Below are 144,179 nucleotides of genomic sequence, written 5' to 3'. Positions count from 1 at the left end.
GGGTCAGGCAGTAACACAGAGGGATCTCTAGGGGTCAGGCAGTAACACAGAGGGATCTCTAGGGGTCAGGCAGTAACACAGAGGGATCTCTAGGGGTCAGGCAGTAACACAGAGGGATCTCTAGGGGTCAGGCAGTAACACAGAGGGATCTCTAGGGGTCAGGCTGCAACACAGAGGGATCTCTAGGGGTCAGGCTGTAACACAGAGGGATCTCTAGGGGTCAGGCAGCAACACAGAGGGATCTCTAGGGGTCAGGCAGTAACACAGAGGGATCTCTAGGGGTCAGGCAGGAATACAGAGGGATCTCTAGGGGTCAGGCAGTAACACAGAGGGATCTCTAGGGGTCAGGCAGTAACACAGAGGGATCTCTAGGGGTCAGGCAGTAACACAGAGGGATCTCTAGGGATCAGGCTGTAATACAGAGGGATCTCTAGGGGTCAGGCAGTAACACAGAGGGATCTCTAGGGGTCAGGCTGCAACACAGAGGGATCTCTAGGGGTCAGGCTGTAATACAGAGGGATCTCTAGGGGTCAGGCTGTAATACAGAGGGATCTCTAGGGGTCAGGCAGTAATACAGAGGGATCTCTAGGGGTCAGGCAGTAATACAGAGGGATCTCTAGGGGTCAGGCAGCAATACAGAGGGATCTCTAGGGGTCAGGCAGCAATACAGAGGGATCTCTAGGGGTCAGGCAGCAATACAGAGGGATCTCTAGGGGTCAGGCAGCAATACAGAGGGATCTCTAGGGGTCAGGCAGCAATACAGAGGGATCTCTAGGGGTCAGGCAGCAATACAGAGGGATCTCTAGGGGTCAGGCAGCAATACAGAGGGATCTCTAGGGGTCAGGCAGCAATACAGAGGGATCTCTAGGGGTCAGGCAGCAATACAGAGGGATCTCTAGGGGTCAGGCAGCAATACAGAGGGATCTCTAGGGGTCAGGCAGCAATACAGAGGGATCTCGAGGGGTCAGGCAGCAATACAGAGGGATCTCGAGGGGTCAGGCAGCAATACAGAGGGATCTCGAGGGGTCAGGCAGCAATACAGAGGGATCTCTAGGGGTCAGGCAGCAATACAGAGGGATCTCTAGGGGTCAGGCAGTAATACAGAGGGATCTCTAGGGGTCAGGCAGTAATACAGAGGGATCTCTAGGGGTCAGGCAGTAATACAGAGGGATCTCTAGGGGTCAGGCAGTAATACAGAGGGATCTCTAGGGGTCAGGCAGCAATACAGAGGGATCTCTAGGGGTCAGGCAGCAATACAGAGGGATCTCTAGGGGTCAGGCAGCAATACAGAGGGATCTCTAGGGGTCAGGCAGCAATACAGAGGGATCTCTAGGGGTCAGGCAGCAATACAGAGGGATCTCTAGGGGTCAGGCAGCAATACAGAGGGATCTCTAGGGGTCAGGCAGCAATACAGAGGGATCTCTAGGGGTCAGGCAGCAATACAGAGGGATCTCTAGGGGTCAGGCAGCAATACAGAGGGATCTCGAGGGGTCAGGCAGCAATACAGAGGGATCTCGAGGGGTCAGGCAGCAATACAGAGGGATCTCTAGGGGTCAGGCAGTAATACAGAGGGATCTCTAGGGGTCAGGCAGTAATACAGAGGGATCTCTAGGGGTCAGGCAGTAATACAGAGGGATCTCTAGGGATCAGGCAGTAATACAGAGGGATCTCTAGGGGTCAGGCAGCAATACAGAGGGATCTCGAGGGGTCAGGCAGCAATACAGAGGGATCTCGAGGGGTCAGGCAGCAATACAGAGGGATCTCTAGGGGTCAGGCAGTAACACAGAGGGATCAGGCAGTAATACAGAGGGATCTCTAGGGATCAGGCAGTATATAGGAGGGATCAGGCAGTATATAGGAGGGATCTGGCAGGATTTGGGGGGTGGGGTGATGAAACGCGGGACTCACATCTCTCCTCCCTTCAGGGAAATCACCATCTTGTCGTAGGAGATGAAGGTGGCCTGGGCACAGTCCAGTGATATCCGGATTGCATCGTGGGACTCTGCGGACAGGAAATGACACGTCAGACATGTATGGATATGACACAATGTGACGGGAGAGGGGATCATATAACATGGCAGGATCACAAGTCAGGACATGCCGTGCAGCACACATACACAGGACAGGGGGGGGGGGGGGGGGGACATATAAATAGGCCAGAACACAGGAACAGAGCTGCACGGCAGCACACACACGTATACAGGACAGGCAGATATTGGGGGGGGGGTACATACTTAGAGGAAAGGAGGTGGTCCCATTGGTCAGACTGTTGAGTGACACTCCATAGGGGGGAACACTTTGATTCAGATACAGCAGAGAGTTCACAGCGAAGATCACAACCCCACCTGAGAGAAGAGAGGAGGAGAGAAGAGCCATTAACCACTTGATCTCCGGGACTTTTCTAGCACTTTTTGTTCCCGTGTCACGCCCAGTATCTGTTGCTAGAAAATTACTTACAACCCCCAAACACACACACACATTTAATTTGTATTTTTTTTAAAGCAGAGGCCATAGAGAATTGGTGGCTGTTGCAATTTTTCTGTCACATGGTATTTGGGAAAAAAAAAAAAGATTTAATGCAAGGAAAAAATAAATTAAAACACCACACACACACACACACACACACACACACACACACACACACACACACAATACATAACCCAATTTGTTTGTAAAATGTAAAAGATGAGGTTACGCCGAATAGATAGATACCCAACACGTCACGCTTTAAAATTGCACATGCCTGTGCAACGGTGACAAATTACATCAATTCTACTATCCATAGGCGACGCTTTAATAGCCTTTACAGGTCACCGCATTACATGTACAGAGGAGGTCTGGGGGGGGGGGGGGGGGTAGAATTACTGCCCGTGATCTGACATTCACATACATCGATACCTCACGTGTGGGATAATCATTTTGGGCCCTTTCACACGTGCGGACCGTATGTCCGCATTTTCATCCGTCCGTTGCGGATGAAAACGGGACATACATGGGCCCCTATGCGATAACGCGTGTCAGCGGATGAACATCGGCTGACACCCGTAATTTGTCCGCCTCTGCAAAGATCCGCAAAATCGGACAAACACAGACATACGGTCCGTGTGCGTCCGATCCCCCATAGGGGAGAGCGGAGGAAAGACAGGGCGGTCCCTGCACAGTGTGCGGGGACCGCCCTGTCAGCTCTGCGGGGATTTTACAGAGGATCCCCGCAGTGCTGTACAGACACACGGAGGCGGATCATTACTGATCCGCCCCGTGTGAAAGGGCCCTTTGTGTGCGGGCGAGACCGGTGCACAGTCTCCTTTGAGCACGAGGGCACTTAAAAAAAAAAAAAAAAAAATTGTATTACTATTAAAATTTTACACTGTTGCTTTAAAAAAAAAAAAAAATATTGGATTACTTTTATTGCTGTGAATAGGAATGTAAAGATCCTTTGTGACAGTAAAAGGGAGTGACAGGTCCTCTTTATGGAGAGATCTACAAGACCCCAAATCCCTCCTCTGCACTTAAAAGCATTCAAGCACAGTGAGATCATTGGCCCGGATTCACAGAGAGCGGGCGCACATTACGCCGCCGTAGCGCAAATAATATACGCTACGCCGACGCAGCGCAGAGAGGCAAGCATTGAATTCACAAAGCCAGTGCTCCCAAAACTGCGCTGGGTTTCGAAGGCGCAAGTCGGCAAAGATGGAAGTGGGCGTGAGCCATGCAAATGAGACGTGACCCCATGCAAATGAAGGGGCGAACACCAGACGGATACGTATCACCAACTGCGCATGAGCCGGGACGTGGACGCATCCCTCTGTGCATGCTCATAACCACGTCGGAACTGCCTAAACTACGCCGGAAACCCTACCTACGGCATGAACGTAACCTACACCCATCCAAACACACGTCCAATGTAAACTACGTAAAATACGCCGGCTTGTGTTCCCTGGTCCATACCTTTGCATGTCTGCTGCTGGGTTACACCTCCTTTATGGGGCTTAACTTTACGCCGGACGTACAACTTAGGCGCACATCGCGTAGCCTGCGTCGGGCACACGTACGATCGTGAATCGCCGTATCTCCCTCATTTGCATATTTGAATAGAAAATCAATGGGAGCGCAACATGCGTCCAGTGTAAATATGCGCCCACCCTACGCCGGCGTAGGCAAGTTACGTCGGCGGGTTGAAGCCTGTTTTTAGGCGTATCTTAGATACGACGGCGCACATTTGCACTTACGCGGCATATCTTGAGATACGTCGGCGTAAGTGCTTTGTGAATCCGGGCCTATGTGTTCAAATGCTTTTGATTTTTTTCTTTAACCACTTAAGGACCGCCTCCTGCACATTTACATCGGCAGAATGGCACGCCTGGGCACAGGCACATACCGGTATGTCTGTCCCTTTGAGTGCCCAGCCGTGGGCACGTGCCCGCGACCCGGTCCGAAGCTCCGTGACCCGATCGCTGCCGGTGTCCCGCGATCGAGCTGAAGAACGGGGGAGGTGAGTGTAAACACACCTTCCCCGTTCTTCACAGTGGCGCGATGTCACTGATCGTCTGTTCCCTGATATAGGGAAAGGCGATCAGTGACGTCACACGTCCAGCCCCGCCCCCCTACAGTAAGAAACACATATGAGGTCACACATAACCCCTTCATCGCCCCCTAGTGGTTAACTCCCATACTGCAATTGTCATTTTCACAGTATCAGTGCATCTTTATAGCACTTTTTGCTGTGAAAATGACAATGGTCCCAAAAATGTGTAAACATTTTCGATGTGTCCGCCATAATGTCGCAGTCAAAAAAAAAAAAAAGCTGATCGCCGCCATTAGTAGTAGTAAAAAAAAAAAAAAAAATTATTAATAAAAAAATGCAATAAAACTATCCCCCATTTTGTAAACACTATGGGCCAGATCCACATACATTGCGCTCGGCGCAGCGTATCAGAGATAAACTACGCCGCCGTACCTTACCTGGCGTATATTCGAATCCTCAGCGAGTTCGCGCCGTAAGTTACGGCGGCGTAGTGTATTTCTGGCGGCGGAATTCAAATCGGCGATCAGGGGGCAGGTTTCATTTAAATGAAGCGCGTCCCCGCGCCGATTGAACTGCGCATGCGTCGTCCAGAAATTTCCCGCCGTGCTATGCACGAAATGACGTCATTTTTTGAACTTAGACGTGAGTTATGTCCATCCCTATTCACGGACGACTTACGCAAAAAAAAAAAAAAAAAATTTAAATTTCGACGCGGGAACGACGGCCATACTTAACATGGCAAGTCTATGTATACGCCGCAAAATACCAGCTTTAACTATCCGCCGGAAAAAGCCGACTACAGACGACGTTAGAAAATGCGAGGGCCGCACGTACGTTCGTGGATCGTCGTAAATCGCTAATTTGCATACCCGACGCGGAAAACGACGCAAACTCCACCCAGCGGGCGCCGAAGTATTGCATCTTAGATCCGAAGGCGTACGCCTGTCGGATCGAAGCCAGAAGCAGTCGTATCTTGGTTTGAGGATTCAAACTAAAGATACGACGCGGGAAATTTGAAAGTACGCCGGCGTATCAGTAGATACGCCGGCGTACTCGCTCTGTGGATCTGGCCCTATAAATTTTGCGCAAACCAATCAATAAACGCTTTTTGTGATTTTTTTTTTCCAAAAATATGTAGAAGAATACGTATCGGCCTAAACTGAGGAAAACATATATATATATACATATATATATATATATATATATATATATATATATATATATATATATATATATATATATATATATATATATATATATATATATATATATATATATATATATATATATATATATATATATATATATATATATATATATATATATATAATTAATTTTTTTTTTTTTTGGGAGATATTTATTATAGCAAAAGATTAAAAATATTGTTGTTTTTTTTTCAAAATTGTCGCTCTATATTTGTTTATTGCGCAAAAAATAAAAAAAACGCAGAGGTGATCAAATACTACCAAAAGAAATCTCTTTTTGTGGGGGAAAAAGGACGCCAATTTTGTTTGGGAACCACGTCACACGACCGCGCAATTGTCAGTTAAAGCGATGCAGTGCCGAATCGCAAAAACTGGCCAGGTCCTTTAGCTGCATAATGGTCCAGGTCTTAAGTGGATAAAGTGGCACGGATGACATCCAGGTAACCTGGAAGTCATGTGAGGTCATCGCTTCCAGGTTACCATAGCCGAGAGCCGATCCGGTCTTTGTTTGGCTCTTCGATCAGCCGGTGGAAGCGCCAGCTCAGGTCTTCCAGTGGGACGTGAGGGGGTGGAGTCAGAACAGCCCTGCCCTGAATTGAAATATCAGGAGGGGCAGTTGTCAAACACCCTCACCCACCCCCTCCTGGTGGGTGGCAAGCAAGAGTGTTTGACCGACAGCGGCTCCTCCTATCAGTGCAATTCATGGCAGGGCAGACCAATCCAGAGCAAGCCATAGATGTGCACAGCCAGTAGCAGCGAAGAAGTCGAGGTCACGGTCACTTACCGATGGGTTTGGGCACAGCCAGCGACTGGGTGCAATCAAAGGGTAAGCTGGAGAGGGACCAGATGACGGGATGGACCTTCTGAAGGATGTTCAGCGAGATGGCGACAATACTGCACGTGTCCTGACGTACGGCGACACGCCTGAGGAGAGACACGGGACAGATAAACCTTCAATGGACTCCGCACACAGATCGTGGCAGGAAGAACACATACAAGGAACAGGTCACCTACCCTGGCCACGTCTGGTTCGGCTCGAAGAGGATGAGGAGGGTGGGTTCATAGTACCCGTGGAGGAACTGGAGGTCTATAATGTTCAGCAGCTTCTCATCCAATTCCCGAACATCGATGATGTAGCTGGGCAGGAAGCTGGACTTCTGTCTGTAGGGAGGAGAAATGGCCGGGATCACCCACCTGTATACCGCTATGTCACCTCTGACACAGAGCTGCCCCCTTCAGGCCACAGCAACTCATAGCATCACACATCTTACAATTCCAACCTACACACACCACTGTCCACTGCTTCTATTCACCACTGTGTTATGTACTGGGGAACATCCTGCGCCAACCCTCAGCCCTCACACAACCAACCATTAATGCAGCCGGACCCTCAGCCCCCCCACGCAGTTGGACCCACCCAGACCATCAGCCCCCCACCCAGCCAACACTCATGTAGCCGGACCATCAGCCACCCACGCAGCTAGACCCCACCCCCCCCCCCCCCCCCCACAGTCGGACCTTCAGTCCCCAAACAGCCAACACTCTGCCGGACCCTCAGCCACCACGTAGCCAATCACTCATATAGTCAGACCCTCACCCACAGTCGGACCTTCAGTCCCCACACAGCCGGACCCTTAGCCACCATGTAGCCAATCACTCATATAGTCGGACCCCTCAGGCCCCCACCCACAGTCGGACCCCTCAGACCCTCACCCACAGTCGGACCCCTCAGACCCTCACCCACAGGCGGACCCCTCAGACCCTCACCCACAGGCGGAACCCCTCAGGCCCTCACCCACAGGCGGAACCCCTCAGGCCCTCACCCACAGGCGGAACCCCTCAGGCCCTCACCCACAGGCGGAACCCCTCAGGCCCTCACCCACAGGCGGAACCCCTCAGGCCCTCACCCACAGGCGGAACCCCTCAGGCCCTCACCCACAGGCGGAACCCCTCAGGCCCTCACCCACAGTCGGACCCCTCAGACCCTCACCCACAGGCGGACCCCTCAGACCCTCACCCACAGTCGGACCCCTCAGACCCTCACCCACAGGCGGACCCCTCAGACCCTCACCCACAGGCGGAACCCCTCAGGCCCTCACCCACAGGCGGAACCCCTCAGGCCCTCACCCACAGGCGGAACCCCTCAGGCCCTCACCCACAGGCGGAACCCCTCAGGCCCTCACCCACAGGCGGAACCCCTCAGGCCCTCACCCACAGGCGGAACCCCTCAGGCCCTCACCCACAGGCGGAACCCCTCAGGCCCTCACCCACAGGCGGAACCCCTCAGGCCCTCACCCACAGGCGGAACCCCTCAGGCCCTCACCCACAGGCGGAACCCCTCAGGCCCTCACCCACAGGCGGAACCCCTCAGGCCCTCACCCACAGGCGGAACCCCTCAGGCCCTCACCCACAGGCGGAACCCCTCAGGCCCTCACCCACAGGCGGAACCCCTCAGGCCCTCACCCACAGGCGGAACCCCTCAGGCCCTCACCCACAGGCGGAACCCCTCAGGCCCTCACCCACAGGCGGAACCCCTCAGGCCCTCACCCACAGGCGGAACCCCTCAGGCCCTCACCCACAGGCGGACCCCTCAGACCCTCACCCACAGGCGGACCCCTCAGACCCCACCCACAGGCGGAACCCCTCAGAACCTCACCCACAGGCGGATCCCTCAGACCCCACCCACAGGCGGATCTTCAGCCGCCATGCAGCCCGACCCTCAGCCCCCCACACAGTCCGACCCTCAAGCAGCCGGACCCCTACAGAGCTGTCCCCTCAGCCCCCACACACAGCTGGACCCCCTACCTCCCTCACACACAGTCGGACCCTCAGCCCCCACACAGCCAGATGCTCACCCTTCAGACATTGGTCCCTCATGCTCCTCCGTCAGGGTCTCCCTCCGGAAAGGCAGTACCACCAGTCTGGTGCCATATATCAGCATAACAGCACATCGCCCGTTGGGGTCCACCCGCACTTTGGGTATGTGAACATTCTGCACAAAGCCGTCCTGTGAAGAGAGAGAGCGGGGGAGGGGGGAGAAAGAAGGGGTCAGATTGGATAAGAACACTATATGTACAGAGTTTTATCATAGAGGGGTGGCCGTTCATCACAGTGATGGGCCAATAGTGAGTGTTAGAACTGTTCATAGATGTAAAGGAGATTGTACAATCAGATTGTAATGTGTGTCGTCTGTCACTAGCTGGGTGGGCAGAGAGGAGACCCCTGTGCAGGGTGATGAATAAGAACTCCTCCCACCCAGCTGATTGGACAAAGAAGGCACAGTAGAATACGGAAGGGGCCACCTCTCTCCTCCTGTAGGTGCATTCCCTGCGCTAGACAGACAGGCCCGGATTTACAGACATCGGCGCATATTTATGCCGCCGTAGCGTATCGCATATACGCTACACGGACGTAGCGCAGAGAGGCAAGCACCGAATTCACAAAGCACTTGCCACCAAATCTGCGCTGGGTTTCTTAGGCGCAAGTCGTCGTAAGTGGAAGTGGGCGTGAGCCATGCTAATGATGGGCCGAGCGCCATAAAGATACGAATAGCGCATGCGCCGTCCCGTGGACGCATCCAGTGCGCATGCTCAGAATCACGTCGGAACTACTCCCTAAGATACGCCGGATCACTGCCTACGACGTGAACGTAACTTACGCCCAGCCCTATTCACGTCCAACGTAAACGACATAAGATACGACGGCTGTGTTCCCTGGTCCATACCTTTGTATGACTTGCGCCTCCTATATGGGGAATAAGTTTACGCCGGACGTACGACTTACGCAAACCCGCGTATATTATGCGCCGGGCGCAAGTTTGTGAATCGATGTATTTCCCTCATTTGCGTATTTGAATAGTAAATCAATGGGAGCGCCACCTACGTCCAGCGTAACTATGCGCCCACGATACGCCGGCGTAGGCAAGTTACGTCGGTCGGAGGAAGCCTATTTTTAGGCGTATCTTGGTTTCTGGTTCGACGCATAGATACGATGGCGCACATTTGTACTTACGACGGCGTATCTGGAGATACGTCGGTGTGAATCCGGGCCACAGTGTGTAATACAACGACTGAGCGGCTCAGAGGTCCATCCAGGTCTAAAGTGAGGACAGAAATCACGCATTTCATGCGACGGGTCATGTGCCCCCCCCCCCCCCCCCTAATTTCTTGCCACGAATAAGTCGGGGTGTTTGGGTTTATCCTCATTGTGCATGAGGTGGGGAATACAGTTCATTCATTTATTCCAATATTTTTTTTTTTTTTTACCAGAATGTATTATTTTATTAATCATTTTTTACACAGTTTATGAAGAGAAATGAATGGGGGAGGGGGAGGGGTTTAGTATTCTTGTTCTCGCACACCTGAGGTTTTTGTACGTTCATTTTGACACTTCCAATGCTATTGGCCATTTGCTTTTAACCCCGTCAATACCGGACAAATCCCCCCCCCCCTGCCCAGGCCAATTTTCAACGCTGTCACACTTTGAATGACAATTACACGGTCATGTAATGCTGTATACGTGATATTTTTATCATTCCCCCCCCCCCCCCCGCACAAATAGAGATTTATTTTAGTGCCATTGAACCACTTCAATACCGGGGGGGGCAATTACTGCCCCCTTCCTGCCCCCCGGCCAATTTTCAGCTCTGTCGCCGTTTGAAATGACAATTGCGCGGTCGTGCTACACTGAACCCAAAAAGAATTTTGTTTTATTTTGTTCCCACAAATAGAGATTTCTTTTGGTGGTATTTGATCACCTCTGCAGATTTTTTTTTTTGGTAAAACAAATGCAAAAAAAGAAGGAAGAAGAAGAAGGAAGAAGAAGAAGAAGAAGGAAGAAGAAGAAGGAAGGAAGGAAGGAAGGAAGGAAGGAAGGAAGGAGAAGAAGAAGAAGGAAGGAAGGAAGGAAGGAAGAAGAAGAAGAAGAGGAAGGAAGGAAGAAGAAGAAGAAGAAGAAGAAGAAGAAGAAGAAGAAGGAAGGAAGGAAGGAAGGAAGAAGAAGAAGAAGAAGGAAGGAAGGAAGGAAGGAAGGAAGGAAGAAGAAGAAGAAGGAAGGAAGGAAGGAAGAAGAAGAAGAAGAAGAAGAAGAAGAAGAAAGAAGGAAGAAGAAGAAGAAGGAAGAAGAAGAAGGAAGAAGGAAGGAAGGAAGGAAGAAGAAGAAGAAGGAAGGAAGGAAGGAAGAAGAAGGAAGAAGAAGAAGGAAGAAGAAGAAGGAAGGAAGGAAGGAAGAAGAAGAAGGAAGAAGAAGAAGGAAGAAGAAGAAGAAGGAAGAAGAAGAAGAAGGAAGAAGAAGAAGAAGGAAGAAGAAGGAAGAAGGAAGAAGAAGAAGAAGGAAGAAGGAAGAAGAAGAAGAAGGAAGAAGAAGAAGAAGAAGAAGGAAGAAGAAGAAGAAGAAGAAGAAGAAGAAGGAAGGAAGGAAGGAAGGAAGGAAGGAAGAAGAAGAAGAAGAAGAAGGAAGAAGGAAGAAGGAAGAAGAAGAAGAAGGAAGAAGGAAGAAGAAGAAGGAAGAAGAAGAAGGAAGAAGGAAGAAGGAAGAAGAAGAAGAAGGAAGAAGAAGGAAGAAGGAAGAAGAAGAAGAAGAAGAAGAAGAAGAAGAAGAAGAAGAAGAAGGAAGAAGGAAGAAGAAGAAGAAGGAAGAAGAAGAAGAAGGAAGAAGGAAGAAGAAGAAGAAGAAGAAGAAGAAGGAAGGAAGGAAGGAAGGAAGGAAGGAAGAAGAAGAAGAAGAAGAAGGAAGAAGGAAGAAGGAAGAAGAAGAAGAAGGAAGAAGGAAGAAGAAGAAGGAAGAAGAAGAAGGAAGAAGAAGAAGGAAGAAGGAAGAAGGAAGAAGAAGGAAGAAGGAAGAAGAAGAAGAAGAAGAAGAAGAAGAAGAAGAAGAAGAAGAAAGAAGGAAGAAGAAGAAGAAGGAAGAAGAAGAAGGAAGAAGAAGGAAGAAGGAAGAAGAAGAAGGAAGGAAGGAAGGAAGAAGAAGAAGGAAGAAGAAGAAGGAAGAAGAAGAAGGAAGGAAGGAAGAAGAAGAAGGAAGAAGAAGAAGGAAGAAGAAGAAGAAGGAAGAAGGAAGAAGGAAGAAGAAGGAAGAAGGAAGAAGAAGAAGAAGAAGAAGGAAGGAAGAAAAGAAAAAAAGAAAAAGAAGAAGAAGGAAGGAAGGAAGGAAGAAGAAGAAGAAGAAAAAGAAGAAGAAGAAAGAAGGAAGAAGAAGAAGAAGAAGAAGGAAGAAGGAAGAAGAAGAAGAAGGAAGAAGGAAGAAGGAAGAAGAAGAAGAAGGAAGAAGAAGAAGAAGGAAGAAGGAAGAAGAAGAAGGAAGAAGAAGAAGGAAGAAGAAGAAGGAAGAAGAAGGAAGAAGGAAGAAGAAGAAGGAAGGAAGAAGAAGAAGGAAGAAGAAGAAGGAAGAAGAAGAAGGAAGGAAGGAAGAAGAAGAAGGAAGAAGAAGAAGGAAGAAGAAGAAGAAGGAAGAAGAAGAAGGAAGAAGAAGGAAGAAGGAAGAAGAAGAAGAAGGAAGAAGGAAGAAGAAGAAGAAGGAAGAAGGAAAAGAAGGAAGAAGAAGAAGAAGGAAGAAGAAGAAGGAAGAAGGAAGAAGAAGAAGAAGAAGAAGAAGAAGAAGAAGAAGAAGAAGAAGAAGAAGGAAGAAGGAAGAAGAAGAAGAAGAAGAAGGAAGAAGAAGAAGGAAGAAGAAGAAGGAAGAAGAAGAAGGAAGAAGGAAGAAGGAAGAAGAAGGAAGAAGGAAGAAGAAGAAGGAAGAAGGAAGAAGAAGAAGGAAGAAGAAGAAGGAAGAAGAAGAAGGAAGAAGAAGAAGGAAGAAGAAGAAGGAAGAAGAAGAAGGAAGAAGAAGAAGGAAGAAGAAGAAGGAAGAAGAAGAAGGAAGAAGAAGAAGGAAGAAGAAGAAGGAAGAAGAAGAAGGAAGAAGAAGAAGGAAGAAGAAGAAGGAAGAAGAAGAAGGAAGAAGAAGAAGGAAGAAGAAGAAGAAGGAAGAAGAAGAAGGAAGAAGAAGAAGGAAGAAGAAGAAGGAAGAAGAAGAAGAAGAAGAAGAAGGAAGAAGAAGAAGGAAGAAGAAGAAGAAGAAGAAGAAGAAGAAGAAGAAGAAGAAGAAGAAGGAAGAAGAAGAAGAAGGAAGAAGAAGAAGAAGGAAGAAGAAGAAGAAGGAAGAAGAAGAAGAAGGAAGAAGAAGAAGAAAGAAGGAAGAAGAAGGAAGAAGAAGAAAGAAGAAGAAAGAAGAAAGAAGAAAAAAGAAAGAAAGAAGAAAAAAGAAAGAAAGAAGAAAAAAGAAAGAAGAAAAGTTATTTTGTTTCAGTTATAAAATGTTGAAAAAAAGTAAGTTTTCTCCTTCAGTGATTGGTACCAATAGGTGGCACTGATGCGCACTCATGGGTGGCACTGATAGGCATCCCTGGTAGCACCGGCAGTGGTAGGCATTGCGGATAGGCACTGATTGGCAGCTGCCTGGGCACTGATTGGCATTTCCCTGGTGGTCTGTCAGACACAAGTGAGGAAAAGCCGATCAACGACTCTTCCTGTTTACATTGTGATCAGCCGTGATTGGACACGGCTGATCACGTGGTAAAAAACCCTCTGTCGGAGGCTCTTTACCGAGATCTGTGTAGCGGTGTGTCAGACTGACACGCTGCACCACCCATTGCCGCAATGCGAGCCCCCCCACGGGCGAGCGGCTGCCATTATCCTGCTGGAAGTCATGACCAAGGATGAGCTCTGGTGAGTTCGCATAGAACACGTGCAGAGCCCGCCGGGAAGTGTGCACGGCGCTGTGCTAATCACAGCCAGGGAGACATTGTCCCGATGCTCGGCTGCCAGAGCTCATCCTTAGTCATGACTCCCCCAGGCAGGATAACTGAACCACTGGCCGGCCGTCATTCTGCGATAGGCCGGGCGGGAAGTGGTTAAGGCGGAGTTCCACTCAAAAATGTAACTTCTGCTTTTCGGAACCCTCCCCCCCTCCAGTGACACATTTGGCACCTTCCAGAGAGGAGGGGGGGGGGGGGGGGGTGCAGGTATTTTTACTCACTTCCGGGCAAAAAAAAAACGTGGGAGTCACACCACTTCCCCTCCCCGTCTCCTGGGAAACAAACTGATCCCAGGAGAGAGCAGGGACCAGTGACGGCGCGCCGCGCAGTAGGGAACCGGGCAGTGAAGCCGCAAGGCCGATACCTTCACAGAGCATGGCGGCGACGGCAGCATCCGAGCGATTGCTCAGCCTCGTCTGCCGACATTGTATAGGTACGTCCTGTGCTAGTACCCAGACGTGGGTCATGGGCACGCGCCCTGGTCCGAAGCTCCGGGACCCGATCAGCGCTGGAGTCCCGCGATCGGTCCCCGGAGCTGAAGAACGAGGAGAGCTGTGTGTAAACACACCTTCCCCGTTCTTCACTGTGGCGCCGCCATCGATCGTGCGTTCCCTTTTATAGGAAAACACAATCGATGACATCACACCTACAGCCACACCCCCCTACAGTTAGAAACACATATGAGGTCATACATAACCCCTTCAGCGCCCCCTTGTGGTTAACTCCCAAACTGCAATTGTCATTTTCACAGTAATCAGTGCATTTTAAAGGCATTTTTTGCTGTGAAAATGACAATGGTGCCAAAAATGTGTCAAAAGTGTCCGCCATAATGTCGCAGTTAAGGGAGAAAGAAAAAAAAAAAAAAAAAAAAAAAAACGCTGATCGCCGCCATTAGTAAAAAAAATATAAAAAATTAAATAAAAATGCCATAAAACTATCCCCTATTTTGTAAACACTATAAATTTTGCGCAAACCAACCGATAAACGCTTATTGCGATTTTTTTAACCAAAAATATGTAGAAGAATACGTATCGGCCTAAACTGAGGAAAAAATGTTTTTTTTTTTTTTATATATTTTTGGGGGATATTTATTATAGCAAAAAAATATTGATTTTTTTTCAAAATTGTCGCTCTATTTTTGTTTATAGCGCAAAAAATAAAAAACCGCAGAGGTGATCAAATACCACCAAAAGAAAGCTCCATTTGGGAAAAAAAAAAAAAGACGCCAATTTTGTTTGGAAGCCACGTCGCACGACCGCGCAATTGTCTGTTAAAGCGGCGCAGTGCCGAATCGCAAAACCTGGCCGGGTCCTTTAGCTGACTAAAGGTCCGGGTCTTAAGTGGTTAAAAGTCAGCAGCTGCAGAGGTGGACCTCCTCTTTAACCACCTCTGGTGTTTTTATTTTTTCCCCCCTTCATAAATTTTCGGCCAAAATATATTCTGCTCCATTTCTTTGGTGAAAATCCCCCAAATCTGTGTATATTATTTATCTATAGAGACCACAGACTACGGGATAGAGATATCCGACAAGCCACCAATCCTGATGTACTGACGGCCAATCTCATTTCTTGATGCCCAAAAACCCCAGGACAGTACAAATACCCCCCCAAATCACCCCTTTGTGGAAAGCAGACAGCGCGGGTCATTTAGCAAGAGGCATGGCGAGTTTTTTTTTTGAAGTTGTAATTTTTTTGTCACAATTTTTGGGAAAATAAAAAAAGGAGATTACATGAAGTTTTTTTTTTTTTTTTTATACATTTTTTACATCCCGTCACCAGTGTAATACAGCGTCATTATATGACTGGTGCGGTGGTGATCACCAATACTGACTCGTGACAGTATGTAAAAAAAAAAACTATTATATAAAGAATTTTTTTTTTTTTTTTATAACTTTTTGTAAAAAAAAAAAAAAAAAGTTATCAAAAATAAAACACTTTTTTTTAACCACTTAACCCCCGGACCATATTGCTGCCCAAAGACCAGAGCACTTTTTGCGATTCGGGACTGCGCTGCTTTAGCTGACAATTGCGCAGTCGTGCGACGTGGCTCCCAAACAAAATTGGCGTCCTTTTTTTCCCACAAATAGAGCTTTCTTTTGGTGGTATTTGATCACCTCTGCGGTTTTTATTTTTTGCGCTATAAACAAAAATAGAGCGACAATTTTGAAAAAAAATGAATATTTTTTACTTTTTGCTATAATAAATATCCCCCAAAAATATATATAAAAAAAAAAAAATTCCTCAGTTTAGGCCGATACGTATTCTTCTACCTATTTTTCGTAAAAAAAATATCGCAATAAGCGTTTATTGATTGGTTTGCGCAAAAAGTTATAGCGTTTACAAAATAGGGGGTATTTTTATGGCATTTTTATTAATATATTTTTTTTACTAGTAAGGCCGGCGATCAGCGATTTTTTTTTCGGTACGGAGACATTATGGCGGACACTTCGGACACTTTTGACACATTTTTGGGACCATTGGCATTTTTATAGCGATCAGTGCTATAAAAATGCATTGGATTACTATAAAAAATGCCACTGGCAGTGAAGGGGTTAACACTATGGGGGCGGGGAAGGGGTTAAGTATGTTCCCTGGGTGTGTTCTAACTGTAGGGGGGGGGGGTGGCCTCACTAGGGGAAACACTGATCCTCGGTTCATACATTGTATGAACAGATCAGCATTTCCCCCGCTGACAGGACCGGGAGCTGTGTGTTTACCCACACAGCTCCCGGTCCCCGCTCTGTAACGAGCAATCGCGGGTGCCCGGCGGCAATCGCGCCCGCCAGGCACACGCACGGGAGTCGGGGGCACGCGCGCCTCCGCCGGCGCGCACGCGCCCCTAGTGGCCGCTCGAAGAGCCGACGTAGTATGACTAGTAGTTAATTCTGGCACTTCTCTCCTTCATGTAAACATCACAATTTTTTTGCTAGAAAATTATTCAGAACCCCCAAACATTATATATTTTTTTTTTTAGCAGACACCCTAGGGAATAAAATGGCGGTCATTGCAACTTTTTTTCCCCTCGCACGGTATTTGCGCAATCATTTTTCAAACGCATTTTTTTAAGGAAAAAAAAAACGGTTTCATGAATTAAAAAAACAACAAAACAGTAAAGTTAGCCCAATTTTTTTGTATAATGTGAAAGATTATGTTACGCCGAGTAAATAGATACCTAACATGTCACGCTTTAAAATTGCGCACATTCATGGAATGGCGCCAAACTTCACCACTTAAAAATCTCCATAGGTGACGCTGTAACATTTTTTACAGGTTACTATTTTCGAGTTTCAGAGGAGGTCTAGTGCTAGAATTGTTGCACGCGCTCTAACGCACGCAACGATACCTCACATGTGGGGTTTGAACGGTGTTTACATATGTGGGCGGGACCTGCATGCGTGTTCGCTTCTGCGCGCAAGATAACGGGGACAGGGGCGTTTTGAAAAAAAAGAATTTTACATTTTATTTTTATATTTTACTTATTTTTACACTTTTTAAAAAAAAATAAAAAATTTGGATCACTTTTATTCCTATTACGTGGAATGTAAACATCCCTTGTAATAGGAATCAGTGTGACAGGTCCTCTTTATGGAGAGAGGCGGGGTCTATAAGACCTCCCCCTCCCCCCACATCTCTCCTCCAGGCTTACAAGCATGAAATCGGTGAAAAAAGAATCACCGATCACATGCCGACAGCCGCGATTGCGGCTTTGTTTACTTCCGGGTACCGGGCGTGACGTCATAACGTCGCGCCCGGTCCTCCGACGGTAATAGAGATGACTGTGACCGTCTGGTCACCAGTCATCTCTATGGTTCTGCAGCGGACGCCGACCGATTCGCTCTCCGGGGCACGGGAGAGCCCGGAGAAGCACCGGATGGCGGCTGGAGGGGGGGGGGGGGCGTCCCCTCCCGCTGCCTATAAGAACGATCAAGCGGCAGAACCGCCGCTTTGATCGTTCTTATGATGCAGAGAATCGGCGGCTGAAGGCGGCGATATCTGAATGATGCCTCTAGCTGCACTCATCATTGAGATATCACCGCACAAAGCCGAGGACGTCCCAGGGACGTCCTCAGAGGTAAAGAGGTTAAAATATAAATGTTTGTATGTAAATAAAAAAAACAAAATTATATAATTGTTTTGTTTTTTATGACTTTGCAAAAAAATAAAAAAGTTATACAAAAACAAACAATTATATTAAAAATATATCTTTTTTTATAACTTTTTTTTTTTTTACAAAGTTATAAAAAACAAAACAATTATAGAAAGAATTTTTTATTTACATACAGTGTCAGGATTAATACTGTGTTACCATAGTAACAACACAATACTACTCTGGGGAGGTGATCGGGTTTATTTATTTTCCCCGCACAGTTGATTGTTATCACTGCGCATTTTACCGTTCTAATTAGGGTTGTCCCGATACCACTTTTTTAAGACCGAGTACAAGTACCGATACTTTTTTTCAAGTACTCGCCGATACCGAATACCGATACTTTTTTTTAATGTCATGTGACGCACTGATAGATGGCACTGGCTGATGGGCACTAAAAGGTGGCACAGACTGATGACTGGCAGTGGCACGGATAGGTGGCACTGATTATGCAGCACTGATAGGTGGCACACACTGAAAGATGGCACAGATAGCTGGCAATGAAAGATGGCACTGACAGGTGGCACGCACTGATGGCTGGCACTGACAGGTGGCACAGATATGTGGCAATGATGGGCACAGATAAAGTAGCACTGCTAGGGCTGCACTGATATGTGTGGCACAGATAGGCGGCAATGATGGACACAGATAGGCAGCACTGATGAGGGGGGGCATTGATATAAGGTGGGCTGTGAGCTAATGGGGGTGCTGCTGATCTAATGGTTGGTTACCACACATTATATCAGCAGTCAGTACACCCTCTTAGAGACCCCCATTAGCTCAAAGCCCCCTCCCTTCCTTAGAGACTTCCAGAGATCAGAGAGCTGCCTCTTTAAGACATCATTCATGTCTTATCAGCGTGACCCAGGAGGGAAGTGTGAGAGTCAAGCTGGGGGAGGGGGGCAGAGCTGCTCTTGGGCTATGCAGACAGTCAGTGTGTGTGTGTGAACAGATCGGCATGGTATGTTACTCACATGCACACCGTTCCCCGCAGCGTCAGCAGCACTTTCTTCCTCTCCTCCCAAACTGCTGAACGATGCAACGACGGGGCAGCACTAGAAGGCATCTGTCGGGCGGGGAAGAGAATATGCTGGGTGCAGGAAGAGTGCACACCGCTGCCATCCCTGTACACTACAGTGAGTGATTTCCCCTGCGCGCCCGCTGACTTCCTGTTGTTCCCGCCTCTCTCTCTCCTATCCCAGGTATCGGATCAGGCATCGGCAGCATTTGCGCGAGTACAAGTACTCGCGCAAATGCTTGGTATCGGTACCGATACTAGTATCGGGACAACCTTAGTTATAAGCAACCAAATTTTCTTCCAAATGAAAAAATACTTATTCAGCGTTTACCAATATTATTAGCGGTGATTGGCCCTGTCTGTACCAGGCGATCACCGTGACCAATCACAGAGCTCGTCACAATAGTACACAATGAAGGCACGCAAATTTTTTTATTGTGTACAACCGTCATGTGATCTGCTGTGATTGGCCACAGCGATCACATGGCACCGGCAGCAGCAAGCCGGTACAGCGATCCATCACCGGCCGTGTCTGTGGGGCATGGCGGGTGACAGATCATTCTGGAGCGTGATCCTGGGAATGAGGTCATGTGACCTCCTCCCCCCAAAAAAATAAAAAAGTGCTCCCGCCTGGTCACTTCGGACAAGTTTTCCTAACACCAAGAGAAAACTGATGACGGGGAGGGCACAGCCTAAGCTCTGCTCCGGAGTGAAAAGGGGGGGGGGGGGCGTCTCTTCCCTCCAATCAGCCTCTCATTGAGTGCTGCAAGGTGTTATTTCAGCCCCCCACCCCCATTTTCTGGCAGCTCAGGCAAGCTTTATAAAATTCTAGACTTTGGGCCAGATCCAAAGAAATTACGCCGGCGTATCTATTGATACGCCGCGTCATTTCTAAGATCCCCCGTCGTATCTTTGTTTTGTATCTACAAAACAAGATACGACTGAATGTGGGCTCGATCCGACAGGCGTGCGTCTTAGTACGCCGTCGGATCTAAGGTGCATATTTACGCTGGCCGCTAGGTGGCGTTTCCGTCAATTTCCGCGTCGAGTATGCAAATTAGCTAGATACGGCGATCCACGAACGTATGTCCGTCTGGCGCATTTTTTTATGTTGTTTCCGTACGGCTTTTTTCAGCGTATAGTTACCCCTGCTATATGAGACGTATCCAATGTTAAGTATGGACGTCGTTCCCGCGTCGAATTTTGAAAATTTTACGTCTTTGCGTAAGTCGTTCGCGAATAGGGCTTTGCGTAGAATGAAGTTCACGTCGTAAACATTGGCTTGTTGCGGGTTAATTTTGAGCATGCGCACTGGGATACCCCCACGGCCGTTCAAAAAAATAAAAAACGTCAATCACGTCGGGTCACATAACATTTACATAAAACACGCCCCCCTGTTCCACATTTGAATTCGGCGCGCTTACGCCGGCCTATTTACGCTACGCCGCCGCAACTTACGAAGCAAGTGCTTTGAGAATACTGCACTTGCCCATCTAAGTTGCGGAGGCGTAACGTTAATAGGATACGTTACGCCCGCTCAAAGATGCGCCGATCTACGTGGATCTGGCCCTTTGAATGGATGTAGAGAAGAAGATCCTGCAGGTAAACAGGTACAACTTTCACAGAGAGGAAACGAATCCTCCTACATATCACCTGAGGCAGTTCACTGCACTGGGGGATAAGGAGGGTTTACAGACAACCCTATGGATGCACTTTCCCGATTTCTGACCCAATAACACCCCATAATAGAGAGGAGTGGAGAGACGTCTCATATGAAGGAAGGAAGTCATGTGATGAGATGACAGGAAGTATACAGATTATACAATATAAAACATGGAGCCGGGAATCCGGCCTCCTAGGACATCCCACCCACCCGCAGCTCTGGCTCCTCGAAGTAATGCAGAGACAGCGTCTTCAGATCGTGGATTTCCGGGTCATATTCCACCACCGACAGCTGCAACACACAAGAAGACAACCAGATCAGACATAACACAGACCCCCCGAGGGGGCAGACAGGGGGGGCAGACAGCCAACCCATCATAAAAAGACAAATTCTGAACCACAATGAGTGCTGGAAGAAGACATCAGACATAGAATGGACCCCAATGTGGGGAGAAGGTGAAAGACAGACATAGAATGGACCCCAATGTGGGGAGAAGGTGAAAGACGTCAGACATAGAATGGACCCCAATGTGGGGAGAAGGTGAAAGTCAGACATAGAATGGACCCCAATGTGGGGAGAAGGTGAAAGCCAGACATAGAATGGACCCCAATGTGGGGAGAAGGTGAAAGTCATCAGACATAGAATGGACCCCAATGTGGGGAGAAGGTGAAAGCCAGACATAGAATGGACCCCAATGTGGGGAGAAGGTGAAAGTCAGACATAGAATGGACCCCAATGTGGGGAGAAGGTGAAAGTCAGACATAGAATGGACCCCAATGTGGGGAGAAGGTGAAAGCCAGACATAGAATGGACCCCAATGTGGGGAGAAGGTGAAAGTCAGACATAGAATGGACCCCAATGTGGGGAGAAGGTGAAAGTCATCAGACATAGAATGGACCCCAATGTGGGGAGAAGGTGAAAGCCAGACATAGAATGGACCCCAATGTGGGGAGAAGGTGAAAGTCGGACATAGAATGGACCCCAATGTGGGGAGAAGGTGAAAGTCAGACATAGAATGGACCCCAATGTGGGGAGAAGGTGAAAGTCATCAGACATAGAATGGACCCCAATGTGGGGAGAAGGTGAAAGCCAGACATAGAATGGACCCCAATGTGGGGAGAAGGTGAAAGTCAGACATAGAATGGACCCCAATGTGGGGAGAAGGTGAAAGCCAGCCATAGAATGGACCCCAATGTGGGGAGAAGGTGAAAGTCAGACATAGAATGGACCCCAATGTGGGGAGAAGGTGAAAGCCAGACATAGAATGGACCCCAATGTGGGGAGAAGGTGAAAGCCAGACATAGAATGGACCCCAATGTGGGGAGAAGGTGAAAGACGTCAGACATAGAATGGACCCCAATGTGGGGAGAAGGTGAAAGTCAGCCATAGAATGGACCCCAATGTGGGGAGAAGGTGAAAGTCAGCCATAGAATGGACCCCAATGTGGGGAGAAGGTGAAAGTCAGCCATAGAATGGACCCCAATGTGGGGAGAAGGTGAAAGCCAGACATAGAATGGACCCCAATGTGGGGAGAAGGTGAAAGACGTCAGCCATAGAATGGACCCCAATGTGGGGAGAAGGTGAAAGACGTCAGCCATAGAATGGACCCCAATGTGGGGAGAAGGTGAAAGCCAGACATAGAATGGATCCCAATGTGGGGAGAAGGTGAAAGTCAGCCATAGAATGGACCCCAATGTGGGGAGAAGGTGAAAGCCAGACATAGAATGGACCCCAATGTGGGGAGAAGGTGAAAGTCAGCCATAGAATGGACCCCAATGTGGGGAGAAGGTGAAAGTCAGACATAGAATGGACCCCAATGTGGGGAGAAGGTGAAAGTCATCAGACATAGAATGGACCCCAATGTGGGGAGAAGGTGAAAGTCAGCCATAGAATGGACCCCAATGTGGGGAGAAGGTGAAAGCCAGCCATAGAATGGATCCCAATGTGGGGAGAAGGTGAAAGTCAGACATAGAATGGACCCCAATGTGGGGAGAAGGTGAAAGTCAGCCATAGAATGGACCCCAATGTGGGGAGAAGGTGAAAGCCAGACATAGAATGGACCCCAATGTGGGGAGAAGGTGAAAGACGTCAGACATAGAATGGACCCCAATGTGGGGAGAAGGTGAAAGACGTCAGACATAGAATGGACCCCAATGTGGGGAGAAGGTGAAAGACGTCAGACATAGAATGGACCCCAATGTGGGGAGAAGGTGAAAGACGTCAGACATAGAATGGACCCCAATGTGGGGAGAAGGTGAAAGTCAGACATCGAATGGACCCCAATGTGGGGAGAAGGTGAAAGTCAGACATAGAATGGACCCCAATGTGGGGAGAAGGTGAAAGTCATCAGACATAGAATGGACCCCAATGTGGGGAGAAGGTGAAAGTCAGACATAGAATGGACCCCAATGTGGGGAGAAGGTGAAAGTCAGACATAGAATGGACCCCAATGTGGGGAGAAGGTGAAAGTCAGACATAGAATGGGCCCCAATGTGAGGAGAAGGTGAAAGACGTCAGACATAGAATGGACCCCAATGTGGGGAGAAGGTGAAAGTCAGACATAGAATGGACCCCAATGTGGGGAGAAGGTGAAAGTCAGCCATAGAATGGACCCCAATGTGGGGAGAAGGTGAAAGCCAGCCATAGAATGGACCCCAATGTGGGGAGAAGGTGAAAGCCAGCCATAGAATGGATCCCAATGTGGGGAGAAGGTGAAAGTCATCAGACATAGAATGGACCCCAATGTGGGGAGAAGGTGAAAGTCAGACATAGAATGGACCCCAATGTGGGGAGAAGGTGAAAGTCAGACATAGAATGGACCCCAATGTGGGGAGAAGGTGAAAGTCAGCCATAGAATGGACCCCAATGTGGGGAGAAGGTGAAAGCCAGCCATAGAATGGATCCCAATGTGGGGAGAAGGTGAAAGTCATCAGACATAGAATGGACCCCAATGTGGGGAGAAGGTGAAAGTCGGACATAGAATGGACCCCAATGTGGGGAGAAGGTGAAAGCCAGACATAGAATGGACCCCAATGTGGGGAGAAGGTGAAAGTCATCAGACATAGAATGGACCCCAATGTGGGGAGAAGGTGAAAGTCGGACATAGAATGGACCCCAATGTGGGGAGAAGGTGAAAGTCATCAGACATAGAATGGACCCCAATGTGGGGAGAAGGTGAAAGTCATCAGACAGAGAACAGACGCATCGTTGACAAATGGGGCACATCAGACAGACTATGGACACCACCTGGGAGCAGGACCGGGACAAGGTGGGGGGGGGGGGGGGGGCGCGCGCAAGAGGGACGGCTGCCTCTGGCTCAGTAAACTCATGTGGAGGGAGGGGGAGCCGCAGGGAGTGTTCCCATTGCTACAGCAGGGGGATTTGTGCCAGGAAGGGGAACGTGGGGATTTTTGCCAAGAGGGGAGTTTTGATAGAAAGGATTGCTAGGAGGGGAGATTTTTAGGGGGGGGGATCAATGGCAGGATATAAAAATGGGGGGTGGAGACTTGTGCTAGGAGTGGTGTTTTTTTTTTGGTCGGGTTATGCTAGAAGTGGGGCGGCTGGGGAATTGGAGCCAGAATTTTTTTTTGCATAGGGAGAATTTTGCCTTGCAGAAGGAACTTGTACTTGGGCGGGCGTACAGATTATTGCTGGATTTTCCCATGAGACACCATGCTCAAACATTGGGGTGGGGTGGGGTTCATTTTTTAATCTTTGCTCTGGGGGCTAGATGATCTTGTCCTTCGCCCTGGGAGACATTAGATTACAGTAGATTGGACCCTGGGGGGGGGGTAAGACATACGTATCATGAGCCACAATGGGGTATGGTGGAAGACAGCAAATGAACAGTGGAAATATCATGTGCCCCTGATGCAGGGATGGGGGGGGGGGGGGACGTCAGACAGATAGAGGACGTATCATGGGTGTGGGTGGCCCTCTAGACAGGTAATATGGAAGGATGGGGGAGGGACAGGGGTAGGAATTTGCATGTGAACCCACCTTGGCCTCTTTGAAGCTCAGTAGAAGGGCGTCTCTCTTGGCTCCGGCCAACTGCACACTGGCCATAGACATGACATTCCCGAAAAAGGAGAAGGACGCCATCAACTCCAACTTCTCCTTGTGACCTTTCACATCTGTGTATGAGATACAGTATAAGAGGAGGAGAGACGGGGGAGCAAAGGCAGTTTAGAGAATTGGAAGGAAGACAGAATAGCCAAAAGGGGAGGAAAGAAGGAGAACAGCAACATCCACTGATCTCCTGAACTTTAAATAATCAGAAGTAGGGTAAGGGAGGGTACCAAAAAAAAAAAAAAAAAAAAAAAGGGGGGGGGGGATAGATGGAAGCGGGGGAGACGGAAGGAGAAAAAAAAGAAAGGAAGAATGGAGGAAAGACAAGAAGGAAGAATGGAGGAAAGACAAGAAGGAAGAATGGAGAAAAGACAAGAAGGAAGAATGGAGAAAAGACAAGAAGGAAGAACGGAGGAAAGACAAGAAGGAAGAACGGAGGAAAGACAAGGAAAGACAAGAAGGAAGAACGGAGGAAAGACAAGGAAAGACAAGAAGGAAGAACAGAGGAAAGACAAGGAAAGACAAGAAGGAAGAACAGAGGAAAGACAAGAAGGAAGAACAGAGGAAAGACAAGAAGGAAGAACAGAGGAAAGACAAGAAGGAAGAACGGAGGGAAGGAAAGACAAGAAGGAAGAACGGAGGGAAGGAAAGACAAGAAGGAAGAACGGAGGGAAGGAAAGACAAGAAGGAAGAACGGAGGGAAAGACAAGAAGGAAGAACGGAGGGAAAGACAAGAAGAAAGAACGGAGGAAAGGAAAGACAAGAAGGAAGAACGGAGGAAAGACAAGAAGGAAGAATGGAGGAAAGACAAGAAGGAAGAACAGAGGAAAGACAAGAAGGAAGAACAGAGGAAAGACAAGAAGGAAGAACAGAGGAAAGACAAGGAAAGACAAGAAGGAAGAACAGAGGAAAGACAAGGAAAGACAAGAAGGAAGAACGGAGGGAAGGAAAGACAAGAAGGAAGAACGGAGGGAAGGAAAGACAAGAAGGAAGAACGGAGGGAAAGACAAGAAGAAAGAACGGAGGGAAGGAAAGACAAGAAGGAAGAACGGAGGGAAAGACAAGAAGGAAGAACGGAGGGAAAGACAAGAAGAAAGAACGGAAGGAAAGACAAGAAGGAAGAATGGAGGGAAGGAAAGACAAGAAGGAAGAACATAGGAAAGACAAGGAAAGACAAGAAGGAAGAACATAGGAAAGACAAGGAAAGACAAGAAGGAAGAACGGAGGAAAGACAAGGAAAGACAAGAAGGAAGAATGGAGGAAAGACAAGAAGGAAGAACAGAGGAAAGACAAGAAGGAAGAACAGAGGAAAGACAAGGAAAGACAAGAAGGAAGAACGGAGGGAAGGAAAGACAAGAAGGAAGAACGGAGGGAAGGAAAGACAAGAAGGAAGAACGGAGGGAAAGACAAGAAGAAAGAACGGAGGGAAAGACAAGAAGAAAGAACGGAGGGAAAGACAAGAAGAAAGAACGGAGGGAAGGAAAGACAAGAAGGAAGAACGGAGGGAAAGACAAGAAGGAAGAACGGAGGAAAGACAAGAAGAAAGAACGGAAGGAAAGACAAGAAGGAAGAATGGAGGGAAGGAAAGACAAGAAGGAAGAACATAGGAAAGACAAGGAAAGACAAGAAGGAAGAACATAGGAAAGACAAGGAAAGACAAGAAGGAAGAACGGAGGAAAGACAAGAAGGAAGAACAGAGGAAAGACAAGGAAAGACAAGAAGGAAGAACGGAGGGAAGGAAAGACAAGAAGGAAGAACGGAGGGAAGGAAAGACAAGAAGGAAGAACGGAGGGAAAGACAAGAAGAAAGAACGGAGGGAAGGAAAGACAAGAAGGAAGAACGGAGGGAAAGACAAGAAGGAAGAACGGAGGGAAAGACAAGAAGAAAGAACGGAAGGAAAGACAAGGAAACACAAGAAGGAAGAACGGAGGAAAGGAAAGACAAGAAGGAAGAACGGAGGAAAGGAAAGACAAGAAGGAAGAACGGAGGAAAGGAAAGACAAGAAGGAAGAACAGAGGGAAGGAAAGACAAGAAGGAAGAACGGAGGAAAGGAAAGACAAGAAGGAAGAACAGAGGGAAGGAAAGACAAGAAGGAAGAACGGAGGGAAGGAAAGACAAGAAGGAAGAATGGAGGGAAAGACAAGAAGAAAGAATGGAGGGAAAGACAAGAAGGAAGAATGGAGGGAAAGACAAGAAGGAAGAATGGAGGGAAAGACAAGAAGGAAGAATGGAGGGAAGGAAAGACAAGAAGGAAGAATGGAGGGAAGGAAAGACAAGAAGGAAGAATGGAGGGAAGGAAAGACAAGAAGGAAGAATGGAGGGAAGGAAAGACAAGAAGGAAGAATGGAGGGAAGGAAAGACAAGAAGGAAGAATGGAGGGAAAGACAAGAAGGAAGAACGGAGGGAAAGACAAGAAGGAAGAATGGAGGGAAGGAAAGACAAGAAGGAAGAATGGAGGGAAGGAAAGACAAGAAGGAAGAATGGAGGGAAAGACAAGAAGGAAGAATGGAGGGAAAGACAAGAAGGAAGAATGGAGGGAAGGAAAGACAAGAAGGAAGAATGGAGGGAAGGAAAGACAAGAAGGAAGAATGGAGGGAAGGGAAGGAAAGACAAGAAGGAAGAATGGAGGGAAGGAAAGACAAGAAGGAAGAACAGAGGAAAGACAAGGAAAGACAAGAAGGAAGAACGGAGGGAAGGAAAGACAAGAAGGAAGAACGGAGGGAAGGAAAGACAAGAAGGAAGAACGGAGGGAAAGACAAGAAGAAAGAACGGAGGGAAGGAAAGACAAGAAGGAAGAACGGAGGGAAAGACAAGAAGGAAGAACGGAGGGAAAGACAAGAAGGAAGAACGGAAGGAAAGACAAGGAAACACAAGAAGGAAGAACGGAGGAAAGGAAAGACAAGAAGGAAGAACGGAGGAAAGGAAAGACAAGAAGGAAGAACGGAGGAAAGGAAAGACAAGAAGGAAGAACAGAGGGAAGGAAAGACAAGAAGGAAGAACGGAGGAAAGGAAAGACAAGAAGGAAGAACAGAGGGAAGGAAAGACAAGAAGGAAGAACGGAGGGAAGGAAAGACAAGAAGGAAGAATGGAGGGAAAGACAAGAAGAAAGAATGGAGGGAAAGACAAGAAGGAAGAATGGAGGGAAAGACAAGAAGGAAGAATGGAGGGAAAGACAAGAAGGAAGAATGGAGGGAAGGAAAGACAAGAAGGAAGAATGGAGGGAAGGAAAGACAAGAAGGAAGAATGGAGGGAAGGAAAGACAAGAAGGAAGAATGGAGGGAAGGAAAGACAAGAAGGAAGAATGGAGGGAAAGACAAGAAGGAAGAACGGAGGGAAAGACAAGAAGGAAGAATGGAGGGAAGGAAAGACAAGAAGGAAGAATGGAGGGAAGGAAAGACAAGAAGGAAGAATGGAGGGAAAGACAAGAAGGAAGAACGGAGGGAAAGACAAGAAGGAAGAATGGAGGGAAGGAAAGACAAGAAGGAAGAATGGAGGGAAGGAAAGACAAGAAGGAAGAATGGAGGGAAGGGAAGGAAAGACAAGAAGGAAGAATGGAGGGAAGGGAAGGAAAGACAAGAAGGAAGAATGGAGGGAAGGAAAGACAAGAAGGAAGAATGGAGGGAAGGAAAGACAAGAAGGAAGAATGGAGGGAAGGGAAGGAAAGACAAGAAGGAAGAATGGAGGGAAGGGAAGGAAAGACAAGAAGGAAGAATGGAGGGAAGGGAAGGAAAGACAAGAAGGAAGAATGGAGGGAAGGAAAGACAAGAAGGAAGAATGGAGGGAAGGGAAGGAAAGACAAGAAGGAAGAATGGAGGGAAGACAAGAAGGAAGAATGGAGTATGGCCGTGTCACCTGATCCTCTCTCAGCCTTGGATGAGCTCTGTAATGACAAAGAAGACAAGGTCAGATTTGAATGGGGGTATAATTCTCAGGATTGGTACGGTGGGGTCCCCTGCACATAGTCGCGATGGGGGGTGTATGGCGGGGCTCCTGGCACACAGTCGGGATGGGTATGGTGTGTAAACGTCTGATGGGTGCGCGGGTCTTTAACCACCTCCAGCTTGGGCCAAGTCTGACATTTAGAACCCCCAAAAACGTGTGATATTTTTTTTGTAAGCAGAGGCCCTGGAGAATAAAAACGGTGGGTGGTGCAATGGTTTATTTCACGTGGTATTTTCGAAGCCATTTATCAAATGCAAATTTTGAGGAATATTAAACTTTAATGAATTTTAGTGCACACAAAAAACATCATAAGCAATTTGTTGGTCAAATACAAAAGATGACGTCACGCCGAGTAAACAGACACCCAACACGTCACGCTCTAAAACTGCGCGCCTTTGCGGAATGGCGACCAACTAGGATATCTAAAAAAAACTCCATAGGCGACGCTTTATAAGTCTTTACAGTTTACCAGTTTAGAGTTACAGAGGAGGTCGGGGGTAGAATTATTGATCTCGCTCCAGCGTTCGCGGTGATACCTCACGTGTGTGCCGGACCTATAGTGTGGGTTTGTATTTGTATGTGAGCAAAGCTGGATGAGATGCTTTACTTTTTTATTATTATTTAAAAATTACACTGTACATTATATAATATATATATGTTTTAACTTTATTGCCATCACAAGGCGTGAAAGGCATCCCATGTGATAGGATGAGCTGTGACAGGTCCTCTTTATGAAGAGATCCGATGTCTACCCGGGAAAGCGGGTGATCTGGTACACGCCGGTAACTAAGGATGAGCTCTGGCGTGTTCGCATGGAACACGTGCAGAGCCCGCCAAGAAGTGTGCACGGCGCTGCGCTAATCACAGCCAGGGAGACATTTCACGATCCCTGCAGCCGAGCATCGGGAAATGTCTCCCTGGCTGCGATTAGCACAGCGCCGTGCACACTTCCTGGCGGGCTCTGCACGTGTTCCATGCGAACACGCCAGAGCTCATCCTTACCGGTAATGGTGCCGAGAACACCAAACCGAAACCGGGGAGTGACAAAATCCTCTTCCTCTCCGATGTCACAAAGGGGAGGAGCAACAGAATCTCCTCCCACTCTTCCTAATGGAAGCATCAGTAGCGGGGTCTTTTCTAGTCGCTTTTACATGAAAGCTCATCGTCGGCTCTAAAAACTTAAGCAGAGCATGGTAGATCCCGCCTGAGGCTGTTTATAAACGCGCTGCGGAGGGGGAAGCGGTTAGCGGCACCCACTGATAATAAAAAGGAAAAAGATCAGATCTTCTCCTGACATCGCTATCATCAAATATCTACATATCTCCGGACCGTTACACGCTTATAGACATACAGCAAACTCAACGGACAACATGAAGCCTCCTTATTTACTATACATCAGGGTGTGACAAATTTGCTTGGAATCTAGGAGCCAGCTAAAAAAGTTAGGAGCCAGAAAACGCGCCCCATCCCGACGAGCTCACGCGCAGAAGCGAACACATACGTGGGCAGCGCCCGCATATGTAAACGGTGTTCAAACCACACATGTGAGGTATCGCCGCGATTGGTAGAGTGAGAGCAATAATTCTAGCCCTAGACCTCCTCTCTAACTCAAAACATGCAACCTGTAGAATTTTTTAAACGTCACCTATGGAGATTTTAAAGGGTAAAAGTTTGACGCCATTCCACGAGCGGACGCAATTTTGAAGCGTGACATGTTGGGTATCAATTTACTCGGCGTAACTTCATCTTTCATAATATAAAAAAAAAAAAAAAAATGGGATAACTTTACTGTTGTCTTATTTTTTTAATTAAAAAAAGTGTAATTTTTTCCCAAAAAAAGTGCGCTTGTAAGACCGCTGCGCAAATACGGCGTGACAGAAAGTATTGCAACGATCGCCATTTTATTCTCTATGGTCTTAGGATAAAAAAATATATATATATATATATATATATAATGTTTGGGCGTTCTAATTAGAGGGAAGAAGATGGCAGTGAAAATAGTGAAAAATTACATTAGAATTGCTATTTAACTTGTAATGCTTAACTTGTAATACCAACGGCCACCACCAGATGGAAGAGCTGGGGACTTCACAAGGCCGCGGCCTCAATTACCGGACATCACGGGCCCCCCCTGCAATCGAGCGGCTGGGGAGGTGGGGGCCTAGTCCGCCGCAATCCTGAAAAGGCGCTCCGCGGACTAGGCCGAAGCCGCGGCCTCACCTAAAACATCCTGCCCGCAGCGATCCTGGGAAAAGGCCGCGAGCGGATGTTTTAGGCGCGGCTTCGGCCTAGTCCACAGAGCGCCGGTCATATGGAACAAAATGTTTTTATTTATTTTTTTGCCCACCTTCCAAGCCAAGTCGCCAGGACGCTATTTCTAGTCGCCATGGCGACCAGGATTTGTTGAGCCCTGCTATACATTACCGACGCGTTTCGAGTTGCTCTTCCTCAGTATGTATGTCTATGAAAGTGTAATGGTGCGGATGTGATCAGTTGATCTCTCTTTTTTTTTATTTTACTATTCACATCGTCATAATAAAGTCTTTGTTTTACTGCCTCTAAAGACCCATTGCACACTTCCTATTTAGGAATGGTATGGTGGGGGGGGGGGGCTCTGTCCACTGGTCAGGGGCCGGTTGGGTGTGGGGCCCCCTCTGTCCACTGGTCAGGGGCCGGTTGGGTGTGGGGCCCCCTCTGTCCACTGGTCAGGGGCCGGTTGGGTGTGGGGCCCCTCTGTCCACTGGTCAGGGTGGTGGGGGGGGGGGGCACACTTACCTCGGAATGGTGGTTGAGGCGGTACACATAGAGTTGGGAGGTTCCGGCCACCACCAGGTTCTTCTCTGTGTTGTTGAAGAAGTTGCAGTACATGGAGAATTCCAAGCCCGTGGGGGGATGGGCCTGCCGGTACACCGCATACATCCTGTACAGAGAGAGCACATGTACATCACTGGGAACTAATGTACACATAGACTAGGGGGGTGGTATTTCCTGGGACACAGAGCAGGAGGACAGAATATAGGGGGGGGGGATTCCCTGGGACACACACAGGAGAGGACAGAGTACTGGGGGGGGGGGGGGTATTTCCTGGGACACACAGAGTTGGAGGGGGGGAAGGGTTTCCTAGGGACACACTGAGGAGAGCACAGAATACTGGGGGGGGGGGGGGGATAAATAGGGACACATGGGAGTAGAGCACAGAATACTGGGGGAGGCATATCTTGGGACACAGAGAGTTGGGGGGGGATTAATAGGGACACACAGGAGTAGAGTACAGAATCCTGGGGGGAGGCATATCTTGGGACACAGAGAGTTGGGGGGGGGGTTAATAGGGACACACTGAGTAGAGCACAAAATACTGGGGGGGGGGGGGGGGTGTTTCCTGGGACACATAGTGTGTCCCTATTGATCCCCCCCCCCCCCAACTCTATGTGTCCCAGGAAATCCCCCCCCAGGATTCTGTACTCTACTCAGTGTGTACCTATTAATCCCCCCCAAATATCTGTGTCCCAAGAAATGCCTCCCCCCGGTATTCTGTGCTCTACTCCCATGTGTCACTATTAATCTCCACCCCCCCCCCCCCCGTTTTGTTGTGCTCTACTCCCATGTGTCCCTATTAATCCCCCCCCCAACTCCGAGTAGAGCACAAAATACTGGGGGGGGGGGGTATTTCCTGGGACAAAGTTGGGGGGGATTAATAGGGACACACTGAGTAGAGCACAAAATACTGGGGGGGGATTAATAGGGACACACAGGAGTAGAGCACAGAATACTGGGGGAGGCATTTCTTGGGACACAGAGAGTTGGGGGGGGGATTAATAGGGACACACTGAGGAGAGCACAGAATACTGGGGGGAGGCATTTCCTGGGACACAGAGAGTTGGGGGGGGATTAATAGGGACACACTGAGGAGAGCACAGAATACTGGGGGGAGGCATTTCCTGGGACACAGAGTTGGGGGGGATTACTAGGGACACACTGAGTAGAGCACAAAACACTGGGGGGGGGGGGGTATTTCCTGGGACACAGAGAGTTGGGGTGGGGGGGGTGATTAATAGGGACACACGGGAGTAGAGCACAGAATACTGGGGGAGGCATTTCTTGGGACACAGAGAGTTGGGGGGGATTAATAGGGACACGCTGAGTAGAGTACAGAATACTGGGGGGGGGGGGGGATTTCCTGGGACACACTGAGGAGAGCACAGAATACTGGGGGGAGGTATTTCCTGGGACACAGAGAGTTGGGGGGGATTAATAGGGACACGCTGAGTAGAGTACAGAATACTGGGGGGGGGGATTTCCTGGGACACAGAGAGTTGGGGTGTGGGGGGGGGTGATTAATAGTCACACACGGGGGTAGAGCACCGAATACTGGGGGGAGGTATTTCCTGGGACACCCGGAGTTGGGGGAAGGGATTCCTAGGGACACACTGAGTAGAGCACAAAATACGGGGGGGGGTATTTCCTGGGACACACGGGAGTAGAGCACAGAATACTGGGGGGTATTTCCTGGGACACAGAGAGTTGGGGTGGGGGGGGGTGATTAATAGGGACACACTGAGGAGAGCACAGAATACTGGGGGAGGCATTTCTTGGGACACAGAGAGTTGGGGGGGATTAATAGGGACACACTGAGTAGAGTACAGAATACTGGGGGGGAGGGATTTCCTGGGACACAGAGAGTTGGGGGGGGGGGGGAGATTAATAGGGACACACTGAGGAGAGCACAGAATACTGGGGGGAGGCATTTCCTGGGACACAGAGAGTTGGGGGGGATTACTAGGGACACACTGAGTAGAGCACAAAACACTGGGGGGGGGGGGGGAGGATTAATAGGCACACACGGGGGTAGAGCACCGAATACTGGGGGGAGGTATTTCCTGGGACACCCGGAGTTGGGGGAAGGGATTCCTAGGGACACACTGAGTAGAGCACAAAATACTGGGGGGGGTATTTCCTGGGACACACGGGAGTAGAGCACAGAATACTGGGGGGTATTTCCTGGGACACAGAGAGTTGGGGTGTGGGGGGGATTAATAGGCACACACTGAGTAGAGTACATAATACTGGGGGGGATTTCTAGGGACACACTGAGGAGAGCACAGAATACTGGGGGGGGGGGGTATTTCCTGGGACACAGAGAGTTGGGGGGGGGGAGGATTAATAGGCACACACGGGGGTAGAGCACCGAATACTGGGGGGGGGGGGTATTTCCTGGGACACCCGGAGTTGGGGGAAGGGATTCCCAGGGACACACAGAGTAGAGGACAGACTACTGGGGGGAACGTATTTCCTGGGACACACAGCCCCCCTAGATCTCACCTGTATCTTTTTTGCCCCCCACGCCGGTGGAGCTTCTCACACAGACACAAAACCTAACCGGATATCCGGTCAGAAGAGACCATAGAGTTTTCCTGACAGACAAGCCTGGCGTGTACCGCCGCCGTTTCCATGGCGACACAGGAAGGATGTTCAGCCATCTTTGTGTACCCGGAAGAGTAATTGTACATATCTTTATACACCCACGTGACTGTGTTCCGTCAGATTAGCAAACCCATTAGCAAACCCATTGTTCGTCAGATTGGGTTGAGTGCCTCGGCGCCATCTTGGGACACCCAGGTATCGGTCCGCGCACCAAACTCTCGGCGCCATGTTGATACACCCAGATATCGGTCTGTGATGCAGGGTCTCGGCGTCATTTTATTACACTTATAGGTAGAGTCAGGTACATTGGATTAAAGTTACGGCGGCGTAGCTTAGCGTGTTTAGGCTACGCCGCCATAAATTAGCTAGGCTAGTAATGATTCTCAATATACTTGCCTGCTAATATACGCGGCGTAGCCTAAAGCGGGCGGGCGTAAGGGCGGCAGATTCAAATGTGTGTAAGGGGGCGTGTTTAATGCTAATAAGGCTTGACCTTACGTTTTTGACGTTTTTTCGTTACTGCGCATGCGCCGGGCGCCTACATTTCCCAGTGTGCATTGCGGCTAAGTACGCCGTACGGGCCTATTGATTTTGACGTGGACGTAAACGACGTAAATCCCGATTCGCGGACGACTTACGCAAACGACGTAAAAAAATTTGAATCTCGTGGCGGGAACGGTGGCCATACTTTAACATTGTTATTCCACCTAATAGATGGAATAACTTTAGGCCTGTAAAGGCCTTACGGAAACGGCGTAAATCGACTGCGGCGGCTGGGCGTACATTTGTGAATCGGCGTAACAACTCATTTACATATTCTACGCCGACCACAATGGAAGCACCACCTAGCGGCCATCCAAAATATTGCAATCTAAGATAGGACGGCGCAAGCCGTCGTATCTTAGATATGTTTAAGCGTATCTCTGTTTGAGCATACGCTTAAACATACGGCGGCGTAGATTCTGAGTTAGGTCGACTTATCTACTGATATCTACTGATAAGCTGGCCTAACTCTACCTGAATCTACCTATTAGTTATCAGCACTCCTCCGGGGTCTTGGCGCACTCTTCTTATTACACCAAGAGATTTGTTCGCCAGCCTGGGACACTACACCCAGATATTGCTTCTATAGCTAGGGATACGACGCCATCTTGGTGCACCCAGGTATTGGTCCTTGATACAGTGCCATCTTTGTACACCCGACCCAAGTATCATACAGAATGCATTCATCCTTCCTTGACCATCTAGGTACACAAAGCTATCGGTCCACAATCCAGGGATTTAGCGCCAACTTGATACACACGGGTATTGGTATACTTAGCTATCAGCCAGCAATCCAAGCTTTGTGCCACCCAGATACTGGTCCATGTGCCATCTTGGTACACGCAGGTACTGGTCCATGTGTCAGAGACTCTATGCCATCTTGGTACACGCAGGTACTGCTGGGCAATGTGTCAGAGACTCTTTGCCATCTTGGTACACATAGGTACTGGTCCATGTGCCACAGACACTGTGCCATCTTGTTACACCCAGGTACTGGTCCACGCTCCAGAGACTTATTGCCATTTTGGTACACCCAGGTACTGGTCCACGCTCCAGAGACTTGGTGCACCCAGGTACTGGTCCATGTGCCAGAGACTTGGTGCCATCTTGGTACACCCAGGTACTGGTCCATGCTCCAGAGACTTGGTGCACCCAGGTACTGGTCCATGTGCCAGAGACTCTGTGCCATCTTGATACACCCAAGTACTGGTCCATGCTCCAGAGACTTGGTGCCATCTTGGTACACCCAGGTACTGGTTCACACTCCAGAGAATTGGTGCACCCAGGTACTGGTCCATGTGCCAGAGACTTGGTGCCATCTTGGTACACCCAGGTACTGGGCCATGTGCCAGAGAATCTGTGCCATCTTGGTACAACCAGGTACTGGTTCATGTGCCAGAGACTCAATGCCATATTGATACATCCAGGTACTGGTCCATGTGCCAGAGACTTGGTGCCATCTTGGTATAACCAGGTAACGGTCCATGTGCCAGAGAATCTGTGCCATCTTGGTACAACCAGGTACTGGTCCATGGGCCAGAGACTTGGTGCCATCTTGGTATAACCAGGTAACGGTCCATGTGCCAGAGAATCTGTGCCATCTTGGTACACCCAGGTACTGGGCCATGTGCCAGAGAATCTGTGCCATCTTGGTACACCCAGGTGCTGGTCCATGTGCCAGAGAATCTGTGCCATCTTGGTACACCCAGGTACTGGTCCATGTGCCAAAGACTAAGTGCCATCTTGGTACACCCAGGTACAGGTCCACGCTCCATAGACTTGTGCCATCTTGGTACACCCAAGTATTGGGCCATGCTCTAGGGACTCTCTGCTCCATCTTGGTACACCAATGTATTGGTTTGCCCTCCCTTAAATAAAACTCAAGCCTATGTTGCTATGAGTGAAGAGTGTGTAATGTATACAGTGCAGGAATCATAGATCCATGTGCAGTATATTTAATATCATATTGTACCCCACCCTTTGTCTCCCCCATTTGAAATACCCGGCATCCTTCCATTACCTCCCTTCTCCATTGCCACCATCTTTCCCAGAGTCTGGCAGCCCCGCCTAAATCCTGCAGTACACGAGCTTCACCGCTTGTGCACGGCAACCCAGGAGTCGTGAGGTGTGACTTAGGTTGGCGCCTGCACACTGCAAGACATTGGCTGAGCTGTCATGTTCTGGGAACGCCCCTTAGCCTAGGGTTCCCGCATGGCTGATATAGGGGTCCGGACCCCACATTGCTGGATGTGTGTAACATCTCTGATGCTACTTCTCTGAAACGAGCCCTGCTGTGTCCTATTCAGACAGCTGCGCTTCGTTTTGCAAGACACCCGCGTCACTTCCTGTGCGCGGGCATGTGCGTTCCACGCTGGAACGCGGAAGTGCGACCAGCGTCCTTTCCAAATTTCCCCGCGAATTCGCGGCTATTTAAAACCCCAGAGATGACGGCAGGGTGTTCCGTTATTTTGTCGGATACCTGCCGTCACCTGGGAACACTCTGCCTGCACCCTCAACCACAGCAGCCTCCAGAGACCAGTCCACACTTACAGCCACCAGCGCTTGGACCACACAGACCTCAGAGGACTTAGCCTGACTTCCACTGGCCCTTCTAACCTTCATCACCGCTGACAGCCTCTATGCAAACAGGATCCTAATCCCCATGGACTACTGCTCTCAACAGAACCGCAAGTATCCTTGATATTCAATCTGTTTACCTGTCAGCATTGTTACTATTTACATTGGAGATTGCAGAAGTCTCATAGTACTTGTGTCTCATGATACTTTATTGGACTATACCTATATCTATTATCTGCATTAATGTGAAGTAACATTATAGCTCCTATCTACTGTGGACGTTCATACAGTACTATCAATAACTCAACGTCTACTTTCTAGTCCATTCAAGAGAGTATGCTCATTATTTTCTTCTCTTCAGCTTATGAGGTAATAAGCTAGTTTAAGTTGGTATCGGTAAGAGGATATGATGATTTAACCCCAAACTTTCTAACTGCATAGAGAGTGACCTGGTGGTTAGACCTGACAAGCCTCTGCAGCTGTGATCCAACACAATTAATAAAATTCCACGGCAGTAAATAAACATTCCTTACAATTAGGGTTGTCCAGATACCGATACCAGTATCGGTATCGGGACCGATACCGAGTATTTGCGGGAGTACTCGTACTCGCGCAAATACCCCCGATACCTAAATAGAATACTTTCCCCCCCCTTTCCCCCCCCCCCGCCGCTGCCGCCGCATCGAGCCGCCGCATCGAGGGACATGGCTAGAGGGACATGGCTGCATATGTGAGGGACATGGCTAGAGGGACATGGCTGCATATATGAGGGACATGGCTAGAGGGACATGGCTGCATATGTGAGGGACATGGCTAGAGGGACATGGCTGCATATATGAGGGACATGGCTAGAGGGACATGGCTGCATATGTGAGGGACATGGCTAGAGGGACATGGCTGCATATATGAGGGACATGGCTAGAGGGACATGGCTGCATATATGAGGGACATGGCTGCATATGTGAGGGACATGGCTAGAGGGACATGGCTGCATATGTGAGGGACATGGCTAGAGGGACATGGCTGCATGTGTGAGGGACATGGCTAGAGGGACATTGCTGCATATGTGAGGGACATGGCTAGAGGGACAGTGCTGCATATGTGAGGGACATGGCTAGAGGGACATGGCTGCATATGTGAGGGACATGGCTAGAGGGACATGGCTGCATATGTGAGGGACATGGCTAGAGGGACATGGCTGCATATGTGGGGGACATGGCTGCATATGTGAGGGACATGGCTGCATATGTGAGGGACATGGCTAGAGGGACATGGCTGCATATGTGAGGGACATGGCTAGAGGGACATGGCTGCATATGTGAGGGACATGGCTAGAGGGACATGGCTGCATATGTGGGGGACATGGCTGCATATGTGGGGGACATGGCTGCATATGTGGGGGGACATGGCTGCATTTGGGGACACATTTAAAAAAAGTATTCGGTATTCGGTATCGGCGACTACTTGAAAAAAAGTATCGGTACTTGTACTCGGTCCTAAAAAAGTGGTATCGGGACAATCCTACTTACAATGTGTGTGTTTGAGGAAGTTCTGGCTCCATCCTCCATTGTCCTCCCTGTACTCAGGGATTTCCCTTTTGGGTAAAGCTTAGTGTGATTCCACCATGGGAGTACACAATGGGCAATCATCATGATTCATTCCCGTCCTCACCATTCTACCCGTTTATTTCCACCCTCCCTGTCAGGTTCAGCCTCAGCAGGGCTTTTCCATCAGCCTCCACATTGGCCCCTTTCTGGTGGTTTTGGGGGCCCGCTATTGTAAGATATCTGTTCCCTCTGCTCCGGGATCCCCCTTTATCTGTATTTTTATGTCTTGCAGCTTTGTCATCGCTCAATGTTAACATCTTCTGTTCCATGGTCCCTGGAGGACATGACCTCACGCGTCACATGACGGCACACTCTCACAAAATGGCGCCCCGGCAAATTCCACATCTAAGGAGGTAAATTAGATATATATATTTTTTTTTTATTTCAATTGTTTTGTTGGGATTTATGAAAATATGAAGTATAGAACTTGGAAAATATACATCATGCGTACACTATATTACCAAAAGTATTGGGACGCCTCCCTTTACATACACATGAACTTTTATGGCATGCCAGTCTTAGGGCCAGATCCACAGAGAGAGAGGGCCATATTCTGAGTATAGTTACGATGGAGTATCTCAGGAAACTCCGTCGTATCTCTGTTTTTTGACCCGTGTATCTATGCGAGTGATTCCTAGAATCATTTTCGCATAGATACGCTGAAGATCCGACATGTGTAAGTCACTTACACTGTCGGATCTTAAATGTAATTCGCCGCCGGCTGCTAGGTGGCGTTTACGTTCAGGTCTCATTTGTTTATGCAAATGAGCCTGATACGCCGATTCCCGAACGAATTCGCGTCGCGTAACCGTCGCTTCCGTCGTTTGCCTAAGCGTAAGGTTCCCCCTGCTATATGAGGGGTAACCTTACGCCAGTCCCACGTATGCCATGTTAAGTATGGCGTCGGGTCCGCGTCGTCTTTTCCCGTCGGGTGCGTCGTTTACCTAAGTCGTTCTTGAATACGACTTTACGTCAATGACGCACACGTCGGCGTCATTGACGTTTTCCGCCGAGAACTGGAGCATGCGCACTGGGCTATTTTTAGCCCGGCGCATGCGCAGTTCGATCGAAACGGGGGCGCGCTTAATTTAAATATAAGCCGCCCCCTTTGAAATATACGCGGGGATACGCCGGGCCTTTTACACTACGCCTCCGCAAACTACGGAGCAAGTGCTTGAGGAATACGGCACTTGCTCCAGTAAGTTGCGGCGGCGTAGTGTAAATAGCTTACGCGAGGCCGCCGCAGAATATTGGAGAATTTGGCCCAGAGTACGCCGGCGTATCTACTGATACGCCGGCGTACTTTGAAATTTCCTGCGTGGTATCTTTAGTTTGAATCCTCAAACCAAGATACGACGGCATCTGGGTTTGATCCGACAGGCGTACGGTTTCGTACGCCTTCGGATCGTAGATGCAATACTTCGGCGTCCGCTGGGTGGAGTTCGTGTCGTTTTCCGCGTCGGGTATGCAAATTAGCTATTTCCGACGATCCACGAACATACGCGCGGCCGTCGCATTCTCTTACGTCGTCTCTAGTCGGCTTTTTCTGGCGTATAGTTAAAGCTGCTTTTTTGCGGCGTATAATTAGATTTGCCATGTTAAGTATGGCCGTCTTTCCCGCGTCGAAATTTGAATTTTTTCTTTTTTTGGCGTAAGTCGTCCGTGAATAGGGATGGACGTAAGTCACGTCTAAGTTTAAAAAATGACGTCCTTGCGACGTCATTTCGCGCAAATGCACGGCGGGAAATTTCGAAACGGAGCATGCGCAGTTCATTCGGCGCGGGGACGCGCTTCATTTAAATGAAACAAGGCCCCTAATCGCCGATTTGAATTCCGCCGCCAGAAATACACTACGCCGCCGTAACTTACGGCGCAAAATCTTTGAGGATTCGAAAGAACGCCAGGTAAGGTACGGCGGCGTAGCGTATCTCTGATACGCTGCACCGATCTATTTCTATGTGGATCTGGCCCTTAGTCCGTAGGGTTCATTATTGAGTTGGCTCCCACACCATAACCCCCCTCCACCAAATGATTTGGACCAGTGCACAAAGCAAGGTCCATAAAGACATGGAGGAGCGAGTTTGGGGTGGAGGAATTGATCTCCAATGACCAGCTATTGATAGGAAATATTTCACCATCTTGGTATACTGAGGCATTGGTCCTCAGTATGACGTCATCTTGGTACACCCAGGTATTGGTCCACAATACCGTCATATGACACCTTCTGCTAAACCTAGATATCAGGCAGTGCTCCAAGCACTTGGCATAATGTGACACATCCTGGTAATTGTTCCACGCTCCAGGGACTCAGGGCTATCTTGGTATACTCAAGTATTGGTCCACCCTCCAGGGACTTGGTGCCATCTTGGTACACCCAGGTATTTATCCACGCTCCAGGGACTTGGTGCCATCTTGGTACACCCAGGTATTTATCCACGCTCCAGGGACTTGGTGCCATCTTGGTACACCCAGGTATTTATCCACGCTCCAGGGACTTGGTGCCATCTTGGTACACCCAGGTATTGAATATAAACAAAAATGTCAGTGCTGCTACCCATACATCACATAGAAAGCAAGTTTTCCCGGTGCTCGATCCACAGTCGCTGGCTGAGTAGAATAATGAAGAAAAGATGATCTGCACTCCGGTCGTTGCTCTTAAAAATTAGTAGTGTTTATTAACAAGCCACAATGGACAAACGCAAAGAGGAATGGTTACCATTCCTCTTTACGTTTGTCCATTGTGGCTTGTTAATAAACACTACTAATTTTTAAGAGCAACGACCGGAGTGCGGATCATCTTTTCTTCACACCCAGGTATTGGTCCATGCTCCATTAACTCAGTGCCATCTTGGTATACCCAGGTATTGGTCTATGCTCCCAGAACTTGGTGCCAACTCGGTACACCCAAGTATTTGTCTATGCTCCAGGGACTCGGTGCCATCTTGGTACACACAGGTATTGATCCTTGCTCCAGGGACTTGGTGCCATCTTGATATACCCAGGTATTGGTCCACGCTCCAGGGACTTGGTGCCATCTTGATACACCCAGGTATTGGTCCACGCTCCAGAGACTTGGTGCCATCTTGGTACACACAGGTATTGATCCTTGCTCCAGGGACTTGGTGCCATCTTGATATACCCAGGTATTGGTCCACGCTCCAGGGACTTGGTGCCATCTTGGTACACACAGGTATTGATCCTTGCTCCAGGGACTTGGTGCCATCTTGATATACCCAGGTATTGGTCCACGCTCCAGGGACTTGGTGCCATCTTGGTACACACAGGTATTGATCCTTGCTCCAGGGACTTGGTGCCATCTTGATATACCCAGGTATTGGTCCACGCTCCAGGGACTTGGTGCCATCTTGATATACCCAGGTATTGGTCCACGCTCCAGGGACTCGGTGCCATCTTGGTACACAAAGGTATTGATCCACGCTCCAGGGACTTGGTGCCATCTTGATACACCCAGGTATTGATCCACGCTCCAGGGACTTGGTGCCATCTTGATACACCCAGGTATTGGTTCATGTTCCAGGGACTTGTGCCATCTTGCTATACCCAGGTATTGGTCCACGCTCCAGGGACTTGGTGCCATCTTGATACACCCAGGTAATGATCCACACTCCAGGGACTTGGTGCCATCTCGATACACCCAGGTATTGGTCCACGATCCAGGGACTTGGTGCCATCTTGATACACCCAGGTATTGGTTCATGTTCCAGGGACTTGGTGCCATCTTGCTATACCCAGGTATTGGTCCACGCTCCAGGGACTTGGTGCCATCTTGATATACCCAGGTATTGGTCCACGCTCCAGAGACTTGGTGCCATCTTGCTATACCCAGGTATTGGTCCAAGCTCCAGGGAATCTGTGCTATCTTGACATAAACTCTCTGAGTGACAAGGGTAAGATTGGAGACAGATCTCCAATGACCAGCTATTGATAGTGAAGCAGCAAATCAAAAGTTAACTACTACAGTCTTAAAATTAGAGGGTTGAAGGTCTACACCTACGCTCCACCGCGCCCACCGCGCCCAATGTGGTGAAGGGTGGTAAGTATGACTGTTATTTCTGGTAAGATTCTGAACACTGAAAGCCAGAAGCTTCTTGTATGTTTACATGACCATAGAACAGGGGTCTCCAATTTTTCTAAACCAATGGCCAGTTTACTGTCCTGCAGATTTTAGGTGGCTGGACTGTGGCCAGTGGGAGTAGAAAATGCCCCAGTATCAGTAAACAATGTCCCAGATTCAAGAAGCACTTGCGCCCGCGCAACCATAGGTTACGCAGCGCAAGTGCTTACTTGCTCCGGTGTAACGAGTGCCCCTGATTCAGGAACCTCGTTACACCGACTGCAGGCTAAAATCTGTGCGGCATAAGGCACTTATGCCTCGCAGATTTTAGGCTGCATTCTTGCGGGGGCCGCTAGGGGGCGCTCCCATTGTGTATCAGCTTGTAGTATGCAAATTGCATACTATCACCGATTCACAAGCTTGCGCGGGCCCCGCGCAAGCCAGGTACGGAGTTTCCGTACGGCTACTTTTAGCGCAAGGCTGCCTCTTCTAATAGTAGGGGCAGCCAATGCTAAAGTATAGCCGGCCTTCCCGCCCCGTGAAATTTGAATTTCACGGCGTTTGCGTAAGTGAAACGTGAATGGCGCTGGACGCCATTCACGTTCACTTAGAAGCAAATGACGTCCTTGCGACGTCGTTTGCCGCAATGCACGTCGGGAAAGTTTCCAGACGGAGCATGCGCCGTACGCTCGGCGCGGGAGCGCGCCTAATTTAAATGATTCCCGCCCCCGGCGGGATCATTTAACTTGCGCGCGCTTACGCCGGGCAAATTTGCCGGCGCGCCCTCGCAATTCATGGAGCTACTGCTCCGTGAATCGAGGGCAGCGCAAAATATTTGCGGGGGCGCAGGGCAAAATCGTTGCCCTGCTCCCCCGCAAATATCGCGCAATTCTACTTGAATCTGGGCCAATGTCTCTGGCTTGATGGCTTGGTGGTTAGCGGGAGAAAATAAATTACATAGAGACAGGCCAGGTACCAGAGTCCTGGCCCCCGGTGCAAAGAAAATCGTGAGTCCAGTCCATCATTTGGACATTTGTCAGAGTTTTGTGAGGGCTTCTGGGCTGTTATGAGTATAAGTGCCAATGGGTTAAGGCAGGGGTGTCAAACTCAATTTCATTGTGGGCCGCATCAGCATTGAGATGGCCCTCAAAAGGGCCGGTTGTATCTGTAAGATTAGATGTCCAGCGCATCCCCCTCCCCTTATATTAGATGTCAATCAGAAGTTGAGTCCCCCCCCACATGGGATTTGAAGATCTCTCCAAGTAACCAATACACATTATTATAGCTGACATGTCTCCGCCCATTCCCAGTCCAGTATATGAATTCATGGAAAGTGACTTCAAAGAAGTGCTTCACAATTGTAGCGTGATGAACTTAGAACCCTATTGGCCAGGCTTGGCGTGTTTGCAGAGCACTATATGAACAGCTTCAAAGTGCGCAAACAATAAAGTTAAAGAAAAAGGAATGCGAAAATACTTCAAATAGTATAGGTGGGGAATTTTTCCATCACAAAGCTACACTGTGCGATGTATGTCTCCTTCAATCGAGGTTCTTCTACAAGGGGGCCCCTGATACCAGTAATACTGCACAAGACTGGCACTTGTGGTATTCGGGGAGGTGGTTTAAAAAGATCGGGAAAATAGGTACCTGGCTGATAAAACAGGAGACATATGGCCAGATTCAGAGAGAGTTACGCCGGCGTATCAGTAGATAAGCCGGCGTAACTCTGAATCTGCGCCTTCGTAAATTTAAGCGTATTCTGGAAACCAGATACGCTTAAATTAGGCTAAGATACGAGCGGCGTAAGTCTCCTACGCCGTCGTATCTTAGGGTGCAATTTTTCCGCTGGCTGCCAGGTGGCGCTTCCGTTGAGTGTGGCGTAGAATATGTAAATGACTAGATACGCCGATTCACGAAAGTACACTTGCCCGTCGCAGTAAAGATACGCCGTTTCCGTAAGAGGTACGCCGGCGTAAAGATAAAGCTGCCCCCTAGGTGGCCTAGTCAATGTTAAGTATGGCCGTCGTTCCCGCGTCAAAATTTGAACATTTTACGTCGTTTGCGTCCGTGAATGGGGCTGGACGTAATTTACGTTCACGTCGAAACCAATACGTCCTTGCGGCGTACTTTGGAGCAATGCACACTGGGATATGTACACGGACCGCGCATGCGCCGTTCGTAAAAAACATCAATCACGTCGGGTCACCAATCATTTCCATAAAACACGCCCCCCCATCCTCATTTGAATTGGGCGCGCTTACGCCGGCCCCATTTACCCTACGCCGCCGTAAGTTAGGAGGCAAGTGCTTTGTGAATACAGGGCCAGATTCACAGAGCAGATACGACGGAGTATCTCCTGATACGCCGTCGTATCTGTTGTTCTATCTATGCGGCTGGTTCATAGAATCAGTTACGCATAGATAGCCCTTAGATCCGACAGGTGTAATTGTTTTACACTGTCGGATCTTAGGATGCAATACCGCGGCCGCCGCTGGGGGGAGTTCGCGTCGTAAACCAGCGTCGGGTATGCAAATTAGGAGTTACGGCGATCCACGAAGATTTTTCCCATCGTTACGTCGTCGCGAGTGTTAGATTTCCGTCGCAAAGATAGGGCACCTTTAACATTGTGTAAAAGTACTCCACCATGTTAAAGTATGCCCGTCTTTCCCGCGTCGCTTTTGAATTTTTTTTAATTTTTTCTTTTTCCCGGCGCAAGTCTTTTTTTCACGTCGCGATTCACAAAACGTCGGCGCGTCGGAATTTCACGCAAAGCACGTCGGGAAATTTGCGACGGGAGCATGCGCAGTACGTCCGGCGCGGGAGCGCGCCTAATTTAAATGGTACCCGCCCCATTTGAATTGGGCCGCCTTGCGCCGGACCTGTTTACGATACACCGCCGCAAATTTCCAGGTAAGTGCTTTGTGGATCGGGGCACTAACTCGGAAAATTTGCGGCGGTGTAACGTAAATGGGTTACGTTACGCTGCGCCGCCGGACTGTGAATCTGGCCCACAGTACTTGCCTCTCTGACTTAAGGCGGCGTAGCGTAAATACGATACGCTACGCCGCCTTAAAGATGCAACGCCCTACCTGAATCTAGCTAATAGAGATAACTGAGAGATTATGAACTGGGTCATTGTGAGGGGCAGTTGGAGAGGAGTAGGGAGTATAGCACCCCTCTGATACCCCAAAGGCAGGATAGCACCTCCAGAGGCCAAGGGAGGGCTAGCATGTCACCCCAGGGCCTGGCTAAAAGGGGGGGACAGAGAAAGGATAGTGGACACCAGTCACTTACTGTTATGTATCACGCCGGAGTGAGAGCAATAATTCTAGCATCAGAACTACTGCATAACACTAACCTGATATCCTGTAGGAGCTTTTCAAGCGTTGGCTATGAAAAAATATAGGGTACTGAAGTTTTTCGCCATTTTCATGGGTGCATTCACACAAAGCCGTTATAGGTCAACAACAGTGTCGGCCCATCCATAGGGGGCACAGGGGCGTCCCCAACCCAAAGCTAGTCACAAAAAAATGGTCCTTTTAAAAAAAAAAACAGAAAAGGTAATTTAAGCACACTGGCCCAGATTCAGGTAGATCCGCGCAATATTTGCGTGGGCAAAGAGCAAAGATTTTTCTCTGCGCCCACGCAAATATTTCGATTTGCCCGCGATTCACGGAGCAGTAGCTCCGTAAATTGCGCGGGCGCTATGCTAATTAGCCCTGCGTAAGGGCGCCTAATGTAAATGATCCCGCCGGGGGCGGGAATCATTTAAATTAGGCGCGCTCCCGTGCCGAGCGAACAGCGCATGCTCCGTCGGGAAACTTTCCCGACGTGCATTGCGGCAAATGACGTCGCAAGTACGTCATTTGCTTCTAAGTGAACGTGAATGGCGTCCAGCGCCATTCACGGTTCACTTACGTAAACGACCTGAAATTTAAATTTCACGAGCGGGAAGGGCGGCTATACTTTAGCATTGGCTGCGCCTACTATGAGAAGGAGCAGCCTTACGCTAAAGTCGCCGTACGGAAACTCCGTACCTTGCGTGCGCAGGGCCCGCGCAACTTTTGTGAATCGGTGGTAGTATGCAATTTGCATACTATACGCCGATCACAATGGCCGCGCCCCCTAGCGGCCAACGCAAGAATGCAGCCTGAGATATGAAGGCATAAGGAGGCTTATGTCTGTCATATCCTAGGCTGCAGTCCGCGTAGCGATGTTCCTGAATCAGGGGCATTCGCTACGCGGGAGCAAAACAGCTATTGCGCTGCGCAACCTATGGTTGCGCGGGCGCAATAGCTTCTTGAATCTGGGCCACTGTGTACGGGCGCCGGACACAGTGCGCTATGGGCAGTGTGACGTCTACGCAATCACGTGACTGCAGATGAGATGCTTCATTTGCTTGGTTTTCTGAGTGCTTGTGGTGCAAAGCAATGTGCCGCAACACTCCCTTATTGGTCATTCTCCCTGTTGTGTGGTTTTCCTGTAGGCACCGCCGTGGAACATGGGCGGCGCTTTCCTCTGAGCCGTCACTTCTGGTTTCTCTGGGACAGGGAGGTGACTGTGTGATATTTCAGATATTACCTCCTCCAGCTCTATTCTCAGGGTAGTGTCTATGCCCCGTGACCATTTGACGGTCAGTTTTGGTTGGGTGTAGTTGTCGCATTGCTTGTTCGGGGAAACAGCCAATTCGAAACACACTAGAGCCGGAGTGTATTCCAAAATGGCAGAAGTGACGTAGTAACGGAAGTTCCCACCCCTGCGTGTTTCATCACATTCATGATGCCATCAGGAGGCACCTTTCGTTTTTGTCTTAGAAGTCTAATGTTACCTCCTCCAGCTCTTCTGTCAGGATATCTCCTGTGCTCCGTGATCATTTGAAGGTCAGCTTTGGTTGGGTGTAGTTGTCGCATTGCTTGTTCGAGAAACAGCCAATATGTCCTGTGCCCCGTGATCATTTGAAGGTCAGCTTTGGTTGGATGGAGTTGTAGCAGTGCCTGGATGTCGGCCTGTTAGTTACTCTGGAAGGGCTATGCGAGGCCTTTGAGTTCAATGCGGAGCTGTAGATTGATGGAGTCGGAGAAGGGCTCTCCTCCCAATGTCCTGGTGTTTTCTGGTTCCATTGGCTATCAGCCTCTGACTTTCTTCTGGACATCCCCTCTACATTCAGGCATGAGGGAGAACGTGAGCTTGCTGAGTGGTCACCTGCTGGTTTCACCCTCGAGGTGCAGAGCTCAGGTGTCAGGACCAGGGTCTGAACTCTGCCGTATCTGGTGATGCTTGTCTCTTCTTGCTGAGCTACCTGAGATGCTGGACAGATCCCCGGACAATCCCTCACATAATCTTGCCTTGTACCATGTTTCTGGTGAACCTTGAACTCCTTGCTCCTCCCATGAACTTCCTGTTTGCTATGGTTTTCCTGTTTGCCAGGTTATTGTGCTCTCTCCAGCCCATATCTCGATCTTGTCATTCCTGCTGCTGTCTGTATCTTCACTACCACTAGTTACCGACCGTTGGCTCGTTCCTCAGCTACGCTCCAACTCCTAATCGGTTCTGTTCCTTGGCTTATTCATCGACTATACTTCTTCTTGTTCCTTATCTGCTTCATCCGCTACCTCCCGCTTGCTCTCTTCCTGCTGGGGCGATCCCGAGGGCCGTGACATGGCATCGGCAGGGCCGCTGATAGAAATCATGGGGCCCCCGTACAGCCTACCTGACGGGGCCCCCTTCAGCTCCACCCCTGGTCCCGCCTTTAGCTCCACCCCTGGCCCCGCCTTGAAACTGTCTCTGCAGCACGTTACGGGATTGGCGGCATTGGTAGGCACCTGGAGCAGAGAACCGGGGGGGGGGCAGCCGTCTGAAATTGAAATTGAGGAGCGGTAGGGGAGGGGCTGCCGCGAATTGAGAAGCGGAGGGGGGCCCTTTACAAATTAATAATAAAAATTAAAACATAAAAATAAAAAAATATATAAAATAAATAATGAGGTCCCCAGGGCCCATTCAGGGCCCTGGGGACCTCTGGGCCCTTTAATTAAAAAAAAAACATTTATAAAAAAAAAAAAAGGGGGGGGGTTTGCCACATGGAGACCTCATGAGCCCTTTAATATATATATATATATATATATATATATATATATATATATATATATATATATATATATATATAAGGAATAAAAAGAAAAAAAAATGAAATAAAATAATGTGAATTTTTTTTTATAAAAAAAGGGGGATTGCCATTCGGGGCCCTGGGGACCTTTAATAATAATAATATATATATGTATTTATTTTTTTATAAAAAAAAAGGGGTGTTTTCATCCCGGGCCCTGGGGATCTCCGGGCCCCTGGGGACCCCCGTACCCCTAAGAAAAAAAAAATTGTCCCTTTAATAAAAAAAATAAATAAAAATATATTAGAAAAAATATATTTTTTTTTTATAAAAAATAAATAAAAAAAGGGGGGTTGCCATCCGGGGCCCTGGGGGCCTTCGGACCCCTGGGGACCCCCGGACCTCTAAAACATTTTTTCAAAAAATGGCCCTTTAATAAAAATAAAAATATATTAAAAAAAATATATATATTTTTTATAAAAAATAAATAAAAAAAAGGGGAGTTGTCATCCTTTTTTTTTTTTAAAGGGGGTTGCCATCCGGGCCCCTACAACAGGGCCAGTTGTACTGGCTTATCAGCGGCCCTGGGCATCGGCACACACCATCTCCACCATTAGGAGCTCTGGTGAAGACCAGCTGGTGCTTAGTCTGCTTGTGGATCTGTGTATTCATCCAGCTGACTACTTATGAATCCCACAACTGCTACAGCCACCGGCCTCCGAGCCTGACCCCAGGCCGTGACATCAGGGTATTTGCTGCCTCGTGCCTGTATAACACGGGTATTTGCACCCACTTCCGGGCATAGACTCTCGCAGGGGTCACGCCTCTTCCCCTCCCCCTCCCTCTCTCTCTTCTGGGAAACACACGGGTCTCAGAAGACAGCAGGGACCAGTTAGGATGCACAGCGCGACTCGCACATGCGCAGTAGGGAACAGGAAAGTGAAACCGAGGATGGCGGCGGGGGCAGCCTAGAGCCGAGCGATTGATCGGCTTCGCATTCCGACATCGCGGGCACCCTGGACAGGTAAGTGTCCATTTATTAAAAGTCAACAGCTGCAGTATTTGTAGCTTCTGGCTTTTAATATTTTTTTTTAGGCGGATCTCCGCTTTAATGAATCCCTCTCTAGTATCCTCATGTCTTAGGCCTCGTACACACGATAGGATAGCCAGAGGACAACGGTCTGATGAACCTTTTTCATCGGACAAAACTAGGGGTGCAACGGATCAAAAAACTCACAGTTCGGATCGTTCCTCGGATCAGGAGTCACGGATCGGATCATTTTTCGGATCGGCAAAAAAAAAAAATCTCCCCCACTGTAATATCCACATCTCCTCCCCCCCACCCAACCAACTATAGTACCCCCTTGGTGCAGACACCCCCCCTTCTCTTAGTACAGAGACCCCCCCCTCCTCTCAGTACAGTGACCCCCCTTCTCAGTACAGTGACGCCCTTCTCAGTACAGTGACCCCCCTTCTCAGTACAGTGACCCCCTCTCAGTACAGTGACCCCCTTCTCAGTACAGTGACGCCCTTCTCCGTACAGTGACCCCCTTCTCCGTACAGTGACCCCCCTTCTCAGTACAGTGACGCCCTTCTCCGTACAGTGACCCCCTTCTCAGTACAGTGACCCCCCCTTCTCAGTACAGTGACCCCCTTCTCAGTACAGTGACCCCCTTCTCCGTACAGTGACCCCCTTCTCCGTGCAGTGACCCCCTTCTCCGTACAGTGACCCCCTTCTCCGTGCAGTGACCCCCCTTCTCAGTACAGTGACGCCCTTCTCAGTACAGTGACCCCCCTTCTCAGTACAGTGACCCCCTTCTCAGTACAGTGACGCCCTTCTCCGTACAGTGACGCCCTTCTCAGTACAGTGACCCCCCTTCTCAGTACAGTGACCCCCTTCTCCGTACAGTGACCCCCCTTCTCAGTACAGTGACGCCCTTCTCCGTACAGTGACCCCCTTCTCCGTACAGTGACCCCCCTTCTCAGTACAGTGACGCCCTTCTCCGTACAGTGACCCCCCCTTCTCAGTACAGTGACCCCCTTCTCAGTACAGTGACCCCCTTCTCCGTACAGTGACCCCCTTCTCCGTGCAGTGACCCCCCTTCTCAGTACAGTGACGCCCTTCTCAGTACAGTGACCCCCCTTCTCAGTACAGTGACCCCCTTCTCAGTACAGTGACGCCCTTCTCCGTACAGTGACCCCCTTCTGAGTACAGTGACCCCCTTCTCAGTACAGTGACCCCCTTCTGAGTACAGTGACCCCCTTCTCAGTACAGTGACCCCCTTCTCCGTGCGGTGACCCCCTTCTGAGTACAGTGACCCCCTTCTGAGTACAGTGACCCCCTTCTGAGTACAGTGACCCCCTTCTGAGTACAGTGACCCCCTTCTCCGTGCAGTGACCCCCCTTCTCAGTACAGTGACGCCCTTCTCAGTACAGTGACCCCCCTTCTCAGTACAGTGACCCCCTTCTCAGTACAGTGACCCCCTTCTCAGTACAGTGACCCCCTTCTCCGTACAGTGACCCCCTTCTCAGTACAGTGACCCCCCTTCTCTGTACAGTGACCCGCTTCTCAGTACAGTGACCCCCTTCTGAGTACAGTGACCCCCTTCTCAGTACAGTGACCCCCTTCTCCGTGCAGTGACCCCCTTCTGAGTACGGTGACCCCCTTCTGAGTACAGTGACCCCCTTCTGAGTACAGTGACCCCCTTCTGAGTACAGTGACCCCTTCTGAGTACAGTGACCCCCTTCTGAGTACAGTGACCCCCTTCTGAGTACAGTGACCCCCTTCTCAGTACAGTGACCCCCTTCTCCGTGCAGTGACCCCCCTTCTCAGTACAGTGACGCCCTTCTCAGTACAGTGACCCCCCTTCTCAGTACAGTGACCCCCTTCTCAGTACAGTGACCCCCTTCTCCGTGCAGTGACCCCCCTTCTCAGTACAGTGACGCCCTTCTCAGTACAGTGACCCCCCTTCTCTGTACAGTGACCCCCCTTCTCTGTACAGTGACCCGCTTCTCAGTACAGTGACCCCCTTCTCAGTACAGTGACCCACCTTCTCAGTACAGTGACCCCCTTCTCAGTACAGTGACCCCCTTCTCAGTACAGTGACCCCCCTTCTCAGTACAGTGACCCCCCTTCTCAGTACAGTGACCCCCCTTCTCAGTACAGTGATGCCCTTCTCTGTACAGTGACCCCCTTCTCAGTACAGTGACCCCCTTCTCAGTACAGTGACCCCCTTCTCCGTACAGTGACCCCCTTCTCCGTACAGTGACCCCCTTCTGAGTACAGTGACCCCCTTCTGAGTGCAGTGACCCCCCCCCCCCCCCAGCTAGTACCAACAGTGTCTCGAGCGGTGTGTCCCACGAGTGCGGGCTCCTCCTCTGTGGGTGTAAACAGAGGAGGGCCGCCGCCAGGTGCACCAAGATGGCCACGGCTCCGGAGCTAGGCCGAAGCCGCGGCCTTTCCTAATGTTACGGCGGCGGCTCCGGAGCTAGGCCGAAGCCGCGGCCTTTCCTAGCGTTATGGTCGCGGCTCTGGAGGTAGGCCGAAGCCGCGGCCATAACATTAGGAAAGGCTGCGGCTTCGGCCTAGCTCCGGAGCCGTGGCAATCCGCGGATCACAGTGTGTTCCAATCCGAAGGGGGTGACCCGTTCGGATCACGGATCAACTATGATCCGTTGCACCCCTAGACAAAACCGATCGTGTGTGGGCCCCATAGGTTATTTAACCTTCGGTTAAAAAAAAGCCAACTTGCTTTAAAATTTAACCGATGGACGCCTAACCGATAGGTCAAAACCGATCGTTAGTAGGCACGACCATCGGTTAAAAATCCGCGCATGCTCAGAATCAAGTTGACGCATGCTCGGAAGCATCGAACTTCGTTTTTTTTCAGCACGTCGTTGTGTTTTACGTCACCGCGTTCTGACACGATCGGTTATTTAACTGATGGTGTGTAGGCGCGACGGACCATCAGTCAGCTTCATCAGTTAACCTATGACCTTCGGACCGTTCTTATCAGATGGACTGATCGCGTGTACGAGGCTTTAGATATTCTTCTTTGTTCTTGTCTGTTATGTCCCACGGCCAAAAATCGTTTTTATTGATCCATTCTGGTATCGGTGTCAAAGCGTAACTCTGGGGGCCCCTTCGGACCTCGGTGTGGATTCCATTGGATGGCCCGGCAACGCAGCGACCCAGTACCAGGGACCGGAACCATTCCTGGCAGCGCACAGTATGGTGTCATCGTGCCTCTTGGTGCGCACCAATGAATGGAGAGCCACATTGGATGGCCCGGCAACGCAGCGACCCAGTACCACGGACCGGCACCATTCCTGGCAGCGCACAGTATGGTGTCATCGTGCCGCTTGGCGCGCACCAATGGATGGAGAGCCGCATTGGATGGCCTGGCCACGCAGCGACCCAGTACCACGGATCGGCACCATTCCTGGCAGCGCACAGTATGGTGTCATGGTGCCGCTTGGCGCGCACCAATGGATGGAGAGCCGCATTGGATGGCCTGGCCACGCAGCGACCCAGTACCACGGACCGGCACCATTCCTGGCAGCGCACAGTATGGTGTCATGGTGCCGCTTGGCGCGCACCAATGGATGGAGAGCTGGGGTGATAGTCATAGTGAATGGCACCGCAGCGGAGAGCTCCTGTTTGCAGTCCTCGGCCTATGAACGGTGTCGGTGTGATCGAGGATCTCGCAGCGTTCTGAGGGGTGGAGGGTCAGGATTGGTGGCTCCGGGTTCTCGGTTTTATAACTCTCATTATCTGTGTTGGATTTATCACTCCCCTCATATTTATGGGATGTTATAACTTTCCAATGACGGATTATTGATTAACTCTCAGAGAAACGGCCATGACACAGCGATATACAGAGATCACCCGGGGGAGCGAGGAGGAGAAACTTACTGTGCCTAGAGTGAAGAGGAGGATGATGATAGGAGGAGTGCAGAGTGAAGAGAGGGGTGATGATAGAAGGAGTGAAGAGGGGGATGAGGATAGAAGGAGTGAAGAGGGGGATGATGATAGGAGGAGTGAAGAGGGGGATGATGATAGAAGGAGTGAAGAGGGGGATGATGATAGGAGGAGTGAAGAGGAGGATGATGATAGGAGGAGTGAAGAGGAGGATGATGATAGGAGGAGTGAAGAGGAGGATGATGATAGGAGGAGTGAAGAGGGGGATGATGATAGGAGGAGTGAAGAGGGGGATGATGATAGAAGGAGTGAAGAGGGGGATGATGATAGGAGGAGTGCAGAGTGAAGAGAGGGGTGATGATAGAAGGAGTGAAGAGGAGGATGATGATAGGAGTGAAGAGGAGGATGATGATAGGAGGAGTGAAGAGGGGGATGATGATAGGAGGAGTGAAGAGGGGGATGATGATAGGAGGAGTGAAGAGGGGGATGATGATAGAAGGAGTGAAGAGGGGGATGATGATAGGAGGAGTGCAGAGTGAAGAGGGGGACACTGATAGGAGGAGTGAAGAGGGGGATGATGATAGGAGGAGTGAAGAGGGGGATGATGATAGAAGGAGTGAAGAGGGGGATGATGATAGGAGGAGTGCAGAGTGAAGAGAGGGATGATGATAGAAGGAGTGAAGAGGGGGATGAGGATAGGAGGAGTGAAGAGGGGGATGATGATAGGAGGAGTGAAGAGGGGGATGATGATAGAAGGAGTGAAGAGGGGGATGATGATAGGAGGAGTGCAGAGTGAAGAGGGGGGTGATGATAGAAGGAGTGAAGAGGAGGATGAGGATAGGAGGAGTCAAGAGGGGGATGATGATAGGAGGAGTGCAGAGTGAAGAGGGGGGATGATGATAGGAGGGGAAACCCCTCTGCTGTACTTGGAGTCCCTCCCCCACAGGGAACCCTACTACAGGGAATCATTTTGTTGAACTCTAAGCTCCACCCCTGCAGAGAACCATTGTGATGTAGTCTGAGCCCCGCCCACTGCAGACAACCCTGCTGATGTATTCTATGCCCCGCCCATTGTACAAAACTCCTCTGATGTACTTCGAACCCCACCCCTGCAGGGAACCCCATCTGCTGTACTCTGAGCTCTGCACCCGGACAGGTGGCAACCCTAGCCCCGCCCCTGCAGGGAACCCTCGAACCCCACCCCTGCAGGGAACCCCATCTTCTGTACTCTGAGCTCTGCACCCGGACAGGTGGCAACCCTAGCCCCGCCCCTGCAGGGAACCCTCGAACCCCACCCCTGCAGGGAACCCCATCTGCTGTACTCTGAGCTCTGCACCCGGACAGGTGGCAACCCTAGCCCCGCCCCTGCAGGGAACCCATAGAACGTACTCAAAACCACACCGCCTCTGATGTACTCTTAGCCCCACCCCTGTTGGAAACCCCTCCGATGTACTCTGAGCCCCACGGCCCCCGCCCCTGCAGGGAACCCCTCTAATGTAGACAGTGCGCCTGGAAATGTCTTTCACCAGCTGCAGCCAATCACAGCTTATTTCCATTAATGTGTACCCATCATTCATGCAGCTGGTTATTCAATGAGAAGTAGGAGGAGCTCAGGATGTTCCTGCCCAATCGCAGCTCCTGGTGGGAGGGATGTTTGTCCAATTTACAGTATGTCTACAGTACAAAATCCATAATCCTGGTCTGGACTCTGACCGGCAATAAAATAATCGCATGTCACCTGCCGGGCCCGTAATGTGACCTTCCCCCGTCTATATCTGACGTTTTATTACCTTGTTACCAACCGTCACCTCTGATCATATACATAAAGTTTATTGACAATGACATCAACTGAGATTTACAGTATAGCCAAGAACAAATGAATCTCAGTATCTGTCCCTTTCTGTATTCGTGTTATCTGACATTTTGAACAATAAACTTTATTGTAAGCTTATAAAGTGAACAGAATGACAAGAATGTTGAAGATATGGAGATAAGGTGGAGGGGGATAAGAGAGGTCGGGGAGTTCAGTCTGTTGGTGGTGAGGAGGGGGAGGGGGGTATAACATATTTAAAGCATGCCTAATTCATAATTAAAATTGAAATCAGGGAATGTACAGTGGGGTATGGGGTCTTCCTGTGCAAATGTTATCTTCAAAGGGGCCTGCTGCAGAGTGCAGGATCATGTGACCTCAGGAAGGACAGGATCATGTGACCTCAGGAAGTACAGGACAGGATCATGTGACCTCAGGAAGTACAGGACAGGATCATGTGACCTCAGGAAGGACAGGATCATGTGACCTCAGGAAGTACAGGACAGGATCATGTGACCTCAGGAAGTACAGGACAGGATCATGTGACCTCAGGAAGTACAGGACAGGATCATGTGACCTCAGGAAGTACAGGACAGGATCATGTGACCTCAGGAAGTACAGGACAGGATCATGTGACCTCAGGAAGGACAGGATCATGTGACCTCAGGAAGTACAGGACAGGATCATGTGACCTCAGGAAGTACAGGACAGGATCATGTGACCTCAGGAAGTACAGGACAGGATCATGTGACCTCAGGAAGTGCAGGACAGGATCATGTGACCTCAGGAAGAACAGGACAGGATCATGTGACCTCAGGAAGAACAGGACAGGATCATGTGACCTCAGGAAGAACAGGACAGGAGCATGTGACCTCAGGAAGTACAGGACAGGATCATGTGACCTCAGGAAGTACAGGACAGGATCATGTGATTTCAGGAAGTACAGGACAGGATCATGTGACCTCAGGAAGTACAGGACCATGTGACCTCAGGAAGAACAGGACAGGAGCATGTGACCTCAGGAAGAACAGGACAGGATCATGTGACCTCAGTAAGAACAGGACAGGATCATGTGACCTCAGGAAGAACAGGACAGGATCATGTGACCTCAGGAAGTACAGGACAGGATCATGTGACCTCAGGAAGAACAGGACAGGATCGTGTGACCTCAGGAAGTACAGGACAGGATCGTGTGACCTCAGGAAGAACAGGACAGGATCATGTGATCTCAGGAAGTACAGGACAGGATCATGTGACCTCAGGAAGTACAGGACAGGACCATGTGACCTCAGGAAGAACAGGACAGGAGCATGTGACCTCAGGAAGAACAGGACAGGATCATGTGACCTCAGTAAGAACAGGACAGGATCATGTGACCTCAGGAAGAACAGGACAGGATCATGTGACCTCAGGAAGTACAGGACAGGATCATGTGACCTCAGGAAGAACAGGACAGGATCGTGTGACCTCAGGAAGAACAGGACAGGAGCATGTGACCTCAGGAAAAACGGGACAGGATCATGTGACCTCAGAAAGAACAGGACAGGATCATGTGACCTCAGGAAGTACAGGACAGGATCATGTGACCTCAGGAAGAACAGGACAGGATCATGTGACCTCAGGAAGTACAGGACAGGATCATGTGACCTCAGGAAGAACAGGACAGGATCATGTGATCTCAGGAAGTACAGGACAGGATCATGTGACCTCAGGAAGAACAGGACAGGAGCATGTGACCTCAGGAAGTACAGGACAGGATCATGTGACCTCAGGAAGAACAGGACAGGATCATGTGACCTCAGGAAGTACAGGACAGGATCATGTGACCTCAGGAAGAACAGGACAGGATCATGTGACCTCAGGAAGAACAGGACAGGATCATGTGACTTCAGGAAGTACAGGACAGGATCATGTGACCTCAGGAAGTACAGGACAGGATCATGTGACCTCAGGAAGTACAGGACAGGACCATGTGACCTCAGGAAGTACAGGGTAGGATCATGTGACTTCAGGAAGTACAGGACAGGATCATGTGACCTCAGGAAGAACAGGACAGGATCATGTGACCTCAGGAAGTACAGGACAGGACCATGTGACCTCAGGAAGTACAGGACAGGATCATGTGACCTCAGTAAGAACAGGACAGGATCATGTGACCTCAGGAAGAACAGGACAGGATCATGTGACCTCAGGAAGTACAGGACAGGACCATGTGACCTCAGGAAGTATAGGACAGGATCATGTGACCTCAGGAAGTACAGGACAGGATCATGTGACCTCAGGAAGTATAGGACAGGAGCATGTGACCTCTGGAAGTACAGGACAGGATCATGTGACCTCAGGAAGTACAGGACAGGATCATGTGACCTCAGGAAGTATAGGACAGGATCATGTGACCTCAGGAAGAACAGGACAGGATCATGTGACCTCAGGAAGTACAGGACAGGACCATGTGACCTCAGGAAGTATAGGACAGGATCATGTGACCTCAGGAAGTACAGGACAGGATCATGTGACCTCAGGAAGTATAGGACAGGAGCATGTGACCTCTGGAAGTACAGGACAGGATCATGTGACCTCAGGAAGTACAGGACAGGATCATGTGACCTCAGGAAGAACAGGACAGGATCATGTGACCTCAGGAAGAACAGGACAGGATCATGTGACTTCAGGAAGTACAGGACAGGATCATGTGACCTCAGGAAGTATAGGACAGGATCATGTGACCTCAGGAAGTACAGGACAGGATCATGTGACCTCAGGAAGTACAGGACAGGAGCATGTGACCTCAGGAAGTACAGGACAGGATCATGTGACCTCAGAAAGTACAGGACAGGATCATGTGACCTCAGGAAGTATAGGACAGGATCATGTGACCTCAGGAAGTACAGGACAGGATCATGTGACCTCAGGAAGTACAGGACAGGATCATGTGACCTCAGGAAGTACAGGACAGGATCATGTGACTTCAGGAAGTACAGGACAGGATCATGTGACCTCAGGAAGTACAGGACAGGAGCATGTGACCTCAGGAAGTACAGGACAGGAGCATGTGACCTCAAGAAGAACAGGACAGGATCATGTGACCTCAGGAAGTACAGGACAGGATCATGTGACCTCAAGAAGAACAGGACAGGATCATGTGATCTCCGGTTCAGTTGTTAGTGGGGAGGGATGTATGTTGGGAGGGTTGTTTGTTGGGAAGTTTGTATATTGGGAGAATCGTGTCTTGGGAAGTTCATATATTGGGTGGGTTATATGTTGGAACAGCTGTATGAGAGGGTTGTATGTTGGGAGAGTTGTTTGTTGGGAGCCGCCCCGAGCCGCCCCGAAGTCGTACAGGAACCTTTTTCTAAGTCGGAGCGACTTGCGTCTCTCCTTTTAGAACGGTTCCATTGCACTGAATGGGACGCGACACGTCAGGTGGCTCACTTATTATTTGCTGGAGGTTACAGCACATGACTTCTGCTTGTTCATTGGTTGCTAGAGATTACTGTACATCAATACTGCCCACTGATTGGTTGCTAGAGGTTACTGGACATCCTTACAACTCACCAATTGGTTGCTAGAGATTACTGCACATTATTACTGGTCGCTGATTGGTTGTTAGAGGTTACTGCATATCCTTACTGGTCAATAATTGGTTGCAAGAGGGTAGTGCCTGCCATTACTGCTCACTGATTGGTTGCTAAAGGCCACAGCACATCATCTCCGCTCTGCCTGCATACCATGGACTGGGAAGGTGAGGAGACCCATCAATAGACAGAACACCCCATAGGGATCCTAGGACTGCTGGGATCAGTGACAATGCTGGGGGAGGGGGGGGGGTGATCAGTGACAATGCTGGGGGAGGGGGGGGGGGTGATCAGTGACAATGCTGGGGGAGGGGGGGGGTGATCAGTGACAATGCTGGGGGAGGGGGGGGTGATCAGTGACAATGCTGGGGGAGGGGGGGGGGTGATCAGTGACAATGTTGGGGGAGGGGGGGTGATCAGTGGCAATGCTGGGGGAGGGGGGGTGATCAGTGACAATGTTGGGGGAGGGGGGGTGATCAGTGACAATGCTGGGGGAGGGGGGGGTGATCAGTGACAATGCTGGGGGAGGGGGGGGGTGATCAGTGACAATGCTGGGGGAGGGGGGGGGGGTGATCAGTGACAATGCTGGGGGAGGGGGGGGGGTGATCAGTGACAATGCTGGGGGAGGGGGGGGGTGATCAGTGACAATGCTGGGGGAGGGGGGGGGTGATCAGTGACAATGTTGGGGGAGGGGGGGGGGTGATCAGTGACAATGCTGGGGGAGGGGGGGGGGTGATCAGTGACAATGCTGGGGGAGGGGGGGGGGTGATCAGTGACAATGCTGGGGGGGGGGGGGGGTGATCAGTGACAATGCTGGGGGAGGGGGGGGGGGTGATCAGTGACAATGTTGGGGGAGGGGGGGTGATCAGTGACAATGCTGGGGGAGGGGGGGGGGGTGATCAGTGACAATGCTGGGGGAGGGGAGGGGGGGTGATCAGTGGTAATGCTGGGGGAGGGGGGGGGGTGATCAGTGACAATGCTGGGGGAGGGGGGTGTGATCAGTGACAATGCTGGGGGAGGGGGGGGGGTGATCAGTGACAATGCTGGGGGGGATTGATGGGATCAGTGGCACTGGTGGTGGGGGATGGGATTGGTTAGGAGGCAGTACAATGTGGCAAATTCTGAATCACATAGAGCAAAGCTGGAAATCTTTGGCAATTATACAGTGGGGGGGATTCTACCAATGTAATGGGGAATTTACACTGACCACCAATGTAATGGGGAATTTACACTGACCACCAATGTAATGGGGAATTTACACTGACCACCAATGTAATGGGGAATTTACACTGACCACCAATGTTATGGGAATTTACACTGACCACCAATGTAATGGGGAATTTACAATGACCACCAATGTAATGGGGGGGGGGGGGGATTTGCATTGACAACCATGTAACGGGGGATTTTACGACACCCACCAATATAAAGAGGGATTTACACTGACCACCAATGTAATGGGGAATTTACACTGACCACCAATGTAATGGGGATTTACACTGACCACCAATGTAATGGGGATTTACACTGACCACTAATGTAATGAGAAGATTTACACTGACCACCAATGTGACTGAGACATTTAGCCTGCGATCGCACTTGTGTGTGTCGGGAATACGTGCAAAATCGCTTTCCTGACACCACAGAAATGCGCGGCCCTTTAGCAGATACACAGAAGTGCCATTGATTGTTACTGACCCCCCTCATGTATCGGCTGAGATGTGCGTATTCACATGAACCACAATTCAGGGTGCCGGGGCTCTGTGTGTTATATTGAAGTGACAGCAAAATGGGCCCATCCGTGTGCTGCTTCTCCTTCCATTGTCCAATAACAGCCTGGGGGTGGGTCCAGGCTAACCTGGGCTCAGGAGAAGTGGGTTTGCATGATGCCTGTCCATCAGTCTAAGGACATCTAGTGGCAGAAACAAGCAGTGCAGGGAATGTTTCTGGCCTGAAGGTGAATATTGCAGCAAAGACAGTTTTTTCTTTTATTTGATGTAATCATTAAACGGGACGTTGATATTCACGCCGTTGTTGTTTTTGGCTGCAGTCGCGTTGGTTGTGTAATTTGCGGTCTGGAATGTGGTCCGGCAGCCTCTCTTCCTGGAGACGGGAAGTTCCCGCTGACTTGGAACATGGTGTCACTCTGGATGTGGCCGGGGAAATTCACAGAGTCCTTGTTATAAAAATAGAAAGGTGAAAAATGACAATGAGCTGGTAATGACGGTGCGGTCAGACCGGATTCCTCTCACTGACAGCCAATCATTAAAGCCGAACTCCTCGGGTTCCCTCCCATTAAACCTTTCCATCTGCATTACATAACTCGTGTATCATCACCGGCTCTCTGTGCTTCTCTGTGCAATGCAGGCAGATCAAGGCTGGTGGGAGGGGCCGGCAGGGGGCTGTACATAGCTTCCTGAATACATCACAGTACCCTGCCTCAGTACTCCTCTCCACAGCCCTCAGCCCTGAGGCAAGCAGTGGGAGGAGTTATGCAAATATTAAAATGATGTGGCTGAACTGATGGCCACTGATCAGGCTGCATTGATGGGCACTGGTGAGGCTGCACTGATAGGAAATATTACAGTTGTCACCAGAACAGGAATAGAGGGCAAATCTTCCAATGGGGACACTGGCCCAGATTCAAGAAGCAATTGCGCCTGTGTAACCATAGTTACACAGCGCAATTGCTTACTTGCCCCGGCGTAGCGAATGCTCCTGATTCAGGAACATCGTAACGCCGACTGCAGCCTAAAATCTGCGTGGCATAAGGCTCTTATGCCCGCATATCTTAGGCTGCATTCTAGCGATGACCGCTAGGGGGCGCTCCCATTGTGCTCAGCGTATAGTATGCAAATTGCATACTTACACCGATTCACAATGTTGCGCGAACCCTGCGTACGCAAATTATGTAGTGTCCATACGGCGTGTTTAGCGTAAGGCTGCCCCTTCTAATAGCAGGGGCAGCCAATGCTAAAGTATACCCGTCGTTCCTGCGTCACGACGTTCGAATTTTACGTAATTTGCGTAAGTGATTCGTGAATGGCGCTGGACGCCATTCACGTTCACTTTGAAGCAAATGACATCCTTGCGACGTCATTTGCCGCAATGCACGTCGCAAAAGTTTCCTGACGGAGCATGCGCTCTACGCTCGCCTAATTTAAATGATTCCCGCCCCCTACGGGATCATTTACATTAGGCGCCCTTACGCAGGGCACGTTTACACAGCGCACACGCAATTTACGGAGCTACTGCTCCGTGAATCGCGGGTAGCGCAGGAAAAACGCTGCCCTGCGCCTCCGTAAAAAAGGGGCAAATCTACCTGAATCCGGGCCAGTGACATTTTTTTGTTGAAACCCCCCTCCCCCCAGGGGACAAAGTTCATGTAGCACTTGGTCCAGTTTAGATCCATGTTGTGGTTGGAAAATATATAGCCAGATTCAGAGAGAGCGCCGCAACTTTAAGGCGGCGTAGCGTAGCGTATTTACGCTACGCCGCCTTAAGTCAGAGAGGCAAGTACTGTATTCACAAAGCACTTGCCTCCTAAGTTACGGCGGCGTAGCGTAAATGGGGCCGGCGTAAGCGCGCCTAATTCAAATGAGGATGGGGGGGCGTGTTTTATGTAAATGGGTGGTGACCCGACGTGATTGACGTTTTTTTTACGAACGGCGCATGCGCCATCCATGTACATAATACAGTGTGCATTGCTCCAAAGTACGCCGCAAGGACGTATTGGTTTAGTCGTGGACGTAAATTACGCCCAGCCCTATTCACGGACGACTTACGCAAACGACGTAAACATTTTCTAATTTCGACGCGGGAACTGCGGCCATACTTAACATTGACTACGCCTCCTAGGGGGCAGCTTTATCTTTACGCAGCGTATCTCTTACGGAAACGGCGTATCTTTACTGCGACGGGCGCACGTACGTTCGTGAATCGGTGTATCTAGGCATTTACATATTCTACACCGAACTCAACGGAAGCGCCACCTAGCGGCCAGCCTAAAAATTACACTTTAAGATACGACGGAAGTAGGAGACTTACGCCGCTCGTATCTTAGCCTAATTTAAGCGTATCTGGTTTCCAGAATACGCTTAAATTAACGCCGGCGTAGATTCAGAGTTACGACGGCGTATCTACTGATGCGCCGGCGTAACTCTCTATGAATCCGGCTAATAATGTTTGTGCTGGCTGCAACTCCACCCCAGGCTGAAGCCCAATTTACGGTGACTCCTATGGGGGAGATACAAACCACTCCCCCCCTCCTCAGATTCTCCTTTTATGTACATTTCATTGGATGTACACAATGTGGATCTCTGTCCACTCACAGCCCCGCCATTGCTGACTGATCCTTTACTATTCAGAGTGCGGGAAATATTTACTACCGGCCACAGATAGATTACACAGCCCCGCCATTGCTGACTGTACTGCTGCTTGGACAGTGGTGGTAGCGGTGTGGGGGAGGGGGGTATGTGTCTGACCACACTGCTATGAATTGGATCTGCCCATTCCCCGCCTCTAAATATACAGGTACTACCCATTTTTAATGCCTTTTAGAAGTTACTACTAATGCATCATAGCTTAAATAAGGTTGGTGCTGTGATCCCAGGACATGGCCCAAGACACAGCATGGGCGGGATAGGGCCCAGGATACAGCGTGGGCAGGACAGGGCCCAGGATACAGCATGGGCAGGACAGGGCCCAGGACACAGCATGGACAGGACATAGCCCAGTACACAGCATGGGCGGGATAGGGCCCAGGACACAGCATGGCCGGGACAGAGCCCAGTACACAGCATGGGCGGGACAGAGCCCAGGACACAGCGCGGGCGGGACAGGGCCCAGGACACAGCATGGCCTGGACAGAGCCCAGTACACAGCATGGGCGGGACAGAGCCCAGGACACAGCATGGGCGGGACAGGGCCCAGTACACAGCATGGGCGGGACAGGGCCCAGTACACAGCATGGGCAGCACAGGGCCCAGGACACAGCATGGGCGGGACAGGACCCAGAACACAGCTTGGGCGGGACAGGGCCCAGGACAAAGCATGGCCGGGACAGGGCCCAGGACACAGCATGGACGGGACAGGGCCCAGGACACAGCATGGGCGGGACATGGTCCAGGACACAGCATGGCAGGGACATAGCCCAGGATACAGCACGGCCCGGACAGGGCTCAGGACACAGCACGGCCGGGACAGAGCCCAATACACAGCATGGGCGGGACATGGCCCAGGACACATCATGACCAGGATATAACCCAGTACACAGCATGGACGGGACAGGGCCCAGGACACAGCATGGGCGGGACAGGGCCCAGGACACAGTATGGGCGGGACATGGTCCAGGAGAGGCGGGTTGAGGGTGTCTGAGGGGCGTTGAGGGTGGCTGGGGCGGGTTGAGGGGCATTGAGGGTGTCTGAGGGGCGTTGAGGGTGTCTGAGGGGTTGAGGGTTACTAGGGTGGGCTGAGGGTGTTTGAGGGGCATTGAGGGTGTCTGAGGGGCATTAAGGGTGGCTGAGGCGGGTTGAGGGGCATTGAGGGTGTCTGAGGGGCGTTGAGGGTGTCTGAGGGGTTGAGGGTTACTAGGGCAGGTTGAGGGTGTCTGAGGGGCATTGAGGGTGGCTGAGGCGGGTTAAGGGGCATTGAGGGTGTCTGAGGGGCATTGAGGGTGGCTGAGGCGGGTTAAGGGGCATTGAGGGTGTCTGAGGGGGGTTGAGGGTGTCTGAGGGGTTGAGGGTGGCTAGGGCGGGTTGAGGGTGTCTGAGGGGCATTGAGGGTGTCTGGGGGGCATTTAGGGTGTCTGAGGGGCATTGAGGGTGGCTGAGGCGGGTTGAGGGGGGTTGAGGGTGTCTTATGGGGGTTGAGGGTGACGGAGAGGCGGGGGTAGTTATTATTTTGCCCTCTTATAAAGCCTTGCCAATAAGAAATAAGAAAAGATAGTGATGATGGAATTGTGATGATGGAATTGGATACATTTGTAACATTATGAATTCCTCAGAATATATTTGTGCAGATTGATACGATTGGCCGGATTCTTGGATCGGATCGCTCTCTACAGACAGATCTGGATGTAGAAGTGACAAGTCATCGATTTTTCTGTCAATGACTGACTGTTCCTTATCTCTCCCCAGCACACCGGAGTTGCCTTGACCTGGAGGAAAGAGTTAACGTGTCACCGAGTGGCACATGGACTGCAGGGCGTCTTGGCACAGGGCGGAGGAGCGTCTCCTCAGGTAAATGAGAGAAGGGGAGGGAGGGGGATGATAATGACAACCTGCACTATGCACACTATCACAGCCGCTCAGCCAATCACAGGCCACTGCCAGCAACATGGAGAGTCAGCACTGCATCTCTCCTGGGTCACTTTGTGCCCGGGTACTGGAAGGTACTGGTCCCCCCTCTCCATACCCCCTCATCCATAAAGAGCCATGACCCCCTCCCTGCTCTGGCCATGCCTGGCTGTGCTGCCCCTCCTGTGCCCGGCTGTGCTGGGGACCCCTTTCCAGAAGGTGTTGGACCTGCTCGCTCCCGGAGACTCTTCTCTCAATCTCACCTCTGTGACGGCTCTTATAAAGCGGCTGGAGGAGCGTGTGCAGTGCGGAAACGTGTCGTGTGAAAAGGTGAGTGATGGGGAGCAGTAGAGGAACCGAGTGCAAAAAGAGAAAAAATCTGAGCGACAGGCAGAGCAAAGTGCAGGAGGGGCCATAAAATGATTCACCGTCCCGCAATCCCAGATAAGAGCCCAGAAATCACCACAGAGCTGGCGTAATCATAGGGACAGGGGTCCGCAATTATCATAGGGACAGGGGTCCGCAATTATCATAGGGCCAGGGGTCCGCAATTATCATAGGGACAGGGGTCCGCAATTATCATAGGGCCAGGGGTCCGCAATTATCATAGGGACAGGGGTCCGCAATTATCATAGGGACAGGGGTCCGCAATTATCATAGGGCCAGGGGTCCGCAATTATCATAGGGACAGGGGTCCGCAATTATCATAGGGACAGGGGTCCGCAATTATCATAGGACCAGGGGTCCTAAATTATCATAGGGCCAGGGGTCCACAATTATCATAGGGACAGGGGTCCGCAATTATCATAGGGACAGGGGTCCAGAATTATTATAGGGACAGGGGTCCGCAATTATCATAGGGACAGGGGTCCGCAATTATCATAGGGACAGGGGTCCGCAATTATCATAGGGCCAGGGGTCCACAATTATCATAGGGACAGGGGTCCGCAATTATCATAGGGCCAGGGGTCCGCAATTATCATAGGGACAGGGGTCCGCAATTATCATAGGGACAGGGGTCCGCAATTATCATAGGGACAGGGGTCCTAAATTATTATAGGGACAGGGGTCCGCAATTATCATAGGGCCAGGGGTCCACAATTATCATAGGGACAGGGGTCCGCAATTATCATAGGGACAGGGGTCCGCAATTATTATAGGGACAGGGGTCCTAAATTATCATAGGGACAGGGGTCCAGAATTATTATAGGGACAGGGGTCCTGAATTATCATAGGGACAGGGGTCCGCAATTATCATAGGGCCAGGGGTCCGCAATTATCATAGGGACAGGGGTCCTGAATTATTATAGGGACAGGGGTCCTGAATTATTATAGGGACAGGGGTCCTGAATTATTATAGGGACAGGGGTCCTGAATTATTATAGGGCCAGGGGTCCGCAATTATCATAGGGACAGGGGTCCAGAATTATTATAGGGCCAGGGGTCCGCAATTATCATAGGGACAGGGGTCCAGAATTATTATAGGGCCAGGGGTCCGCAATTATCATAGGGACAGGGGTCCAGAATTATTATAGGGACAGGGGTCCTAAATTATTATAGGGACTGGGGTCCTAAATTATTATAGGGACGGGGTCCTAAATTATTATAGGGACAGGGGTCCTAAATTATTATAGGGACAGGGGTCCTAAATTATTATAGGGACAGGGGTCCTAAATTATTATAGGGACAGGGGTCCTGAATTATTATAGGGACAGGGGTCCTGAATTATTATAGGGACAGGGGTCCTGAATTATTATAGGGACAAGGGTCCAGGGTCCTGAATTATTATAGGGACAGGGGTTCAGAATTATTATAGGGACAATGGTCCAGAATTATTTTTGGGTGAGGGGTCCAGAATTATCATAGGGTCAGGGGTCCTGAATTGTTTTTGGGTGAGGGGTCCAGAATTATCATCGGGTCAGGGGTCCTGAATTGTTATAGGGTGAGTGGTCTGGGATAGAATTATTATAGGGTTGGGGTCTGGGATAGGAATATTATAGGGTGAGGGGTCTGGGATAGGATTATTATAGGGTGAGGGGTCTGGGATCGGACTATTAGAGGATGAGGGGTCTGGGATAGAAATATTATAGGGTGAGGGGTCTGGGATAGCAATATTATAGGGTGAGGGGTCTGGGATAGGATTATTATGGGGTGAGGAGTCTGGGATAGGAATATTATAGGGTGAAGGGTCTGGGAGAGGAATATTCTAGGGGGAGGGGTCTGGGATAGGAATATTATGGGGTGAAGGGTCTGGGATAGGAATATTATAGGGTGAAGGGTCTGGGAGAGGAATATTCTAGGGGGAGGGGTCTGGGATAGGAATATTATGGGGTGTGGGGTCTGGGATAGGAATATTATAGGGTGAGGGGTCTGGGATAGGATTATTATAGGGTGAGGGGTCTGGGATAGGATTATTATGGGGTGAAGGGTCTGGGATAGGAATATTATGGGGTGTGGGGTCTGGGATAGGAATATTATGGGGTGAGGGGTCTGGGATAGGAATATTATGGGGTGTGGGGTCTGGGATAGGAATATTATAGGGTGAGGGGTCTGGGATATGAATATTATGGGGTGAGGGGTCTGGGATCGGAATATTATAGGGTGAGGGGTCTGGGATAGGAATATTATATGGTGAGGGGTCTGGGATAGGATTATTATAGGGTGAAGGGTCTGGGATAGGATTATTATGGGGTGAGGGGTCTGTGATAGGATTATTATGGGGTGAGGGGTCTGGGATAGAAATATTATTGTGTGAGGGGTCTGGGATAGGATTATTATGGGATGAGGGGTCTGGGATAGAAATATTATTGTGTGAGGGGTCTGGGATAGGATTATTATGGGGTGAGGGGTCTGGGATAGAAATATTATTATGTGAGGGGTCTGGGATTGGATTATTATAGGGTGAGGGGTCTGGGATAGGAATATTATAGGGTGAGGGGTCTGGGATAGGATTATTATGGGGTGAGGGGTCTGGGATAGGAATATTATAGGGTGAGGGGTCTGGGATAGGAATATTATAGGGTGAGGGTCTGGGATAGGAATATTATAGGGCGAGGGTCTGGGATAGGATTATTATAGGGTGAGGGGTCTGGGATAGGAATATTATAGGGTGAGGGGTCTGTGATAGGAATATTATAGGGTGAGGGGTCTGGGATAGGAATATTATAGGGTGAGGGGTCTGGGATAGGAATATTATATGGTGAGGGGTCTGGGATAGGATTATTATAGGGTGAAGGGTCTGGGATAGGATTATTATGGGGTGAGGGGTCTGGGATAGGAATATTATAGTGTGAGGGGTCTGGGATAGGATTATTATAGGGTGAGGGGTCTGGGATTGGATTATTATGGGGTGAGGGGTCTGGGATATGAATATTATAGGGTGAGGGTTCTGGGGTAGGATTATTATAGGGTGAGGGGTCTGGGATAGGATTATTATGGGGTGAGGGGTCTGGGATAGGAATATTATAGTGTGAGGGGTCTGGGATAGGATTATTATAGGGTGAGGGGTCTGGGATTGGATTATTATGGGGTGAGGGGTCTGGGATATGAATATTATAGGGTGAGGGTTCTGGGGTAGGATTATTATAGGGTGAGGGGTCTGGGATTGGATTATTATGGGGTGAGGGGTCTGGGATAGGAATATTATAGTGTGAGGGGTCTGGGATAGGAATATTATATGGTGAGGGGTCTGGGATAGGATTATTATAGGGTGAAGGGTCTGGGATAGGATTATTATGGGGTGAGGGGTCTGGGATAGGATTATTATAGGGTGAGGGGTCTGGGATATGAATATTATAGGGTGAGGGGTCTAGGTTCGGAATATTATAGGGTGAGGATTCTGGGATAGGAATATTATAGGGTGAGGGGTCTGCGATAGGAATATTATAGGGCGAGGGTCTGTCTGGGATAGGAATATTATGGGGTGAGGGGTCTGGGATAGGATTATTATAGGGTGAGGGGTCTGGGATAGGAATATTATGGGATGAGGGGTCTGGGATAGGAATATTATGCAATGAGGGGTCTGGGATAGGAATTTTATGGGGTGAGGGGTCTGGGATAGAATTATTATAGGGTGAGGGGGTCTGGGATAGGAATATTATAGGGTGAGGGGGTCTGGGATAGGAATATTATAGGGTGAGGGGTCTGGGATAGGATTATTATAGGGTGAGGGGTCTGGGATAGGAATATTATAGGGTGAGGGGTCTGGGATAGGAATATTATAGGGTGAGGGGGTCTGGGATAGGAATATTATAGGGTGAGGAGTCTGGGATAGGAATATTATGGGATGAGGGGTCTGGGATAGGAATTTTATAGGGTGAGGGGTCTGAGATAGAATTATTATAGGGTGAAGGGTCTGGGATAGGATTATTATAGGGTGAAGGGTCTGGGATAGGATTATTATAGGGTGAGGGGTCTGGGATAGGATTATTATAGGGTGAGGGGTCTGGGATAGGAATATTATGGGGTGAGGGGTCTGGGATAGGATTATTATAGGGTGAGGGGTCTGGGATCGGAATATTATAGGGTGAGGATTCTGGGATAAGAATATTATAGGGTGAAGGGTCTGGGATAGGATTATTATAGGGTGAAGGGTCTGGGATAGGATTATTATAGGGTGAGGGGTCTGGGATCGGAATATTATAGGGTGAGGATTCTGGGATAAGAATATTATAGGGTGAAGGGTCTGGGATAGGATTATTATAGGGTGAAGGGTCTGGGATAGGAATATTATAGGGTGAGGGGTCTGGGATAGGATTATTATAGGGTGAGGGGTCTGGGATAGGAATATTATAGGGTGTGGGGTCTGGGATAGGAATATTATAGGGTGAGGGGTCTGGGATAGGAATATTATAGGGTGAGGGGTCTGGGATAGGAATATTATAGGGTGAGGATTCTGGGATAGGATTATTATAGGGTGAAGGGTCTGGGATAGAATTATTATAGGGTGAGGGTCTGGGATATGAATATTATAGGGTGAGGGGTCTGGGATAGGAATATTATGGGGTGAGGGGTCTGGGATAGGATTATTATAGGGTGAGGGGTCTGGGATAGGAATATTATGGGATGAGGGGTCTGGGATAGGAATATTATGCAATGAGGGGTCTGGGATAGGAATTTTATGGGGTGAGGGGTCTGGGATAGAATTATTATAGGGTGGGGTCTGGGATAGGATTATTATAGGGTGAGGGGTCTGGGATAGGAATATTATGGGGTGAGGGGTCTGGGATAGGAATATTATAGGGTGAAGGGTCTGGGATAGGATTATTATAGGGTGAAGGGTCTGGGATAGGATTATTATAGGGTGAGGGGTCTGGGATCGGAATATTATAGGGTGAGGATTCTGGGATAAGAATATTATAGGGTGAAGGGTCTGGGATAGGATTATTATAGGGTGAAGGGTCTGGGATAGGAATATTATAGGGTGAGGGGTCTGGGATAGGATTATTATAGGGTGAGGGGTCTGGGATAGGAATATTATAGGGTGTGGGGTCTGGGATAGGAATATTATAGGGTGAGGGGTCTGGGATAGGAATATTATAGGGTGAGGGGTCTGGGATAGGATTATTATAGGGTGAGGGGTCTGGGATAGGAATATTATAGGGTAAGGGGTCTGGGATAGGATTATTATGGGGTGAGGAGTCTGGGATAGGATTATTATAGGGTGAGGGGTCTGGGATATGATTATTATAGGGTGAGGGGTCTGGGATAGGAATATTATAGTGTGAGGGGTCTGGGATAGGAATATTATAGGGTGAGGGGTCTGGGATAGGATTATTATAGGGTGAGGGGTCTGGGATAGGAATATTATAGTGTGAAGGGTCTGGGATAGAATTATTATAGGGTGAGGGGTCTGGGATAGGAATATTATAGAGTGAGGGGTCTGGGATAGGAATATTATAGGGTGAAGGGTCTGGGAGAGGAATATTATAGGGTGAGGGGTCTGGGATAGGAATATTATATGGTGAGGGGTCTGGGATAGGATTATTATAGGGTGAGGGGTCTGGGATAGGATTATTATAGGGTGAGGGGTCTGGGATAGGAATATTATAGGGTGAGGGGTCTGGGATAGGATTATTATAGGGTGAGGGGTCTGGGATAGGAATATTATAGGGTGTGGGGTCTGGGATAGGAATATTATAGGGTGAGGGGTCTGGGATAGGATTATTATAGGGTGAGGGGTCTGGGATAGGATTATTATAGGGTGAGGGGTCTGGGATAGGAATATTATAGGGTGAGGGTCTGGGATAGGAATATTATAGGGTGAGGGTCTGGGATAGGAATATTATAGGGTGAGGGTCTGGGATAGGAATATTATAGGGTGAGGGTCTGGGATAGAAATCACCACAGATCTGGTGTAATCATAGGGCCAGGGGTCCTAAATTATTATAGGGACAGGGGTCCAGAATTATTATAGGGACAGGGGTCCTGAATTATTATAGGGACAGTGAGGGGTCTGGGATAGGAATATTATAGGATGAGGGGTCTGGGATAGGAATATTATGGGGTGAGGGGTCTGTGGTAGGAATATTATAGGGTGAGGGGTCTGGGATAGGATTATTATGGGGTGAGGGGTCTGGGATAGGAATATTATAGGGTGAGGGGTCTGGGATAGGATTATTATGGGGTGAGGGGTCTGGGATAGGAATATTATTGGGTGAGGGGTCTGGGATAGGAATATTATAGGGTGAGGGGTCTGGGATAGGATTATTATGGGGTGAGGGGTCTGGGATAGGAATATTATTTGAATATAATGTATTTTCTCTGGAACGTTCTTCCTTCTTCCTCGTTGTCTCAGGGATTAGGAGTCATTACACAACGATCGCTCTGATTCGGGGTGTTGTGTATGTTGTTCCTCCTCGTTGTCTCAGGGATTCGGGGTGTTGTGTAGGTTGTTCCTCATTGTTGTCTCAGGGATTCGGGGTGTTGTGTAGGTTGTTCCTCCTCGTTGTCTCAGGGATTCGGGGTGTTGTGTAGGTTGTTCCTCCTCGTTGTCTCAGGGATTCGGGGTGTTGTGTAGGTTGTTCCTCCTTGTTGTCTCAGGGATTCGGGGTGTTGGGTATATTGTTCCTCCTCGTTGTCTCAGGGATTCGGGGTGTTGTGTAGGTTGTTCCTCCTCGTTGTCTCAGGGATTCGGGGTGTTGTGTAGGTTGTTCCTCCTCGTTGTCTCAGGGATTCGGGGTGTTGTGTAGGTTGTTCCTCCTCGTTGTCTCAGGGATTCGGGGTGTTGTGTAGGTTGTTCCTCATTGTTGTCTCAGGGATTCGGGGTGTTGTGTAGGTTGTTCCTCCTCGTTGTCTCAGGGATTCGGGGTGTTGTGTAGGTTGTTCCTCATTGTTGTCTCAGGGATTCGGGGTGTTGTGTAGGTTGTTCCTCCTTGTTGTCTCAGGGATTCGGAGTGTTGGGTATGTTGTTCCTCCTCGTTGTATCAGGGATTCGGGGTAGGGTTGCCACCTCATCCCTTTAAAACCGAACACATATTAATTACACAGGTTCTCTGGCTGATTAATGTGGTAATTAAACTCACTTGTTGCCTTATCTGCATTCAATTAGCCTCAGAACCTGTGTAATTCATATGTGTTTGGGTTTAAAGGGATGAGGTGGCAACTCTAATTCGGGGTGTTGTGTAGGTTGTTCCTCCTTGTTGTCTCAGGGATTCGGAGTGTTGGGTATGTTGTTCCTCATTGTTGTCTCAGGGGATTCGGGGTGTTGTGTAGGTTGTTCCTCATTGTTGTCTGAGGGGATTCGGGGTGTTGTGTATGTTGTTCCTCCTCGTTGTCTCAGGGATTCGGGGTGTTGTGTATGTTGTTCCTCCTCGTTGTCTCAGGGATTCGGGGTGTTGTGTAGGTTGTTCCTCCTTGTTGTCTCAGGGATTCGGGGTGTTGTGTAGGTTGTTCCTCCTCATTGTCTCAGGGATTCGGGGTGTTGTGTAGGTTGTTCCTCCTTGTTGTCTGAGGGGATTCGGGGTGTTGTGTATGTTGTTCCTCCTCGTTGTCTCAGGGATTCGGGGTGTTGTGTAGGTTGTTCCTCCTCGTTGTCTCAGGGATTCGGGGTGTTGTGTAGGTTGTTCCTCCTCGTTGTCTCAGGGATTCGGGGTGTTGTGTAGGTTGTTCCTCCTCGTTGTCTCAGGGATTCGGGGTGTTGTGTAGGTTGTTCCTCATTGTTGTCTCAGGGATTCGGGGTGTTGTGTAGGTTGTTCCTCCTCGTTGTCTCAGGGATTCGGGGTGTTGTGTAGGTTGTTCCTCATTGTTGTCTCAGGGATTCGGGGTGTTGTGTAGGTTGTTCCTCCTCGTTGTCTCAGGGATTCGGGGTGTTGTGTATGTTGTTCCTCCTCGTTGTATCAGGGATTCGGGGTAGGGTTGCCACCTCATCCCTTTAAAACCGAACACATATTAATTACACAGGTTCTCTGGCTGATTAATGTGGTAATTAAACTCACTTGTTGCCTTATCTGCATTCAATTAGCCTCAGAACCTGTGTAATTCATATGTGTTTGGGTTTAAAGGGATGAGGTGGCAACTCTAATTCGGGGTGTTGTGTAGGTTGTTCCTCCTTGTTGTCTCAGGGATTCGGAGTGTTGGGTATGTTGTTCCTCATTGTTGTCTCAGGGGATTCGGGGTGTTGTGTAGGTTGTTCCTCATTGTTGTCTGAGGGGATTCGGGGTGTTGTGTATGTTGTTCCTCCTCGTTGTCTCAGGGATTCGGGGTGTTGTGTATGTTGTTCCTCCTCGTTGTCTCAGGGATTCGGGGTGTTGTGTAGGTTGTTCCTCCTTGTTGTCTCAGGGATTCGGGGTGTTGTGTAGGTTGTTCCTCCTCATTGTCTCAGGGATTCGGGGTGTTGTGTAGGTTGTTCCTCCTTGTTGTCTGAGGGGATTCGGGGTGTTGTGTATGTTGTTCCTCCTCGTTGTCTCAGGGATTCGGGGTGTTGTGTATGTTGTTCCTCCTTGTTGTCTCAGGGATTCGGGGTGTTGTGTAGGTTGTTCCTCCTTGTTGTCTCAGGGATTCGGGGTGTTGTGTATGTTGTTCCTCCTCGTTGTCTCAGGGATTCGGGGTGTTGTGTAGGTTGTTCTTCCTCGTTGTCTCAGGGATTTGGGGTGTTGTGTAGGTTGTTCCTCATTGTTGTCTCAGGGGATTCGGGGTGTTGTGTAGGTTGTTCTTCCTCGTTGTCTCAGGGGATTCGGGGTGTTGTGTAGGTTGTTCTTCCTCGTTGTCTCAGGGGATTTGGGGTGTTGTGTAGGTTGTTCCTCATTGTTGTGTCATGGATTCGGGGTGTTGTGTAAGTTGTTCCTCATTGTTGTCTCAGGGATTCGGGGTGTTGTGTATGTTGTTCCTCCTCGTTGTCTCAGGGATTCGGTGTGGTGTGTAAGTTGTTCCTCCTCGTTGTCTCAGGGATTCGGGGTGTTGTGTAAGTTGTTCCTCCTCGTTGTCTCAGGGATTCGGTGTGTTGTGTAAGTTGTTCCTCCTCGTTGTCTCAGGGATTCGGGGTGTTGTGTAAGTTGTTCCTCCTCGTTGTCTCAGGGATTCGGGGTGTTGTGTAGGTTGTTCCTCCTCGTTGTCTCAGGGATTCGGGGTGTTGTGTATGCTGTTCCTCCTCGTTGTCTCAGGGATTCGGGGTGTTGTGTATGTTGTTCCTCCTCGTTGTCTCAGGGATTCGGGGTGTTGTGTATGTTGTTCCTCATTCTTGTCTCAGGGATTCGGGGTGTTGTGTAGGTTGTTCCTCCTCATTGTCTCAGGGATTCGGGGTGTTGTGTATGTTGTTCCTCATTCTTGTCTCAGGGATTCGGGGTGTTGGGTAGGTTGTTCCTCCTCGTTGTCTCAGGGATTCGGGGTGTTGTGTAAGTTGTTCCTCCTCGTTGTCTCAGGGATTCGGGGTGTTGTGTAGGTTGTTCCTCCTTGTTGTCTCAGGGATTCGGGGTGTTGTGTAGGTTGTTCCTCCTTGTTGTCTCAGGGATTCGGGGTGTTGTGTATGTTGTTCCTCCTCGTTGTCTCAGGGATTCGGGGTGTTGTGTAGGTTGTTCTTCCTCGTTGTCTCAGGGATTTGGGGTGTTGTGTAGGTTGTTCCTCATTGTTGTCTCAGGGGATTCGGGGTGTTGTGTAGGTTGTTCTTCCTCGTTGTCTCAGGGGATTCGGGGTGTTGTGTAGGTTGTTCTTCCTCGTTGTCTTAGGGGATTTGGGGTGTTGTGTAGGTTGTTCCTCATTGTTGTGTCATGGATTCGGGGTGTTGTGTAAGTTGTTCCTCATTGTTGTCTCAGGGATTCGGGGTGTTGTGTAAGTTGTTCCTCCTCGTTGTCTCAGGGATTCGGTGTGTTGTGTAAGTTGTTCCTCCTCGTTGTCTCAGGGATTCGGGGTGTTGTGTAAGTTGTTCCTCCTCGTTGTCTCAGGGATTCGGGGTGTTGTGTATGTTGTTCCTCCTCATTGTCTCAGGGGATTCGGGGTGTTGTGTATGTTGTTCCTCCTCATTGTTGTGTCATGGATTCGGGGTGTTGTGTAAGTTGTTCCTCATTGTTGTCTCAGGGATTCGGGGTGTTGTGTATGTTGTTCCTCCTCATTGTCTCAGGGGATTCGGGGTGTTGTGTATGTTGTTCCTCCTCATTGTTGTGTCATGGATTCGGGGTGTTGTGTAAGTTGTTCCTCCTCGTTGTCTCAGGGATTCGGGGTGTTGTGTATGTTGTTCCTCCTCATTGTCTCAGGGGATTCGGGGTGTTGTGTATGTTGTTCCTCCTCATTGTTGTGTCATGGATTCGGGGTGTTGTGTAAGTTGTTCCTCATTGTTGTCTCAGGGATTAGCAGTCATTACACAACGATCGCACTGATTCAGGGATTACGGGTTTTGTGTATTATGTAAATCTTTAGGTGCGGAGACACATGGCTGACCTCTGATATATACAGAATATTTCAGTAGGTTATGATAAGTTATGGGAAGGAAGCTCCTGCTGGCGGTTGTGGTCCCTGATTTTGGCCCCCGATCATTGTGTCCCTGAAGTGGTCTCAGTAGGGGGGTCTCTGCAATAGTCTTCTTACAGGGCTGATCCAATAATAGAACAATATAGAAAATAAGAGTCAGGTGGCCACCATTATAGTCATGTGACTGCGCCCAGCACCTTCTCTCCCATTACAGAGGATTATGGGTAGAAGTCCTGGCTTGTGTGGCACTGCCGTCTCTCTGTTATGTCACCATTATGTCAGTCTGCGGTTGTGTGAAATAATTGTGTGATTACCTGTCTATGTGGGGACCCCATAATTATCACAATTACGGTACTTACATAATTACATGTGTGTGTGACCGATGGTAATATTCTCCCGGTTATCACCCGTCAGCTCTTCTTCCATCCTATCATATAACCGCACACAGGTTGCAAAGGTCACAACGGTTCTTCCTCCTCTGTTGCCTAGTACACACGAGCGGGAAAAGATCCGTCGGAAATCCCGGGGGGAAAACTGAGAACCTGCTCGGTAACTCCCCCCCCCCCCCCCGTACACATGAGGCCCCGTACACACGGCCGAGGAACTCGACGTGCCAAGCACGTCGAGTTCCTCGGTGAGTTCAGGGATGAAGCCGCCGAGGAGCTCGGCGGGACGCCTTCTCCCATAGAACAACGAGAAAATAGAGAACATGTTCTCTATTTTCTCGACGAGTTCCTCGGCAGCTCCATCGGGCCAAAAGTGTACAGACGACAGAGTTTCTCGGCAGAATCCGGGTTTGACCGAGTTTCTCTGTGAATTCTGCCGAGAAACTCTGTCGTGTGTACGAGGCCTGAGAGGTTTTCCCATTGGGAAAACTCAGTTGAGAGCTTTGTTAGGGAATCCCGGCTGTGTGTATGCTCCATCGCAGTTCTTCCCATAGGAAAACTGCCGGGAAAAAGAGAGCAGGTTCTCTTTTTTTGTCCGGCGGTTATTGGGCAGTTTTCCTGTTGGAAAAACTGCGAGATTCCCGGCCAAAAGCTCTCCTCGCAGTTTTCCCGTCGGGAAATCCGGCCGTGTGTACGAGACTTGTGTCTGTTCAGTTCATTTCACCTTTATTAACGAATGACTTCCAGTCTCCACCTTCGTATGAGTTCCTTTCCACAGCCTCCAACAATGGTACTCTACAATTGTACAGCAAAAAGCCTTATCCTGCAAGGTCCAGGAGAAGGGAGTGCCAGCTCTCACATGGTCGGGTGTTGTGATCCAGAATTCAGGATTTGGAGATACACTCACATGGTCCGGTGCAGTGATCCAGAATTTGAGGTCTGGAGATCATCTCACTTAGTCGGGTACAGTGATCTGGAATTCAGGCTTTGGGGATCATCTCACATGGTCCGGTGTTGTGACCCAGAACCTAAAGTTTGAGTATCATCTCACATGGTCAGGTGTTGTGATCCAGAATTCAAGCTTTAGGGATCATCTCACATGGTCAGGTGTTGTGATCCAGAATTCAAGCTTTAGGGATCATCTCACATGGACAGGTGTTGTGACCCAGAATTTGAGGTTTGGGGATCATCTCGCATTGGTCCGGTGTTGTGATCCATAATTTGAGGTCTGGGGATCATCTTAGAAGGTCAGGTGTGGTGTGGTGATCAGGTCCCCCAGTGCCTCCAAGCATTCCCTGGGTCTTGTCCCAGAGTGGAGGAGTCCAGTCTGAGTGGGGCGAGCTGCCCTTCAGGCACAGGCTGCCATGTGGAGACCACAGGTGGGCAACCAGAGGGAGGAAAGCAGAGACCCGGATGCTTAGAAGAAGCAGATTGAGGGGACTTGCCAAAGATCTGCCTGGTATCACTGGAGGGCATTAGGGTGCCCACATGTCCCGGATTGCCCGGGACTGTTCCGCAATTGACATGTCTGTCCCGGGCACCTTCATTCTGGGACAATATAATGTCCCGGAATGAAATAGAGGACACAGCCACCCCCTACTAACTACTATTTCCGGAACAGTTTGCTAAGGCCATCTTGCAACCAGTGACAATTTACTCTCAGACAGTGAGACCGGGAGCGAGGCCTGCGCCTAGTGCAGCACTGCTGTCCCCACCCACCTAGGCACCTCCTCCTTCTCCAGCACCCAGCGGCAAGCAGCAGGGACTGGTGTGATCTTCACTCTCCAGATAATGACTCCACTCCTTTCCTTCTATGCTAGTGGCTCATGCAGAGGGAGTGACAGCAGTACTGTATCTGGTGGCAGACTATAGGTGGCAAGCTGCACTGCATCTGGTGGCAAGTGGCACATTCACCTGACAAATTACCCGCCACCAAATTCCCCACGCCCCCCCATCTTTTTGGGGGGGAAGGTGAATGGCACTTTGCAAATGTGGTCACCCTAATTCCCAATCTTCCTCTGTGTTTCTTTGTGTTGCTGTCCATCCTGCTCCGGTGATCTCCAGTGTTCTTCTCTCAGCGACCTTCGGTGTCTCCCTGTGTCTTCCTGCCTACAACCCGAGTCTCAGCACCTGTGTTATCCTCAGACCACTCCAGCGTAACTGTAACTTTTTCATTTAACTCATCCAGCACCCAGCCTTCCTGCACCCCTGTTGTTCCCTATGACTTCTAGCCAGCCACTCATTACCAGCACCTGTCCACTCTGAGTCTGCAGCCTACTTTAGTGTTTCCCCGTGCACCCCCAGTTTGCTTCCCCCCTCTCCATGTCCATACCTGTGATCCTGTGTGACCCTGTGCACACCTACCTGCTTCCAGTGGCTCTATGTGATTCAGCGAACCCCTGCCAGCCTGGACTGTACTCCCTACTGACCTATGATCTCAGCAGCACTGAACTGCAAGGGACTTTTTCCCGTATGACTGATCCTGTCCTAGGCAGCTGCCTGCACTGCTAACCAGGAACAAGTCAGAGGTCAGGGCAGACAACAGACACAAATAACCAGGAACAAGTCAGAGGTCAGGGTAGGCAGCAGACTCACATAACCAGAAACAAGCCATAAATCAGGACAGGCAGCAGACACAAATAACCAGGAACAAGCCAGAATAAAGCCAGGAACAAGCCAGGGATCAGGGCATGCAGCAGACATAAATAACCAGGAACAAGGCAGAGGTCAGGGCAGGCAGCAGACATGAATAAAGCTATGAACAAGCCAGGGATCAGGACAGGCAGCAGACACAAATAACCGGGAACAAGGCAGAGTTCAAGGCAGGCGGCAGACATTAATAAAGCCAGGGATCAGGGCAAGCAGTGGACATAAATAACTAGGAACAAGCCAGAAACAAAGCCAGGGATCAAGGCAGTCCTTCTGGGCTGTATACAGTGTCTTTGTGGGTATACAGGGACTCTGGGGGAGTACATGGTGACCATAGGGGAGTATATGGTGGCCATAGGGGAGTATATGGGGACTCTGGGGGAGTATATGGTGACCCTGGGGAGTATATGGTGACCCTGGGGGAGTATATGGTGACCCTGGGGAGTATATGGTGACCCTGGGGAGTATATGGTGACCCTGGGGAGTATATGGTGGCCCTAGGGAAGTATCTGGTGACCCTGTGGGAGTATATGGGGACCCTAGGGGAGTATATGGTGACCCTAGGGGAATATATGGTGACCCTAGGGGAATATATGGTAAAACTGGGGGAGTATATGGTGACCCTAGGGGAGTATCTGGTGACCCTGGGGGAGTATATGGGGACTCTGGGGGAGTATATGGTGACCCTAGGGGAGTATATGGTGACCCTAGGGGAGTATATGCTGACCCTAGGGGAGTATATGGTGACCCTGGGGAGTATCTGGTGACCCTGGGGGAGTATATGGTGACCCTAGGGGAGTATCTGGTGACCCTGTGGGAGTATATGGGGACCCTAGGGGAGTATATGGTGACCCTAGGGGAATATATGGTGACCCTAGGGGAATATATGGTAAAACTGGGGAGTATATGGTGACCCTAGGGGAGTATCTGGTTACCCTGGGGGAGTATATGGGGACTCTGGGGAGTATATGGTGACCCTGGGGAGTATCTGGTGACCCTGGGGGAGTATCTGGTGACCCTGGGGGAGTATATGGTGACCCTAGGGGAGTATATGGTGACCCTAGGGGAGTATATGGTGACCCTGGGGGAGTATATGGTGACCCTGGGGGAGTATATGGTGACCCTAGGGGAGTATATGGTGACCCTAGGGGAGTATATGGTGACCCTGTGGGAGTATCTGGTGACCCTGGGGGAGTATATGGTGACCCTGGTGGAGTATCTGGTGACCCTGGGGGAGTATATGGTGACCCTAGGGGAGTATATGGTGACCCTGGGGGAGTATATGGTGACCCTAGGGGAGTATATGGTGACCCTGGGGGAGTATATGGTGACCCTAGGGGAGTATATGGTGACCCTGGGGGAGTATCTGGTGACCCTAGGGGAGTATATGGTGACCCTGGGGGAGTATATGGTGACCCTGGGGGAGTATATGGTGACCCTGGGGGAGTATCTGGTGACCCTAGGGGAGTATATGGTGACCCTAGGGGAGTATATGGTGACCCTGGTGGAGTATATGGTGACCCTAGGGGAGTATATGGTGACCCTGGGGGAGTATCTGGTGACCCAGGTGGAGTATATGGGGACCCCAGGGGAGTATATGGTGACCCCGGGGGAGTATATGGTGACCCTAGGGGAGTATATGGTGACCCTAGGGGAGTATATGGTGACCCTGGGGAGTATCTGGTGACCCTGGGGGAGTATATGGTGACCCTGGTGGAGTATATGGTGACCCTGGGGGAGTATATGGTGACCCTGGGGGAGTATATGGTGACCCTAGGGGAATATATGGTGACCCTGGGGGAGTATATGGTGACCCTAGGGGAGTATATGGTGACCCTAGGGGAGTATATGGTGACCCTAGGGGAGTATATGGTGACCCTAGGGGAGTATATGGTGACCCTAGCGGAGTATATGGTGACCCTGGGGGAGTATATGGTGACCCTGGGGGAGTATATGGTGACCCTAGGGGGGTATATGGTGACCCTAGGGGGGTATATGGTGACCCTAGGGGAGTATATGGTGACCCTGGGGGAGTATATGGTGACCCTAGGGGAGTATATGGTGACTGTGTGGTTAGTGAGCTGTGTGGGAAGGGTGGAAATCCTTTCTAGAAATGGAATCTGAGAACAGGGCGATCCCAACTGACTGTGAAACCCAATATATGTACTGAAATCAGAAGGCTGGGAGCAGAGCGATCGTATATTTGTAATGCATCGACAAGTTATAAATAGCCTGACTACGCCTGATATAATTATATATTAACAACGTTACCACACAGGTCCAATTTATTCCTCTAAATATAGAACAAGTGAAGAATGAAAACTAACATTCAGAAATTATGACAGGTCACAGCAATAGTGATCTCAGTGTTTGTCCAATCCTCCTCAGGTTCTTGTGGTCATCTCACGTTGAGTTTGATGGTCAGTGTGATGGGCAGTGTGATTGGCAGTGTGATGGGCAGTGTGATGGGCAGTGTGATTGGCAGTGTGATGGGTAGTGTGATGGGCAGTGTGATGGGCAGTATTATGGTCAGTGTGATGGGCAGTATTATGGTCAGTATGAAGGTCAGTGTGATGGGCAGTGTGATGGGCAGTGTGAAGGTCAGTGTGATGGTCAGTGTGATGGTCAGTATGAAGGTCAGTGTGATGGGCAGTGTGACGGTCAGTGTGATGGTCAGTGTGATGGGCAGTGTGATGGGCAGTGTGATGGGCAGTGTGATGGGCAGTATTATGGTCAGTGTGATGGGCAGTATTATGGTCAGTATGAAGGTCAGTGTGAAGGTCAGTGTGATGGGCAGTGTGATGGTCAGTATGAAGGTCAGTGTGATGGTCAGTATGAAGGTCAGTGTGATGGGCAGTGTGATGGTCAGTGTGATGGTCAGTGTGATGGGCAGTGTGATGGGCAGTGTGATGGTCAGTGTGATGGTCAGTGTGACGGTCAGTGTGAAGGTCAGTGTGATGGGCAGTGTGATGGTCAGTGTGATGGTCAGTGTGATGGTCAGTGTGATGGGCAGTGTGATTGTCAGTGTGATGGTCAGTGTGACGGTCAGTGTGAAGGTCAGTGTGATGGGCAGTGTGATGGTCAGTGTGATGGTCAGTATGAAGGTCAGTGTGATGGTCAGTGTGATGGTCAGTATGAAGGTCAGTGTGATGGTCAGTGTGATGGTCAGTGTGACGGTCAGTGTGAAGGTCAGTGTGATGGGCAGTGTGATGGTCAGTGTGACGGTCAGTATGAAGGTCAGTGTGACGGTCAGTATGAAGGTCAGTGTGATGGGCAGTGTGATGGTCAGTGTGATGGGCAGTGTGATGGGCAGTGTGAAGGTCAGTGTGATGGGCAGTGTGATGGGCAGTGAGATGCTCAGTGTGATGGTCAGTGTGATGGGCAGTGTGAAGGTCAGTGTGATGGTCAGTGTGATGGTCAGTGTGATGGGCAGTGAGATGCTCAGTGTGATGGTCAGTGTGATGGGCAGTGTGATGGTCAGTGTGATGGTCAGTGTGATGGGCAGTGTGAAGGTCAGTGTGATGGGCAGTGTGATGGGCAGTGTGATGCTCAGTGTGATGGTCAGTGTGAAGGTCAGTGTGATGGTCAGTGTGATGGCCAGTGTGATGGGCAGTGTGATGGGCAGTGTGAAGGTCAGTGTGATGGGCAGTGTGATGGGCAGTGTGATGGGCAGTATTATGGCCAGTGTGATGGTCAGTGTGATGGGCAGTGTGATGGCTGATGTTCCATCTTAGAGCTCCAACCAAGAATGATGAGCTGCTCATATACCAGCTCAGATAAAGGACTCAGCAGCTGCTCCTTAGTGCACGGCACTAGCTGGATGTTTGGAGACGCTCCAGAGCTTGATATATCAATGATTGGTCAGAGCAACTACTAATTGCGCATCTCTGTCTGTAGTAGAGAAACTGTTACCGGTAACTATGTATATTCTATTCCTGGCTTCAGTGCAGTTCAAGCTTATAGTCTGATGTGAAAATTAATGTACATTTTTATTATTGCAATATTACATACACAGAGCAACTTCAACAGTGCATGTCTGGCTGAGCTGCACAGATTCCTGCCTGCAGTACAGAAGATGGCTCTATCATTATGGGCGCATCTACATCCAATTCATACCACCAAATAGCCCAACTGACCAACGAGGTCCAGGGAAAACCATGTTCCCTGTAACAACCCAACCACACAGAATTCACAACACCCCATCAGTACCCCATTCCACCGAACACCCCATCAGCATCTGTTCACCCAACACTCACAACCACTCATCAGCACTCTATCCATCAAACAGCCCATCAGTACCCCATTCCACCCAACGCTCCCAACAACCCATCAGAACTCTATCCACCCAATACCCCAAACAACCCATCGGTACCCTATTCCACTGAACACCCCATCAGCATCTGTTCACCGAACACTCATAACCACCCATCAGCATTCTATCCACCCAATACCCCAAACAACCCATTGGTACCCTATTACACTGAACACCCCATCAGCACCCGCTCACCCAACACTCCCAACCACCCATCAGCATTCTATCCATCCAACACCCCAAACAACCCATCAGCACTCTATCCATCCAACACCCCAAACAACCCATCAGCACTCTATCCATCCAACACCCCAAACAACCCATCAGCATTCTATCCATCCAACACCCCAAACAACCCATCAGCACTCTATCCATCCAACACCCCAAACAACCCATCAGCACTCTATCCATCCAACACCCCAAACAACCCATCAGCACTCTATCCATCCAATACCCCAAACAACCCATCGGTACCCTATTCCAGTGTTTCTCAACTCCAGTCCTCAAGGCGCCCCAACAGGTCATGTTTTCAGGCTTTCCATTATTTTTCACAGGTGATTTAATCAGTTTCACTGCCCTAGTAATTACCACAGCTGTTTCATCTGAGGGAGAACCTGAAAACATGACCTGTTGGTGCGCCCTGAGGACTGGAGTTGAGAAACACTGCCCTATTCCACTGAACACCCCATCAGCATCCTGTTCACCCAAAAATCCATCAGAACTCTATCCACCCAATACCCCAAACAACCCATCAGCACTCTATCCACCCAATACCCCAAACAACCCATCAGCACTCTATCCACCCAATACCCCAAACAACCCATCAGCACTCTATCCACCCAATACCCCAAACAACCCATCGGTACCTCATTCCACCCAACACCCCATCAGCATCCTGTTCACCCAACACTCCCAACAACCTGTCAGAACTCTATCCACCCAATAACCCAAACAACCCATCGGTACCCTATTCCACTGAACACTCCATCAGCATCCCGTTCACCCAACACTCCCAACCACCCATCAGCATTCTATCCATCCAACACCCCAAACAACCCATCAGCATTCTATCCATCCAACACCCCAAACAACCCATCAGCACTCTATCCATCCAACAACCCATCAATACCCTATTCCAACGAACACCCCATCAGCATCCCATTCACCCAACACTCACAACCACCCATCAGCACTCTATCCATCAAACAGCCCATCAGTACCCCATTCCACCCAACACCCCATTAGCACCCCATTCACCCAACGCTCCCAACAACCCATCAGCACTCTATCCACCCAATACCCCAAACAACCCATCAGAACTCTATCCACCCAATACCCCAAACAACCCATCAGTACCACATTCCACCAAACACCCCATCAGCACCCTGTTCACCCAACAATCCCAACCACCCATCAGCACTATATCCAGCTGTAGGCAGGTAGCCTACATCGGTACCCTAAGCACATTTTGTCATACTGTATATATTTGTGTTTCTTCACATAGGTGTACGCGGGGGTATCAGTTTTTTTACTTTCTGTAAACAAAACCTAACTGTGCCAGCCACTCTCCCGTCCAGCCACTCTCCCGTGTACTAGAATTGATCTGGATCCTAAGGGGCTCCGGAGAACGCTGGGAGAAACGCATGGGGAACATATGCAACTAGAGCAGTGTTTCTCAACTCCTGTCCTCAAGGCACCCCAACAGGTCAGGTTTTTAGGCTTTCCATTGTTTTGTACAGGTGCCTTGATCAGTTTCCCTGCCTTAGTAATTACCACAGCCGTTTCATATAAGGGTAATCCTGAAAACATGACCTGTTGGGGCGCCTTGAGGACTGGAGTTGAGAAACACTGAACTAGAGACCTGCTGGGACCTGGGGGCTGCTCTTGAACGCTGATTTGCCAGAAGACCCCAAGAACGTGGTACTTTTTTTCTCCCAAAGAGACTTCACCTGTGCAGGTAACTTGGGGCAGCCACAGTTAGGTTTCGTTAACAGAAAGTAGAAAAACGGATACCCCCGCGTACACCTATGTGAAGAAACACAAATATATACAGTATGACGAAATGTGCTTCTGCTAGGATCTATAAGTGCTCCACTCACTCTGAATATTACAAAAACGCAGACTAAAAATGTCCTAAAAACCATGCAGTCCCCTGGTAATCCCAATATTAGATAACAAGTAACAAAGAACAGTCCGTGCGTCGTGTAATATCAATCTTCTTCATCCAAAAGAGTAAATAAACCGTGCAATATATTCCAAAAGTGTGAAAATGTCCACATGCTGTGCTTCTCTGATATTCCACTCAAAAGGTGCTTCACACACCCTGGGCCAGATTCAGCAAGCATTTACGGCGGCGTTTCTCCAGATACGCCGCCGTAATTTCAAATCTGCGTCGGCGTATCGTTACGCCGATTCTCCAAGGCAGATACGTCTAAAAAATAGGCTTCCTCCGCCGACGTAACTTGAATGCTGCGGCGTATAATTGTGTGCAATATTACGTTGGCCGCTAGGGGCGCTTCCGTTGTTTTCGGCATAGAATATGCAAATTACCTAGATACGCCGAATCACAAACGTTCGTGCGCCCGGCGGTAGTTTTTTACGTCGTTTGCGTAAAGGCTTTTTCGGCGTAACGTTGCTCCTGCTATTATGGACGTCATTCCCGCTTAGAAATTTGAATTTTTTTTACGTCGTTTGCGTAAGTCGTTCGCGAATAGGGCTGGACGTAATTTACGTTCACGTCAAAACCAATACGTTGTTGCGCCGTACTTGGGAGGAATGCACACTGGGATATGTACACGGACGGCGCATGCGTCAATCACGTCAGGTCATCATAGATTTACATAAAACACGCCCCCCTTCCACATTTGAATTATGCGCGCTTACGCCGGCCCCATTTACACTACGCCGCCGCAACTTACGGAGTAAGTGCTTTGAGCAAGTGGAACTTACGGAGCAACTGCACTTGCTCCTGTAAGTTGCGCCGGCGTAGCGTAAATACGATACGCTGCGCCGCCGTAACATTGCGCGCCCCTACCCGAATCTAGCCCCCTGTGTGTCCAATTCCACCACCATTACCCGCTCACCTCCCGATTTAACTTATATTATGGGTCATATGTGCTTGACCCCGTAATGGGTGCTCAATGGATGTGGTCTAGACTCTCAGGCCCCGTACACACGACCGGATCTATCCGCTGGGATTTATCCGCGGATCAGTTCCAGCGGATAGATCCGGTCGTGTGTAGGCTCGAGCGGACAATTTTCTGCGGATAAAAATCCAGCCGACGGATTCCCAGCGGATAAAAATTTTGTAGCATGCTACAAAATCTATCCGCTGGAATCCAGTCCAGCGGACTGATCCGGTCGTCTGTACAGACTCACCGGATCAGTCCGTCCGCTCCCATCCCTCGCATGCGTCGTAATGATTCGACGCATGCGTGGAAGTATTTACCTTCCAGCGTCGCGCACAGCGATTTTTAATTTCTGCAAAAAAAAATTAAAAATCACTGAAAATTCAGAAAAAAAAAAAAAACGTTATTTTTTTGTTTCAGTTACAAAACATTGGCCCAGATTCACGTACGAGCGCGTAACTTTGTGCGGGCGTAGCATATCCTATTTACGCTACGCCTCCGCAACTTGGACGGGCAAGTGCAGTATTCACAAAGCACTTGCTCCGTAAGTTGCGGCGGCGTAGCGTAAATGGGCCGGCGTAAGCCCGCGTAATTCAAATTTGGAAGAGGTGGGCGTGTTGTATGTAAATCAATCGTGACCCCGCGTAAATGACGCGCCTAACGAACGGCGCATGCGTGCGCATGCTCAGTATCATGTCGAATTTACGCCCTAAGATACGCCAGGCCCAATGCCTGTGACGTGAACGTAACCTACGCACAGCCCCATTTACGTACGACTTACGTAAACGGCGTAAAAAGATACGCTTGCCGACGTCCATACTTTGCATTACCTACGCCTCATATAGCAGGGGTAACTTTACGCCGGACGTAAGCCTTACGTAAACGGCGTAGCGGCCGCAAGTACGTTTGTGAATCTGCGTATCTACCTATTTAAATTATTCAACGCGTAAATCTACGGAAGCGCCCCTTGCGGCCAGCATAAATATTGCACCCCAAGATACGACGGCGTAGGAGACTTACGCCGCTCGTATCTTGGCCAAATCTATGCGTAATTGATTCTAAGAATCAGGCGCATAGATACGACGGCTCACATTCGGATTTACGACGGCGCACGTGGAGATACGCCGTCGTAAGTCCGCTGTGAATCTGGCCCATTGTAAATAAGTACGTTTTCTCCTTCACTGATGGGCACTGATGGTACTGCACTGACGAGCACTGATAAGGCGGCACTGATGGGCACCGATGAGGTGGCACTGATGAGGAGGCAGCAGCCTTATCCAACCAAACCCCAAAATTAAGGAAAAAAGCCCAAAGAGAAATATGTCCGTGAATGGGGGAATGACTACAGATTGGCCCCATACCTGGAAATGTTACCACCAAACCCCAAACTTTTGAACTTGAGAATGAGGGACATTTCAGGGAGGTAGTGACACAGCAACGGGTGTAGCCAAACATGACAGTGGGAGGGGCTTAAGGGTCGTAGTTAAACAAAACCTGGGCTTCCTTGTACCTATAAAATATGGTTTGATTGCTCTGCCACAATCTGGAGTCTCCAGTGTGAATCAACTCGTAAGCCCTGTACACACGGCCGGGATTCTCGTCTGGAAAAAACCATTGGCTCGGATTCAAGAAGCAATTGCGCCTGCGTAACCATAGTTACGCAGCGCAATTGCTGACTTGCTCCGGCGTTACGAATGCTCCTGATTCAGGAACATCGTAACGCCGACTGCAGCCTAAAATCTGCGTGGCATAAGGCTCTTATGCCCACATATCTTAGGTTGCATTCTTGCGATGGCCGCTAGGGGGCGCTCCCATTGTGGTCAGTGTATAGTATGCAAATTGCATACTAACGCCGATTCACAATGTTGCGCTCCCCCTGCGTACGCAAGTTACGGAGTTTCCGTACAGCATCTTTAGCGTAAGGCTGCTCCTTCTAATAGCAGGGGCAGCCAATGCTAAACTATACCCGGCGTTCCCGCGTCGCGACGTTCGAATTTTACGTCGTTTGTGTAAGTGAATCGTGAATGGCGCTGGACGCCATTCACGTTCACTTTGAAGCAAATGACGTCCTTGCGACGTCATTTGCCGCAATGCACGTCGGGAAAGTTTCCCGACGGAGCATGCGCTCTACGCTCGGCACGGGAGCGCGCCTAATTTAAATGATTCCCGCCCCCGGCGGGATCATTTACATTGCAATTTTGCAATTTTGCCGGCGCGCCCTCGCAAATTACGGAGCTACTGCTCCGTGAATCGAGGGCAGCGCAAAATATTTGCGGGGGCGCAGGGCAAAATCGTTGCCCTGCGCCTCCGCAAATAGAGCGCAATTCTTTCTGAATCCGGGCCACTGTAAATAAGTACGTTTTCTTCTTCACTGATGGGCACTGATGATACTGCACTGATGGGCACTGATAAGGCAGCACTGATGGGCACCGATGAGGTGGCACCAATAAGGTGGCACTGATGATGGGCACTAATATGCGGCACTGATATGCAGCACGGATGGGCACTGATAGGCGGCACGGATGGGCACTGATAGGCGGCACAGATGGGCACTGATAGGCAGCACGGATGGGCACTGATAGGCGGCACGGATGGGCACTGGAGTCTCCAGTGTGAATCAACTCTTAAGCCCTGTACACACGGCCGGGATTCTCGTCTGGAAAAAAAACGTTTTTCCTGATGAGATTCCTGCCAAGATTTTCTTGCCGCCCGAGTGTACAGACGTACGATTCAAAAGAACCGCCATTCTTTTGAATGGCACAAACACGGTGATGTGATCGAGTACGACGAGCATGCACTTGTCACATGCCGTCCCGCCATCTTGCTTCACCCTACCTATGCCTTGGAAGCTACCGCGCATGCGTCAAAGTCATTTTGAGCATGTGCGGGTTTCCATGGTGACAGGTAAGTATACAGACGCTCAGGAAAACACTGCCGAGAATCACGACGAGACAATAGAGCGCAGGTCCTCCATTTTTCTCGACGAGAAACCTCAAAGCCTCGTACACTACGCTCCGTGTACTCGGCAAGAAAGATCTGCAGTTTTCTGGGCGAGAAAACCGTGTGTGTGTACGAGGCTTTAGGGAAAGAGATTGGAGAGAGGGAAGGAATAATGTTATATGGCAGGAAAGGTCACTATGGCACATGGAAGGCAGGAAGGATCACTATTGTACATACAGGGCAGGAAGGAAGGATCACTATGGCATTTGGAAGGCAGGAAGGATCACTATGGCACATGGAAGGCAGGAAGGATCACTATGGTACATGGAAGGCAGGAAGGATCACTATGGCACATGGAAGGCAGGAAGGATCACTATGGTACATGGAAGGCAGGAAGGATCACTATGGTACATGGAAGGCAGGAAGGATCACTATGGTACATGAAAGGCAGGAAGGATCACTATGGTACATGAAAGGCAGGAAGGATCACTATGGTACATGGAAGGCAGGAAGGATCACTATGGTATTTGGAAGGCAGGAAGGATCACTATGGTACATGAAAGGCAGGAAGGATCACTATGGTATTTGGAAGGCAGGAAGGATCACTATGGTACATGGAAGGCAGGGATGACCACTATGGTACATGGAAGGAAGGATCACTATGGCATTTGGAAGGCAGGAAGGATCACTATGGCACATGGAAGGCAGGAAGGATCACTATGGTACATGAAAGGCAGGAAGGATCACTATGGTATTTGGAAGGCAGGAAGGATCACTATGGTACATGGAAGGCAGGGATGACCACTATGGTACATGGAAGGCAGGAAGGATCACTATGGTACATGGAAGGAAGGATCACTATGGTACATGAAAGGCAGGAAGGATCACTATGGTACATGGAAGGAAGGAAGGATCACTATGGTACATGGAAGGCAGGAAGGATCACTATGGTACATGGAAGGCAGGGATGACCACTATGGTACATGGAAGGCAGGAAGGATCACTATGGTACATGGAAGGAAGGATCACTATGGTACATGAAAGGCAGGAAGGATCACTATGGTACATGGAAGGAAGGATCACTATGGTACATGGAAGGCAGGAAGGATCACTATGGTACATGGAAGGAAGGATCACTATGGCACATGGAAGGCAGGAAGGATCACTATGGCACATTGAAGGCAGGAAGGATCACTATGGCACATGAAAGGCAGGAAGGATGGATCACTAAGGCACATGGAAGGCAGGAAGGATCACTATGGTACATGGAAGGAAGGATCACTATGGTACATGAAAGGCAGGAAGGATCACTATGGTACATGGAAGGCAGGAAGGATCACTATGGTACATGGAAGGAAGGAAGGATCACTATGGTACATGGAAGGCAGGAAGGATCACTATGGTACATGGAAGGCAGGAAGGATCACTATGGTACATGGAAGGAAGGAAGGATCACTATGGTACATGGAAGGCAGGAAGGATCACTATGGTACATGGAAGGCAGGGATGACCACTATGGTACATGGAAGGCAGGGATGACCACTATGGTACATGGAAGGCAGGAAGGATCACTATGGTACATGGAAGGAAGGATCACTATGGCACATGGAAGGCAGGAAGGATCACTGTGGTACATGGAAGGAAGGATCACTATGGTACATGGAAGGCAGGTATAATCACTATGGTATTTGGAAGGCAGGAAGGATCACTATGGCACATGGAAGGCAGGAAGGATCACTATGGTACATGGAAGGCAGGAAGGATCACTATGGCACATGGAAGGCAGGAAGGATCACTATGGTACATGGAAGGAAGGATCACTATGGCACATGGAAGGCAGGAAGGATCACTGTGGTACATGGAAGGAAGGATCACTATGGTACATGGAAGGCAGGTATAATCACTATGGTATTTGGAAGGCAGGAAGGATCACTATGGCACATGGAAGGCAGGTATGATCACTATGGTATTTGGAAGGCAGGAAGGATCACTATGACACATGGAAGGAAGGATCATTATAGCACATGGAAGGCAGGAAGGATCATTATGGTACATGGAAGGAAGAAAAAGAGGGGCGAGATAACTCACCCGCGGCTCAGGCAGTGACATCCCGTGCATGCCAGACAAGGGGAGAAGGTGGAGCTGATGTAGCCTCCCCTCCTTTCCCAGGTGAGCAGACGGGGGATTTGGGGGGACTGTGCTGGCCGGGCACATAAGCGAGTCTCAGCTGCAGCGCGGCGCACACTGACAAGTGAAGTCCAGTGCCGGAACTTGATCCCGCGCTGGGCTCCACTGCAGGATTCACCCCCGATTCAGTACAGGTTGTCTCGCTCAGTAAGGGTCTGTCTCTTTCAGTGTGGCAGTAAGGGGCTGTCTCTTTCAGTGTGGCAGTAAGGGGCTGTCTCTTTCAGTGTGGCAGTAAGGGGCTGTCTCTTTCAGTGTGGCAGTAAGGGGCTGTCTCTTTCAGTGTGGCAGTAAGGGGCTGTCTCTCTCAGTGTGGCAGTAAGGGGCTGTCTCTTTCAGTGTGGCAGTAAGGGGCTGTCTCTCTCAGTGTGGCAGTAAGGGGCTGTCTCTTTCAGTGTGGCAGTAAGGGGCTGTCTCTTTCAGTGTGGCAGTAAGGGGCTGTCTCTTTCAGTGTGGCAGTAAGGGGCTGTCTCTTTCAGTGTGGCAGTAAGGGGCTGTCTCTCTCAGTGTGGCAGTAAGGGTCTGTCTCTTTCAGTGTGGCAGTAAGGGGCTGTCTCTTTCAGTGTGGCAGTAAGGGGCTGTCTCTTTCAGTGTGGCAGTAAGGGGCTGTCTCTTTCAGTGTGGCAGTAAGGGGCTGTCTCTTTCCGTGTGGCAGTAAGGGGCTGTCTCTTTCAGTGTGGCAGTAAGGGGCTGTCTCTTTCAGTGTGGCAGTAAGGGGCTGTCTCTTTCAGTGTGGCAGTAAGGGGCTGTCTCTTTCAGTGTGGCAGTAAGGGGCTGTCTCTTTCCGTGTGGCAGTAAGGGGCTGTCTCTTTCAGTGTGGCAGTAAGGGGCTGTCTCTTTCAGTGTGGCAGTAAGGGTCTGTCTCTTTCAGTGTGGCAGTAAGGGGCTGTGTCTTTCAGTGTGGCAGTAAGGGGCTGTCTCTTTCAGTGTGGCAGTAAGGGGCTGTCTCTTTCAGTGTGGCAGTAAGGGGCTGTCTCTTTCAGTGTGGCAGTAAGGGGCTGTCTCTTTCAGTGTGGCAGTAAGGGGCTGTCTCTTTCAGTGTGGCAGTAAGGGGCTGTCTCTCTCAGTGTGGCAGTAAGGGGCTGTCTCTTTCAGTGTGGCAGTAAGGGGCTGTCTCTTTCAGTGTGGCAGTAAGGGGCTGTCTCTTTCAGTGTGGCAGTAAGGGGCTGTCTCTTTCAGTGTGGCAGTAAGGGGCTGTCTCTCTCAGTGTGGCAGTAAGGGTCTGTCTCTTTCAGTGTGGCAGTAAGGGGCTGTCTCTTTCAGTGTGGCAGTAAGGGGCTGTCTCTTTCAGTGTGGCAGTAAGGGGCTGTCTCTTTCAGTGTGGCAGTAAGGGGCTGTCTCTTTCCGTGTGGCAGTAAGGGGCTGTCTCTTTCAGTGTGGCAGTAAGGGGCTGTCTCTTTCAGTGTGGCAGTAAGGGGCTGTCTCTTTCAGTGTGGCAGTAAGGGGCTGTCTCTTTCAGTGTGGCAGTAAGGGGCTGTCTCTTTCAGTGTGGCAGTAAGGGGCTGTCTCTTTCAGTGTGGGGTGCCTTTAGTATGGAGGTGACATTCATATTGTATTCTCTTCTGTCTCTCTATACAGTGTCTGACACCAGAAATCCTCTTCTCTGCTGCGAATCGATCCTCGGAATCAGGATTGGATGCGCAGGGATTCTCTGCAGTGTCTGGAGGATTGTTGAATTATGTTGCAGATCCAGAACACGTCTGTGACAGTCAAGGGAAATGGGTGACCAATGTCCTGAATACGGAAGGACGGGCAGAGGAAGTGACCCTACGTATATTGGCATCTATACTGCCTCACTATAAGGCTGAGGACAAGGTAAGGCCTCCCACCTTAGGAGAAGAGAGAGGGGCTTATTCTCTACGGGTGGGCAGGATATATATCGGACGCTCAGGCCCGGACTGGGACAAAAAATAGGCCTGGGCATTTTAGACTGAGCAGCCTGGGGGGGGGGGGGCACGGTGGCAGAGCTTCACGGCAGCGGTTAATGATGGGATGTGGGGTTCCAGCACCTTATACCTCTGGACCCCTTTACATTACACAGCACCCTGCACCTCTGGACCCCTTTACATTACACAGCACCCTGCACCTCTGGCCCCCTTTACATTACACAGCACCCTGCACCTCTGGACCCCTTTACATTACACAGCACCCTGCACCTCTGGGCCCCTTTACATTACACAGCCCCCTGCACCTCTGGGCCCCTTTACATTACACAGCCCCCTGCACCTCTGGGCCCCTTTACATTACACAGCACCCTGCACCTCTGGACCCCTTTACATTACACAGCCCCCTGCACCTCTGGACCCCTTTACATTACACAGCACCGCACCTCTGAACCCTTTACATTACACAGCACCCTGCACCTCTGGACCCTTTTACATTACACAGCACCCACGGTTTGTTACACAGACACCCCCCAAACAGTTCTGGACCCCCTGCATGTTACACAGACCTCCCTACAGTACAGACCCCCTCCCTACAGTACAGAACCCCTCTACAATATAGAGCCCCCCTACATTACATGAAGAAGAAAAGGTACAGCGCAATAAAATAAAAAAATAATAAAAATATATAAAAAAAATAAAAAATAAAAAATGTGAATTGAAAACCTGCACGGGAAGCGCAGGTTTATATAGGGGGTAATGAGATGATTGATTGAACACTGAAAACCAATCAACTAAATGTGATCAATGATAAAAGAATAGTATATGAAAATTAAACCAATAGATTTAGCATATCATTAAAAACTCTTATAAAGTGCCAAGGTGAATTTCACAAACCAATGTGCAAAAAAATAAGAATCAAAAATAAGTCTTTTGTGATACTAAAAGGAAAAAAAGAAGAAAAAAATGTCCACAGGTGATAATCAAATGAAGCGCTGTTTCTATAATATTCTAGACGTGACACCAGACATATCCTGAACAGACTCTCCACCAGAAAGAAGACACCCGGGTGTTGAAGTAATGTAGTCTCCTTACCACACTGTATGACCGCTACAGCGATCGGAATAAGCTCAGGTAAAGGGTCTCCCGCTGAGACTAGATGGTGAGGAATGGGTCCTGTGCTGTTGCCTCAAGAATCCAGCTCAAAGGGAAAAGGTACAAAAAACATCCCCCATAGCGTGATATAGTTTCAACTGGCGATATTTATTATAGCTGTAAAACTGAGTACACTCACATTTTGGGTTTAAAATATCATGCACATAGGAACCAGAGCGACTGGCTGCAACATCGAATCTCGGCGTCTCCTCCACACGTTCTCAGCGGGAGACCCTTTACCTGAGCTTATTCCGATCGCCGAGCGAGTAAGTTCTCTACACCTCGTTCTACCTTCAGCTCTGAATGTATGTAATGGTCGGTAGGGGGTGGAACCAAGGAACGGTGCTCGGAGGTGGGTAAGAAGTGAAACCAAGGAATGGTGCTCAGAGGTGGGTAGGGGGTGAAACCAATGAATGGTGCTCGGAGGTGGGTAGGGGGTGGAACCAAGAAATAGTGCTCGGAGGTGATTAGGAGTTGGAACCAAGGAATAGTGCTCGGAGGTGGGTAGGGAGTGGAACCAAGGAATGGTGCTCGGAGGTGGGGAGGGGGTTGAACCAAGGAATGGTGCTCGGAGGTGAGGAGGGGGTGGAACCGAGGAATGATGCTCGGAGGTGGGAAGGGGGTGGAACCAAAGAATGGTGCTCGGAGGAGGGTAGGGGGTGGAACCAAGAAATGGTGCTCAGAGGTGGGTAGGGGGTGAAACTAATGAATGGGTCTTGGAGGTGGGTAGGGGGTGGACACAAGAGGTGACTCAGAAGGAGGGAGTTCCTGCACATATTTTCTGAGAAAAAAAGCCCTGGACATGGGGTAACTTACACATAGAAGGGGCCATGGGTGTTGGCCCAGGAGCTTCCAGTGCTCTCCCAGGTAAGCTGAGTTGCACAAACCTCCCACCCAAAGTGACTCCGGTCACAATGTGACTCTAGTAGACTGAGTTATGATTGGTTGCTGTGGTTACTGCCTTTGGTACCTCCTCATTGGCCTTTATGCCACTACACAAACTGAGGACATGTATAGGATGTATAGACTAACATGGCAGTTGCTGGTCATCTCCTGACCAGAAACCACTGGTAGCTTCCAGTTGAATCACGGCGGCTCATTTTGTGATTGGCCAATCAGAACTCATGTTTCACTGACCGTGGTGAAGAAGGGTGGATTAGGATTGGTTACTGCTGGTTGCCTTTGCATTCTGGAAAGGTCACGATCTAAATATTGGATGATGTACCTGACAGACCAAATTGCCCCCCTTTCACACAAGCTTTATTTTCTTTTCAGCCTGAATCCTGCCTTAATGCTAATGATATCTTGAACATGACCTCTGACCCCAATCACGTGACCACAGAAATCCCGGAGGCCGTCCTCAGCACCGTTCTAGAGGGGGCCTGTGTTACGCTTCTGCCTCCTAGGGAATACTTTCTACATTACATCTACAAGCAAAACACGACCCTCAGAATGGACGGTAAGACTGAGGAGCACCCTGCTCAGAATAACATAACTCACCTGATGCACCAGAACATCCAGAAAAATCCACACCAGACTTTGTGATACGTCCAATATTAGGGCCCAGCCAATGTTCTGGCGGTGGGATCCAACCAAACCACCATGATGGTCTTGGTAACATCTCTGAACATTCAAGTAATTGTAGTAGAAGATTCTGTGGTGTAACCAGATGTGGTGAAAGGAGGTCCCTGAGGAAGTCATTGACCACGCTTCTCGTGCAAACATCTTCTATACAGGAAGATCCCCTTATACAACGCAGTACTTTCCATCTCCTCTTATATATATATTCTTATAACTTACTCTTAACGTTCTACCTCTCTATACCCTTCTACCTTGACCTTCCTCCTCCAATCACCTTAAAGAAGAATTTTTATTAACGTGTTCTGTTCTGGGATAAGGAACATGTAGTACTTTGGCCCATGTCCCTCATGCCGTCTAAGGCCCCGTACACACGAGAGGATTTATCCGCGGATACGGTCCACCGGACCGTTTCCGCGGATAAATCCTCTCAAGGATTTGCGAGGATTTTGATCCGATGGAGTGTACTCACCATCGGATCGAAATCCGCACCGAAATCCCATCGCGATGACGTGTCGCGCCGTCGCCGCGATGATGACGTGTCGCGCCGTCGCCGCGATGATGACTCGGCGACGTGCGCGACGCTGTCATATAAGGAATTTCACGCATGCGTCGAATCATTACGACGCATGCGGGGGATTGATTCGGACGGATTGATCCGGTGAGTCTGTACAGACCAGCGGATCAATCAGTTGGGATGGATTCAAGCGGATAGATTTGAAAGCATGTCTTCAAATTTTTATCCGCTTGAAATCCATCCCAGGGGATAAAAATCCGCGGAAACAGATCCGCTGGATTGTACACACCAGGGGATCTATCCGCTGGAGCCGGTCCGCGGATCAATTCCAGCGGATGGATCCTCTCGTGTGTACGGGGCCTGAGGCTAGCTGTGAGGTCAGACAGGGTGCCCCTCCTCCCTCCATGGCTGTCCAACAACGCAGCTATCAAGGAGATGGATGCTTTCAAAGATGGTGCTGTTCCCAAGCCTGCCGAACAGCAGTGTCCCACGAGGAATGCAAGGGGGCGGGGCTTGTGAGCTAATTTGTTCCAGGCAAGCGCACAAGTGCTTGGAGATGGGCAGGGCCGGATTTGCTCTCCCTGCCGCTTCAAGGCCAGGTTCCGCAATGCACCCCCCCCCCCCCAAATCAACAGGGAATGGCAACCGGATGGCAGGGGCGGCACGGTTAGTTTAAATATTTTTTATTTATTTTTTATCACTTTTTTTATTGTTATTTATTTGTAGCTTGTCGCTTACTTTTTTTATTTTTGTATAATTTTCTTATTATTTTTCTTATTATTTACTTTTTAATTACTTTTTTATTTTATGAATTACATTTTTATTTCTTATTATTTAGTCATTTTATTAGCATTTTTTTTTACTTAACTTTTTTGCTATCACACAGGAGAAAACAATTCCCTGTGTGATAGCAATTGGAGGTGACAGGTTCTCTTTATTGACCCCGTCACCTCCAAAACAGGAGTCCTAGCACTGTGCTAGAACTCCTGTCACAGCTGAGATGGGAAGTGTTATACCTGAAGGGTTCCACATGTACTGGCTCTCCCCTCTCACTGTGTACATCGGCAGCAGGAACAGGAGACAGACTCGGTGGCCGGGGGGGAGGACGCAGTCCCGAAGACCGAGCCAGCAGAGAGAGGTATGTGGGGGGAGAGGGGAGGACGGACGGGAGCACACATTTTACAAGTGATTTCCGCGACATCGCCGCAATCACTTGTTAACGAGCGAGCGGATTCCCCCATAACTTACCGCCCTTAACTGTATGTTCCGGGCGTCGGGGGAATCTATGCCACTGCCGCCCCTTGGCGCCCTGCCGCCCCAAGGCCTGGCCTCAGTGGCCTTGTGGGAAATCCGGGCCTGGAGATAGGGAAAAAGTGACACCTACCCAAAGAGTTGTATCCTTGATGGATGGGTTGTTAGACAGCTGTGGGGGAAGGAGGGGTGTCCTGTTCAACCTCAGAGCTAGCCTCAGGAAGATGGGACTAAGTATTACATGTAAACTGTCCCCTGGGCAACTGAATGCATTAATTACCGTATTTATCGGGGTATAGCGCGCTCCCGCGTATAGCGCGCACCCCTAAAGTTGCCCGAATTCCTGTGGAAAAAAGATGTTTTGTACTTACAGTTTTGGTGTCTTGCGCGGCGTCCATCGGCAGCCTCGTCGGGTCCGGCATCCGTCTGCTGCTTCGGGTGTCCTCTTCATCGGGTCCGGCGTCCTTCTGCGGCTTCGGGTGTCCTCTTCATCGGGTCCGGCGTCCTTCTGCGGCTTCGGTTGTCCTCTTCGTCGTGTCCGGCGTCCGTCTGCGGCTTCGGGTGTCCTCTTCGTCGGGTCCGGCGTCTTCCCAGCTTGTTTCCCGCGCCGAGTTTGAATACTGCGCCGACATATACCGAGCGCAGTACACTCGTGTATCGTCGGGCAGGCTCGGCAACTCTCGCGCTGACGTCCTGTACGCTCAGGACGTCAGCGCGAGAGGCGCCGAGACTGCCCGAAGATACACGAGTGTACTGCGCTCGGTATATGCCGGCGCAGTATTCAAACTTGTGGCGGGAAAGCGGGTATCGGCGTATACCGCGCACCCATGATTTTGCCCTGATTTTCAGGGCAAAATAGTGCGCGGTATACGCCGATAAATAAGGTACTATTGTTATGTAACTATGTAAAATTAGTCTTCTTCTGTAATCTACTTTTTGGTCTTAATCTCTTATTGTTTTCCAAGTTTTCTTACTTATCGTAGGGTTCTTCCTAACTAAAACGTCCTCTTGCAAAAAAAAAAAAACCTGCATGTTTCGCCACTTTTGTGGCTTCATCAGGATCTAGTATACCAATCGCACAAAGTATATACAAAATACGACTACTGTCTTGCCAGAACACCAGCCTTTAATGGCCTCTCCTGAACTGCATCACGTGATGTCAATTATTATAGAACTTCTTCAGGAATAGAGGCTACCCAAAAAGAACATTAGAAACAGATTTATATAGAGCTAAAAAATAAGTTATATTTTAAATTAAAAGGGAAAAAAAACTCCTGTTACATTTTGTTTAAGAATATTACAAACCTGGTTGGAATTCAAGATGACAAGAGGGCTTCCCTTACACCTCTGGTCCAGACACCCCTGAAATGGAGTGTAGCACCGGGAGGGAGAAGGCACAGAGTGGCATGGGTGCCAGGAGTCCAGTCCATGGACGTTCCCTTCTGGAAGGCATGTTTAGCTGTGAAGTGCAGACTGACAGGTAGGTCTCTGGGAAGAGGAAGACTGGAAGGAAGCTGGCTGGGACACTGGAACACACAGCAGGCTGGAAGCGTGGTCTGGACAGGTAGTGGCCATTAGCCAAGGAGACAAACGGCAGAACAGCAGACAGGTGGCAAGACAGGGGGTCAAACCAGGAGGTCAACAAAGCTGCAGTCAGGAACTAGCCAAGGTCAAACCGGGGATCTGCAGGGACAAGCCCAGGTCAGGAACTAACCAAGGTCAAACTGGGAATCAGCAGAGGCAAGCTGTGGTCAGGAACCAGCTGAGGTCAAACCGGGAATCAGCAGAGACAAGCCAGAATCAGGAACTGATTGAGGTCAACATGGGAATTAGCATAGAAAAGCCTGGGTCAGGAACTAGCTGAGGTGAAACTGGGAATCAGCAGAGACAAGCCGTGGTCAGGAATTAGCCAAAGTCAAACCCAGGGTTCAGCAGAGACAAGCCATGGTCAGGAACTAGCCAAGGTCAACCCGGGAATCAGCAGAGACGAGCCATGGTCAGAAACTAGCCGAGGTCAAACCGGGAATCAGCAGAGACAAGCCAAGGTTAGGAACTAGACGAGGTCAAACCGGGAATCAGCAGAGACGAGCCGTGGTCAGAAACTAGCCAAGGTCAACCCGGGAATCAGCAGAGACGAGCCGTGGTCAGAAACTAGTTGTGGTCACACCTGGAATCAGCAGAGACAAGCCATGGTCAGAAACTAGTTGTGGTCACACCTGGAATCAGCAGAGACGAGCTATGGTCAGAAACTAGTTGTGGTCACACCTGGAATCAGCAGAGACGAGCCGTGGTCAGGAGCTAGCCAAGGTCAAACCGGGAATCAGCAGAGACGAGCCGTGGTCAGAAACTAGCCAAGGTCAACCCGGGAATCAGCAGAGACGAGCCATGGTCAGAAACTAGTTGTGGTCACACCTGGAATCAGCAGAGACGAGCCGTGGTCAGGAGCTAGCCAAGGTCAAACTGGCAATTAGCAGAGACAAGGTAGGGTCAGGAACTGGTTGAGGGCAACATGGGAATTAACATAGAAAATCCGGGATCAGGAACTAGCCAAGGTGAAACTGGGAATCAGTCAGGAACTAGCTGAAGTGGAACTGGGAATCAGCAGAGATGAGTCATGGTCAGGAACTAGCCGAGGTCAAACTGGGAATCAGCAGAGACAAGGCAGGGCCAGGAACTAGCCGAGGTCAAACTAGGAATAAGTAGAGACAAGCCGGGGTAGAGACAAGCCGTGGTACAGAACTAGCTAAGGTGAAACCAGGAATCAGGAGAGGCAAGCCAGGGTCAGGAACTGGTTGAAGTCAACACAAGAATTAACATTGTGGCCGGGATTCAGAAAGAAATGCCTATCTTTAGGCGGGCGTAGCGTATCTCAGATACGCTACGCCGCCGTAACTTTGAGAGGCAAGTCCCGTATTCAGAAAGAACTTGCGCCCGAAGTTACGGCGGCGTAGCGTATATGGGCCGGCGTAAGCCCGCCTAATTCAAAATAGGCTGGTAGGGGGCCTGTTGTATGGTAATTAATTGTGACCCCCACGTAATTGACGCTCCTAACGAACGGCGCATGCGCCGTCCGTGAAAGTATCCCAGTGCGCATGCTCCAAATTACGCCGCAAATAGTCAATGCTTTAGACGTGAACGTAACTTACGCACAGCCCTATTCGCGTACGACTTACGCAAACTATGTAAACGACGCAAAATTCGACGCTGTCCTGACGTCCATACTTAACATTGGCTACGCCTCATATAGCAGTGGTAACTTTACGCCGAAAAAAGCCTTACGTAAACGACGTAAATCAATGCGCCGGGCGCACGTACGTTTCTGAATCGGCGTATCTAGCTCATTTGCATATTCTATGCGTAAATCTACGGAAGCGCCCCTAGCGGCCAGCGTAAATATGCCCCCCAAGATACGACGGTGTAGGAGACTTACGCCGCTCGTATCTAGGCAACAGTGAGGCGTATCTGATTCACACTCAGAGTTACGACGGCGTATCTGGAGATACGCCGTCGTAACTCCTTTCTGAATCCGGGCCAGAAAAGCCAGGGTCAGGAACTAGCCGAGGTCAATCTGGGAATCCGCAGAAGCGAGCCGTGGTCAAGAACTAGCCGAGGTCAATCTGGGAATCCGCAGAAGCGAGCCGTGGTCAGGAACTAGCCGAGGTCAATCTGGGAATCCGCAGAAGCGAGCCGTGGTCAAGAACTAGCCGAGGTCAATCTGGGAATCCGCAGAAGCGAGCCGTGGTCAGGAACTAGCCGAGGTCAATCTGGGAATCCGCAGAAGCGAGCCGTGGTCAGGAACTAGCCGAGGTCAAACTAGGAATAAGTAGAGACCAGCCGTGGTTAAGATCTAGCTGAGGTGAAACCAGGAATCTGCAAATTGGACAAATTGGGGTCAGGAATTAGCCAAGATCTGCAGAATAGCAGACAAGTGGCAAGTCGGGGTCAAACCAGATCTAACTGTTAACCAGTGGAGACAAAACATGGTCAGGATCTATATGATGTCAAACCAGGAATTGGCAGAGACAAGCCATGCTCAGGGACTAGCCAATGTCATTAGCAGGTAGGAAGAACAGGACATGGATCTCAGGGTTTAGGTTTCAGGGTCACAACTACAACCTGGACTCAGTCCTGTTCCTAAATAGGCCATCTACCTCCAAGATTTGGGTTAGTGTACGTGCACCTGCGTGCGTGTACGTGCACACAGGGTGCATTTATTTAAATTAGCGTATTTATTCAATATTATTCAATCGGCTGGAAATTGCCTTTGTTCCATGCATGGGCGCATGTTGTCTTCTGATGCTGTCATGACCCAGAAGGATATAAAAATATACATAAATCACATTTTCATTATATACTGGGCAACTTTATTACAAGATATGGATCTGAAAACAGTACTAATTGAATAGTATTACCTGTGGAAGAGGAATACATGCATACACAGAGAGCGGGCGCACATTACGCTGCCGTAGCGCAAACCGATGTACGCTGCGCTGACCCAGCGCAGAGAGGCAAGCATGGAATTCAGGAAGCCAGTGCTCTCAACGCTGCGTCGGCGTAGGTTTCAATGGCGCAGGCCGGCGTAGGTGGAAGTGGGCTTGACCCATGCAAATGAGGTGTGACCCCCCATGCAAATGATGGTCCGAGCACCAGACAAGTACGTTTACCGAACTGCGCATGCGCCGTGACGTGGACGCATCCCCCTGCGCATGCTCACAACCACGTCGGAACAATTGCCTAAGATACGCCGGAGCAATGCGTACGCCATGAACGTAACCTACGCCCAGCCAGACACACGTCCAACGTAAAATACGCCGGCTTGTGTTCCCTGGTGCAGACCTTTGCATGGATGTTGCTGGGTTGCACCTCCTTTATGGGGCTTAACTTTACGCCGGACGTACAACTTGCGCGCACCTCTCGTAGCCTGCGTCGGGCGCACGCAGGTTCGTGAATCGCCGTATTTCCCTCATTTACATATTAGAATGACTAATCAATGGGAGCGGCACCATGCACCCAGCCTAAATGTGCGCCCACCCTACGGGTGAAAATAAAAGGAAAGGCCCAGATTCACAGTGGAGATACTCCGTCGTATCTCTCAGAGTATCTATGCGGCTGGTTCATAGAATCAGTTACGCATAGATAGCCCTAAGATCCGACAGGTGTAATTGTTTTACACTGTCGGATCTTAAGAAGGAAATACCGCGGCCGCCGCTGGGGGGAGTTTGCGTCGTAAACCAGCGTCGGGTATGCAAATTAGGAGTTACGGCGATCCACGACGGTTTTTCGCGTTCGCTATGTCGCTGCTAGTCTAGTTTCCCGTCGCAAAGTTAGTCGTCGTTTTGGGTGCCCTAACTTTACACAGCACACGTATGTGCTGTATAAAGTATGGCCGTCGTTCCCGCGTCGAAATTTAAAAATTCACGTCGTTTGCGTAAGACGTCTGGGAATACGGAAGTACGCTACGCACGTCGCCGTTCGAAAAAATGACGTCAGTTCGCACAAAGCACGGCGGGAATTTCAGAACGGAGCATGCGCAGTAGGTCCGGCGTGGGAGCGCGCCTAATTTAAATGGCACACGCCCCTTTGAATTACGCGGGCTTACGCCGGAGGCCGCCGGCGTAGGTTTTCATTGCAAGTGCTTTGTGAATCAGGCACTTGCGATGAAAACTTGCTGCGGTGTAACGTATCTACGATACGTTACGCCGCCGCACTTCTACGTGAATCTGGCCCAAAATTACTGAGGCCCCGTACACACGGCCGAGGAACTCGACGTGCCAAACACGTCGAGTTCCTCGTCGAGTTCAGGGATGAAGCCGCCGAGGAGCTCGGCGGGCCGCCTTCTCCCATAGAACAACGAGAAAATAGAGAACATGTTCTCTATTTTCTCGTCGAGCTCCTCGGCGGCTCCATCGGGCCAAAAGTGTACACACGACAGAGTTTCTCGGCAGAATCCGGGTTTGACCGAGTTTCTCGGTGAATTCTGCCGAGAAACTCTATCGTGTGTACGAGGCCTGAGAGTGAAGCCTCGTACACGGCCGGTTTTCCCGACAGTAAAACTGCGAGGAGAGCTTTTGGCCAGGAATCCCGGCCGTGTGTATGCTCCTCGCAGTTTTTCCGACGGGAAACCTGCTAAAAACTGTCGAAAAAAAAAAAGAGAACCTGCTCTCTTTTTTCCCGCCGGGAAAACCGGCAGACTTTTTCCCGGCGTTTTTTGGCAGTTTTCCTATGGGAGCGCCTCTTATGTGTAGGGGGAAAGACAATGGCCCAGATTCACAACGGAGATACGACGGCGTATCTCCAGATACGCCGTCGTATCTCAGCGTTGTGCTGTCGTATCTATGCGACTGGTTCTTAGAATCAGTTACACATAGATATCCATTCGATCCGACAGGCGCACGTCTCTTACACCGTCGGATCGTAACTGCAATTTTTTCCCCCGCTAGGTGGCGCTTCCGTCGATTTCCCCGTCGAGTATGCAAATTAGCTAGATATGCGAATTCCCGAACGTACGTGCGTCCGACGCAGTAAAGTTACGACGTTTAGGCTTTTCCCGGTGTAAAGTTGCCCCTGGGTCTATGAGGCGCAGCCAATGTTAAGTATGGCCGTCGTTCCCGCGTCGATTTTTGAAAAGTTACGTCGTTTGCGTAAGTCGTCCGTGAATGGGGCTGGACGCCATTTACGTTCACGACGAAACCAATGACGTCCTTGCGACGTCATTTAGAGCAATGCACGCCGGGAAATTTTAGGGACGGCGCATGCGCAGTTCGTTCGGCGCGGGGACGCGCTTCATTTAAATGAAACACGCCCCCTACCCGACGAATTCGAATTCCGCCGGGTGATTTACGCTACCCCGCCGCAACTTTACAGGCAAGTGCTTTAAGAATAAAGCACTTGCCTGAAAAACTTGCGGCGGCGTAGCATAAATCAGATACGTTACGCCCGCCCATTTTCACGCAGATCTACGAGAATCTGCCCCTGACTGAGCAGGTTCTCGGCTTTCCCCTCGGGATTTCCAAAGGGAACTTTTCCCGCCGGAAATCCCGCACGTGTGTACTAGGCATAAGAAGAATTGACCTCCAAACCCTTCCAAGGGATCGCATAGTTGTGGTCGTTGTAAAGCCTTCAAGTCAAAGACGCAGGAATTTATTATCCTCAACCGTCCCTGAACAAGGTCATGCAGAGCCCAGGGCAAAAATGGCAAACTGCGTCCCCCCTCCCCCTTCCTGTGTTTATTACGAATGAGTTGATGTTTTTTTTTTCATGGCAAGAAAATATTACCCTGCGCATTCTTTTTCCAGTGCAGTTGGTTGTAACGCAAACCACGGCATCACATTGTTGCTGCGTGAATAGAGCTTAAGGAAATGTCCCTTGTGACATCTCAATAAAGTTGTAACAAAAGAAGTATACAGCGCGAGCCGCCAGGACCAGAACTGTTTACTTCCAACACCAACAGCCTTGTGATGGTAGTACATTGCAGTACCATACATGTACTACACTTTATTGTTTGTGTGACTCTGCCCTCACTGACCTCCTCTGTTTAAGAGAGGAAGAATAAATACATTTGGATTATAAAATATTATATAAAAACTATTCTATATGAAAGACAACACCCTGACAACGTCTCCTGTCCGCGACCTCCATCGGTTGCTAGCTTCATATTTCCAGTGTTCCCACACTTTTCTTGTAAGCCTGTTCTACTTGTGTGGGTGTTAATATGCTTAAAATGTCAATCCTGCTGTATTTTTTACCCATAGGCACACTGCTGCATTAATTGTCACCAGTGCCGCCATCAGGGGGGTACAGGCAGTACACCTGTAAGGGTCCGGAGGTTCCCAGGGGCCCGGAGGCTCACAGGGTCCCAGATGGCAACCCCCCTTCTTTTTTTTTCTTTTTTTTTTTATAAAAAAAAATATATATTTTTTTAATATATATTTATTTTTTTATTAAAGGGTCAATTTATTAAATTTATTAAAGGGCCCTGGATGACAACCCCCCTTTTTTTATAAAAAAAAATATATATTTTTTTATATATTTTTTTATTTCTTTTATTTTATATATATATATTATATTATTATTATTATTATTATTATTAAAGGGCCCAGAGGGCCCCGGATGGCAACCCCCCTTTTTTTATTTATTTTTTATATTATTTTATTTATATATATATATTATTAAAGGGCTCAGAGGTCCCCAGGGCCCTGGATGGCAACCCCCCCTTTTTTTTTTATAAATGTTTATTTTATTTTTTTATATTGTTTTTATTATTATTTTTTTATTAAAGGGCCCAGAGGTCCCCCGAAGGCAACCCCCCTTTTTAAAAAGAAATAAATCTAAATATATATTTTTGATATATTTTTTTTCTTTTTATCCAGAGCCCCGGATGGCTACCCCCCTTTTTAATATATATTTTTTCTTTATTTCTTATTTTTTTGTAAAGGCCCCCCCCCCCGCTTCTTAGTTCGTGGCAGCCTCCCCGTTTCTCAATTTCAGGCCGCAGCACCCCCCCCCCCCCGGTTCTCTTCTCCAGTCTACGCAATAACAACCCCCAACATTGGTGCTGGTCTCTGCAGTAATAACCCCCAGAATTTGTGCTAGTTTCTGCAATTATAACCCCCTGCATTAGTACCCATTTCTTCAATTATAACCCCCAGCATTAGTACCCGTTTCTTCAATTATAACCCCCAGCATTAGTACCAGTTTCTGCAATTTTTACCCCCCCAGAATTGGTGCCAGTTTCCACAAGATTGCAATAGTGACCCCAACATTGGTGCAAGTCTCTGCAGTAATAACCCCCAGCATTGGTACCAGTTTCTGCTATTATAACCCCCAGCATAATTATAACACCCAGTGCCAGTTAATGCAATTATAACCCCCAGCATAATTATAACACCCAGTGCCAGTTAATGCAATTATAACCCCCAGCATAATTATAACACCCAGTGCCAGTTAATGCAATTATAACCCCCAGCATTGGTGCTAGTTAACCACTAGCCGACCAGCCGCCGCAGTTATACGGTGGCAGGTCGGCTCGGCTGCGCGAGATTACGTAGCTATACGTCATCTCGCGATTCAGCAAATAGGGGCGCGCGCGCGCCCCTGGTCCTTACACGCGTGCCTGGCGGGTGTGATCACCGCCGGGCACCCACGATCGCTCGTTACAGAGCGGGGACCGGGAGCTGTGAGTGTAAACACACAGCTCCCAGGCCTGTCAGGGGGAGAAATACCTGATCGTCTGTTCATACAATGTATGACCAATGATCTGTAATTTCCCCTAGTCAGTCCCCTCTCCCCCTACAGTTAGAACACACCCAGGGAACATAATTAACCCCTTCCTCGCCCCCTAGTGTTAACCCCTTCCCTGCCAGTGGCATTTTTATAGTAATCAATGCATTTGTATAGCACTGATCGCTGTATAAATGACAATGGTCCCAAAAATTTGTCAAAGGTTTCCGAAGTGTCCGCCATAATGTCGCAGTACCGATAAAAATCGCTGATCGCCGCCATTACTAGTAAAAAAAAAATATTAATAAAAATGCCATAAAACTATCCCCTATTTTGTAGACGCTATGGGCTAGATTCATCAAGCCCGCCGTAAGTTTGTGCGGGCGTAGCGTATGGTATTTACGCTACGCCTCCGCAACTTAGACGGGCAAGTGCAGTATTCACAAAGCACTTGCTCCGTAAGTTGCGGCGGCGTAGCGTAAATCTGCCGGCCTAAGCGTGCCGAATTCAAATTCTGAAGAGGTGGGCGTGTTTTATGTAAATAAAACATGACCCCACATAAATGACGTCTTTAACGAAAGAATCCCAGTGCGCATGCTCGAAATTCCGCCGCAAATCGTCAATGCTTTCGACGTGGACATAATTTACGCAAAGCCCTATTCGCGAGCGACTTACGCAAACGACGTAAAAATTTCAAAATTCGACGTCCATACTTAACATTGCGTACGCCTCATATCAGCAGGAGCAACCTTAAGCAGGAAAAAGCCTAACGTAAACGACGTAAAAAAATGCGCCGGGCGCACGTACGTTTCTGAATCGGCGTATCCAGGTCATTTGCATATTCTACGCTGAAATCGACAGCAGCGCCACCTAGAGGCCAGCGTAAATATGCACCCTAAGATACGACGGCGTAAGAGACTTACGCCAGTCGGATCTTAGCCTAATTTCGGCGTATCTTGCTTTCTGAATACAGAAAGAAGATACGCCGGCGCAGCTTTGAATTTACGCCGCGTATCAATAGATACGCCGGCGTAAATTCTTGCTGAATCTAGCCCTATAACTTTTGCACAAACCAATCGATAAACGCTTATTGCGATTTTTTTTTTACGAAAAATATGAAGAATACGTATCGGCCTAAACTGAGGAAAAAAAATCTTTTTTTTATATCTTTTTGGGGGATATTTATTATAGCAAAAAGTAAAAAATATAAAAAAAATTTTCAAAATTGACGCTCTATTTTTGTTTATAGCGCAAAAAATAAAAACAGCAGAGGTGATCAAATACCACCAAAAGGTCACCAATTTTGTTTGGAAGCCACGTCGCATGACCGCGCAATTGTCAGTTAAAGCGACGCAGTGCCGAATCGCAAAAAGTGGCCCAGTCTTCGACCAGCAAAATGGTCCGGGGCTGAAGTGGTTAATGCAATTATAACCCCCAGCATCGGTGCCAGTCTCTGCAATGATAACTCAGATAGCTGGATTCAGGTAGGGCGGCTCACTTTTGAGGCGGCGTAGCGTATCGCATGTACGCTACGCCGCCGTAAGTCAGAGAGGCAAGTGCTGTATTCACAAAGCATTTGCCTCCTGAGTTACGGCGACGTATCGTAAATGGTCCGGCGTAAGCGCGCCTAATTCAAATGAGGAACAGGGGGGCGTGTTTTATTTAAATTACTCGTGACCCGACGTGATTGACGTTTTTTTTTACGAACGGCGCATGCGCCGTCCGTGGACATATCCCAGTGTGCGTTGCTCCAAAGTACGCCGCAAGGACGTATTGGTTTCGACGTGAATGTAAATTACGTCCAGCCCCATTCACGGACGACTTACGCAAACGACGTAAAAATTTTCAAATTTCGACGCGGGAACGACGGCCATACTTAACATTGGCTAGGCCAGCTATTTGTTCGACTAACTTTACGCCGGAAAAATCCTTACGTAAACAACGTAAAAAAATGCGCCGGGCGCACGTACGTTTCTGAATCGGCGTATCTAGTCATTTGCATATTCTACGCCGAACTCAACGGAAGCGCCACCTGGCGGCCAGCGTAAATATGCACTTTAAGATACGACGGCGTAGGAGACTTACGCCGCTCGTATATTAGCCTAATTTAAGCGTATCTGGTTTCCAGAATACGCTTAAATTTGCGACGGCGTAGATTCAGAGTTACGACGGCGTATCTACTGATACGCCGGCGTAACTGTTTCTGAATCTGGCCCATAGCATTGGTTCCAGTTTCTGCAATTATAACCCCCAGCATTAGTGCCAGTTTCCACAATAATGCAGAAATAACCCCAACATTGGTGCCAGTCTCTGTAGTAATAAACCTCAGCATTGGTGCCAGTCTCTGTAGTAATAAACCTCAGCATTGGTGCCAGTCTCTGTAGTAATAAACCTCAGCATTGGTGCCAGTTTCCACAATAATAACACCTACGTTGGTGGTCAGCGGTGTTATGCTATATCACCCCCCCCCCCTTAATTGGCAGCCCCTTAACCTTGTTCCTAAATTGATGATTTAACTCCTTTGTGCCGCTGTGGTGGCAATATGTGCCACTGGCCCTTAACCCCGGTTAGCTGAGGGTGTGTAAGGGCTGTTAATGTGTTGCCTATAAACCATTGTGGGTACTGAAGTTTCACGGGCACACACAATTTTAAGGCTTGATGCATTGGGTACAGTGCCGCTGATAGAAATCATGGGGCCCCGTGCAGCCTACCTGACGGGCGCCCCCTTCAGCTCCACCCCTGATCCCGCCCCTGGTCCCTCCTTCAGCCCCACCCCTGGCCCCTCCCCAGTTATAGCATATATAAACTATATGATGTATTTATGTATTTTTTTTTGCTAGTTATGGTGGCGATCAGCAACTTGACAGCGGGACATGCTAATGCAGTGGCGATGCGTCCATAGAGGGCGCCAGGACCGCCGCCCTCTCTCGCTGTCGCACCGCCACTGATTACAATACATAGATTCATGTATTGCATGAATCTATGTATTGTTGCCACTTCCGCCGACTATTCAGATGGCCGACCCCCTGGTGAGCGCCGGCCATCTGAATAACGGCAGCTGGTTGGCTGTGTGGAAGTGCCTATCAGAGCCAGTGGCCATGCCGCCAGTGCCATGTTGTGCTGCAGACAGTGGGTGGCACTGTCCCTGCAGGCAGCAAATTCGTTATGGGCCATAACACATGTGCTATCTGCAGACAGTGCCACCCATGTGGCCAATGCCATATTGTGCTGCAGAAAGTGCCGTCCTGCATACACGAACGGTACAATCAAGGTATTGAACCAAAAAAAAAAAAAAAATTACTAACGGTCAGGGCTGTGGAGGGTTTTTTTTTACCAACATTAATAGCAGGGCTGTGGAGGTTGCCCGCGCCCCCCTGCTGGCTGGGCCCGGTACAACAGGGCCAGTTGTACTGGCCTATCAGCGGCCCTGATTGGGTATCTATACCTGATGTTACCCCATCTTTTATATTTTACAAAAAAAAAATGGGCAATATATTGCGTTTGCGTGCACCGGTGTTAGTGTCGTGTTTACTGGAAAATTCCGTTTGATAAACCAATGCACAAATATCATACATTTGCTACCATTTTATCCTCTATGGTCTCTGCTTCCTGATAATATATACAATTTGGGGGGTTTAAGTAATCTTCAGACCTAGGCCCGGATTCACGTAGGAGATACGCCGTCGTATCTCTGAGTCTGAGGCGTCGTATCTATGCGCCTGATTCAAAGAATCAGATACGCCAGAATTTGTATAAGATACGACCAGCGTAAGTCTCCTACGCCGTCGTATCTTAACTGCATATTTACGCTGGCCGCTAGGGGCGTGTACGCTGATTTACGCCTAGAAGAATGTAAATCAGCTAGAATGTAATTCACGAACGTACGCCCGGCCGTCGCAGTAAAGATACGCCGTTTACGTAAGGCTTTTTCCAGAGTAAAGTTACCCCTGCTCTATGAGGCGTAGATGAGGCGTACCAATGTTAGGTATGGACGTCGGAACAGCGTCGAATTTTTCACGTTTTACGTCGTTCGCGTAAGTCGTTCGCGAATAGGGCTGTGCGTAATTTACGTTCACGTCGAAAGCATTGGCTTTTTGCGGGTTAATTTGGAGTATGCGCACTGGGATACTTTCACGGATGGTGCATGCGATGTTCGTAAAAAGCGTCATTTACGCGGGGTTCACAATAAATTTACATAACACACGCCCACATCTACCACATTTGAATTAGGCGGACTTACGCCGGCCTATTTACGCTATGCCGCCGCAGGCAGGCTGCGGAGGCGTAGCGTAAATAGGATACGCTCTCCTACGAGATACGCTCTCCTATGCGCTCTCCTACGTGATACGCTCTCCTATGCGCTCTCCTACGTGAATCTGGGCCCTAAAGTTTATTTTTTTAAGTATATGTGTAAAAAAAAATGCAAAAACAGTTTTGGCAGCGAAAGGGTTAAATAAAAGCTTAGATGACATTTAGGGAAAATGGGCAGAGGTCCTGTTTAAATGCTCATACAAGTATCATTTTTTTTTCAGTATTTCGCTCCTTAATGACTACGCTGAAGCTGTTGAACCAAGATGACCACGATCACGACCACGATCACGACCACGACCACGATCACGACCATGAACACGATCCTGACAATAGAAATCACGCAGAAAGCAGGAGGAGGAGACGGAGCTTAGGAGATTCTGAAACCGCACATGTTATTCATTGGGATGAGGTGATCTTCTTTTATATAATGATCTTCTTCTTCTGCCCACCACATTGGATAGGATGGGGCCACATGGCATAGGATAGGATGTGGCAACGTTGGATAGGATGGGGCCATATTGGATGGGATGGAGCCCATGGAACGGGATGGGGCCACAATGGATAGGATGGGACCACATTGGCTAGGATGTGCCACATTGGATAGGATGGGCCACATTGGATGGGATGGGGACACATTGGATAGTATGGGACATGGAGTAACATTAGGATATTACCTCATTGAATAGGATGGGGCCACAGTGGATAGAATGGGGCCACAATGGATAGGATAGGACCACATTGGATAGGATGGGACCACATTGGATAGGATGGGACTACATTGGATAGGATGGGACCATATTGGATAGGATGGGACTACATTGGATAGGATGTAGCCACATTGGATTGAGTTGGGGACACGTTGGATGGAATGGGACCACATTGGATAGGATGGGACCACATTGGATAGGATGGGACCTCATTGGATAGCATGGGACCTCATTGGATGAGATGGGGCCACATTGGATGGGATATGGCCACATTGGATGGGATGGTGCCACATTGAATTAGATAGGACTTCACTGAATGGGATGGGGCCACAATTGATAAGATGAGATCACATTGGATAGGATGTGCCATGTTGGATAGGATGGGAACACATTGACTAGGATGGGAACACTTTGGATAGGATGTGGTCACATTGGACGGGGACACATTGGATGAGATGTGGACACAATGGATGGGATAGGGCCACATTGGATGGTATAGGGCCACATTGGATGGTATAGGACCACATTGGATGGTATAGGGTAACATTGGATGGTATAGGGCCACATTGGATTGGATAGGGCCACATTGGATTGGATAGGACCTTATTGTATGGGTTGGGGACACAGCTGCACACTATTGTTTTGTTGGAGTAGATTATCATCCATGAACTTTTATAAATGCCCCCCATGTGTGGCTGCTATGTTATATAATTACAGCTGTGGCAGGCACTGTTTGAGGGGGTAAAGGAAATCTGTACTGATAGAAATAAGGAGGCTGCCACTGCTGGCCTCCTCCTGAAAATTCTAATTGCCTGGCTATCCCCGACCTAAATACTTTCCAAGTCACTGACCTGGAACAAGGATTCACCACATCAGAAGAAAGTCAGAACTCTCGATTTTCCTAGTTATCTGTGACTCATAAAGTACCAAAGCCTTCGGATCATCATACCAGCCAAGTGATGAGAATTTCCAAAGGACGAGCTCAGGAATGACATCCTGTGTATATTGTGAGTACATTTTATTAGTGACATATAATGAACAGGTTGCACCATATAACATGACTCACTTTATAAAGGATATATTTTGGCTTCCTCGAAGGTTTAAGATTCAGAATCTATTCCATATGGAGTCCTCTATCCGTACCAAGTCACCTAACCAACATTACAGCCAGGAGAACATACATTCCGAAGAGAGTCCTCCATCAGTACCCAATCCTCTCATTCTCCATGTGTAACGTTCCTCCTACCAACATTACAGCCAGGAGAACATACTGGTCCATAGAGAGTCCTCCATCAGTACCCAATCCTCTCATTCTCCATATGTAACTTTCCTCCTACCAACATTAAAGCCAGGAGAACATACTGGTCCATAGAGAGTCCTCCATCAGTACCCAATCCTCTCATTCTCCATGCGTAACGTTCCTCCTACCAACATTACAGCCAGGAGAACATACTGGTCCATAGAGAGTCCTCCATCAGTACCCAATCCTCTCATTCTCCATGCGTAACGTTCCTCCTACCAACATTACAGCCAGGAGAACATACTGGTCCATAGAGAGTCCTCCATCAGTACCCAATCCTCTCATTCTCCATGTGTAACTTTCCTCCTACCAACATTACAGCCAGGAGAACATACATTCCGAAGAGAGTCCTCCATCAGCACCCAATCCTCTCATTCTCCATCTGTAACGTTCCTCCTACCAACATTACAGCCAGGAGAACATACTGGTCCATAGAGAGTCCTCCATCAGTACCCAATCCTCTCATTCTCCATGTGTAACTTTCCTCCTACCAACATTACAGCCAGGAGAACATACATTCCGAAGAGAGTCCTCCATCAGTACTACCCAATCCTCTCATTCTCCATCTGTAACGTTCCTCCTACCAACATTACAGCCAGGAGAACATACTGGTCCATAGAGAGTCCTCCATCAGTACCCAATCCTCTCATTCTCCATGTGTAACTTTCCTCCTACCAACATTACAGCCAGGAGAACATACATTCCGAAGAGAGTCCTCCATCAGTACCCAATCCTCTCATTCTCCATGTGTAACGTTCCTCCTACCAACATTACAGCCAGGAGAACATACATTCCGAAGAGAGTCCTTCATCAGTACCCAATCCTCTCATTCTCCATGTGTAACGTTCCTCCTACCAACATTACAGCCAGGAGAACATACATTCCGAAGAGAGTCCTCCATCAGTACCCAATCCTCTCATTCTCCATGTGTAATGTTCCTCCTACCAACATTACAGCCAGGAGAACATACATTCCGAAGAGAGTCCTTCATCAGTACCCAATCCTCTCATTCTCCATGTGTAACGTTCCTCCTACCAACATTACAGCCAGGAGAACATACATTCCGAAGAGAGTCCTCCATCAGTACCCAATCCTCTCATTCTCCATGTGTAATGTTCCTCCTACCAACATTACAGCCAGGAGAACATACATTCCGAAGAGAGTCCTCCATCAGTACCCAATCCTCTCATTCTCCATGTGTAACGTTCCTCCTACCAACATTACAGCCAGGAGAACATACTGGTCCATAGAGAGTCCTCCATCAGCACCCAATCCTCTCATTCTCCATGCGTAACGTTCCACCTACCAACATTACAGCCAGGAGAACATACTGGTCCAAAAGGTCCTCCATATGTGCCAAGTCCTCTCATTCCTTGCCCACAGCTTTCATCCTGTCAATATTACAGCAAGAAGAATTCCACAGAGTGTCCCCCGTTTGTACCAAGTCCTCCCATCTCCTGCCCAGAACATTCCTTCTATTAAATTAATGTTACAGGCAGTAGACCATACTGGCCCATAGGGAGACCTCCACTTCATCAAGTCCTCTTGTGCCCCACCAAAAACATTAATTTTACCAATATTACAGCCAGAAGAACCTAACGTTCAGTGGAAAGTCCCTCATCTGTACCAAGTCCTCTCATCTCCTGCCCAGAACATTCCTTCTACAAATATTAAAGACAGGAGAACATGCTGGCCCATAGAGAGTCCTTCGCCTCGTCAATCCTTCGCCTCTTCAAGTCCTTCCATGCCCCACCTAGAACATTCCTTCTCCCAATATTACACCCAGAACATAGTCCTCCGTCCGTACCAAGTCCTCTCATCTCCTACCCAGAATATTCCTTCTACAAATATTACAGGCAGTAGAACATACCGGCCCATAAAGAGACTTCCACCTTATCAAGTCCTTTCATGATCCACCAACAACATTCCTTCTACCAATATTACGGGCCGTAGAAATGAACAGTCTTATACCTCAAGTCCTCCCATACCCCACCAAGATCATTCATTCTACCAATATTACAGCCAGAAGTACATAGGATTTCATAGACAGTCCTCCATCTGTACCAAGTCCCCCCACCTCCTGCCCAGAAAATGTTTTTCTACCAATGTTACAGGCAGTAGAACATACTAGTCCATAGAGAGACCTCCACCTCATCAAGTCCTCTCATGCCCCACCAAGAACATTCATCCTACCAATATTACAGCCAGAAGAACATAACGTTCAATAGATAGTCCCTCATCTGTACCAAGTCCTCTCATCTCCTGCCCAGAACATTCCTTCTACCAATATTACAGCCAGAAAAACATAACGTTCAATAGAAAGTCCACCATCTGTACCAAGTCCTCTCATCTCCTGCCCAGAACATTCCTTCTACCAATATTACAGGGAAAGAAGAACATAACGTTCAATAGATAGTCCACCATCTGTACCAAGTCCTCTCATCTCCTGCCCAGAACATTCCTTCTTCCAATATTACGGGCAGGAGAACATAACGTTCAATAGAAAGTCCACCATCTGTACCATGTCCTCTCATCTCCTGCCCAGAACATTCCTTCTTCCAATATTACGGGCAGGAGAACATAACGTTCAATAGAAAGTCCACCATCTGAACCAAGTCCTCTCATCTTCTGCCCAGAACATTCCTTCTACCAATATTACGGGCAGAAGAACATACCAATCCATAGAGAAACCTCCATGTCCGTCCTTTCCTAACCCACCCAGAAGGGGCCCCACAGTCCTCCGTCTGTACTCAGAACACTCCTACCAATAATACAGGCAGTAGAACATACTGGTTCATAAAGAGTCCTCCATCTGTACCAAGTGCTTGGTCTTCTGGTCTGTTGGGAGGGAGGAGGTTCCCGGTATACGGGGCCCACACCGTGTCCTGCTTATGTACATACCATCCATTAGATGGAAGACGTGTCCATTACAGGTCCCTCACAGGGTCCTCGTGGAGCTTTCACAGGGTCCCAAAGGGTTCAAGTGGTGATGTCATGTCAGTGTCCCTGTCAGTGGAAGGTTGAGTAGTTTAGGACCTGGTGTACAACCTTCATGTATCTGCAGTATAGATAGTTGTGTACCTGCCAGTCTGCCACATCACAAGGAAGGATGGAGATGGACTTCAGGCAGCTGGTGTGTGATGGGGTCATACCAGTACAGACAATGCACATGGGGGGGGGGGGCTTCTCTATTAATGTCAATCGAAGGGACTGGGGAGCATTTCACAGGTATCACTCAGCAAGGGCCACTGACAATATTCATGAATCTTTCTCCCCCCAGACATGTTTCAGCCCAGATCAGATCTTGGATATCCTTGGGGTGAATGAGACGGTGGGGATCTCTCCAGAGCAATTTCCAGACATCAGCATCAGCCTAATCCAACAGCAGCTCATCGGCCTCTGCCCAAAGACCACGCCAAGCAGTGCCACTGACGGACAACTGAGCACTGCTATGAGTGAGTGACCGCATCAATAGTGGGGGGCAGGGCCGCTGATAAGGCAGTACAGCCGGCCCTCCTGTACTGGGCCCAGGCCCCATCAGTTCAACATGGGGGCCCATGGAACCTGCTGAGTAGGAGCGCTGACTGTACTGCAGGGGTGTCAAACTCAATTTCATGGTGGGCCGCATCAGCATAATGATTGCCCTCAAAAGGGCCGGTTGTATCTGTAAGATTAGATGTCCAGCACATCCCCTCCCCCTTACATTAGATGTCAAGAGCCCCCCCCCCACCATCAGAAGTTGAGTCCCCCACTCTCCCTTACAATACAGTGCACCCCCCTTTCCTTATAGTGCTGCTGGGAAGAAGCTGGATGCATTGCTTGAAAGCAGAAAGTAAGGGTCTGGAGGAGGACCAGTAGCTGCAGGAGAGGTGCGAGGGCCACATTAAATGGCCTGGAGGGCCGGATTCGGCCCACGGGCCTTGTGTTTGACACCTGTGCTGTACTGTATTATTTCAGACAAAAATCCTATGTCTCCCACAGCCAGCTTCACCTCCCCTCCCTCCCTCCAGCTGCACTGCAAGGAGATTGGTTCCAGCACATGCGCCCCTTTCATCTGTTGACCGGGATCCCCTGTGTGCCCCTTTCCCCCCTTGGTGCTGCCAGCTTCCCTCCTCTCCTCCCGGAAGCTTCTGCAGACACACAAAGGGGATGTAATTTACTGGCCCCTTCCTTTCCTGAAGGAACACAGTGAGAAATCGACACCAATCACTTCTGTGTCCATTCATCACTGAACTGTGTTTACTATGCTTCCGTTTGTGAATGAGCAGGAGGCCTTAGAGCACTTCCTATTTATTAATTTGTGCAGCTGAGGTTGTAGAGAAAGGGACTGATAAATCCAAGTTCTCAGTCACTTTTGCCAGGGGGTGGGGGGTTAGGTAGGGTGTACGGGGCCCTGTGATTTGTAACAGCAGCCCTGCTGAGGGGTGCTGAAAAGGGACAGTCACATCAGTCTTTGCACCACCGGAGCTTGTGCTCTAATGTCCCCCCACAGTCACACACTGTTATTATACATTTATATACCGTGTTTCCCCGAAAATAAGCCCGGGTCTTATATTAATTATGCCAACAAAAGACACAGTAGGGCTTATTTTCGGGGTAGGTCTTACCATGTAATGTGCAGTCTTCTCTCCCCCTCTCCCTCCCTGCCTGTCAGGAGTCCCCAGTGTAAACTGAGTTAAAATGCTTGTAAAATCCTATAATCCGCTCTATTACAGTATTATATAATGTACAATGTGTGTGTTTCTGTAATATAATTGTGCCAAATACATTTGTTATAGCGCCGCTCTGCGCTTCTGTTTCCCGCCGGAGCTCTCTTCCCCACAATTATATTACAGAAACACACACATTGTACATTATATAATACTGTAATAGAGTTTATTATAGGATTTTACAAGCATTTTTTTAAACTAGGGCTTATTTTCGGGGTAGGGCTTATATTGCAGCCATCCTGGAAAATAACGCTAGGTCTTATTTTCAGGGTAGGTCTTATTTTTGGGGAAACAGGGTAGCTCTGACATATACCGCAGTGCTGTACAGGGGACACTGAGCCAATCGCATCAGTCTCTGTACCAGAGGAGCTTACGCTCTAATGTCCCCCCACAGTCACATCAGTCTCTGTACAGAGAAGCTTACACTCTAATGTCCCCTCCCCCCCACAGTCACATCAGTCTCTGTACAGAGGAGCTTACACTCTAATGTATAAACGTATAATCATAGGACATTGGTATATTTGTGGTCCTGTTGTCGGTAAGTTGTTCCATGACATCATCACTCCAGTGTCTCTGCTATTGGAGGACTATAGGGATATATTTGTTTTCTCCTCTCTGAGGACAATCGCCCTTATAATGTTTTCTTTTCTCTATTCCTCCCCGTCACACAGAGTATATATATGCCAGCATTGCCACGCTGTTGGTGTGCCTGTGCTCCCTCTTCGGCATCACCATCCTTCTCTGCACCACCTGCACCAGCGCCTACCAGTATGTCATCCAGTTCTTCGTCAGCCTGGCGGTCGGATCTTTGACTGGAGATGCCATTCTGCACCTCATCCCGCAGGTAATGGTCAGAGGCCTCAGGGTAGAGGTTGGGGGTAGTGGGGAGAGACCATATAATACCCTATGGATGAAGACCCTTTTCTGTTCCAGCCTGACTGTGCCCCCCCCCCCCCCCCCCCCTGTACAAAACCAGCTCCATAAAGACATGGTGTGACCAATTTGGTGTGGAGAAAACTTGAGTGTCCTGCACAGAGCCCTGACCTCATCCCTACCAAACACCTTTTGGGATAAATTGGAACTCCCATGGCGAGCCAGGTCTTCTCATCCAACATCAGTACCTGACCTGACAAACGGGCGAACATTCCCATAGATACCCTCCAACATCTTGTAGAAAGACTTCACAGATGACTGGAGCATGTTATAGCCACAAAGGGCTACAACTCCATATTAATGGCCATTGGGGGCAACTTCGTTTTAATGGCCATGGTTGGGGGCGACTCTATATTAATGGCCATGACTAGGGACAGCTCCACATTATTTGCCATGATGGAGGGACAACTCTATATTAGTGTCCATTGGAAGGGGCAACTACAATATTAATGGCTATGGCTTGGGGTGAGATGTCCTACAAGTCCATATAGGTTTGCACGAAATGTTGGCTGTATCATATACATTAATGACCATAGGGAAGGGGGGCAACTACAATATTAATGGCTATGGTTGGGGGCAGCTGCATTTTAATGGTCATGTTTGGCGAAAACCCCCTATCAATGGCCGTGGTTGGGGGTCACTCCATATTAATGGCCATGGTTAAGGGCAACTTCATATTAATGTCCACAGGGGAGGGACAAATCTATATTAATGGCCATGGGGGAGGGGGGGGGGGTATTGCCAAATTAGTGCCCATGGTTGGGGATGACTCCATATTAATGGCCATGGGGAAGGGGTCAACTCCAATATTAATGGCCATGGGTTGGGTTGAGATGTCCTACAAATCCATATAGGTTTGCACAACAAAATGTAGGCTGTATCATATACGTTAATGACCATAGGGAAGGGGGCCAACTCCATATTAATGGCTATGGTTGGGGGCAGCTGCATTTTAATGGTCATGGTTGGGGACAACCCCCTATCAATGGCCACGGCTGGGGACAGCTCAACATTATTTGCCATGATTGAGGGACAACTCTATATTAGTGTCCATTGGAGGGGGCAACTACAATATTAATGGCTATGGCTTGGAGTGAGATGTCCTACAAGTCCATATAGGTTTGCACGAAATGTTGGCTGTATCATATACGTTAATGACCATAGGGAAAGGCGGCAACTACAATATTAATGGCTATGGTTGGGGGCAGCTGCATTTTAATGGTCAAGGTTGGCGAAAAACCCCCTATGGCCATGGTTGGGGGCCACTCTATATTAATGGCCACGGTTAAGGGCAACTTCATATTAATGTCCACAGGGAAGGGACAAATCCATATTAATGGCCATGGGGGAGGGGGGGTATCGCCAAATTAATGTCCATGCTTTTTGGTGACTCCATATTAATGGCCACGGTTAAGGGCAACTTCATATTAATGTCCACGGGGAGGAACAAAGTCATATTAATGGCCATGAGAAGAGGGGGCATCCCCAAATGAATGGTCATGATTGGGGGTGACTCCATATTAATGGCCATGAGAAGAGGGGGCATCCCCAAATGAATGGTCATGATTGGGGGTGACTCCATATTAATGGCCATGGGAAGAGGGGGCATCGCCAAATGAATGGTCATGATTGGGGGTGACTCCATATTAATGGCCATGGCGAAGGAATCAACTCCAATATTAATCGCCATGGGTTGGGTTGAGATGTCCTACAAGTCCATATAGGTTTGCACGAAATGTTGGCCGTATCATATACGTTAATGACCATAGGGAAGGGGGGCAACTCCATATTAATGGCTATGGTTGGGGGCAGCTGCATTTTAATGGTCAACGTTATTGTCGACAACCCCCTATCAATGGCCGTGGTTGGGGGTGACTCCATATTAACTTCAATATTAATGGCCAAGGGTTGGGTTGAGATGTCCTACGAGTTCGTATAGGTTTGCACAAAGTTTTGGCCATATTGCGTACCATATGAGACAAGCAGATGTAGATTTTTTTCCAGGAAAATAATACAAAATACACGTAAGTGCATGTTAAAAAGACATCAATACAACATCAATGCAGAGTACACTGAAAGCTCCACTTACAATATGTAAAGTGTAAATCTAGAGTATATCTCGTATATAATACCACATACTATAAATACCATAAGAAGGATTTATCTGACTGTATGTTGTGATTATTACAATGGGGGGGTCCTGCATGCCTTGGCTCATCTCCCCCTTGTCTTCGCAGTTCCTGGGTCTGCATTCACACAGCGCCACGGACAGTCATGCCGATCACGCAGAGGAGGAAGACCGCACTCACATCTGGAAGCTGCTGGCAGTCCTGGGAGGTATCTACGCCTTCTTCATCATGGAGAGTTTGTTCAATATACTGATGGCAGATAAGGTGAGTCTCAATCACTGGAAAATCAGCTCAGAATGTCGTTTTACAGCAGGGATGGAAAAAAATTAAATGAATCCCCCCCCACCAGGGTTGTCCATCCCAGAGAACAGATTATATAGTACATCCTAGAAGGAGCTTAGCTTGCTCACACCATTTTGTGACATCATTTATGGTCTTGTGTGAAGCTTGGCTCCTCCCTCTAAGGGGCAGTTCATACAGCTCCTCCCCATGTGTGAAGTATGGCTCCTCCCTTGAGGAGGCGGTTCATAAGCTCCTTCAATGTATGAAATTTGGCTCCGCCCTCTGGGAATAGGGGGGGGGGCAACCAGTTCAAACAGCATCTCATGTGTGGTTTGTTTCCTTCCTTGGGGGAAGGCCATACAGCTCCTCCCCATGTGTGAAGTTTGGTTCCTTCCTTGGGTGAAGGCCATACAGCTCCTCCCCATGTGTGAAGTTTGGTTCCTTCCTTGGGGGAAGGCCATACAGCTCCTCCTCGTGTGTGAAGTTTGGTTCCTTCCTTGGGTGAAGGCCATACAGCACCTCCCCGTGTGTGAAGTTTGGTTCCTTCCTTGGGTGAAGGCCATACAGCTCCTCCCCATGTGTGAAGTTTGGTTCCTTCCTTGGGTGAAGGCCATACAGCTCCTCCCCATTTGTGAAGTTTGGTTCCTTCCTTGGGGGAAGGCCATACAGCTCCTCCTCATGTGTGAAGTTTGGTTCCTTCCTTGGGGGAAGGCCATACAGCTCCTCCTCATGTGTGAAGTTTGGTTCCTTCCTTGGGGGAAGGCCATACAGCTCCTCCCCATGTGTGAAGTTTGGTTCCTTCCTTGGGTGAAGGCCATACAGCTCCTCCCCTTGTGTGAAGTTTGGTTCCTTCCTTGGGGGAAGGCCATACAGCTCCTCCCCGTGTATGAAGTTTGGTTCCTTCCTTGGGGGAAGGCCATACAGCTCCTCCTCATGTGTGAAGTTTGGTTCCTTCCTTGGGGGAAGGCCATACAGCTCCTCCTCATGTGTGAAGTTTGGTTCCTTCCTTGGGGGAAGGCCATACAGCTCCTCCCAATGTGTGAAGTTTGGTTCCTTCCTTGGGGGAAGGCCATACAGCTCCTCCCTGTGTGTGAAGTTTGGTTCCTTCCTTGGGGGAAGGCCATAGAGCTCCTTCTCATGTGTAAAGTTTGGTTCCTTCCTTGGGTGAAGGCCATACAGCTCCTCCCCTTGTGTGAAGTTTGGTTCCTTCCTTGGGGGAAGGCCATACAGCTCCTCCTCATGTGTGAAGTTTGGTTCCTTCCTTGGGGGAAGGCCATACAGCTCCTCCCCATGTGTGAAGTTTGGTTCCTTCCTTGGGTGAAGGCCATACAGCTCCTCCCCTTGTGTGAAGTTTGGTTCCTTCCTTGGGGGAAGGCCATACAGCTCCTCCCCGTGTATGAAGTTTGGTTCCTTCCTTGGGGGAAGGCCATACAGCTCCTCCTCATGTGTGAAGTTTGGTTCCTTCCTTGGGGGAAGGCCATACAGCTCCTCCTCATGTGTGAAGTTTGGTTCCTTCCTTGGGGGAAGGCCATACAGCTCCTCCCAATGTGTGAAGTTTGGTTCCTTCCTTGGGGGAAGGCCATACAGCTCCTCCCCGTGTGTGAAGTTTGGTTCCTTCCTTGGGGGAAGGCCATAGAGCTCCTTCTCATGTGTAAAGTTTGGTTCCTTCCTTGGGTGAAGGCCATACAGCTCCTCCCCTTGTGTGAAGTTTGGTTCCTTCCTTGGGGGAAGGCCATACAGCTCCTCCTCATGTGTGAAGTTTGGTTCCTTCCTTGGGGGAAGGCCATACAGCTCCTCCTCGTGTGTGAAGTTTGGTTCCTTCCTTGGGGGAAGGCCATACAGCTCCTCCCCTTGTGTGAAGTTTGGTTCCTTCCTTGGGGGAAGGCCATACAGCTCCTCCCCATGTGTGAAGTTTGGTTCCTTCCTTGGGGGAAGGCCATACAGCTCCTCCTCATGTGTAAAGTTTGGTTCCTTCCTTGGGTGAAGGCCATACAGCTCCTCCCCTTGTGTGAAGTTTGGTTCCTTCCTTGGGGGAAGGCCATACAGCTCCTCACCGTGTGTGAAGTTTGGTTCCTTCCTTGGGGGAAGGTCATATACAGTGGATATAAAAAGTCTATGCACCCCTGTTAAAATGTCAGGTTTCTGTGATGTAAAAAAAAATGGGACAAAGATAAATCATGTCAGAACTTTTTCCACCTTATGTGACCTATAAATTGTACAACTCATTTAAAAAACAAACTGAAATCTTTTAGGGGGGGGGGGGTAAAAATAAAATAATATGGTTGCATAAGTGTGCACACCCTCTTATAACTGGGGAATGTAGCTTTGTTCAGGATTAAGCAAGCGCATTCAAACTCATGATAAATAGGAGTCAGTACACAACTCCCATCATTTAAAGTGACTCTGATTAACCCCAAATAAAGTTCAGCTGTTCTAGTAGGTCTTTCCTGACATTTTCTTAGTCGTATCCTACAGCAAAAGTCATGGTCCTCAGAGAGCTTCCAAAGCATCAGAGGGATTGCATTGTTAGAAGGTATCAGTCAGGAGAAGGGTACAAGGCATTAGATATACCATGGAACACCGTGAAGAACGTAATCAAGTGGAGAAAATCTGGCACAACAGTGACATCACCAAGAACTGGACGTCCCTCCAAAATTTATAAAAAGCTGAGAAGAAAACTGGTCAGGGAGGCTGACAAGAGGCCGACGGCGACATTAAAGGAGCTTCAGGAATATCTGGCAAGCACTGGCTGTTCGGTGACAACAATCTCCCGTATTCTTCATGTATCTGAGCGATGGGGGAGAGTGACAAGACGGAAGCCTTTTCTTTTACGAAGAAAAACATCCAAGCCCGGCTACATTTTGCAAAAACACATCTGAAGTCTCCCAGAATCATGTGGGAAAATGTGTTCTGGTCTGAGGAAACCAAGGTTGAACTTTTTGGCCATAGTTCCAAAAGATGTTTGTCGCAAAAACAACACCGCACATCACCAGAAGAACACCATACCCACCGTGAAGCATGGTGGTGACATCATCATGCTTTGTGGCCGGTTCTCTTCAGCTGGAACAGGGGCCTTAGTCAAGGTAGAGGGAATTATGAACAGTTCCAAATACCAGTCACTATTGGCACAAAACCTTCAGGCTTCTGCTAGAAAGCTGAACATGAAGAGAAACTTTAGATTTCAGCATGCCAGCGACCCAAAGCCTACATCCTAATCCACGAAGGAACGGCTTCACCAGAAGAAGATTAAAGTTTTGGAATGGCCCAGCCAGAGCCCAGACCTGAATCCCATTAAAAATCTGTGGGGTTAATGTGAAGATGGCTGTGCACAGGAGATGCCATTGCAATCTGACAGATTTGAAGTGTTTTTGTAAAGAAGAGCCGGCAAATATTGCCAAGTCAAGATGTGCCGTGCTGATAGACTCCTCCCCCAAAAACACTGAGTGCTGGAATAAAATCTAAAGGGGCTTTAAAGTATTCAAATAGGAGGGGCACACTTATACATATTTTTGTTTTTACTTCCCTCAACCTAAAAGATGTTGTTCAACTGAGTTGTACAGTTTATAGGACACATTAAAGGTGGAAAAAGTTCTGAAAATATTTATCTTTCTCTCATTTTTCTTACATCACAGAAACCCGACATTTTACCAACAGGGGTGTGTAGACTTTTTATATCCACTACAGCTACTCCCCGTGTGTGAAGTCTGGTTCCTTCTTTGGGGAAAGTCATACAGCTTCTCCCCATGTGTGACGTTAGGTTACCTCCTAGGGGGAAGGTCCTCCTAGGGGGACGGTCATACAGCTCCTCCCCATGTGTGAAGTTAGGTTACCTCCTGGGGGGAAGGCCATACAGCTCCTCCCCATGTGTGAAGTCTGGTTCCTGCTTTGGGGAAAGTCATACAGCTCCTCAACATGTGTGACGTTAGGTTACCTCCTAGGGGGAAGGTCATACAGCTCCTCCCCATGTGTGACGTTAGGTTACCTCCTAGGGGGAAGACCATACAGCTCCTCCCCATGTGTGAAGTTAGGTTACCTCCTGGGGGGAAGGCCATACAGCTCCTCCCCATGTGTGAAGTTAGGTTACCTCCTAGGGGGAAGACCATACAGCTCCTCCCGATGTGTGAAGTCTGGTTCCTTCTTTGGGAAAAGTCATACAGCTCCTCCCCATGTGTGACGTTAGGTTACCTCCTAGGGGGAAGGTCATACAGCTCCTCCCCATGTGTGAAGTCTGGTTCCTTCTTTGGGGAAAGTCATACAGCTCCTCAACATGTGTGATGTTAGGTTACCTCCTAGGGGGAAGGTCATACAGCTCCTCCCCATGTGTGAAGTTAGGTTACCTCCTGGGGGGAAGGCCATACAGCTCCTCCCCATGTGTGAAGTTAGGTTACCTCCTAGGGGGAAGACCATACAGCTCCTCCCCATGTGTGAAGTTAGGTTACCTCCTAGGGGGAAGGTCCTCCTAGGGGGAAGGTCATACGGCTCCTCAACATGTGTAAAGTTAGGTTACCTCCTAGGGGTAAGCTCATACAGCTCCTCCCCATTGTGAAGTTTGGTTCCCTCCTAGAGGGAAGGCCATACAGCTCCTCCCCATCGTAAAGTTAGGTTACCTCCTAGGAGGAAGGTCATAAAGCTCCTCAACATGTGTGAAGCTTGGTTTCCTCCTAGGAGGAAGCTCATACAGCTCCCAGGAGGAAGGTCATACAGATCCTTCCCTTGCATTAAGTTTGGGGATTTGTAATAATGAGAGTCAGGCCCATGAATTTCATACGGGGTGGACAATATCTAATAACAGAGACTCTTTTTTTGGACTAGTGTTATGTATGATGTCATATATACAGTTGCAGTTGGAGGCTCTTTTCAATAAAGAAAACACAGATTACTGCAGAAGGTAATTTCTGGATATTGTCTGCATATAGAATGAAGAGGAAGAAGACCACAAAGGCCACTGTGACCACGGCCTGTCCCTGCAGAACTACCACCAGGAGCAGAAGAGACGGAAGCAAGAGAAACAATCCTCATCACAGGCAGATCTGGTATGATAGAGTCCACCCATCCTCTGAGATTCCTCCCAGACAACTCGGCACCTACTCTTCCCCAATACCCCAATTACTTCCCCTCTACTGTTCCCCAGTACCCCAATTACTTCCCGTCTACTCTTCCCCAATACCCCAATTACTTCCCCTCTACTCTTCCCCAATACCCCAATTACTTCCCCTCTACTCTTCCCCAGTACCCCAATTACTTCCCCTCTACTCTTCCCCAATACCCCAATTACTTCCCCTCTACTCTTCCCCAATACCCCAATTACTTCCCCTCTACTCTTCCCCAGTACCCCAATTACTTCCCCTCTACTCTTCCCCAGTACCCCAATTACTTCCCGTCTACTGTTCCCCAGTACCCCGATTACTTCCCCTCTACTCTTCCCCAGTACCCCAATTACTTCCCCTCTACTCTTCCCCAGTACCCCAATTACTTCCCGTCTACTCTTCCCCAGTACCCCAATTACTTCCCCTCTACTCTTCCCCAATACCCCAATTACTTCCCCTCTACTCTTCCCCAATACCCCAATTACTTCCCCTCTACTCTTCCCCAATACCCCAATTACTTCCCCTCTACTCTTCCCCAGTACCCCAATTACTTCCCGTCTACTCTTCCCCAGTACCCCAATTACTTCCCGTCTACTCTTCCCCAGTACCCCAATTACTTCCCCTCTACTCTTCCCCAGTACCCCAATTACTTCCCCTCTACTCTTCCCCAATACCCCAATTACTTCCCCTCTACTCTTCCCCAATACCCCAATTACTTCCCCTCTACTCTTCCCCAATACCCCAATTACTTCCCGTCTACTGTTCCCCAGTACCCCAATTACTTCCCATCTACTCTTCCCCAGTACCCCAATTACTTCCCCTCTACTCTTCCCCAGTACCCCAATTACTTCCCATCTACTCTTCCCCAGTACCCCAATTACTTCCCCTCTACTCTTCCCCAGTACCCCAATTACTTCCCCTCTACTGTTCCCCAGTACTCTGATTACCCTCATCTACTCTTCCTCATACCCCGCTTACCCCCTGTCACCTCTTTCATACTCTGATGACTCCATATCTCCTCCCCCAGTACCCTGATTATATCCCATCTACTCTTACCCATCTCTCTGGTTATTATCGGTCTAAGCTCCCCCAGTCCCCTGATTATATCCCATCTACTCTTACTCAGCTCTCTGGTTATTATCGGTCTAAGCTCCCCCAGTACCCTGATTATATCCCATCTACTCTTCCCAGCTCTCTGGTTATTATCGGTCTAAGCTCCCCCAGTACCCTGATTATATCCCATATACTCTTACTCATCTCTCTGGTTATTATCGGTCTAAGCTCCCCCAGTACCCTGATTATATCCCATCTACTCTTACTCAGCTCTCTGGTTATTATCGGTCTAAGCTCCCCCAGTACCCTGATTATATCCCATATACTCTTACTCAGCTCTCTGGTTATTATCGGTCTAAGCTCCCCCAGCACCCTGAGTATAACCTATCTACCCTTATTCATCTCTCTGGTTTTTCTTAGTCTTGGCCATCAGTATGGATGATGCCAGCAGCACCCAGTGGGCAACAGGGAAAAACATGGAAAGGATCATTACACCAATAACAGCAACATAGCTCTTGTACAATTGATATAAAACTTTATTCCAGCCAATCCTCCATCTTCAGCATAATGGCTGTGTGTTGAGTTATTTGTTATACAAGCTGTACACTCACTACACAACCCCTCCCCCCGTACACTCACTACACAACATTGTAGATACAAAGTGTCATTTCTTCAGTGTTGTCACATGAAAAGATACAAGAAAAGATTTACACAAATGTGACTGGGGGGGTGTACTTACTTTTGTGACATACTGTATAAATACTGTGTGGGCCGGATTCAGAAATATTTACGCCGACGTATCTATTGATACGCCGCATAAGTGTAAATATGTGCCGTCGTATCTCTGCGCCTGATTCTGCAAGTAAGATACGCCTGAAATTTGGCTTCCTCCGACCGACGTAAGTCTCCTACGCCGTCGTATCTTGGGCGCATATTTACGCTGGACGCTAGGGGCTCTTCCATTGATTTACGCATCGAATATGCAAATGTCCGAGATACGCCGATTCACGAACGTACTTGCGCCCGTCGCATGAGTATACGCCGTTTATGTAAGGCGTACGTCCAGCGTAAAGTTATTTCACCTATAGGGAGGCGCATCCCATGCAAAGGTATGGACGTCAGAACAGCCGTCATATTTTACGTCGTTTACGTAAGTCGTACGTGAATGGGGCTGGGCGTAGGTTACGTTCACGTCGTAGGCATTGAGCCGTCGTATCTTAGGGAGAAAATTCGACGTGATTCTGAGCATGCGCGCGCATGCGCCGTTTGTTCGGCCCATCATTTGCATGGGGTCAAGCTTCATTTAAATGGATCACGCCCACTTCCTTCCTACTTTGAATTAGGCGGGCTTACGCCGGACAATTTACGTTACGCCGTTGGGAGCGAGTGCTTTGTGAATACTGTTCTTGCCTCACTGAGTTACGTTGGCGTAGCGCATATGAGATGCGCTAAGCCGGTATAAAGATGCGCCGAGCTACGTGAATCCGGCCCTGTGTCTCCACTACAAAAGCTGATGTCACATTAGTGCCCTCTGGTGGTACTTGCGTATCATTACAATTAAAACAGCAACAGTGCTCTTGTGCATTTTATACAAAACTCTAATAGCTGGATTCATAAAGACCGGCGGCGGCGGCGTAGTGTATCGTGTTTACACTACGCCGCCGTAAGTTAGCGAGGCAAGTACATGATTCACAAAGTACTTGCCTGCTAAGTTACAGCGGCGTAGCGTAAATCGGGCGGGCGTAAGCGCGCCTAATTCAAATTCGGCTGAGGGGGCGTGTTTTATGTTAATGGAGGGTGACCTGAAGTGATTGACGTATTTTACGAACGGCGCATGCGCCGTCCGTGTACATATCCCAGTGTGCATTGCTCCAAAGTACGCCGCAAGGACGTATTGGTTTCGACGTGAACGTAAATGACGTCCAGCCCCATTCACGGACGACTTACGCAAACGACGTAAAATTTTCAAATTTCGACGCGGGAACGACGGCCATACTTAACATTGACTAGGCCAGCTATTTGTTCGACGAACTTTACGCCTGAAAACGCCTTACGTGAACGGCGTATCTTTACTGCGACGGGCGCACGTATGTTCGTGAATCGGCGTATCTATTCATTTGCATATTCTACGCCGAACTTAACGGAGGCGCCACCTAGCGGCCAGCGAAAATATTGCACCCTAAGATACGACGGCGCAGGCTGTCGTATCTTAGATAGGTTTAAGTGTATCTCAGTTTGAGAATACACTTACACTTAGGACGGCGCAGATTCCGAGATATGATGGCGTATCTACTGATACGCCGGCGTAACTCTTTGTGAATCCAGCCATAAATCTGGAGGAAGATCCCTATGAAACATGAACGTATTACATACCCCGCTTTACGGACACTCACTTTACGTACACTCGCGAGTACGGACATGCCCGCGAGTGTACGTTAAGTGTCTCACAAGTACAAATATTCCCGCGCTGTGCACCCGCATTCGACGGAACTGAAGTTCTGAGCACTTAGCCTGCCTAGTTCCAGTGTGCTCTTTCTGTATCCTGACTGCCTCCCCACCTCCGGTGACATCACATCCCCTCCGGCTTCCCTGTCAGCCACAGAATGCCATCCAGCCTCTCAATAGCAATGTCCTTTGTGCACAGCGCCATGTCCGGGGGATGGATTGGAGCGGCCCCCCTTGCATCAGATGAGCTTATTTACATGTGAGTGTTCCCCTGATGCCCCCAATAAAGCCCCCGGCACCCCCACTACAGCCTAGAAGTGAAAAAAGGCATTGCTTCACTTTAAGTACATTTTCGTTTTACATCCATGCTCTGGTCCCGTTGTGTACTTAAAAGTGGGGTATGCCTGTAGAGTGCTATAAACAACGCTCTATAAACAATTGATAAAATGTTTTATAACGCTACAATCTCATATCTATTATAAATAAATACATAAAAAAAATCGTTATATATTCCTCTGTGAATTAATGAATAAACCAATCTCTCTCTCTCTCTCAGTCTCTCTCTCAGTCTCTCTCTCTCTGTCTCTCTCTCTCTCTGTCTCTCTCTCTCTGTCTCTCTCTCTCTCTCTCTGTCTCTCTCTCTGTCTCTCTCTGTCTCTCTCTCTCTCTGTCTCTCTCTCTCTCTCTCTCTCTCAGTCTCTCTCTCTCTCTGTCTCTCTCTGTCTCTCTCTCTCTCTCTGTCTCTCTCTCTCTGTCTCTCTCTGTCTCTCTCTCTCTCTCTCTCAGTCTCTCTCTCTCTCTGTGTCTCTCTCTCTCTGTCTCTCTCTCTCAGTCTCTCTCTCAGTCTCTCTGTCTCTCTCTCTCAGTCTCTCTCTCAGTCTCTCTCTCTCAGTCTCTCTCTCTTTCTCTCTCTCTCAGTCTCTCTCTCTCTCTCAGTCTCTCTCAGTCTCTTCCTCCCTCTCAGTTTCTCTCTCTCTCTCTGTCTCTCTCTCTCTCTCTCTCTCTCTCTCTCAGTCTCTTCCTCCCTCTCAGTTTCTCTCTCTCTCTCTGTCTCTCTCTCTCTCTCTCTCTGTCTCTCTCAGTCTCTTCCTCCCTCTGTTCCTCTCTCTCTCTGTCTCTCTCTCTCTCTCTCTGTCTCTCTCTCTCTCTCTCTCAGTCTCTCTCTCTCAGTCTCTCTTTCTCTCTCAGTCTCTCTCTCAAAAAAAAAAAAATGTCCATAACGTTTTTTTTTATTATTTTTTTTTTTGCAATTAAAGTGCAGAATTCCGCGCCCCTTTCCTGCTCCGCCACCCCACTTAATACGAGAAATATTCGCACAGTGATTATAGAGATGTAACATTTTATGAATTATTTTTATGAAACCTTTATGAAATGTTTATGAAACATTTTATGAAACCTATCATCCCGTCCCCGTCAACTCTTCTCTACCTTCAACTCTCTCCTTCGTCCTCCATTGCCTCCACCCACTAACTCAATCAACGCCCAGGAGATTGCCAATCACTTCAAACAGAAGATTGATACAATTCGCAAGGAGATCTCGACTGTTCAAACATCCTCCACACCTCACACCTCATGCACACAGGTACAGTCACTACTTCCCTCATTCAACCCCACCACTACAGAGGAGGTCGCTAAATTACTAACCAATGTCCATCTTACCACCTGCGCTCTGGATCCTGTTCCCTCACAAATGCTACGTTCACCCTCTTGCTCTATTCTACACTCTCTTACCCACATCTTCAATCTCTCCCTCTCTTCTGGCATCTTCCCTAACTCTTTGAAACATGCACTAGTCAGCCCCATACTTAAAAAGCCCTCACTGGACCCATCCAATCCTGACAACCTACGCCCCATCTCCTTGCTCCCCTTTTTATCCAAACTCCTTGAACGTCTAGTCTACAACCGACTGAGCGTCCACCTTGCTCAAAATAACCTCCATGATCCCCTTCAGTCTGGATTTCGTCCTCAACATTCCACAGAAACTGCTCTCCTAAAACTAACAAACGATATACTAACGGCCAAAACTAAAGGACACTATTCTGTGCTCCTACTCCTGGACCTCTCTGCCGCCTTTGATACGGTTGACCACCCACTCCTCCTCAAAAAACTCCACACCTTTGGTCTCTGTGACTTTACTCTTCGCTGGTTCTCTACCTACTTATCCAACCGCACCTTCAGTGTTACTTACAACTCTACTTCCTCCTCTCCTCTACCATTCTCTGTTGGGGTCCCCCAAGGTTCTGTTCTTGGACCTCTCCTATTTTCAATTTACACCTCCTCCCTGGGTCAGCTGATAGCCTCCCATGGCTTCCAATACCACCTCTACGCTGATGACACTCAAATCTATTTCTCTGCCCCTCAACCCACTCCTTCATTTTCCTCACGTATCACTAATTTACTATCAGATATATCACTTTGGATGTCACGTCACTTCCTCAAACTCAACCTATCCAAAACCGAACTTATCATTTTTCCTCCCCCACGTGCCTCTTCCCCTGATCTCTCTGTCAAAATTGATGGCACAACTATCATCCCATCCCCACATGCCAAGGTCCTAGGTGTAGTCCTGGACTCTGAACTCTCCTTTAAGCCTCACGTCCAATCACTGTCCAAATCTTGCCGCCTCAACCTCCGCAACATCTCCAAAATACGCCCCTTTCTAACCAATGACGCCACAAAACTCTTAATTCACTCCCTGGTCATCTCTCGCCTTGATTACTGCAATTCCCTTCTCATTGGCTTACCTCTGCATACTCTAACCCCCCTTCATTCCATCATGAATGCTGCAGCCAGACTTATCCACCTTACCAACCGCTCTGTCTCTGCTACTCCCCTCTGTCAATCCCTCCACTGGCTTCCGCTCGCCCAACGAATTAAATTCAAAATACTAACTACGACCTACAAAGCCATCCACAATTCTGCCCCCTGCTACATCACTGACCTAGTCTCTAAATACCAACCTAATCGCTCTCTTCGTTCTTCTCAAGACCTCCTACTCTCTAGCTCTCTCATCACCTCTTCCCATGCTCGTCTACAGGACTTTTCCAGAGCCTCTCCAAGCCTATGGAACTCTTTACCCCAAACTATCCGTCTATCTCCTTCTCTTTCAGCTTTTCGAGGATCCCTGAAAACCCTCCTCTTCAGAGAAGCCTATCCTACCCACATCTAACAACTGTATTTTAACTTTGCCCACCTGATCACCCCCCACATCTACTACCCTCTGTTCCACTTCACCCTCCCTTCTAGATTGTAAGCTCTAACGAGCCGGGCCCTCTGATCCCTCCTGTATTGAATTGTATTGTGACTATAATGTCTTCCCTGATGTTGTAAAGCGCTGCGTAAACGGTTGGCGCTATATAAATCCTGTATAATAATAATAATAATGAATTGCATGATAAAGATACAAAGGATAATAAATGTCCGACATCTACTCTTCCAGGTGAGCGCCGACATCGAGATAGAGAAGAGAACGCGACCTCCCAGGAGCCGCGGTAATCCCCCCCTCCCCCGTGTTCTGTATTTATATTATGACATCATCTTCCATCCCATAATGATATCCACATCACAGACCCCCAATATCATTCTATCTACTCACCCCTGTGACTTCATACATTCATATAACTCTGACATATACCGCAGCGCTGTACAGAGATCACCGAGCCAATCACATCAGTCTCTGTACAGAGGAGCTTACACTCTAATGTCCCCTCCCCCCCACAGCACATCAGTCTCTGTACAGAGGAGCTTACACTCTAATGTCCCCTCCCCCCCACATCACATCAGTCTCTGTACAGAGGAGCTTACACTCTAATGTCCCCTCCCCCCCACAGTCACATCAGTCTCTGTACAGAGGAGCTTACACTCTAATGTCCCCTCCCCCACAGTCACATCAGTCTCTGTACCAGAGGAGCTTACACTCTAATGTCCCCTCCCCCCACATCACATCAGTCTCTGTACAGAGGAGCTTACACTCTAATGTCCCCTCCCCCCCACATCACATCAGTCTCTGTACAGAGGAGCTTACACTCTAATGTCCCCTCCCCCCCACATCACATCAGTCTCTGTACAGAGGAGCTTACACTCTAATGTCCCCTCCCCCCCACATCACATCAGTCTCTGTACAGAGGAGCTTACACTCTAATGTCCCCTCCCCCCCACAGCACATCAGTCTCTGTACAGAGGAGCTTACACTCTAATGTCCCCTCCCCCCCACATCACATCAGTCTCTGTACAGAGGAGCTTACACTCTAATGTCCCCTCCCCCCCACAGTCACATCAGTCTCTGTACAGAGGAGCTTACACTCTAATGTCCCCTCCCCCACAGTCACATCAGTCTCTGTACCAGAGGAGCTTACACTCTAATGTCCCCTCCCCCCACATCACATCAGTCTCTGTACAGAGGAGCTTACACTCTAATGTCCCCTCCCCCCCACATCACATCAGTCTCTGTACAGAGGAGCTTACACTCTAATGTCCCCTCCCCCCCACATCACATCAGTCTCTGTACAGAGGAGCTTACACTCTAATGTCCCCTCCCCCCACAGTCACATCAGTCTATGTACAGAGGAGCTTACACTCTAATGTCCCCTCCCCCCCACATCACATCAGTCTCTGTACAGAGGAGCTTACACTCTAATGTCCCCTCCCCCCACAGTCACATCAGTCTCTGTACAGAGGAGCTTACACTCTAATGTCCCCTCCCCCCACATCACATCAGTCTCTGTACAGAGGAGCTTACACTCTAATGTCCCCTCCCCCCACAGTCACATCAGTCTCTGTACAGAGGAGCTTACACTCTAATGTCCCCTCCCCCCACACATCACATCAGTCTCTGTACAGAGGAGCTTACACTCTAATGTCCCCTCCCCCCACAGTCACATCAGTCTCTGTACAGAGGAGCTTACACTCTAATGTCCCCTCCCCCCCCCACATCACATCAGTCTCTGTACAGAGGAGCTTACACTCTAATGTCCCCTCCCCCCCCCCACATCACATCAGTCTCTGTACAGAGGAGCTTACACTCTAATGTCCCCTCCCCCCCACAGTCACATCAGTCTCTGTACAGAGGAGCTTACACTCTAATGTCCCCTCCCCCACAGTCACATCACATCAGTCTCTGTACAGAGGAGCTTACACTCTAATGTCCCCTCCCCCACAGTCACATCAGTCTCTGTACCAGAGGAGCTTACACTCTAATGTCCCCTCCCCCCACATCACATCAGTCTCTGTACAGAGGAGCTTACACTCTAATGTCCCCCCCCCACATCACATCAGTCTCTGTACAGAGGAGCTTACACTCTAATGTCCCCTCCCCCACAGTCACATCACATCAGTCTCTGTACAGAGGAGCTTACACTCTAATGTCCCCTCCCCCACAGTCACATCAGTCTCTGTACCAGAGGAGCTTACACTCTAATGTCCCCTCCCCCCACATCACATCAGTCTCTGTACAGAGGAGCTTACACTCTAATGTCCCCTCCCCCCACATCACATCACATCAGTCTCTGTACAGAGGAGCTTACACTCTAATGTCCCCTCCCCCCCACAGTCACATCAGTCTCTGTACAGAGGAGCTTACACTCTAATGTCCCCTCCCCCCCACAGTCACATCAGTCTCTGTACAGAGGAGCTTACACTCTAATGTCCCCTCCCCCCACATCACATCAGTCTCTGTACAGAGGAGCTTACACTCTAATGTCCCCTCCCCCCCACAGTCACATCAGTCTCTGTACAGAGGAGCTTACACTCTAATGTCCCCTCCCCCACACATCACATCAGTCTCTGTACAGAGGAGCTTACACTCTAATGTCCCCTCCCCCCACAGTCACATCAGTCTCTGTACAGAGGAGCTTACACTCTAATGTCCCCTCCCCCCACAGTCACATCAGTCTCTGTACAGAGGAGCTTACACTCTAATGTCCCCTCCCCCCCACAGTCACATCAGTCTCTGTACAGAGGAGCTTACACTCTAATGTCCCCTCCCCCCACATCACATCAGTCTCTGTACAGAGGAGCTTACACTCTAATGTCCCCTCTCCCCCCACATCACATCAGTCTCTGTACAGAGGAGCTTACACTCTAATGTCCCCTCCCCCCCCCACACAGTCTCTGTACAGAGGAGCTTACACTCTAATGTCCCCTCCCCCCACACAGTCTCTGTACAGAGGAGCTTACACTCTAATGTCCCCTCCCCCCCACATCACATCAGTCTCTGTACAGAGGAGCTTACACTCTAATGTCCCCTCCCCCCCACATCACATCAGTCTCTGTACAGAGGAGCTTACACTCTAATGTCCCCTCCCCCCCCCACAGTCTCTGTACAGAGGAGCTTACACTCTAATGTCCCCTCCCCCCACACAGTCTCTGTACAGAGGAACTTACACTCTAATGTCCCCTCCCCCCACACATCACATCAGTCTCTGTACAGAGGAGCTTACACTCTAATGTCCCCTCCCCCCACAGTCACATCAGTCTCTGTACAGAGGAGCTTACACTCTAATGTCCCCTCCCCCCCACATCACATCAGTCTCTGTACAGAGGAGCTTACACTCTAATGTCCCCTCCCCCCCACATCACATCAGTCTCTGTACAGAGGAGCTTACACTCTAATGTCCCCTCCCCCCACAGTCACATCAGTCTCTATACAGAGGAGCTTACACTCTAATGTCCCCTCCCCCCACAGTCACATCAGTCTCTGTACAGAGGAGCTTACACTCTAATGTCCCCCCCCCCCACATCACATCAGTCTCTGTACAGAGGAGCTTACACTCTAATGTCCCCTCCCCCCCACATCACATCAGTCTCTGTACAGAGGAGCTTACACTCTAATGTCCCCCCCCCCCCCACATCACATCAGTTTCTGTACAGAGGAGCTTACACTCTAATGTCCCCTCCCCCCACAGTCACATCAGTCTCTGTACAGAGGAGCTTACACTCTAATGTCCCCTCCCCCCCCACATCACATCAGTCTCTGTACAGAGGAGCTTACACTCTAATGTCCCCTCCCCCCCCACATCACATCAGTCTCTGTACAGAGGAGCTTACACTCTAATGTCCCCTCCCCCCCACAGTCACATCAGTCTCTGTACAGAGGAGCTTACACTCTAATGTCCCCTCCCCCCACAGTCACATCAGTTTCTGTACAGAGGAGCTTACACTCTAATGTCCCCTCCCCCCACATCACATCAGTCTCTGTACAGAGGAGCTTACACTCTAATGTCCCCTCCCCCCACATCACATCAGTCTCTGTACAGAGGAGCTTACACTCTAATGTCCCCTCCCCCCACATCACATCAGTCTCTGTACAGAGGAGCTTACACTCTAATGTCCCCTCCCCCCACACAGTCACATCAGTCTCTGTACAGAGGAGCTTACACTCTAATGTCCCCTCCCCCCCACATCACATCAGTCTCTGTACAGAGGAGCTTACACTCTAATGTCCCCTCCCCCACACATCACATCAATCTCTGTACAGAGGAGCTTACACTCTAATGTCCCCTCCCCCCACATCACATCACATCAGTCTCTGTACAGAGGAGCTTACACTCTAATGTCCCCTCCCCCCACAGTCACATCTGTCTCTGTACAGAGGAGCTTACACTCTAATGTCCCCTCCCCCCACATCACATCACATCAGTCTCTGTACAGAGGAGCTTACACTCTAATGTCCCCTCCCCCCACAGTCACATCAGTCTCTGTACAGAGGAGCTTACACTCTAATGTCCCCTCCCCCACACATCACATCAGTCTCTGTACAGAGGAGCTTACACTCTAATGTCCCCTCCCCCCCCACATCACATCAGTCTCTGTACAGAGGAGCTTACACTCTAATGTCCCCTCCCCCCACAGTCACATCAGTCTCTGTACAGAGGAACTTACACTCTAATGTCCCCTCCCCCCACATCACATCAGTCTCTGTACAGAGGAGCTTACACTCTAATGTCCCCTCCCCCCCACAGTCACATCAGTCTCTGTACAGAGGAGCTTACACTCTAATGTCCCCTCCCCCCACATCACATCAGTCTCTGTACAGAGGAGCTTACACTCTAATGTCCCCTCCCCCCACATCACATCAGTCTCTGTACAGAGGAGCTTACACTCTAATGTCCCCTCCCCCCACATCACATCAGTCTCTGTACAGAGGAGCTTACACTCTAATGTCCCCTCCCCCCACATCACATCAGTCTCTGTACAGAGGAGCTTACACTCTAATGTCCCCTCCCCCCCACACATCACATCAGTCTCTGTACAGAGGAGCTTACACTCTAATGTCCCCTCCCCCCCACATCACATCAGTCTCTGTACAGAGGAGCTTACACTCTAATGTCCCCCCCCCCCCCACATCACATCAGTTTCTGTACAGAGGAGCTTACACTCTAATGTCCCCTCCCCCCCACAGTCACATCAGTCTCTGTACAGAGGAGCTTACACTCTAATGTCCCCTCCCCCCACAGTCACATCAGTCTCTGTACAGAGGAGCTTACACTCTAATGTCCCCTCCCCCCCCACATCACATCAGTCTCTGTACAGAGGAGCTTACACTCTAATGTCCCCTCCCCCCCACATCACATCAGTCTCTGTACAGAGGAGCTTACACTCTAATGTCCCCTCCCCCCACACAGTCTCTGTACAGAGGAGCTTACACTCTAATGTCCCCTCCCCCCCCACACATCACATCTGTCTCTGTACAGAGGAGCTTACACTCTAATGTCCCCTCCCCCCACAGTCACATCAGTCTCTGTACAGAGGAGCTTACACTTTAATGCCCCCCCCCTCCCCCACTATTATTATACATTGATAAGTGTCTTTGTGTTGCAGAGCTGCGGATGATCCCGTACATGATCACCATCGGGGACGCCATACATAATTTTGCGGACGGTCTGGCTATGGGAGCCGCATTTTCAACATCCTGGCAGGTGGGACTCGCCACCTCACTGGCCGTCTTATGTCATGAACTGCCGCATGAGCTGGGTGAGTCCTCATCTGCATAATTATGTCTGCCCCTCCCACTACAGGGTGACACAGACTAATGGGTCCCTCCCCCTCCCACTACAGGGTGACAGACTGGTGGGTCCCTCCCCCTCCCACCACTGGGTGACAGACTGGTGGGAATCGCCTCAGACTGCAGGGTGATATAGATGTAGGCATGCTCCTCCCACTGCAGGGTGACATAGATGGAGGTATGCTCCTCCCACTGCAGGGTGATATAGATGGAGGTATGCTCCTCCCACTGCAGGGTGATATAGATGGAGGTATGCTCCTCCCACTGCAGGGTGATATAGATGGAGGTATGCTCCTCCCACTGCAGGGTGATATAGATGGAGGTATGCTCCTCCCACTGCAGGGTGATATAGATGGAGGTATGCTCCTCCCACTGCAGGGTGATATAGATGGAGGTATGCTCCTCCCACTGCAGGGTGATATAGCTAGAGGTATGCTCCTCCCACTGCAGGATGATATATATTATGGTATGCTCCTCCCACTGCAGGGTGATATAGATGGTTGTATGCTCCTCCCGCAGGGTGATATAGATAGAGGTATGCTCCTCCCACTGCAGGGTGATATAGATGTAGGCATGCTCCTCCCACTGCAGGGTGATATAGATAGAGGTATGCTCCTCCCACTGCAGGGTGATATAGATGTAGGCATGCTCCTCCCACTGCAGGGTGATATAGATAAAGGTATGCTCCTCCCACTGCAGGGTGATATAGATGGAGGTATGCTCCTCCCACTGCAGGGTGATATAGATAGAGGCATGCTCCTCCCACTGCAGTGTCATAGATGGAGATATGCTCCTCCCAATGCAGGGTGACACAAATGGAGGTATGCTCCTCCCATCACAGGGTGAAATAGATGGAGATATGCTCCTCCCAATGCAGGGTGATATAGATGGAGTTATGCTCCTCCCAATGCAGGGTGACACAAATGGAGGTATGCTCCTCCCATCACAGGGTGACATAGATGGAGTTATGCTCCTCCCATCACAGGGTGGCATAGAATATGGTATGCTTCTCCCACTGCAGGGTGACATAGACGGAGATATGCTCCTCCCACTGCAGAGTAACACTGATTTAGGTATGCTCCTCCCACTGTAGGGTGACACAGCATGTTTGTACACTTTCTCGGCAGGTGATTTTGCGGCTCTGCTGCACGCCGGTCTGACGGTGCGCCGGGCGTTGCTCCTGAACTTTAGCAGCGCGCTGACGGCCTTCATCGGTTTGTACATCGCCCTGTCGGTGGCGGCGGATGAAGCCATCCAGCAATGGATCTTCACAGTGGCCACGGGGCTCTTCCTGTACGTGGCCCTGGCAGACATGGTGAGAAACGTTCCTTCCTCTCCTATGTCCCTCCCCCGCTGACTCCTTCTCCTCTCCTATGTCCCTCCCCCGCTGACTTCTTCTCCTCTCCTATGTCCCTCCCCCGCTGACTCCTTCTCCTCTCCTATGTCCCTCCCCCGCTGACTCCTTCTCCTCTCCTATGTCCCTCCCCCGCTGACTCCTTCTCCTCTCCTATGTTCCTCCCCCGCTGACTCCTTCTCCTCTCCTATGTCCCTCCCCCACTGACTCCTTCTCCTATCCTATGTCCCTCCCCCGCTGACTCCTTCTCCTCTCCTATGTCACTCCCCCGCTGACTCCTTCTCCTCTCCTATGTCCCTCCCCCGCTGACTCCTTCTCCTCTCCTATGTCCCTCCCCCGCTGACTCCTTCTCCTCTCCTATGTCCCTCCCCCGCTGACTCCTTCTCCTCTCCTATGTTCCTCCCCCGCTGACTCCTTCTCCTCTCCTATGTCCCTCCCCCACTGACTCCTTCTCCTATCCTATGTCCCTCCCCCGCTGACTCCTTCTCCTCTCCTATGTCACTCCCCCGCTGACTCCTTCTCCTCTCCTATGTCCCTCCCCCGCTGACTCCTTCTCCTCTCCTATGTCCCTCCCCCGCTGACTCCTTCTCCTCTCCTATGTCCCTCCCCCGCTGACTTCTTCTCTTCTCTTCCAGCTGCCCGCCATGATGAATGTGAAAGACCGCCGACCATGGGTGATCTTCCTCCTCCACAATCTGGGTCTCCTCGTGGGCTGGACCATCCTTCTGCTGCTGTCCATCTTTGAGGACAATATCACCCTCTGAGGATCCTCCTCCAGACATTGTATGGGATCCGCCCAGCTCAGTCCAGTATCATGGTGGACCTCAGCTGTACCTGAAGATACGTTCCTTCACAAGGGACTTTCTGGGCCCCATTCAGGTGATCAAAAATTAGCACTTTCTGGACCCGCCCCATGCGTGGGATCCTCATCCTTTGTCTTCCAATCCTCCCTCGTCCTCAGGATTTCACTGCTGTACTGTTTTGTGATGAATACAATAATTTAACCCCTTCAATACTGGGCACTCCCCCTTCCTTCCCAGGCCAATTTTCAGCTTTCAGCGCGGTCACACATTGAATGACAATTGCGCGGTCATGCAACACTGTACACATATGACATTTGTATCATTTTTTGAGACAGATTTCTTTTGGTGGGATTTAATCACCACTGGGGGGGTTTATTTTGTGCCAAATAAACAAAAAAAATTATTGAAAATTTTGAAAAAAAAAAAAAAAAAAACATATTTCCTCGTTTCTGTTATAAAATTTTGAAAATAAAATAATCTTTCTTCATAAATTTCGGCCAAAATATATCCTGCTCCATTTCTTTGGTGAAAATAACCCAAATCAGACTATATTATTTATTCTGTAGGAAAGTTATAGAGACCACAAATTTTGGGAAATGTGCTGATGGCCGATCTCATACCTTGAGACCCGAAAATACCAGGACAGTACAAATACCCCCCAAAATTACCCCTTTTTGAAAAGTAGACAGTCCAAGGTATTTAGTAAGAGGCATGGCAAGTTTTTTGATGTTGTAATTTTTTGTCAAAGTTTTTGGGGAAAATTAAGAAATTAAGTAAAGTTTTTTTTTCACAAGGTTGCAATTTTACGTTCTCTCTCACACACACACACACATATACAGTATATATCATAGGCATACTTACAATTACACCCCAAAACACATTTAGCTAGATTCAGAGAGACTTAGGCTGGCGTATCAGTAGATACGCCAGCCTAAGTCAGAATTTGCGTCAGCGCTAATTTAAACGTATTATTGTAACCAGATACGCTTAAATTAGGCTCAGATACGAGCGGCGTAAGTGTCTTACACCCTCGTATCCTAAAGTGTAATTTTGAGGCTGACCGCTAGGTGGCGCTTCCATTGCGGTCAGCGTAGAATATGTAAATCAGTAGATACACCTATTCACGAATGTACGCCCGGCTGACGCAGTACAGAAACGCCGTTTACGTAACGCATTAGCAGGCCTAAAGTTATTCCATCAAATAGATGGAATAGTAATGTTAAGTATGGCCACCGTTCCCGCGTCGAAATTCGAAAATTTTACGTCGTTTGCGTAAGACGTCCGTGAATAGGGATTTACGTCATTTACGTCCATGTCGAAATCAATAGGCCCGTGCGGCGTACGTTGCCGCAATGCACACTGGGAAATGTAGGCGGACGGCGCATGCGCCGTTCCAAAAAAACGTCAATCATGTCAGGTCAAGCCCTATTACCATAAAACACGCCCCCTCAGCTAAATTTTAATTAGGCGCCATGACGCCCGCCCGATTTACGCTACGCCGCCGTAACTTAGCAGGCAAGTACTTTGAGAATCATGTACTTGCCTCGCTAACTTACGGCGGCGTAGTGTAAACAAGCTACGCTACGCCGCCGCAAAGTTACGGCAAGCTATGTGAATCTAGCTAATTCTGTTCCTCCTCCTAAGTATGGTGATGCCACTTGTGTGAGACATTTTCACAGCCTAGATGCATAGAGGGGCCCAAAATCCAAAGAGCACCTTCAGGCTTTCCAGGAGTATACATTACGCATCTAAGTTCCTGATTACCTATCACATTTTTGGAGGCCCTGGAACACAGGGACAGTGGAAACACCCACAAAATTACCACATTTTAGAGAGTAAATACCCCATTGTATTTTTTAAGAGGCATGGGGAGGCCTTTATAGACTTAATTTGTTTGCCACAAGTTTTTGGAAAATATATAAAGTTGTCAATTTCATAAGAAATTATTCGCACACAGCATGGGCGTACTTACAATTACACTCCAAAACACATTCTACTCCCGAGTATGGGAATACCACATGTGTGAGACTTTTTCACAGCCTAGATGCATAGAGGGGCCCAAAATCCAAGGAGCACCTCCAGGCTTTCCAGAAGCATAAATTAAAGCTAATTTCTTGATTACCTCTCACACTTTTGGAGGCCCTGGAGCACCACATTTTGGTAAGTGAACAACCCAATGTAAGAGGCATGGAGAGGCTTTAATAGACTTAATTTGTTTGCCACATGTTTTTGGAAAATGCGGAATAAAAATGATAAATTATTTTTTTTTACACAAAGTTGTCAATTTATTAAGATATGTCTCACACACAGCATGAGCGTGCTTAATATTACACCACTAAATTCTGCTACCGAGTATGGAGATACCACACGTGTGAGACTTTTTCACAATCTAGATGCATAGAGGGGCACAAAATCCAAGGAACACCTTTGGGCTTTCAAGGAGCATAAATTGGACATCTAATTTCCTGATTAGCCATCACATTTGTGGATGTCCTGGAGCACCGGGACAGTGGAAAAATCCACAAAATGACCCCATTTTGGAAAGCAAACACCTCAAGGTATTCTCTGAAAGGCACGGTGGGTCTTTTGAAGTTTTTGGATAATGCAGAAAGAAAATTAAAAAATGATATGTAATTTTTTTACACAAAGTTGTCATATTAATAAGATATTTCTCACA

General features: G+C 49.2%; 2 protein-coding genes across 5 annotated transcripts in view; one reads left to right on the top strand and one right to left on the bottom strand.

The window, feature by feature from the left end:
- The window catches only part of CPSF1 (cleavage and polyadenylation specific factor 1), a 91,234-nt gene extending 57,401 nt beyond the window's left edge, over window positions 1–33,833 (bottom strand). For all 4 annotated transcript variants that reach the window (XM_040352064.1, XM_040352063.1, XM_040352066.1 and 1 more), the window contains exons 1-10: window positions 33,679–33,833; window positions 31,135–31,279; window positions 28,270–28,297; window positions 24,349–24,482; window positions 20,560–20,640; window positions 8,586–8,737; window positions 6,745–6,891; window positions 6,515–6,654; window positions 2,235–2,345; window positions 1,909–2,002 (exon numbers count right to left, since the gene is read on the bottom strand). In XM_040352064.1, coding sequence (XP_040207998.1) covers window positions 1,909–2,002; window positions 2,235–2,345; window positions 6,515–6,654; window positions 6,745–6,891; window positions 8,586–8,737; window positions 20,560–20,640; window positions 24,349–24,482; window positions 28,270–28,297; window positions 31,135–31,278 — 1,031 coding nt within the window. In that variant the 5' untranslated portion in view covers window position 31,279; window positions 33,679–33,833. The remainder of the gene's footprint in view (window positions 1–1,908; window positions 2,003–2,234; window positions 2,346–6,514; window positions 6,655–6,744; window positions 6,892–8,585; window positions 8,738–20,559; window positions 20,641–24,348; window positions 24,483–28,269; window positions 28,298–31,134; window positions 31,280–33,678) is intronic.
- Window positions 33,834–65,306: 31,473 nt separating this feature from the next.
- SLC39A4 (solute carrier family 39 member 4) lies at window positions 65,307–141,764 on the top strand. The gene is made up of 12 exons (XM_040352062.1): window positions 65,307–65,617; window positions 93,364–93,600; window positions 96,099–96,282; window positions 111,921–112,108; window positions 116,987–117,161; window positions 119,087–119,259; window positions 121,586–121,741; window positions 126,676–126,792; window positions 133,784–133,835; window positions 139,162–139,314; window positions 140,473–140,660; window positions 141,335–141,764. The coding sequence occupies exons 1-12, from the start codon at window positions 65,426–65,428 to the stop codon at window positions 141,461–141,463; spliced, it is 1,944 nt and encodes a 647-aa protein (XP_040207996.1). The 5' UTR covers window positions 65,307–65,425; the 3' UTR covers window positions 141,464–141,764.
- The last annotated feature ends 2,415 nt before the right edge of the window (window positions 141,765–144,179 follow it).

The sequence above is a fragment of the Rana temporaria genome, chromosome 5 (genome assembly GCF_905171775.1).
Source record: "Rana temporaria chromosome 5, aRanTem1.1, whole genome shotgun sequence".
NCBI classification, from domain to species: domain Eukaryota; kingdom Metazoa; phylum Chordata; class Amphibia; order Anura; family Ranidae; genus Rana; species Rana temporaria.
This window is presented reverse-complemented; position numbering and strand designations above follow the sequence as displayed.

Excerpts from the sequence above, each read along its gene's own strand:
- SLC39A4 (XM_040352062.1), top strand. The coding sequence starts at position 65,426 with ATGACCCCCTCCCTGCTCTGGCCATGCCTGGCTGTGCTGCCCCTCCTG. Across the intron at positions 65,618-93,363 it reads GAAACGTGTCGTGTGAAAAG|TGTCTGACACCAGAAATCCT; the intron begins GTGAGTGATGGG and ends CTCTCTATACAG. Across the intron at positions 139,315-140,472 it reads TGAACTGCCGCATGAGCTGG|GTGATTTTGCGGCTCTGCTG; the intron begins GTGAGTCCTCAT and ends CTTTCTCGGCAG.